Below are 144,179 nucleotides of genomic sequence, written 5' to 3'. Positions count from 1 at the left end.
CCATATTGGCCCAACCCTAGATCCTGAACAACTAACAAAGGGGTCATGAATTTCACCATATTAGTAGAGGCCCTCATGGACATCATAACCATGTATTCAGTTTTTTGCTCACATGTGTGGGAGTAGAGAAAAAGTTTTTTTTTAAGATTCAAAACACTTTTACTATATGGCCATATTGGCCCCACCCTAGAGCATGAACACCTTACAAAGGGGTCATGAATTTCACAATTTTGATAGAGGGCTTCATGGATATCATAACCATGCATTTAGTTTTTAACAAATATATATGGGAGTAGAGAAGAAGATTTTCTAAGATTTCATACATTTTTACTATTTGGCCATATTGGCCCACCCTAGAGCCTGAACCCCTGACCAAGGGGTCATGAATTTCACAATTTAGGTAGAGGCCCTCATGGACATCATTATCATGCATTTAGTTTTTTAACCAACATATATGATAGTAGAGAAGAAGATTTTTTAAGATGTAATACATTTTTACTATTTGGCCCCACCCTAGAGCCTGAACCCCTGACCCAGGGGTCATGAATTTCAAAATTTAGGTAGAGGGCTTCATGGACATCATAATCATGCATTTAGTTTAATATATATATATATATATAAAGTAGTAGAGAGGAAGATTTTCTAAGATTTAATATATTTTTACTATATGGCCATATTGGCCCCACCCTAGAGCCAGAACCCCTGACCCAGGGGCCATAAATTTCACAATTTTGGTAGAGGGCCTCATGGACATCATAACCATGCAACCAGTTTTTTCCTCACATGCGTGGGAGTATAGAAGAAGATTTTTGAAAATTTGGTTTTTTTTGCATACTTGGCCCCGCCCGTGGCACCCCAGGGGTGGTTGAGCCATAAATTTCACAATTTAGATTCTTCTTACCATGGAGATGCTTCACACCAAAAATGGTAACGATTGGTTTTGTGGTTTTCAAGAAGAAGTTAAAAATGTAAAATTGTTAACGCACGACGACGGACGAAGACCAATTGCAGTAGGTTACCTGAGTGACTCAAGTGACCTAAAAAAGATTCACAAGTATTTCTGAAATTGAGCTAAAAAAAATCTTCAAGATATAAAACATTCTGTATCAACAAAAAGAAACACTAAAATGGAGTGTAAAACTTTTCCAAGGTATTTATAATTATTATTACAGGAGTAATTGAAAAACATTTTTGCGTGATTTCAACCACTAAAATTTATAAACTGGGAAAAAAGTAACCAAAAAACACCAACATTTAACCCAGCATGGGAATTGCACCCAAATCTCTCATTTCACAGCGTTTTTCTATTAAGCTATCTAGATGTATGAGTTGGTGTATAAATGGTAATATTTTTATTATCCCTTTTTGTAGAATAGAGTGTAGTCACTCGGATTTTGAATGAATTGAGGCCCATGAATTAAACAAAAAAACTAGGAAAATTTTATGCTTCTCCCAAACCAAGCGAAAAAAGAGCAGACCAAATCTCTTCTGACCATGCTAAGAAATATCACAAAAATTCTTACAAATCCATCCGATCAGCTACATGTATTAACTGTCACCGGAATCCAATCGGTGATTTGCCGATAAATATGCCGAAAAAGAGGCAAAGAATTGAATTAAAATGGTTACATAAATCAGGTTGCAAAAGTATATAGAGGAACAAAAAGGGAGGCGGTACAAGAGATTTACTAGATATTGGGGAAATGCTTTTACGGACATTACGCAAAGACGTAGAGATTTGCTAGTTATTGGGGAAATGCTTATACTTTCCAAATGGGTAGTCAAGGCAATCAGAGCGATTTCCAATTTTTCATCATGGATTATCGAGATAGACGTCTAGATGAAAGTGCAACAAGTGTTTTCAAATGACCACATAAATATTCAACAAAATATGTCACTGAGCATATGTACATGGGTTTATTGAAGCATTTTTAGTTACTCTAGATAGGTTTTATTTCTCTGCATATACTCCTATTAGTGAGTCAAGTGCATAAAAATTTTAGACGGAAAAGGCCTAGGGGGGGGGGGGGTTGTCTAAGTATGGCCTATACAGACATTGGATCCAGGAACTTAGTGTTTCTCGGATAGTTCGAAAAGACCAGGACTGACTGAAATAACCCCATTTAGAAAATAATTATTCTATAAAAATGATTTTGGTGGCAGTGCAAGTCTCTTGATCAAATTCCAGAAAACAGAATTTCGCAAAGTGTATTACAAAGAATAAATGGAGTTGAACCCACTATTTTAATCAGTATGCAAAAGTCATTAAGAATTGAAAAAGCTTCTGTACATGTAGTGAAAGGAGATTAAATTTATCAATCAACTGTAAATGATGTTTTAGAATTCTTACAAGTAACAGTTGTATTAATACTGTATCACTAGATTTGACCCGTGCGTGCACGGGTTGACATTGCATATCGGACATTTACGAAATAGGTACATCGAAAGAATTTATTATTGACATTTGCATAACAAAGCTAAAAGCCTACAATAATGGTATTAATTTCACTACCCTTTCATTAGTTTGATAATTCTAACTGTGTCTCGGGAAAGGCCTTCACCACAGTTAGAATGCATTCCTTATACCCGTAATGTAGCAGAGAATTGCAGAATCGCCCCGGAACGATTTTGGAGAAAGTTAATGAAGTTGCCTTGAAAATAACAGTCAAATTCATCACGACAAACCTTTTTAAGACTGCAAATACCTTTTAACTAAAAAATTATTTTAATTCATAGAATGGAAGAATTCAACACCTTTTCACCAACGTAAACGTATTTTCTTTGTAAAACTGGGTCCGTAGGACATTATTAATTTTTACGATAAAACATATTCTATCTTCACTCTCCTAATGAATATAGTGTAACTTTTTGCATGTAATCAAATATTTTTTGTCATCACAAAGACAAAAGTAAGTACTAAGTTGAAATGTATATTTGTTATTTTATACTTTCTCTCATATAAGGAATCATTAATATATATGAACAGAATATTTAGCAAAAGTCCAATGAAAATTTACCCGTATATGTATTATCATTTCTGAGTTTATTCATGCATATGTGATATTGTGGAAATATAAACTAAAGATCCCGTTAGCGTGAATGTATTGCGCAAACGCAAGATTGTAAAATCAAAAAAAATTCAGGTGATTTCCGGGATTTTTTTGAGGAATTTTCGTTGATTATTAATTAGCGAAGCTTAACTGAGAAAAAATAAAAACAAGTTTGTAATCTTCAAGTACCAATGATGTTTAAAATATATAAAACAAAAGACAGTATTCTTCCGATTTCTCGGTATTAAAGCCCAAAAATTCGAGTCTATTATTTTAATATAGTAGTATAGATACTTCATAGGGTCATCATTATCTTGTTTTGTCCTTTAGTCTTGAGATTCCTGAAAGGTATTTTTTTTTCCAGTTAGGCCTAGAATGCTACATATATAATAGTTTGGATATAATTATTGTCTTTATTACATTAGAAGTATAAATTGCAAAAAGATACTCTTTGAAACGGGTCAAATTGAAAATTATCCAAAAGACTCGAAATTTGTGTTTTATTTAGATAAGAGTAAGCAATCTATAGCTAATAAATGACTCAAGAAAATGTTTGCATTTTAAAGTCTTCGTCACAATGTTTGAAACGAACAGAAAGTATAAAAATGATTAGTGTTTGTTTTTTAAAACCTTATGAGCATTTACTGCACAATCGCAATATGGATCAAGACATTTATGGGTTTGGCTTCTTCAAAACTACAAGGCCATATGTTATCATTCTGGGTCGGAGGTTCAGGCCCCAGGACAAGGCCAATATGGCCATGTAGTGAAAATATACTGAATCTTAGAAAACGTTCTTTACTCCCATATATAATTGAGGAAAAACCAAATGCATGATTCTTATGTCCATAAAGTCCGAAATTAATGGGATATGTGTAAAGGATTCGGGTCCAAGGGCGAGGCTACTATGTCCATATTATGATATTGTATTAAATTCTAGGCCATCTTTTTAACTTGCACAATTATGGGCGACAAACTGAATGCATGGTTATGAAGTTCACGAAGCCCTCTACCCAAATTGTGAATTTAGGGGTTCAGGCCCTAGGGCGGGTCCAAAATTGCCATATGGTAAAAATGCATTAATTTAGTAACATTTTCTTCTGTATCATATGTCATATATACTGTCATATATCGTATTATTTTGGGGGAGGAAATGACAAAATGGCGGTATAGTATCTATTTCAAATTCGCTATCTATGTGGCAGAAGTTGAGACTTTTATTTTGGGGAGGACATGACAAAATGGCGGTAAAATTTCCACTTCAATTTCGAATTCCTGTGCATTGTGGATAAAGCTGTTTGTATGCTGTGTCCAGTACAAATGTAACAATACTTGCATTATAGAAACAACACAAGTCTGTTGTGGGTTCTGACTTAGATAAAATGTTCTATCGTTAAAATGACAGATGTCCTACGGACCCGGTTTAACGATAGACTTCGTCCCATATCCTTGCTTCGTAGCAAGTAAAATCAAAGTACTGAAGAACTGATGGGAGTTGATTTTGTCGATGTTTATTTATTTTAAAATCAATGATATGTTATTTTGCATGACAAGTACATGTATACTTAGTTTCTAATTTGAATTACGCATATTTTTATAATATGAATTTTTGAACTTTTTCGACTAGAATGTCGAGAAACCTCCACATGAATCATGTTAAATAATATTTAAAGATAAAATTAATTCAATCAAACTCTGACGTAATCTAGAAACTATGACGTATTTATGAGAAGAAATTCCGAACCCGACATGCTTTCTATAAATAGCACGATACAAAAATAGCCGCGACGAATTTACTACATCAAAGGCATTTTGACGTCACCGACGAATACTTTTGTCCAATGTATCACTGGTAAAAATATTTCTCGAAAATTGTATGGATCCAAGCAATATTGAACACTAGTCTCGTTCAACCAAACGCTCGGCTGACACCGTAAATATTGAACTCTGTCGTAGGAATACATGTACATACGACTACAAAAATATTTAAATTGTTCGTACCATTTAAAATCTGACTATTTTTAAGGTATTTGTAAATAAGTTTCCTTGAAAATCAATGCTATATTACATCGAAATGATCAATTATTTTTAAGAACTAAGTCTTGTCAGGAGCAATGATTTGTGCTGAGGTCCAAACACTGTTTCACTTTCGGTTTGTCCGAGTGACTGCATAGGAGAGTTGATTAAAAATCAACTCCCAAAAATTATATCGCGCTGTATCTCGCCTAAATTTTCATATGATTGGTCTCAAATACCTACAATGTTGCTCTTTTATAATCCCATGTTACCACATTATCTGTTTTTGCAACGAAATGCTGCCACTCTTATCATCAAGTTTGAAAATTCGCTGTTTATGGTCGCCGTGTTTACGATAAAATCCGAGACATTCCGAGTGCGATTTCCGACAAAATCGCAGGCATATTCAAACGTGTGTTTTAACAAAATGCCTTGGTACGACTCATTAAATGAATATTTTGTGGACTAAACTACATATGCATGTTCAGAAAGGTTTGTAATGTATAAAATTGTCTTTTTCCTCTGCAGATTATTTTTAACAGACTTAAAATTGACGCGAAGCTGATCAATTTTTTACATAAGTGGGCCCCCCCCCCCTGATGCTACGTGCCTGTTCTGTACATGTTTTCATAGATAAACTATAACGAGGTGGCTAGTACACGTTTTATTTTAAATAACCTCACATCCCCGTCCATAGGGAAAGACAGAAACAAGTCATTTGTTTATATAGACAAGTTTGTGTATGGGCTGTGGTACTCAGGTGATCGTTAAGGCCTATTGGCCTCTTGTTTATTAATTCATATCTGATATTCTTAATCAGTCACTCTCTCATTTATTGATGGTAATAACTAATTGTTTCTAAGAAATTCTTGCTTGGTGTATTTGCAACATAAATACTGTATTACACAGATTATTTTGTTTGCAGTTTGTATTTTAAAAGTTTTTAGAATACCTCCTCCATCTGTTGTGTACCTGCTATTTACAATTTCTGTTTACTTGTTCAATATTTTTACGCACCAACCATAGGACGTTTCCTTGCTCAGATACACTGGTAAGAGGTGATTACTTAATTTCTAACTCATCATGTTGGACATTTTATTTAGAACGCACTGCCTTATCCACTGAAATTCTCTCATGTGACGATGAATGTCTCTTCCTAACAAAATCTTTCGCCTTTATCAGTAAGCATTTTTTTCATCATCATTAGGATGGAACTTTTGGGTTGTATACATGTAGGTTGGATTTAGGTTTACTTTTTAGACTCATTGCTGATATTTACTCTGATGATCACAAAATCGGATGCAAAAAAAATGAAGATCTTTGTCTCTGTTGTGGAGTCGTGAATCATTTGTGAATCATCTGTAGTCAGTGATGTCTAGATTGTCCCAATTTTATTTCCCATCTGAACCACTTGCTACGTCTTGTATAATTCGCAATGCACAAACTTTTCCAAAATTCTGAATGATATATATTTTTGATTCTGGTAAAAGCGTTATGAAAGCAATGTTCAATCTTGATAGAAATAAAAAGGATATTTTTTAGATAGCAAGGATAAAAATAATTAGATGTTACTACACTGTATCATTCACTTTGCATCTCATTTAAGGTGTTTGTTTCTTATAGAAAAAACCCACAAAAATTGTAGAATGGTGTTGATGTTGAAATAAACATGTCAAATGACATTTATGTAATCATGTATTGAAATCACAATTTGAGTGCTAGACTGAAGTACATGTAGGTTTACAATGACAGAGTATGGAGTTGATAGATTAATCGATGACATTTGATCATTTGAGGTTGATACCCATATTCATTCGTGTACTGTGCCTAAGAATTTAAAGAATTTGAGAATTATGAAAGATGACTACAAGTACAATGCAATACTTATCCTTAGTTTATTTTTAAAGGAATAATTCAATCAACGCTTTGCATAAGTAAAGTTATGATGATGCTTCTGTTGTGTAAATAATATCTTGGTTTGGGTTTCTCAGATTCGAAGTAACCATCTCCCTCAAGTATGTCATTTAAAGTTAAAACCTGTGTCTTGAAAATGACTTACAAAATAGCACACAACAAAATAGCTGTTGCGTTTTTAGTATCCCACTTCTGACAACAATGTTGCGTTTCTGTGGGTATCCCGCTTATATAAATTCAATAACACTAATGTTGAGGTTTTATCTTGTTCATTCGGGATACCCTTTGCAACTTGTGGGCCTCCCAAATCTGTGCATTGGTATCAAAGACAACTCAATGTCAGTATTATAATAAAATAAAAGTATTTCCAATTTATTGAATAATGCTTATCCGAAGACTATGGGAGTGTAGATATAAAATCACTTATTGAATTCCCAAACTAGATGGGATGGTAATACAAATAATATAAATATTCATATGCATCAAAATCCTTATAATATAAAATACAAATATTTCCCGCAAAACCGTGCAGGAGTTTCGTTTCTACAATCCCCAATTTTATATATTGCCTAAACTTAAGTATAAATTTAATTAACTTAACTTAACAATGTTTCGTCAGCTCCCATTGCCAAATAATGAAATATTTTCCCATCTGGAAATTTCGTTTGCCATTTCTGAAGCTTGTCTTGTGTTTAGCAGTGAACTAGAGCGTCAGCTCTAAAATCAGTCGTTATCGCGTCATATCGCATGCTATACAAACCCGCCATTATGGGGAAAGCAGTTAACAAATTGGAAAACTGAAACGTGTGAATAACGGCGTTTTGACGATACGTATATCGAAAGGCAATAGAGGGAGTTGTGATTGGGGTACCTCATGAAACGAAATAGTTTAAATAATGCATGGAACTATAGATAAGACCAAACATATTGTCGAGGAAACTCGGGTAGTTGTGTTGTTAGTTGTGACGATACCTCGGTAATTATAACAATAGATATCAATCTGTTTTATTATCATGTAAACATTAATCGTACTCTAACTATTCTCCCTTGTATGAATGATTTGAACATATTTTATTGTGTAATTACACAAAAGGATTGGAAACAAGTTCTTACAACTTACGTGTTCCTCTCCTAATGATAATACAGTCATACAATATACACAATTATCATTTTTATATTGCATGTTACTTATAGTTATTAAATTTATAATAGTAATATTCATAAATATGCATTTACAAAGTATTGCAAATATATAATAAATTGTGTCGACATGCAGTTAAAAAATAGCCTAAACAAGAAAAAATTGTTATTAAATCTTCCAGACTCTTTAATAGTGTTTTGAACAGCTGAAAAAATAAAGCAGTTTGTATTACAAGACAAATTGTCACTACCCCAAAGAAGAAAATGTGAATTAATTAAGATTGTTTCTTCAAGCCTATCAAATGTAGTTCAAATAGATTGTGTTTAGCATTTGCATTAGCATTCTTGCACACAAAGAAAAAATGAACATCCTCCTTTTGACCACAAATTCAATTAGGTGATTCAATAATGTTTCTTCTGAGTGTACAGATCATAATTCAAAATACAACTGTGTCTCAATTTGGTATGCAAAAATATTGATAGTGCACCGAATGAGAAATATATCGGAGGTTGAGGAATACTTTCAGTAATATTTTTGTTGAATATGTTGAGAGACGTTGCTTCCCTAACTTCTAAATTGAGAGAATTCCATTGCCAAATAGTGTCGGGTACAAAAGATTTTTTATAAAGTTCTAATCTGCTGTTTGGAACAATATAATTTTCGCTATTTCTTGTGTGATATTTTGAAATATTTTTGGTTACAGGAGGAATAATGTTGCTCAAGTACTCACGTACTTGATTTGTATGAATTTCAAACATGGTTATTAATTTAGCCTTATTACGTCGACTGACAAGAGGTTCCCAGGCAGTTTCTGTGTAGAGTGATTCTGTAAATGCTAAAATGGGTATGACAATGAACTTTATTCTCAATAAACTATGTTTACAGTGTAGAGAAAATATATAGAAATTACATTGCGAAGAAGGATTAGTACATGTACATTAACCAAGAGAGCTAACTCTCACAATAATTGTATTTATAAATTTACAAATCTTGATAAGTTGTTTTTGTTTGGTACATTAAACAATGCCTAAAATTTTAAAACATTTGGGTTTGATATATAATATTTTGGTAAATACATGTTTCTAGCATCAGTTATACAAAAATCAGAACAGTTAAACAAATAGTGGAATTTAACTCTAATTTCATTACAAATACATAATTTACAAGTTATATTCCACCACGAATAACACAACATGCGGGGTGTATGCTATGTTGTAGACGGGGTGTAGGCTTCCGAAGCGAGAAAACGGTGTCGAAGGTACGATATTTGTCCAATTAATTAACTAAAGGACTTATTTTGCCAAAAAGAGTATGCTTACGGAAGAAAGCATGAATTACGGAATACATAGACACGTTTTATTCCGCTGTACGTGTTCTAGTTTTCTCAAACACCTCAACACAATTCCGACAGTCAGGGTGAGTTTGACCCTGACGTACGTTAATGATCAAATATCTGGACAAAGGTTCCGTTTATCATCACTGTTTTGTTACTAACAATTACATGCCATCAGTGTTTGATTATTCATAAATTTTCTTTGAATAAAATCAATCGATTACAGAAATATTTGCGAAAAAGTGATGTTGTACACAGGGTGTATACAACGTGTTGTACAAGGGGTGTATACAATCGGTTTTTCTTGCAGAGACTAGTGCAAAATATCAATGGAAAATGTTTAATGCTTATCTATTTTGATAATGTAGCTCTTCATATTGTCTTGGATCATTCTAGATTATCATGTATAGAGCTTAGTTAGCACAACACACGGTAGGTACAGACTTTCTACAGTTTTATAAATAGTGCCTGTTTGGGAGTGTAACCATTGTCAGTCGACGCGAAGCGGAGGTTGACAATGGTTTTCGAGGGGTGTCAATTTCCACAGTTACCCTCCCAAACAGGCACTATTTATTTTATTATATTGAATGTTTTAATTTTAAAAAGAAAATTTTGCTGTTTTTATATAGAAATGCAATCGCAACTTCTCGCGATTGGCCTTTCCGGCAAGCTCGGAAAAACACCTCGAATGTATTAACATCACCGGATGTTAGAATTTTATACAAAATGGAGTCACTTCCCATTAAAACAAGTATCGATTAGACAGCCTTGTATGTCGCTTCTGTGTTCTATTTTAGGGTATATCGTTGACTTTAATGAAGTATAGCATACATCTCAACAGATCGTAAAATGTGTTGTATTTATATTAAGTTTTATAAAAAGGGGGTTGTCATGGACGCCTAGGTAATACATTCGATGTGTTTTTCCGAGCTTGCCGGTAAGGCCCGAGAAGCTGCGATTGATAGAAAAGAAATAAATTGTACGGCGAACTGTACGCGCATAATTTACGCGCATGTAACAATTCGTTGTGTTACCCGTTGCCAAGTGTGTTGCTAACGCTGAGGGTAATAGACGGATTACCAACTGCGTCTAAACCTACAAGACTTCAGTATTTAACATGAAAGTATAATAATGTATATTGATAAATCTTTTGATCAAATGTTTTAAATTAGTTTTGATGTGTCCGAATACCTCATTTTTCTGAAGTATATGTTGTACAAAAAAACAAACAGTTTCCATAAAAAGCACAAAAGATAGATTTTCTAATGGGAAAGATCAATCAACAACACATTTTATGAACTTTATATAATCAGTGAATATTGATTCATTTTCTTGCATTTTTGCGAAGAAACATCGGAACAATTCAGAGTCACTTTCTGAAATGTGTTTGGACTGATTGTGAGGAAAATTAGAAGGTGACTGAAAGTTTGTAGGAGAATGTCGGTCATTATTTGTGTATGAACTAAGTTTCTTTTTTGGGGGGAGTTCGAACTTTTGAAGGAGTGCACTGATGCTTTTTACTACAAGGGGGTGTATTGCAGTGCAAGTTCCGTGAATCAGTAAGTAATTCATATTTGTTTTTATATATAGTTGCCTTGAAAGATATGCGCTTTGGTTTACATGAACAGTTTGTATCTCTTTTTCTGAGACATTTGTATACACGTTTTCTGAAACATAAATATTAAAAAGTAAAATACAAGGTGTAAAATATAACGTTTTAATCTTTATTCATACCCATATATTGCTTGTTTATAAATAGTGATGTATAATATCGTCTCCTTCTATTTTTAATTGATCAATCGTATCAATGATGGAAGTGATAGACATGATAAATATGATAAAAGCAACATATGTTATCTGTTTAAGAATATGAACTGCTTTTTAAGATATGTCAAGACTCTAGAATGTCGTTAACTCGTTATAAAAACCGATTGTATACACCCCTTGTACAACACGTTGTATACACACCGTGAACAACATCCCTTTTTCGCAAATATTTCTGTAATCGAATTTATGAATAATCAAACACTGTTGGCATGTAATTGTTAGTAACAAAACAGTGATGATAAACGGAACCTTTGTCCAGATATTTGATCATTAACGTACGTCAGGGTCAAACTCACCCTGACTGTCGGAATTGTGTTGAGGTGTTTGAGAAAACTAGAACACGTACAGCGGAATAAAACGTGTCTATGTATTCCGTAATTCATGCTTTCTTCCGTTAGCATACTCTTTTTGGCAAAATAAGTCCTTTAGTTAATTAATTGGACAAATATCGTACCTTCGACACCGTTTTCTCGCTTCGGAAGCCTACACCCCGTCTACAACATAGCATACACCCCGCATGTTGTGTTATACGTGGTGTATTCTCTCTTGAAATATTTAACCATCCTACAGTCTCAATAGGTAGTTTTGCATTACCAGTTCAAAAAATACAATATTTCTTCCATTGTTTTGTTGGCAAATTCAAAATATACACCTCAAAAGCCAATGATTTTTTGAACAGTCTGTAATTTATACTTTTTGGTGAATTTTGAACATCACTATAAATTTTATTTTCAACCAAGGAATGATCCTAGAATTTTCTTGCCATAAATAGGACAATCCACAATCATCTAAAATGTTCTTTATAGATTCACACCATGGATTCTTATAGTTTTTGAGTACATGAAAAAGTTTTGAAGATAATTTAGAATTCTGGGAATTAATTAATTTACCCCAAAATGAAATCATTCTAACTTTAATATTAATAATAAGTGGATACCTTCCAAGTTCCCCGTACACCATCTAGTTTGGTGTTGAGGAACTCAGATTTAATGTATGTTTACAGAACTTAACATGAAGTTTCTCAATAAGCTTTGTTCTTTGGAAACCCCATACCTCACAGCCGTATAAAAATATTGGCTGGACAATTTTTTCAAACATGTCTAATTTACAGTCAATTGCTAAATTATGCTTTCTACATTTTCCAGTACAACCATACATTGCTTTAATAGCCTTTTCATATAGATCATTCAAATTTAAATTAAATGAATTGTTTTTACAAAATGTAACACCTAAATACTTAAAATTGTTAACTATTTCCAAATGAGAGCCTTCAAAAGTAAATTGATTACTGCTTTTACCTCTACCGAATATGACAACTTTGGGTTTTTTACTATTGACCATAAGATGTCAGTTTTTACAGTATTCAGAAAAAGTATTTAAAAGGTATAGGAATTATTCAGGGTTTTCAGACAATAAGATGGTATCATCAGCATACAGAAGAACAAAAAGACTTAAATAAAGATTAAGATCTTTTCTAATCTTGTTGGAGAGACATGTTAAACCTATAACATTATTTACATAAAGATATTCTAGGTCGTTTAAATACAGTGAAAATAAAAAGGTGACGAATTTTCCCCTTGTCTTACTCCAACAGTACATTCAGTAAATTCAGAACATCTTCCATTGGCCAGTACTTTTGACTATATACATATCTGTAATAATTAAATCATTCTCCATCAGTATTATTCAATAAAAGTTTGTTCCATAGGCCAATATGCCAGACGAACTTCCGGTCACGTGATGGTGGTAGAGTGAGGGAAATTTGAGTGCTCCGCAAATTATTTAAATTTTGTCACTTAAAAGCGTTAAAAAGCTTCCAAAAAAATTCGAACTGAAGAAGAAGTAGTGTCCTAGGTGGTTTTAAAGAATTCGTATTGTTAGTATACGTAGGGTTCTTCACTTTGTTTCTTTTGTGAAGTGAAAAATCAACGTGAGTTCTCGCTCACCGAACTGTCAGAAAATGGATGGTAAACAAAAGCAGGTTAAGGTAGACAAGAAAAATGAAAAACTTTCAGCTGACCGTTTCAGTAAAGTAGCAGACAAAAGGTTGGTACAACAACATCTGAGTTTAAATGTACAATCGGCATCGCCGTCCGTGAAAAGAGAGAATCAAATGCGTTTCAAAATCTATGAAAGTACAATATAATTTCATTTTGTGTATTTTAAAAAGTTCTATAAGAGAATAAAATGAAAAAATATGGTCAACAGTGCTGTAACCTTTACGAAAACCAGCCTGATTTTCTAAAATAAGTTGAACTCTATCTGCATAATTATTGTCCTCATTAATTATAGCAGTGAATAATTTTCCCAAACAGCTCGATAGTGTAATAGGTCTATAGTTCTGTGGATCCCTGTTGTCCCCCTTATTTTTATACACTGGAATAATATTACCGAAAATCCACTGTGTAGGTATCGCGCCAGAATCAAATATTTTGTTAAATAATACAGCATATAAGTTCAACATACAGTCATGTGTACTTTTAATAATATATCCATTAAATATTCTATCATCTCCACATGCCTTGTTATTCTTCAGCATGTAAATACTTTTCAAAATTTCATCATGTGTTATAGGCAGGTTAATTTCAGTATTGAGATCAATATTGGCTAACATATCGAGCTCTTCCAGGGAAAATACACTGTTCTAAGATTAATCTTCATATAAACAACTGCTGTTACAACATTCTTTATAAAATTTAAAAAGATCATGCAAATCTGCATTACACCTTTGTATGTCAATATCACAGTTCAAAATTTTTCAATACTCTTTAGGATTATTTATTCTTAAGTTACACAATTGTTTTTTCATTTCAACTCTGTGCCTCAGATTTGCACTTTTTAGTTTTTTCTTATATAACCTTTCTTTTTCATACAAATCTTCTTTAAAAATATCTCCTCCAAATTTTTTATACAACCTTTTTGCTCTTCTAAAGTTACGTCGAGCAATTTTACAGTCGTTTGTAAACCATGGTTTCTTAAAAGTATTTTTAACATTTGTATAAATTGGTTTCTTACCAAAAACATCTAAAGCAGTTCCAACCAAAATATCACAAATCTTTTCAACAGCATTATCAATAACCTTTAGTGATATATTTTCATGCCTAATATTTGATAGTTCATTTGTTAACATTAAGATATTCTCTGATTTATCTTCTACATGAATATGATATGTATCTTTCATTTCAGAGTTCCATTTTTTTTGCTTATTCTTTTGTTTGTGCCTGTTGATATATTGATTCAGTGTTATCTTGATTCCCAAGTGCTAATAGTACCTCAATAGGATTATGTACATCTGATAGAAATGTGTCATGGTGTGTAATTTTGAGTAACGTGTTTTAGAGTTAACTCATGCCAGATGACAATTAATTAGCGAGGGTCAGTCTGCTCTCCTAATTATCCCCAATTAGTCAATGTAATTGTTCTGAGTAATTATCATGAGTACTGTGCCTCACTTTCATTAATTATCTTTTAGAATATAAATACAGTTAGAAATTTATTCAATTCAGTCAGAAACTTTTGGCCGCCACCTCATGTTGCTTATGTCTTCATACTGACTATCTAGTGACTGTCCACCAGTCTGTCAGTAAGACTAATCAACATCGAGCTAAATTTCAATCTGACTCATTTCGGCCGCTACCTCATGTTGCTTATGTCTTCATACTGACTATCTAGTTGACTGTCCATCAGTCTGTCAGTAAGACTAAGCAACATCGAGCTAAATTTCAGTCAGACTCTTTGGGCCACTATCTCATGTTGCTTATGTCTTCACACTGACTATCTAGTTGACTGTCCACCAGTCCGTCAGTAGACTAAGCAACATTGAGTTAAATTCATTCTGACTCATTTGGCTTTTTAAGAAATATTTATTTTTATCCTGTTCTTTTGACTTTATTCTATTTGATTATTGTTGATATTTTATAAGTTAATTAAAATCACTTAATCAATAAATTGTGAAACCTGCCTTCGAGTTATAGCTCTATGCATATTCGACTTAGAGGTCAATTTAAGCCTATTGACTAGGCTGACCCCCTGTCTCTTGGGTTGGGCCTATACAAGTTAATTCCCCTTTTCCTATAGTGCCCTTTCCCCTCGGTGACAGATGTGGTGGAGAATCCGGGTATGCATAGTTGCTTTATGCTATAGCTAGAAGGCACAGTCAATAGGCAAGATAATTTTAGTGTATAAAGGTACTTCCATGATGGAGATGAAATAGAGCCAGACCTATCCAAACGGGAGCTACACTACTGAAAGATAAGTAAAACTTTGTTGATATTTTTCCACTTTCAATTGTGTGAGAAATAAAAATGTACACTGTGTAGATAGTTCAAGTTCATTTCGTCTCTGACTTCTATGCTAATTGCTTAGAGAAATGTAAATGAAGTGCAAATTTCAGTCCAACTCGGCTTCCATGATACTGACTACTCTCTTATAGTTTCAGACTAGTTCTAAAAAACTTGAAGTCAGTCATGGGACGAAGAAAGGTTTCCAAGAAATGGTACTGTCAGAAGAAGAGATGTTCTCAACTTTCCTGCATGACCCAAGGGACACCCGAATTACAGTTCACTGCAGCCATGGATAGGAACTTTGTTGAAGCCAAACTATAGAATACACTCAGCAAGTGCTTGGTTGACAGTGGAGCTTCCATTAGCTGTATAAGTAAACACCAATTACAGTGATTACAACATAATGCAGACATACAAGATTCTTCCATAACTAGTGCTGTTGGTGTCTGTGGAGAAGTCCATCCTGTTCTTGGAGAAGTTATGCTGGAAGTAACTGTGCATCCCTCAATGATTATAAAAATTCATGTCATCGTGGAACTTTTGATATAATATCATGTTTATTGTTTGTGTAATGTAATTTTAATCATGCCTGACCAATTGCAAAGAAATTCATCTGCTTAAATTTCATTCTACTCTTGTAAGACACACTTTTTTAAAAGTACACAGTAGATCTAAGAAATAGTATGAGTGCACACATATTATTCCTTATATTTACATGATTTAAACTTATTAGTTACAATAATTATTTATTTCTCTTTCATGCCATGAATTTCTTTCTGAAGGTTATATTTATACAATGCTGCGTATTCGCATTCATGTTTCTGTACAGCATATGTATTTTATTTTTCCACAGACATGACAGACTGCATATATCTACTTTAACTTGTAAATTTTATGTTTGAGGGCAAACATTTACGAGCAGGAGGGAATATGTCATGGTGTGTAATTTTGAGTAACGTGTTTTAGAGTTAACTCATGCCAGATGACAATTAATTAGCGAGGGTCAGTCTGCTCTCCTAATTATCCCCAATTAGTCAATGTAATTGTTTTGAGTAATTATCATGAGTACTGTGCCTCACTTTCATTAATTATCTTTTAGAATATAAATACAGTTAGAAATTTATTCAATTCAGTCAGAAACTTTTGGCCGCCACCTCATGTTGCTTATGTCTTCATACTGACTATCTAGTGACTGTCCACCAGTCTGTCAGTAAGACTAAGCAACATCGAGCTAAATTTCAATCTGACTCATTTCGGCCGCTACCTCATGTTGCTTATGTCTTCATACTGACTATCTAGTTGACTGTCCATCAGTCTGTCAGTAAGACTAAGCAACATCGAGCTAAATTTCAGTCAGACTCTTTGGGCCACTATCTCATGTTGCTTATGTCTTCACACTGACTATCTAGTTGACTGTCCACCAGTCCGTCAGTAGACTAAGCAACATTGAGTTAAATTCATTCTGACTCATTTGGCTTTTTAAGAAATATTTATTTTTATCCTGTTCTTTTGACTTTATTCTATTTGATTATTGTTGATATTTTATAAGTTAATTAAAATCACTTAATCAATAAATTGTGAAACCTGCCTTCGAGTTATAGCTCTATGCATATTCGACTTAGAGGTCAATTTAAGCCTATTGACTAGGCTGACCCCCTGTCTCTTGGGTTGGGCCTATACAAGTTAATTCCCCTTTTCCTATAGTGCCCTTTCCCCTCGGTGACAAATGGATAAAATGGTAATATTCTTAAATCTTGAACATGTGTCAAAAATTCAGTATTAGAAATACAGTAACCAACAACACTTGTTTTCTTGCATGTAAACTCACCCTCTTGATCACTACAGTAACTAGATCTACCATTAAGAATAATCATTTTATAGTGTTTACAAACTTTAACAAACCTTTACCCATAAGAATTAACAATATTATCTTTAGATTTTCTTTCAATGGACAAACCATATTTTTCTAAAGACTGTACATCTAATTCATTAGACACCCAATACCTATCCTTGCAGTACATAATTGAACTTTTTCTAATCTCTCCATGTCAAACATATTACAACCGTACCTTACTACAGAGGCATATTCAAGAACTGGTCTAATAAATGTGATATACATTTTTGATAAATTTGTTCTACCTAGAGTAAACTTTAGTTTTTTTCAAAGGTCCTAATTTTTTTATATGCACTATTTACTATAGTATTGATATATTGAGACCAACTTAAGTCGTTAGAAAAAAGTAATCCAAGATGTCTTTGGGTTGAAACATAGTCCAGATGACACCCTTGAAAAAACTAGAGGTACTGTGAGCAAGCTATTGATACCCCCCACTAAGAAAAAATCATAACGCGTGTATTTTTGCTATTATAGAAAATATCGGATGAATCTATTTCACTGTCCATTTTCTATGAATAACAACTGCTATATTTTTTAAAACTGTTAATTTTTAGCTTCTAATATTTCCATTATTACAAGACATGACACAGACAGAATTGAGCTTTTTTGAAACAATGACCTTGAACTTTCTCAATTGACCTTGGGTCAAGGTCATGACACACCCTTTAATCATAAGCAATCTTTGTGTGAAGTAAGAACTTCCAATATTTTCACATAAGAAAGATATGGACCGGACACGAATTTTGCACTTTTTCTGCCAGTGACCTTGACCTTGCCCGAATGACCTTGGGTCAAGGTCATTACACACCCTTATGTCATAAGCAATCTTTGTGTGAAGTAAGAACTTCCAATGTTTTCCCATAAGAAAGATATGGACCGGACACGAATTTTGCACTTTTTCTGCCAGTGACCTTGACCTTGCCCGAATGACCATGGGTCAAGGTCATTACACACTCTTAGTTCATAAGCAATCTTTGTGTGAAGTAAGAACTTCCAATGTTTCCCCATAAGAAAGATATGAACCGGACACGAATTTTGCACTTTTTCTGCCAGTGACCTTGACCTTGCCCAAATGATCTTAGGTCAAGGTCATTACACACCCTTAGGTCATAAGCAATCTTTGTGTGAAATAAGAACTTCCAATGTTTCCCCATAAGAAAGATATGGACTGGACACGAATTTTGCACTTTTTCTGCCAGTGACCTTGACCTTGCGCGGATAACCTAGGGTCAAGGTCATGACACACCCTTAGGTCATAAGCAATCTTTGTGTGAAGTAAGAACTTCCAATGTTTCCCCATAAGAAAGATATGGACAGGACACGAATTATGTACTTTTTCTGCCAGTGACCTTGACCTTAACCGAATGACCTTGGGTCAAGGTCATGACACACCCTTAGGTCATGAGCAATCTTTGTGTGAAGTAAGAACTTCCAATGTTTCTCCATAAGAAAGATATAGACCGGACACGATTGCACAGACGGACGAACAGACAGACAGACAGACGGACGGACGGACAAGGTGATTCCTATTTACCCCCCCCCCCCAAAACTTTGTTTGCGGGGGGGGGGGTATAATAACCTTGGAAATTCTTCTACATGTTTCTTTGTGAAAAAAAAACAGCTTTTATTTTGGACAGTTTACATTTCAATAACTACTTGTTAGACCAGTCGCTGAGAATTTTCAGATCATGGTTCAATACAATTTTAATGTTTTAGTATATAAATCACAATGCTGTAATGAAATATCATCAACATAAAGTCTACAGAATGATAACATATTTGTTGCTACATCATTTATGTAAATAAGAAACAACAGTGGTCCTAATACTGACCCTTGAGGAACACCAGCATTAATACATAAGGTTGATGACAACTTGTTTTTTGTACATGACTCTTTGTGTTCCATTGCTTAAATAACTGTTCACCCATTGTTAAAGATGTCCACTTATACCATACGTTTGAAGTTTAAAAATTAAAGCTTCATGCCACACCCTGTCAAAAGCTTTCGACAAATCACAAAAAATCTTTTGACAATGCTGACAATGTTTCTAATAGTTAAAATGCCGTGGAATGGCCAGGCAAATAACCTGCCTGGTATTTAAAAAATAAATTACTTTCATGAAAAAAAAATGTAAACATGTTTACAATTTTTCTTTCCATAATTTTGCTGACACAGCTTAGCGAGGACACCTGTCTGTAGTTACTTGCAACAGATGGATCATCTTTTTTAAAGAGCGGCAATACATTGGGTATTTTCCAATCATTTGGAAATGAATTTTCTTAAATTGTTTTGTTAAAAAGCATACATAAAGGTTTTGAAATGGAAAATTTTGTATATTTCAACATTCTATGACTTTTATAAGGACCAATAGCCTTATTAACAACCAAGATTGATATAATGTCAAAAACTTCTTGAACTTCTATGTGAATGTCAGAAATATTTTTATTACACATATAGTATAAACTGGGTAATGTACGATTCGCAGATTCAATATTTGAAATTGATTAAAAATATTTATTCAAAGTTTCTATTTCTATTTTAGAAATTGCAATGGGGGGTATTTCAGTTGTTGCTTTAACATGGAATAAATCTTTCATCAATTTCCAATATAATACTTAACCATTCTTACTATTGTCGTGCAATGCAGATTTGATATTATCGTAATAATTAGCTATAGCGTATTTGAATTGTATGAATTGTGTTGGGTTTTCACTTCTTGAGTTTATTTATTTATTTATAAAAACAAAACCAAAACATCCTTTAAGAAAAATATTCAAACAAGTCATAAAATTAATTATTAAATATAAATTAATACTTGTACAAACAAATTTCATATGAATTGATAAGCAATAAAAGGAATACGAATTATTATCTGGTGTTCACTTCATTTAATTTCTTGGTTTCACTTTATTACTATTCCTTTAGGAAAATGACCTCCCTCTTTCTCTCTCAACCTCTGGGTTTCCTTTTTCAGGTAACGGTTTCTTTCTTTTTTCAACAAGTTGGTCCATGCTGATACACATCCATGCAAGACAGCTCTGTAGTTCCTCTCTGGTGTCTGGAAGGCCAGGGAGACACAGGCAGGCTGAGGTAGTCCCTCAAGGAGATCTGGGTAAATATTTTATAACGGAATCGCCTAAAGGGTTAGTCCCGTACATATGTGATCCGAGTTCAAAAGGATAACGAGTATGTTCAGTGCTTAGAAATAATTATATTCTATAATAATTACAGACATTTGCAAATTATACGCAACAGGTATGGAAAATATCAGATAAAAATCCAGTGAAGTGTGATATTTACCGTTAATAAAAGTTGAAACAAGTTGCTGTCCTTTAAAAAAGGACTGCAATACGTGGACCATTTGCATGTGTTTCCAACGAAAACGTGAAAGCCTTAAAATTATCACAGATTCCGCCGACTCTAGCCCCCTGCTTTTCACCACTAAATTTGTACGTTGTATTATGTATATGTATAGTTGAGTTTTAATCTCAGAATTTAAAGGGTTCATACTCCTAAAATAATCATGATCTATATTAATGAAGATTGCATGTATAGTATCAGGCATTCGGCGAATTCTACTACTAGTATTTGCACACACATTACGCTTCGCACCACTTTGTTAACTATGCAGTGACAGCTTTGCGTAAATCATTTTCATATTTTGATGCATTTTTCTTGAGATTTAAACTTTTATACAGTGACATAATTATTCAATCATCTATTATATACAGTCACATAATTATTCAATCATACTTAAATGCTTAAATAATTTTAATCGGGAAGTACTTCTATAAAAGTAAAGCTACATATGTATTCGGAAAACAACAAAACAATGAAATTATGTTATTTGGTGCATGTTGTAGTTTCGGCATAACATTACCTTATTTCATAATACTGACAGTTTATATCACATGCCAATCATTTCTTTGAAAGGAATACTTTGTTTCTGTAATGTTTACCGACAACTGCGGAGCGGGACATAGAAATGCTGGGCGTCCGTCCGTGCGTCCGTCCGTCACACTTTTTTGTAAGCGCTCTCATGCCTACAAATTTTGACTTGTTCAACAATAAATATTATTTAATTAGAGACATTAAAACCAACACTTTCAGAAATCCACCTGTTTATGTGAGGATTTTTCCATACAGAAATTGCATAAGTAAGAGGTTTTGATGTTGATAATGGTGTTTCTGGCCTTGATGAGTCAAGTTGTGATTTTAAAAAGTGACCTTAGTACGAAAATACAATGCAAGCACACGTAATTCCCTTTGATAAAAAGATGACGATTCAGAATTCCAATCAAACTTCAACTTACAGGTAAGTCTCATTTAGTTTTCGATTTTGTGCATTTTTATACCCCCAGTCCGAAGGACACGCTTTTTGTAACGGCATTCCATATAGTTAGATCCAGTTTTTAATGGTCGTTTCGGACATCGATATATCTTTAACCCAACAGACATTTGCCGACTTGAAGAAATCCGATGATCCCAGGTTGCCAGCCCCAGAAACGCCAACAAGTACTCGTTGTGCCAAGCTTTCCGACGACAAAATTAAAGGATTTCAGGGACAGTCACACAATCAATGGCTACAAAACAAAGCACCAATGCAAATGTGGTGTAAAGATTCTTACAGGTACGCTTCTTTTAAAAAAAAACAGCAATTAAACGCAAACAAAAACAGCAATTAAACGCAAACAAAAACAGACCATATTATGCAGTAACAGGTTTTTTTTCTCAAATAACTGTCAAAACATGGGTATCATTGTGCGTTTTCTATTATAGATTGGCATATTGAAACGTTTGAAGTCCCTTTAGTTCTGACTGCATGAGATTTGCGAGGAGGATCTGGCGAAAAAAAACTCAGTCGCTTTTACTGTGAAGCAAAACCCGAAAAAGGAGCATACCTCCGAATATCATAAAAATACAATGAAAGCAATCAGAGCCGCTATACACAGCTAGACATTAAATTTTATCCGACATCGGTCGAAATATAGACATGGTAAACGATAAAGCGTATAAAACTGCAAATAAAAGTTTGACCAGTCTCATGAAGCACAGAATAGTCGCTGGAACTTCTCGCCCGACAACTCACAAGGAGACCATTCACAAATCAGATTTGCAGAGAATTTCACTTACCTGGAGAGTGCATACTTGCAGAGAATTTCACTTACCTGGAGAGTGCATACTTGCAGAGAATTTCACTTACCTGGAGAGTGCATACAAGTATTCTTCTCCAGTCATCTGCGACTTGCAATGTGAAGTTCTCCTTGTTTAAAACGGACCCAAACACGTCTCATCTTTTCAATAAATGCGTTAAAGATGCCATTTATTAACCGAAAGATTGCAACATATGGTACACAGACGAGCCTATCAAAAAGCAATCATATGTTAATTTCCTATCGGATGTTTGCAAGGCCGTCGGGTGCAAACGTTACAAAGCACACTGCCTAAGAGCGACAGCAATTCAGGCCATGGACGACGCTGGATTTGAAGCAAAATATATTACTTCTCATACTAGTATACATGTATAAGACATATGTACCTCTCTGGGCATCGCAAAGAATCTTCCATACGTAGCTATAATCGTGCACTGTTTTCTATCCAAAAAAGTGCCAGTGCAACTTTATCTACAAAAACCCCGTGTGTGTCAAAAAAATGATCTATCTGAAGATTCATGTGTAATTTTCCGGCCAACAACCACAAAATCTTCAAATCGTTCCTTATATATAATTCTGTAAATTCCAACTTGCCTGTCAAAAAAGAACTTAATTGTGCCACCATGTCCGACTCGAGCATTAAATCTGGAGTTTTGAATAACTCCCGCTTCGAGAACTGTTCCATTACCATCGTGTACAATTTCGACTGAGATATCTTACTAACAACAATAGTCACTTATCTTAAATTTCTAGTATTTAGTGATGTTTCCTTTAGCTTTGATTACAGCTTTAATTCGCTTCGGGAGACTTTGATATAGGCTATTAATGTAATGTAAAGGAAGTGATGCCCAAATTTCAGTCACTACTCTTTCAAGGTCTGACTTATTTTTTATATCATTTACGCGGCGTTTGATGCGGATTTTAAGAACTCTCCATGTACATTTTCTATAATAATAATATCTGGGCTTTGTGCGTGCCAACGTAAAGTATGAATATTGTTCTCAGTTTTCAAGGCATTATATTGTCTTGAAACATGACGTGGGGCATTATCTTCTTGAAATATCCAAGACTGGTCTCCGAAGTTTTTTTTTGTTATGACTGGCCACAAATTATTGTTTAAAGTTTCAATATAACTATTGGAATTCATATTTCCATTGACAAGTGTAATTGTCCCCACACCATCATAAGATATACAGCCCCAGAACATAGCTGATATAGTACCTTGCTTCTCTCTGTCCGTGGTGAGCATTCCTGTACATTCACCAAGTAAACGTTCGGTAGATTTTCTCCACACGTAAATTTTTTTGTCCTCCCCTAGAACAACTTTTGTTTCTTCATTAAAGATTACCTTAGACCAATTATTTTCAACTGTCCAACACAATTTCTGCCTACAAAAACCTGTTCTCTCTCTTGATCGTAATTTTCTTAGAAACAACATGTCTTTTATATTTATTTTCAAATAATCTTCTCCTCACAGTCCTAGAAGAAATATTTTCCACTGAAATGTTGTTGAATTTTGTGGCAAGGTCTTCCAAAGTCTGCCTTCGGTTTTCTCTGACTATCCGAAAAAGTCGGTGATCGGCTCTGCTGTCAGTTTTTATCCTTCTGCCAGTTCTTGGAAGGTTTTCTTCATTACCCCTCTCTCTTACTCGTTTTAATTTGTTTATAGTCCTAAGATTAACTCCGGTGAGTTTTGATATTTTATGGCCAGAACAACCCGGATTACGTAAATCTGCAATGATTTTTCTAACCTACGGTGTCAAATCTTCCACGGCGAGCTATTTTTTGGCAGACGATAATCAACAAACAAATCGGAATAATGATATTTAATTTAAAAGGTTGTGGTATCTACTTAATAAATTTGGAAATTTGAATCATCAATACATGTCTGAGAGTTTTCATGTACAACACACGTGTGATACATGTGTCAAATGACGTATTCCTGAGGCGCAAGTGGGGTTTGCATAATTATACGAAATAAAAGAGCGGTAAAAATGTCAATAATTTAATATTTAATCGTACATATTGGAAATAATATATATAAATATAAGTAATAAGGAATCATTCTTTGAATATTATGAGGTGATAATTTCGGCTTTATTGGATTTGACCACGCACCGAACGACATTATCACCTCATAATACTCAAAGAATGATTCCTTATTCCTTATTTAACATCATCTCTTTTATCAATGTCAAACATTTTATTTTTTTAAGATCAATACACGCGACATCATTATTTTTAATTATTTTGTTTTAACTACTTTATAGAGTATCTAGATGGTTTTACAACGATTTCTTCTCTTTGAAACAATTCTGTTCATCTGCTAATAAATTGATCGCGTCTAAATAATACATAATTCTTTTGTGAATAAAGAAGATGTATTTAGTTTACTGGTGCACGACAGAAGAATCACTCCAAGTATATTGTTTTCCGCCACATCGAAGAAATACTGCTTGTATCAAAAATGTGATGGAAAAGATGACGTAATGTGTCGATTTCTACTAGGAATTTCATGATCTACCTTCCTATAGTCCTTGTTGCACCCGAAGGCTCACAGGACAAGATAATTTGAAGACATTGTTTAAAGGAGTTTCCTCCAATCCATATGAAGACTTAGAATTCTTGCGAATTACTAAATCAGATATTTCATAATTAATTATTTTTTTCATTATACTAACAATATTCTTTCTTCATGTCATTTTTTCTTTGATACATGTATCTGCCTTTTGAATATTGTAATAGTAATAAAAATGATTGATTGCTAGCTTGCTCCTTCATCTCAAACTCAATTCGACATCTTTTCAATGCGTCCTTTTCGTTCGTCAAAACACTGTCATCATTGTCCAAAACATTCAATGGTGTATAGTCAACGACTTTTTCCTTTTCTTAGATAGATATGCAATTGATTCCATTGAATGGCATAAAAACAACGTTTGAATTAAGAAATTTGACACACCTGGTAAATTCTGGTGAATTACAGGGAGTAGGCGGTATGACAAAAATTATTCGCCCGACAAAGGAATTCATAAAATGTACATTCAGAAGCCAACGAAGCCATCTTTATCCATTCATTGCGCAACATTATTTCAAAAGCCATTGATCATCCTATGCAATTTTGGGGGATGAATGTTGTACCAACATAATTTTCTTACTGAGCTGCGACTTGAGATTTAGCAAACATATATGCAAACGCAATGCAATCTATTATTCTCTTTGTTTATGCGATTACTGCCATCAGTGTTCATCATATATTTTTTCTTTCTCGTAAAAAATATTCTTGTTGTAATAAAAAATCTATTTAATTGCATATCAGATAAGATAAGTTAATATTTATCTAAAGTCGGGTTATACAACAATAAACATTAGCTGTGAGGAGCTTTTTTCCGACAACATAATAATTATCATTACATGTACATATAGATACAAACATAGAATGTATAATATCGATATCATACTACTTAACATACCACAATGTTAAGACATTAATTACCATAATAATTCTGACATACTGAATTAAATCTGTTTAGGAAATTAAGCGACAAGCGCAACAGTTACAATAGTTTCTATACCATTTGTACGCTGTATAAATCGCAATTTTTTCTTGAATTGGGCAATATATTTAAAGCATTTGTGTGAACTAGTCAGTAGTAAGACCCTTTTTCTTATCCTTTTGATTAATCAATAAAATATGTTTAAAACAAAATGACTTCAAAAGCTTTTGAACCATCGACATGCGTTCTCACATTGCATCCTCATATCCCATCCGGTAGAGCGATACATTTTGTGGTTCAAGTGGGAAAAAATTAGTAATTTAGATAAGTAAAAAGTGACGATTTAAGTGTTTAAAGATTAACTTTAAATACAAAGAATACAACTGTCGCAATTTTGTTGTACGTATCAATTTTTAAAACTTTTTAATTACATGTACACGCTTTTTCCATTTAAATTGTTCTCTAATTTTGAGAGATAAATAAGTAAACACTTTAACTCTATCGTGTTTCATTTATTTTCATTTTTCCGTTCTCGTCTAAAGGTATTCAAAAGCTGTGGACAGGTTACACTTTCATTAAAATTACTCATTAATCACGAGAAGGAAGTTTAATACGCAACAACTACTACTAAATGCACGCAAAATATTCTAATCAAAACCACCTCACGCATGACAGTGCACAGACGTATCGAACGGAAAAGTCAACATCTGTCGATCAAAAGGAATGTTGTACGATGTAAAGAAAAAAAGGAGGAACTGTACAAATATAGATTTATGTGTATAAATTACCTAGTTGACACAGTCATGTGAAAAAGAGTCTCTTTAATTTAAAATTCGCTTTTGAGAACCGCCCCGTTTCCGACGCTCCTCGTCTCGCCATTTTGTATTCAGGTAAAATCCCAGGTATTGTGCCGTGACAGGGGAACCGTAACCGGTTATGAGTAGGTAACAATAAGCACAGGGCGCTGTCTTGACCACTGCTTCATCTCCCCCCGCTAAATCCAGATCTCTCTCTCGGCCCGTCACGGTTCAACATGGGACGTGGACAGTTGTGTCTCCTGTTCTTGGTCCTGTGTATGATTCTGATTTCTCTTGGACTTATCTTGACCAGTATTGTGACTGATTATTGGTACAATGTCCAGAACAGTAATTCCAATACTACCGTGGCCAATACGTACTCGTATTCTTTTGGCATGTGGAGGAAGTGTTATACTAAAGACGTTCCTAAAGGTAGGTGAATTTTGCCTGAAGTTATTATGCGATGTTCTTGTTGATATTATCGGCTAAATACACGGTTACTATTGATAACCATCGATTTCACAATTCTGTTCGTGCGAAGGGATTCCACATGTTTTGATATCGATCTTGTGTTGTCAACTTTGGGTCAAGTTTTTGTTATTATAGAAAGTTTAGATCATTTGTTTTCTTCAACAATTTATCAAAATCATGTTAAAGTTAACATAGATGACTACAATACCACTAAAGTTTTAACATGAACAAGTTTGTTTGGAGGAAAACAAGATAATTACTTTTTTATGTCATTTAATTTACGATATAACATGTATGTTTTTAGTCAAACATTTCTCATTAATCACATTTTTTTTATTTCATTTGTCTTCAGCCTTGTAAAACGAGTTGTGTCATGTTTCTGTGTATAAATTTTACCTACTACTCTAAGCTATATATGAATTAAGGTGTAGTAAATGTTTGTAATTTTCAATGCTCCTTTTATCAATTTATCAACACGTGAGTCAAAAGAATTGGGTCACACCCTTTTCTATATAAGCATGTATTCGGTAAATTCCTGGAAGGTGTGTCGGGTTTACATTGTAGTTATTCATTGGAACGGGGTATATATGTTATAGGCCTTAAAAAACTAAATCTTTTTGGTTGGGCGTATATATCCGACTGCGAGTATGAAAGGACAGCATTTAAATCTTACAGTGACACAAGTCCGCTATAGCATGCCAGTGTAAAAACTGTTATATCATGTTGGTCATGAATTGGGTTGGTGGGTGGGTAGGTATGGGGTCGTTTAACAATCGCCACAGACTATTTTTGCATGAAAAATGCAATATTTTATTTTTACATGGATAAAATTGTCTCTGCTGAACTGAAAGTCAGAGAGAGAGAGAGAGAGAGAGAGAGAGAGAGAGAGAGAGAGAGAGAGAGAGAGAGAGAGAGAGAGAGAGAGAGAGAGAGAGATGATGATGATGATGATGTAATAAATGTTGAGGCACCTTAATAAAAAGTGATTATTTGTTAAAGTGGATTGAGGAATAAGATGAAATTGGTTTAAATGAAATATTAGAGTCGCGAATAGCACGGGAGATCTTTTTATGTCAAAAGTATGATAATTAACTTTACAGATAGTGGTTATTAATTTTTTTATCAAATTGAAAGTTCACAGCATTCATTTTAACTATGTGAGGCTATCCTCTCCTGAAGAATAAATCATACATGCTGCCCCATCCAACCCAAAATTCGCATTCTTTTCGAACACAAAAAATACGACATGTACATGTATTCCTTACGATTCATGTAGTTTGTTTGAAATAATCTACTTATTAATATTACAATATAATTATGACCAACTTAGATTACTATGGTATAAATTGCATCTCCTTTACCAAAAACTATTTTCAGTTACCAAATACTAGTAGTATGTTTTCCGGATGTCGATATTCGGGTGTTTTGGTCATTTTTTAAACCATGTATATTTTAACACTAACACAATATAAAGAGTAAATATTTTAATTTTGGGGGGAAATATTAATTCACAGTATAAATGTTTCAAATGTTACGCCGTAATATATTCAAAACATATGTGCTTTATAATGTGTGAGAGAGAGACAAATTAGGGGTGATTTTCAAAAATCTCTGATGACATTTGTTAAAATTAAAAACTCACAGAACAGTGCTTTTATATATATACATGTGTATGTCCGTTTCTTGCTTTTAGACGTGCCTTATGAGAGACGCGTAAACAAATGTGCCTACACTTACCAGGACCTGGTACCCAGGACAATGCCTTCCACGGAGGAGGGGGCGCGGTATCTACGTGAGTATTAAAAAAACAACGACCCCACCCTCTAACTCCGCCTATCCCCCCCCCCCAACAAACATTTTTATATAAATCATGTCCACTGACTGATTCATCTTGGGACTGTCGTTAGAATTATGTTTTTGATAGTCAGACTGAAACACTTGCTTTTTTTTTATTCAGCTGTAACAATTTTATATGTTGAAACCCTAGATATACTCCCAATCTATTACATTGTTTAAAATAGTCTACACCCAAATACTATAATTTGGTTTATACAATGACGTGGATGGGGAGGATCAATGTTAACAGTGCATCTAGAATCTTTAGATCAAGGTTGCTGTCTGCGTTTCTTCGAAATGGTTTTAAATTACCGAAACACCCGTGCTTGTCTTTTTAAGATGTGGTCCAGGTTTTCTATTACTCGTAATTAATACATGTATATCAAATTCAAAGAAAGAAAAGGTTTCCCAGTGATATACTTTGTTCCGAAATAGTTTAACATTTCCTCTGAGGATGCCTCATCCACACCAATCCTTGTATAATTTATCTTGCTTTGTTAACAACCTATACTAACACAGGCGGTCCCGTAGTATCAGTTTTATAGGTATACGCCCCACCCCATCCCCGATTAGGATTGAATCCGATTGTCATGATTTTCGCGAATGATTTTTTTTTCTGGTCAGAATTTTTAAGATGAGACTGTCCCTTTCAAAAACGATACTACGTGTTGTAACGCATTTTGAAAAAAAAAATATGCTTTGAAAATGTTTTTCAAAGTGCGTAATTTTTCAAGTGCGTTGGAACATACGTGACTGTTACAAAATACGTATAAACGCTGAAACTTTACTCTTTACGTTATGTTGATACATCTAATGATAACTTATCTAGTCTGAATAACCAAAAATATTTTTCGAGCAGAACTCGAATTTATTGTCGTCTCCAAAAGATTCCGTATTTAATCTTACCACTTTTTCTATTTTTTCAAACGTATCTTAATTTATCATAAAGAATTTTTTCATATGTCTATATAGCCAGTTCATACCTTACCAAACTGAACATATACATTCTGCACCTATTCAGTTTCAAGGAATTTTAAAAGTTTCAAATTTGTTTCCGTGGCATCTTTTTGTAATTCAATGTACCTGTATACAACTCTTTTATTCATGTATTTATTGTTTGATAAATAATTTATGTACACATTATATTTTTTCAGACTTGGAGCGGGCGTGGGTGGGCTGTGCTATAGCCTCGGCAGGGATTCAGATATTTGCCATCCTGACAATGATATGTGGCTTATGGCCGGCGGACTGTGCCAACGCCAAGAGATCGACCCTGTATCTAGTGACATCCATCCTCTGTCTCATAGCAGGTAACCATAGTTACAAGAACTATCAATTTGTCTCTCACTGAAGGTCTGTTCAGGAGGGTGTCGTAGGGATAAAAAAAATTTCGCGAGTGCTGAATCGTCTCTCATATATATTCAATTTCTTCAATAAAGACATGTACATCTAGTTGATTCAGATTTTAGTTTGATATCTCAAATAAACAACACTGTATGTTTTGGCATTTTTCATTAATAGTACCAAGCAGTTAGCACCGGTGCAAATTGTCAGTTTGACATGAAAAGAAACAGCACAGTGAATTTTTTTTTTACGATACATAAACCTTCAAATAATTTTTAAGACAATGTAGTAGAACCCAATTCATGTAACTGATATTATGATTTTCCAAATTTGTTCATGTTACACAAAATAAAAGGATTTATTAAGGTCTTCCGTTTCCAACGGAAGACCTTATAGTTTTCGTACGATTTCTTATTATTATTATTATTATTTTTTTCCACAAATTTTGTGCACGAGATTTCTCGAAAACTATTCGACCGATTTCGACCATTTTTTCAGAGAAGATGAGTCTTGATGTAAACTTCATACGTTTTTGAGATTTTTCCTGTCGGCACTTCCGGTACCGATTTATCGGCCATTTTGTACATTTTTACGACCTATTTTGTGCAGAGCTGATCTCAGAAACTATCAGAGATATGACTATGAAATTTTCAGAATAGGTAGTCTATAGTCTGAAGTTGTGCACTATTATTTTGTTTTACGCCAGTGGCGCCATTTTTTGGAGCACGCTTAGGCACGAAAATTGGGTACGAATTTTCATTCAAATTCTTCATACGTTTTCATCTGTATCTTTTTATCAGTTGATATTTTGTTAAGAGATATATAACAAAAATAGTAGATAATTAAACGTTCTTTCCAACAAAATCAAGAAAAAGGGGCTGGCCCCTTAAATTAGGGGCCAAGACACTCGTAAACTCTATTGCAAATAACTTAAAAACGATCAAAATTTTGTAATGCAATATAGAAGCAAAGTTGTTGATTGTAGCAAATTTTATCAGGTAAAATCATTTTCACACCCATTTATGACGTAATTATGGATTTTAAGGGGCCAACGTCCTTAAACTTTGATGCTATATATCTAGAGAAGGAGACATATTTTGTTAGGCAATGTAGAAAAGAAAATGTTTGCATTGATGATTCTAATCAATTCCACTAATCAAAACTCCAAAGTATGTCCCCATAAAGGATCTATAGGGCTGGCCCCTAAAATATTCAATCATTTGTATCTCAAAAATGAACAACAATTTTAGATGGGTGTAAGAACAAAAAATGTTAGTATTCGTGAGAACTTTCGATTGAACTCAAGAAAAAGGGGCTGGCCCCTTAAATGAGGAGCCAAGACACTCGTAAACTATATTACAGATAACATGAAAACAAGCAAGATTTCAAATATCTTTGGTACTTAGCCTTTTTTACAAAATTGATACCAGCGAGATTTTTGTCACTGTAAGTGATTGAGACACAAACTTTTATAAATGATAGACAATCGATTGAAGATATATTTAACGGGTTTTCTTTTGTCAACCGTCACTTCCGGTACTCACCAGAAGAGTTCAAACAATTCATTTTTTTCACAAGTTTAACTGATTATCTTTGGTGTTTCATCTGCTATGATTAACAGTAGTGTACACTAAACATATGTATAAAAAACCCTAGCTTTTATTTTCATAAACCTCTTTTGTTCGTCCGTTTTCGGTCTCGAGACAAAAAACCTAGATTCACCAAGATCGCAGATTTGGCAGAGAATATCGATATTTCATCGTATCATATGAAAACAAAATCGGACGGAAGACCTACTCGTTACTCGTAACGAGATCTAGTTAAATATATAATTATATATAATTCTTTAGAATGATATTTATGTCTCCCTCATGTTTGGTAATGGAAAAGATACGTCCATCTAACCAAGTGATGTTTCTATAATACGTTATCGTAGGAAGCCACGATTACCTTGTTTCATTTGATAGACCATTCATTTCAGTCTGTTGAATTTTATTATTCAACTTAGCTGTTGCTCAATCTAATTGTTTAATTGGCGACATGTAATGTTGTTTATCATGGATCCAGTGAACGCTTGTGCTTCTTAAATTAATATGAGGACATTATTTTCCCCCATGCTCATATTACTGTGACCAGCTATGAATGCATTTAAAGAAGTTGCACTGGCCTTTTCAGTACTTCGAGATTTGCTATTTAACGAAGTTAAACTCTGGATTTTTAAAATTTTTGGTACATGTATACCATTAAGTGTCCTTGGATGATAGAGCTCTCGACATTTGAATAGAAATTTCAGTTTCTCTTGTTTTAGACATATTAAAAAGTCATTAATTAGTTTTGTGTGTTGTCATAGACGTCATTATTTCGAACATTGTCTCATGGGTAAAGAAATGTCACTGCATTCACAATTTATACAGTTTAACCGATTTCTTCAGTCCTAAATAATAGAATAAAATTTGCCAAAAATATATATATATTGAAAAACCTCAATGAACTACTTCTATCAACAATTATTGAACTTGATAAACTGACATTGTGTGAGAAAGTTACACGCCTCCATTTAAGCTTATTAGTATTTACGTTTTAGCAATAATAAACTAATTTTTTCCCTTGCAGCTATGTGCGGTATAACTAGCGGTATCTGCTTCATCGCCCTACGTGACCTTGACTCCTCCTCTAGAAATATCTACCCCAACGGAACTACGACACTGTACGATTTCTCGTTCATGATGGAGTGGGCCTCCAACTCTCTCTGTATCCTAGAGGGATTTATCTTCCTGTGTCTGCTAAAGATGGACTATAATGATATAACGGAAACAGGGAAATATAACTCCTTCATGTGATTCTGTTCCGGCAAAAATCACTCGGAACATTTGTCGGACTTATAAACGTCCATACTGCCCTTTTCATTGGTGTTTTACAATGAAAACTGTAGTTTAAAGAATCGAGCAAGGTGTTTATTTTCGGAAATAATGATCATTTTCCAGTTTTTAAACCACCCATGAACAATTCTGGGTGTTAAAAATCGCATTCCTCTCTTTCCCATTTAGAATGGAAGCTATAGCAACATGTACTTGTATTATACTTCTGGACGAGAATCGATAGGTGTTTACCTTTCAGAAGTTGTGGCATAAATAATTTAAATTTTAAGAAAAAAGTAACGTTGATTCTGAAAAATTACAAACATTTCAGTATGTAAATGTATATAATGTGTATGCAATAAGAAGAACATTATATTTTTGTACTTAAAAACTTGTGTGTTTTATATTAAATACCGGTACTCAATACATTGTATGATTATTTTTATGGCATTCATACTGATAAATCTATTTTTGTTTTGTGAGTTTTGGTTGTTTTTTTTTTTAAAGATCATGATACATGCTTTAAAGTTGGACAAAATGATGAGATCATGAATTTCTACAATTTGTTTTTCATGATTTATATTTTTCCCTTTTCTTACCAATGTATTCATTTTTGCTATACATATGTGGGAATGTAAAATGCAATAAATCTTTTTGGAATAACACCATCTCAGATATATTTTTCTTATTTCTTTTGAAAAAATCACACATAAAATTTAGGAATTAAACTTGTGGACTAAATTCATGACCACCAGAAAAGTAACAGTATAGACTTTATCAACATGTAAACATTCATTCATGTATTCAGGGGCATCAAATTTCAAGATAATATAAATTCTGTAATGTACATCTTTTATTTTAAAAAAAATCACAATATACATGTATATATATTCAATTAATTCGTTGCTTCTGATAACATACACATACGAATGTAAAACTAAAATGATCTTGATGCCATGAACAAAACTGCATTTTTTTTTTTTGCATGATGTCCACTCAATCCCCCCCCCCCCCCCATTAAAGATTATATAAAACAATATAACACTATACTTATCAATCAATTCAAGGGCTCTATCAATCAAAAATTTAGCCTTAAAACACACAGGAACATGTACAAACATACAATCCTGTATCATGAACACATTTAGTACATTTCTGCCAGCAACAACATATTTCATTCAATCAAAATCGACAGCACTCGCGTGCAATTAAATCTTAGGACCTGCCCTATACACGGAATACCAAGAAATAGGAAGTCTAAATGTAAACCCTGCATCATGAGTTTCCATTTGACTCGGGCTCTTTCTTTGCATCAGTAGCTGCAGTCTCTTTCTCACCGATGGCGTTTGTGACCGTGGACAGCATGGCGTTGAGGTGGTCCCGGGAATCCATCAGCGCCGCCAGGTACCGCTTACTGGTGGACTCCGAGGTGGTGGTGATCTTCTCCTGCACAGACAGCTTTTGTTTCAGGTTCTTTAACTCTGTTGACAGTTTCTCACTCTTCTCATCTTTGACATCAATGCTCTTCTTCATTTGATCTGATAATAATCATGTCAGCAAAATTAGCCCAGGAATGCATCAGCATTTGTACAAGGCTTTGTATTCAATAAATACTGCATACTTACATTACATAGCTGCTTTCATAAATATTACAGTAAAAAAAAACATAAGTGTTAGAAATGATGCCCTTGTTGTTTGAGGGGGTGGGATCTTACAGGGAATAATAATTAATACATGTAGCAGTTATGCGTACCTTTCTCCTTGTTGACCTCAATCATCTGTTTTTCCATCTCTGCCCTTGTCTTCTCGCTCCTCTCTAGCTGTGCCATCAGACTCTCCAGATCTATCATGGCTCCCTTGTAAGTGATCATGTGACTCTCAGCTCCCTCAGCATCCTTGGCAACAGGCGATTTCTTCTCCTGTTTTTCATCCACCGAGTCTGATTTTATGGATGAGCAACCAGGAAGGTATTCACTATTTCCTGCAATATATTCATAATCCCCATTAGATTTCATCAATGAAACAACTAAACATCATTAAAAGAATTAATTTACTATACTTTAGATAACTGCACATTGGAAATAGCAATGCACTTTTAAACTTTTTACAGAGAGAATAAAGATACTTCATTTTTAATTTAAAAATCACATTTGAATTGGTTTAAACAACTGTAATAGACTTCAACTAAAAAAGTGAAAAATTCTTTTGTGTCTTGCATATAATAGTAATTTCAAAGTTTTTTTTCTCAGGACATATATTTTCGAATACTTAGTGTTGTGCATTTCATCAAGCAGTGCATTTCCAACTATGAAGCAACATGTAGAGTGCATATCATCCATGATCCCCCTACCTTTGGACAATTTCACTATGTCTGCCACCTTCAACTCTTTCTCCTCTAGGGCAGCCTCCTCTTTCTCTCCAGGTGTTGGCACAGTCTTGTCTGTCATCTTACGATAGTTCAGGGCATCTCTGGTCACCACTTTCTGTACAAGCTTTTTAACCTGTAAAAAATAGGCCAGATGTTTATCTTTTTTAAAAATGTATTAAGTGAGATCCAAGTAAGCTAGCATAATCAGGAAAAATTTCAAAAGTTTTCTTGCATAAAATTTCACATGTCCAAACTTCATCTAAACAAACTTGCAGCTGTGCAATTTATCCAAATCTTGACCAAACTGTAGATAATAAAAAGTTGACCACTTAAAATTCTTCATATAACTCCTACTATAATCATGTCAAAAAAAACCAAGACGTTTAGTGACAGGCAAGCAAATAGGAAATATCCCAGTACCACATCCCCACTTTTTTTCAAACAATACCCTAATCTCATAGAACCTAATATAAACGTGTTAATAAGTACCTGTACAGTAAATGCATGACATGTCAAATTATCAATACTGTGATACTTAACGTAGATATAACTTACCTGTGCCCGTGACAACTGTAGTCCAATCGTATGGATGATTTCCTCTACATCCTTGTCGAGCAGGTACCCTGTGTGATTCTGGTCAAAGTAAGTAAATGCCAGCAACAGAGCGGGCTCCCTGGTCTGGTATTTCTTCTTCTCTCGCTTCTTATCCTTATCTTTATCCTTCTTCCCTACAACAATAAATGATCCAATGGTGCAATTTCAGATCTAAGCTTGATGTGGGAAATTTAATTTACTATTGCCTTGAATTCAGAGATTTACCTTCTTCCTCATCTTCCTCTTCATCATCCTTCTTTTCTTGATCTTTCTTGTCTTCATCTTTCTTCTTGTCTTCATCTTTCTTCTTGTCTTTATCTTTACTTTCTTTTGAATCCTATGTAAAGTTATTTAAAGATACTTTTAATATTGTCATATATTATATAGATTGTGCATTGTTGAATTCCTAGAGATTTGTTTGAATTGCCTGTATTATCAACTTACCAGTACATATAGGTAAGTGAATAGGTCTAAAATTAGAGGAATAATCTGAATGTACTTGTTAAAAACCCTATGATATGAAACCTTTTTGCTGGATTCCTGTTTTTCTTTTTCATCTGTCTTCTTCTTTTTAGCAGAACTGGCTTCCTACAATAAATAATGATAATGTTAAAATGTAACCATATCAAACTATTGCATCTCTTAAAATCTTTTAGCTCTTAAAGATACCTATATTATCCCCTGAACAATAAACATACAAGAATTGTATGACAAATCATCATTAACGTCTATTTGTACCTTGCTGGACTTGTCATCTGCTGATCTCTTTTCTTTCTTTTCTTCCTCCTTCTTCTCTGGGGCCTTCATGAGAGCCTTGTAGATTTCAAATCCGTAGTCCCTCATCAGCATTTCATTGAAGAGTTCAGCAAACAGTGAAACCTGGATGTATTTAACAAATCTGTGTGAATATCCAAGTCTAGCAACAACAACAACAACAAGAGGCCCAGGGGCCACATCGCTCACCTGAGCAACAATTGCCTTAATTCTGATCAAATTAGCATTACAGTATCAAAATATCTTGACAACTAAGTACAGTAGATCTTGCTGAAAAAATAGAAAATCTGTCAATTTTTATCCACCTCTTTTTTTGGGTAAATACCAAGCCCCTTTTGTTGTTGTACCTGTAAGAAGATTTTTCTCTATTCCAATTTACCCCCCCCCCCCCCCCTCCATTTCGTGGCCCTTCTTTTCTCTAGGGAATCATGGTTTCATCAAACTTAAATCTGCATAACCTGTGCTTTCACACTAAGTACTGAGTTTTGGACCGAAAACTTTCCCAGAATATTTTTAAAGATTTTTCTCTATATATTCCTATGTAAAAATTCAAACTGCCGTCACGGCCCAGCCCTATCACTAGGGACTGTGATTTTGCAAACTTGAATTTACACTATCCGAGGATGCCTCTACACAAGTTTAGGCTTTTCTGGCCAAATAGTCTTTAAAAAGAAGATATTAAAGATTTTCTCTATATATTCCTATGTAAAAATTCATCCCCCATTGTGGCCTCACCATACCCCATGACTATTATTTAAACAAACTTGAATCTTTACGATCTTGGGATGCTTCCACTTAAATTTGGGCTTTCCTGGCCTTATAGTTTTGAGAGGAAGATTTTTAAAGATTTTCTCTATATATAAAAATTTATCCCCCATTGTGGCCCCGCCCTACCCCCAGGGACCATGATTTGAACAAACTTGAATCTACATTATCTGAGGATGGTTACAATTTGAGCTTTCTTGGCCATAAAGTTTTGAAAAGACATTTTTTTAAAGATTTTCTCTATATATTCCTATATAAAAATTTATCCCCTAATTGTGGCCCCACCCTACCCCTGGGGACCATGATTTGAACAAACTTGAATCTACACTATCTGAGGATGCTTCCACTCAAATTTAAGCTTTTCTGGCCTTATAGTTTTTGAGAAGAAGATTTTTAAAAATTTTTTCGATATATTCCTATGTAAAACATGACCCCCCCCCCCCTCTTGTGGCCCCACCCTACCCCCGGGGACCATAATTTGAACAAACTTGAATCTACACTACCTGAGGATGCTTCCATTTTAATTTGAGCTTTTCTGGCCTGATAGTTTTTTAGAAGAAGATTTTTAAAGATGTTGTCTATATATTTCTACGTAAAACTTGATCCCCTAATTGTGGCCCCACCCTACCCCTGGGGACCATGATTTGAACAAACTTGAATCTACACTATCTGAGGATGCTTCCACTCAAATTTAAGCTTTTCTGACCTTATAGTTTTTGAGAAGAAGATTTTTTAAAAAAAATTCTGTATATTCCTATGTAAAACATGACCCCCCTCTTGTGGCCCCACCCTACCCCCGGGGACCATAATTTGAACAAACTTGAATCTACACTACCTGAGGATGCTTCCATTTTAATTTGAGCTTTTCTGGCCTGATAGTTTTTTAGAAGAAGATTTTTAAAGATTTTGTCTATATATTTCTATGTAAAACTTGATCCCCTAATTGTGGCCCCACCCTAGCCCCGGAGACCATGATTTGAACAAACTTGAATCTACACTATCTGAGGAAGCTTCCACTTTTATTTGAGCTTTTCTGGCCTAATAATTTTTTAGAAGAAGATTTTTAAAGATTTTCTCTATATATTCCTATGTAAAACTTGATCCCCCCATTGTGGCCCCACCCTACCCCTGGGGACCATGATTTGAACAAACTTGAATCTACACTACCTGAGGAAGCTTCCACTTTGATTTGAGCTTCTCTGGCCTAATAATGTTTGAGAAGAAGATTTTTAAAGATTTTCTCTATATATTCCTATGTAAAACTTGATCCCCCCATTGAGGCCCCACCCTACCCCCGGGGACCATGATTTGAACAAACTTGAATCTACACTATCTGAGGAGGTTCCCATTTTAATTTGAGCTTTTCTGGCCTGATAGTTTTTTAGAAGAAGATTTTTAAGGATTTTGTCTATATATTTCTATGTAAAACTTGATCCCCCAATTGTGGCCCCTCCCTACCCCTGGGGACCATAATTTGAACAAACTTGAATCTACACTACCTGAGGATGCCGCCACACAAGTTTGAGCTTTTCAGGCCGAATAGTTTTTGAGAAGAAGATTTTTGAAAAATACCAACAAATTTTCAATAATTCTCAATTATCTCCCCTTTAAAGAGGGCGTGGCCCTTCATTTGAACAAACTTGAATCCCCTTCACCTAGTGGTGCTTTGTGTAAAATTTGGTTGAAATCTGCCCAGTGGTTCTTGAGAAGAAGATGAAAATGTGAAAAGTTTACAACGCCAACGCCGACGACAACGACGACAGACAACGGACAAATTGTGATCAGAAAAGCTCACTTGAGCCTTTGGCTCAGGTGAGCTAAAAATCAATTTCTTGTGTTGGTTTACAAGAAATCATAAGTTGTAATATAATATTTTTTATACTGTAAAACGAGAAAATTTGGCGCTTACGTATTTTAGCGCAAACGCAAGTGCCAGTACATTAGCGCTATTATATTTTAGCACATGCATGTTTTCTTTAAAAAGAATAGGTACAAAAAATGTTGTTGTTTGACAAACCATCACGCCCAAAATTTAGTTCTGTGTTCACTCAAGCACGCGAACACAACGACTTTGATTTCTATCTCGCATGCACGGTAAACTTTCGTTGAGAACAATACACTTACTTTTGTGTAAATCGTCAGTAGATAGATATGAAAAATTCATTTATTGGCGATGATGTGTAATTTTTGTTGGTAAACAAATTTGAGGTTAACGTGTCGACTTGTACAGTGGTAACAACGTTATTGTTGACAAGCCAATCGTGTTTAATAGTTCGTGTAACGTGGGTGATCGTTCGTGTAACGTGCGGGATTGTGCGTGTATCAGGAAAAATAGTTTGCGTTTTTTACCGTGCGCGTTCGTGCGTGATCGTGCATTTTTTTTCGTTTTGTAACTTTTTTTACGGAATGTCAGGATTTATTCTTAAAACAATGACAAGTAGTTTTTGTAAAACAATGTGAATTTTAAACTTTTTTCTATAGAAGATCATTGACATTTGTTAACATTCATTCTCTCTTCTGTGGTTAAATACATTTATCAAGTATTTCCACAGCTCATTCAATCCTTTGTTCGGTCGAGTTAGTTTTGCATAATGTTATAGTCAGCCTATATCAAGCATCCATTGTGGCTTGACACATAATTTTAAACATATTAGCAAGAGCGGCACGTTGAATGAAAGCGGTCAAGCTTACCCACTCCCCGTTTTAAACTAAACGATTATTCCCAACGTTTTTCTTTCAAATGAGAATATGATACGCATTCCTATCTGGTACATTGTGTAAACATTTGTTTGAAAAAACATTTTTTATAGACGCTTTAAAATTAAAAAAAATAGAAATAAATCAATTATGTCCTGTAAATAATGAAAATATTCAATGTGTAAAATCGAAATTCTATGGAACAAGGTAACAAATTTACCTCTATCCCGCATAATCAAATCGTAAGGGAACTGGATTACATAAACAGTCAACTCGTATGTAAATAATTTCATATAGTTAATGCACAATCTTCAATTCATTTACATTTAAGTTATTATTCGTTATGGAGACAAACAATTAATTTGTGTATGAATCATATATTTTTTGTATGGATGTGTAAATTGTTTACTCGTAAAATATAAAACAGTGCATTGCTACTGTACATGCCGCTTTTCAATAAAACACAAACATAAAGCAATACAAATTAAAGCAATACCTTTTCTTAATTCTTATCTTAAAAATTAATTTTGATTTTGCGTGTTTAATGGGGTAGAATCGTTCGGTTGCGTGTTTTATCGTTTTTGTTCGTGTATCGTGAACATTCAGTAAGTTAGTGATCGTCCGTGTATCGTGCGGGATCGTTCGTGTATCGTGCGTGATCGTTCGTGTATCAGAAACGTGCGTGTCGTTTGTCAACAATAACGTTGTTACCACTGTATAACACTAGAAGAGTCCCGAAACTAAAATTGAAATCGAATGCTACATTTACCATGAGTTTCGATCACCATAAGAGAATCTTTTTTTCACAGTAATTTTACATTAAAAAAACACAAAAAAGGTATCGTTTTGTTATCTTTATATTCACTTATCAGAGATCAAAGAAATTATGATCAATCATGTATTGTCAGCGTTAACGATCGCCATGCTTAATCACATTTTCACCTCGAGACGCTAAATGGAAGTTGCATGGGGAGAAGCCCAGTTTTCAAGGTGCTAATGAGAGATATTAAAAAGCAATTAAAACTGAATTAAATAATCCATGTTTAGGCACTTATACCCGATAACCCATACCGTTTACCTGTGTAATTGTTTAAACAAACAGAACCGACAGCATCTGATATTTAAATGAACACTTCGATATAGCCTTAAAAATGGACAGACGTTATTGTTTTGCAACTTGAAGAAATTTAATACATATGGAAAATCGTTGGCGCACTATTAATTTTAGCGCTCAGAGGCAGTTGCGCCAAAGGCGCTAAAATTTGTAGTGCGCCATATTTTCTCGTTTTACAGTATTACATGTACTACCAAAATTCACTCAAAGACAGATACATCAGAACTGAGTTAAAACCACATCTTTATAAAACCAGTTTCCACAGCAGTTTTCTGACCTCAAATGAGTGTTCCTTGTTATCCTCTGGCCTGTAGTCAAGTAGAACACTGAGGGACATGAGGGAGCAGTCAAACTTCCCACCCTTGGCCACCGAGTTGGGGTGGACAATGATGACAGGGTTATCTGGCAGGGCGTACTTCCTCTCCAGCGAAGCTTTCTCTCTCTCTTCCTTTTTCTTCTTCTCCTCTTCCTGCTGAATAAATATCAACGAAAATATCACACAAAATTAAAACACAGTAAGAGCTTGTTTTTTCCCCTTTTTTTGAGACCTTAAAGACCTGTAGGTGTTCTTGATGTTCCTAAATTTTTAATTTTAGTCTAGATGACAAAATCAATATGTTATAGAACAAAAATTTTATAAAGTATTATACCTCTTTTTTCTTCTCATCTGATTTTTCTTCAGCTGCTTCCAAGTTCTTCTTCACTTCATCACTAACCTCTGAGCCTTGTTGCTGTTAAAACAACACACAAATAAATATATATGTCTTTTTCATCCAGTATACTATAACATGTATCAAGTTTTTTCTATTATACAGTTAACTTGCAAGTACAAGTTGTATATTTACTACAAGTAATATTCTAAATATATAACAAGCTGTCCACTGACCGCCTCTGTGGCCTCCTGCTCCTCTTCCTTCTCCTGCTCTGTCTTTAGGGCTTTAGTCAGGCGAGCAATCAGCTGGGACTTCAGGCCTTTCGAACTCACTGACCTACATTCCAGTTCTTTTCGAAGATCCACTATCTGCATCACATAACAAAAGTTTGAAATATGAAACAAACCCTTGGTGTTACTTCACAGATGGTTTAACATAAATGTACTATCACAAACTATTGATGGTTCTGGGATAACAGTGCGAGGGATAAATAGCTCCCATCTTTCAACCTTTTAGTAATTTAACATACTGATCCACAACCACCCCACCTTCACTCATTATTTTGGGATAAAAGTTTGAGTGATGATTACCTTTCTCACTTTCAAACCTTCACTATAGTAATAATTAACATTTAGATACACCAAATATTTGATTGATGAACAACCCCCTTTCAAACCTTTTACTATATTTAAGCCCACCTTCATGGTTTTGGGGTCAAGTTCTGAGTGATGTGTGGGTTCCTTGTTCTCTTCAGTGGTCCCTCCCTCTGCTTCCTCCTCTTCCTATAAATAAGTAAACTTAGCATTTATAAGACACAAAAATATGCATCCAAATGACTGCAGCCATGTTTAAATCTGTGTTACTTGTAATGTTTATCACAAAAATGCAGAAACCTGAACCAATACCAACATGGTGCGTCTCATTTAATTAACGTAGTACTTCAATTTTCAAATGTTAGATATTGTATGGGGTTTTTGTTTCAGTATCAAAAGTTGATATCTGTTCAGGAATCTGAAATGTTTTGTTTTTCATTTGGTAAGTTGCATGTAATTTGATAAACTGTGAGTAGATTTTTAATCATCTAAAAAAATTCTCTAAAGGCTGCATGTGGTATGAATGAAAAAATCTGAAAAATTCTGGATTCCTGATGAGGTCTTTGTTTGGATGAGAACCATGTTCATGAAGTGGAAGGTGCAATGCACACTAGGTCCAGGGAAAACTACATCTTTTTCTTGAGTTCAAAGCTTGGCCATAAAAACCTTGAAAAATCTTGGACACTGTGAATCAAACTGGATCATGCACGTTCCACGGCCAAAGCCGTGGCATGTGCCCCTAAGAGGAAAAAAACCTATATAAACTTAAGAAGAAAAAGCTGGATTTAATGAAATAGATTGCTGTGCCTGTGAATTTGCCTCTTTGCCTCCCTCTTTGCTCACGGCTGCTACTTTTTTCTGGAGTTGCTTTTTATAGGCTGCCTGCAAAGTTGCCCACTCGAGGCGGGTCGGATTACAGCTCCACACATCAGGTAAAAATATGACGGTGGTTTCAACACGGGCTGGGACCAATTTGCCCTTGTGCATCTCCTCTTGGCGTAGGTATCGCACCTCAGCAAACTGGTACCTGTGTGAAAGGTGTGTGGTACATTCAATACTTGTTCAGAACATGGTCAGGTTAGTGAAGCAGTATGTACAATCACAAAAAAATTCATACCTCGGAAGACAAAAACCATAATTTGCATATATATTACATGTATGTTGTGTGACTCTAGAGATGATTCACTTTTCAAACATTTATTTAATACTGAAACAAGACACACTCAAAATATAAAATGGGATTGGGGATTTTTTTTGTTTAAAAAAAAATGGGAACGAAATAACTACCAGTATATTTCATCATCTTATATGATAAAGATGGAAGGATATCAAGCCATTGATTTTCCCCTTAATCCCTGTATCTATCAGTAACCACCAAATTACATGTATATTAATAATTGTTTTCCCTTGGACTGAAATGTCACACTTTCATTGGTTTAAACATAGCACGTGATTGCCTCATATATCTCTATATTTGTTCGATGAGAAATAATATTAGGTAATATGGCCGTCATTGCCGGACGCTTTGCTTACTCATTTCGACATTTCATAGTATTTTATATAGATACTATACAGAACAAATATAGAGATATATGAGGCAATCACGTGCTATGTTTAAACCAATGAAAATGTGACATTTCAGTCCAAGGGAAAACAATTATATATGTGCGAACTTTAAAACAGAGATTTATGTATTGACTTATTACTTTAAATATTGGCAGTCGAATCAAGTATCGTACTAAGAATGATATATATTTCGTTAATTAGCCTATCCTTTCAGTACGGTACAGACAGACATCTTTGCCCAACGACACCTCGGCCCTGGGCGGTTGACACCTTGGCCCAGACAGGTCAGCCCAAATTTATTGACTTGTCCGCCCATGTAAAAGACACCTAAGCCCAATGAAACTTTCGCTTTTAATAATGTCATTGGGCCAAGGTGTCATTGGACTGACATGTCTGACATTCTTCAATATGCAGAAAATTCCATTTTAGCTAGTTTCAAATGGTTTTTTTAAAAATACCAGTATTAAATGAAACAGTATTCTACAGGTATTTTTAAAGCAACTATTAGGTACAGTATTGGTACTGTGTACCGGAATCCAACCCATGCAGTATTCATTTCATTTTTAACAACTTTTTTTACAAAATAAATCAAATGTCTATTAAAGTTTGAAATATATCTTTGCTGAAAAGGGAAGTGGGGGTTTAATTGCATTCAATAAATGACTATTTAGAGAGACAGTTGCTACTGTGCTCATTTTGTATTTGAACATGGCTTTTCTACATGTATATCTAATTATTCTAATGTCAACAAAATGAACACATAGCGACAAAAAAGTTTAAGCTGTAAATAACTCTTAGTTTATGAAGTCATATAATTCAGTTATTTCTTTGTCACTGGTACATATGGCAGACTAAAACAAAGGAAGAAAAAGAAAGCCAGAACTACAAGAGCACTCATTCATACTTATCCATTATATTTTTAACATGAATTTTAGAAATATATTTACTGTATTAAATTACTGCTTTGCAAGGTTTATAACATGAACTTAATTTTAAACATTTTAATAGCATAGATGGTTACTTTTGAGAAGATTAAACATTTTAATGTACTGTTAAGAGTAAACATATAAAATATGGTAGATTTTCAACAATCTTGAGATAAACAATACTAAATTTAAAATGAAATAGTCAGGAGAAAAATAGGAAACAGAAAATTTGATGATATCTTTACAATAGTGTACAGTGCATGTTTTTCATGATTTTTACAGTACACATTGAATATTTTGAAAAATGAAAAGACAAGATATATACTTTCAAGCAAATATCATATGTATCTGAGCTAAGATGATAGCAAGTTTACATAACGATAAGCTGCTCAGCAGTAACTAATTATTTCATATCATTAGAAAATAATAACAAGTTGTTCAACCTACCACTGTGTGCAGCGTGTCAGGTCAATGCCGGTCAAAGCCTTCGTGGTCCGAATAGCTGTCCGAATCAAAACCTGGGGGTCATCCCGTGGGTTAGCTCCATCCAGGGAGGGGGACCATGGACCCCCTATGGCCATGGTTTCATTCTTCCCTTTGAGCCCCACCAAGAAATGAATCAGTCTGGTTGGGTGAACGAAGCCCTCCTGTACCTCTGGGGGGTCCTCAGCCAAAGCACAGGACTTGTGATACAAGTCTTCTAAATTGGGGCATGACATCAACATCACCTGCAAGGTACATGCATGTTTTACAAGGGTTTTTTTAATATTGAATTTCATTTACGGTTTTACCTGCATGTAGTAGCTATGAAGCCATGTACCGGTATGTATTGGTACAAAAATATAGTTTGAGTGCGAAGACATAGGTATGCAGGGATTTTCATCCATAAAAATTTTACTGTAGTGGAAATTGATTTTGGAGATTTTAATTACATACTTTTCATTGATTTACAGATGCATGTCTTTATAATGTGTGGTGAACAAAAAATTTCACAGCCAAATGTTGGAGTCCTCTATCATTTGATAGAAAAAAATTATATAAATCTGTTTTATTTTCTGTAACGATTTCACTCATTCAACTGCTGAAACTCCATCAAAACTTACAATGGTGAATTACAGGTAATTTGAAGTTGAACAATGGACTCAGAATTTTTAAAAGAAATAAATTGTGTTTACCTTAGCACTAAACAAGTGGTCTGCATCAGGTGGATCCAGAACTGAATCATTGGCAGTGAGTGGTTCCACATCTTTGTGCATAACATGGAAGCCACAGTGGTTTCCAATCTGGAAAGGTCTGTAGCATGGGAAGGCTTCTGTCCACTCAAAACTGGCATTGAAGAAGTCACTAGGTATGTACAGATTAGTGTATCTCGACTTCAAAGAAACCACATTTGTTTCTTTCCTGAAAAAAAAAACAAATATTCAAAATTGACACAGTTTACACAAAACACAAATCTATTCTGCTGTCTATATAACGCTTAAAAATTTTTTTCTTAATTGATACTACATTCAACATGTTCAACACTTACAACATGTTCAACACTTACATATCAAATGAGAGTTTCGGCACTTGTACGACATATCTTGGGACAATCCTGGGCCGTCTTCTGGCTGGACTTCTCTGATGACTGTTACTGTCGGGTCTCTTGGATGGAGATTTTGACCTTGAACGCTTTCTGGGTGCAGCAGGTCTCTCATTTCTCTCTCTTCTATCTCTGTCCCTCTTCCTATCTCTATCTCTTTCAAATCTGTCATTCCTTTTTGTATTTCCTGGGTTTCTTGGCATCATAACTTCATTAAATCCTAAAATTAGAAACATCAAAAGGTTGAACATTTTAAAAGATATGTTCAAACTATTCATCTGTTCTTCCAAGATTGGGTCTTATTTTAAATTAATATCTACGATCTATAAAAACAGATACCTTGCTGCATCAATGGTTGGGGTGCTGGTTGACCTGGAAATCCTCCCATTTGATTCCCTTGCTGTACCCCAAACACAGGTTTGTTTAAACTTTGATGATTGTTCTGAGGTCCCTAAATAAATCAAACAAATATATACAGTTGCATAAAATTACATGTGCATATATCAATTTTCTTTTTGTTTCAGCTAGATCGATTTTTTTTTTTAATTTTATTTCTGATTTTCATATAAATTTTTGGATCAGTTGAAAATGTGGTAGTCATTCGCTATTAAATCAGATTTTTCCCATGAACTGCATATAGTATATATTAAGCATATCATTCTCAATGCTTCAGACACTTTTGCACTATACTTACAACTTGATTTGGTAGAACTTGAATTCTAGTTGCATTCCACTTGAACGGCATGTTAGCATTAAAACTAGCCTCAACCAGCACTCTGTCGTTTACTTTTGGTGCTGAACCCTTGACACAACTGTAACAAAATAAATATTTAATCAAATTTCAATGCACAGTTCATAGACTTCAAGTTTCTTTTTTTAAGAAATAACTTAAAACATAACCCAATAGGGAAATGAGAAAATTATAAATATATCAACCTTGTCTGAAAGAACACATCTTCATCCACAAATCCAAAGTTGTCGTGCAGTTTGGTGATGGTGCCAGTAAATACTCTCTGTTTAGGTTGATTGGCCTGAACAGCTGCTGCTCTGGGAGCTGGATAGCTGACTGTGGCTACCTGTGTAGTCGCAAGGGTTGTCGGAATGGCAATACCTGGCTGTGGAATGACTTGTGCTTGTTGCTGGAGCGCAGCTGCTGCTTGTTGCTGCAACAATTTGTATTTTCATTAAAATGCCCAAAAATGAGGAAAATTTAATTTGAGTTTCTGTAAACCTTTCACACAGCTCCATTCATGATCTTACCTGTGCCTGCAATCCTAGAAGCTGTTGTGCTGTGTATTGCTGTGGGTTGACCACATTCTGGCCAGCATTAGCCATACCATACATAGGCTGGACTTGTTGCTGCTGCATGAGAGGAGTAGCCACCTGGGACTGAGGCAAACTGTTCATGTTTGATGGCGCTGTTACAGATGTGAAGTCTGTTACTGTCAGTGAAATTTATAGAAAATCAATAAACATTCTTCAACAATACTCTCTATATTAAGTATACAAGTTAAACTGCAGATCCTTACTTAAGGAGTTCAACAAACTCATTTATAAAACCTCATAATCCTGTCAACAAACTTAAACAAGGCCAAGTGATAATACTGAATGCAAAACAAATCGTTTTACAAAATAACATTAATCTGAGATATATACATATGAACAGGAAGTACTGAGGTCGAATAACTTATTTTTTTTGTAATAAAAACATGTCCTCAACTGGAGGACTACAGAATTTATAATACCTGCTTGTGGTCTTGCCCATGGTGGGTTTTTCGTCCCTCCGAACTGCGACATTTCCTCCTGATTTAAGAGGACAAGCTTATTCAATCAAGATGCATATGATTGAATGTGCTGTCCTTGTGATCTAACTCTGATCTGATAAATCTCAACAGCTTGGAAAAACGTGGTCGGCAAACAACCTTTTGTTATCGTTTTACTCCAGTTCATATATCAAATCATTGAATCCAAACAAAGCATATATATATGCACTATATAAAACAGAAATGATGGGGAACAAAGATTATAAAAACTGTCCTTGCGACCATAAAAATTATTTAAAGTATGTCCGAATGTCGAATCTGGGAAAAATAAGAAAGGTGGTTGCTAAAACTATTTTTAGAATTTATTTTCACAAAACGAAATATGTTCTTGGCCAACTCGTACAAATATCACAATTATTTCTTTCAATTAACGAGATATGGAAGAATAGCAATGTCCATTTTCTTTTTAAATAGTAAATGTTTAAAAATTAAAAATATATTTTTAACAATTTCATGTAACGTTATATCTAAGTTCGGGGGGGGGGGGGGGGGGGGGGGGGGGGATGTAATTTTTAGTATCTTACTTTATTTGCCAGTTATAGCCTAGTAAGTCTAATCATCCTAATGGAAACCAAGGCATTGAACAAGAATATTATTTTTTAATTAAAAAAAATTGTCTATCAAAAACAATTTTGTTTAATAAAACAAAATCAAGTGATTTATTGATATTAAGAATTTTCATTTAATGATATAAAGAATTTATTTTATTGATACATGTATCAAGAATACTTTTTTTATTTCAGAAAATACATTAAACTATTTTGACATAGTATGTGTACAATATACATTATACTGGGATACACATATATGTATTCACCAATACATGACGGTAAATCATGTTTAGATGTATCCTTTCTCACAGTACTTATTTAGATTTATTCTCACAACACATACTGAATAGATTTACTTACATTTTTAATTAGTACAATATCCATAAAATTTTTCCTATGGGAAACACCTTTCATGTTCATTCAACTTAATATCTATAATCATTATATTTTACATCCACCAATGTCTGGGTAAAATAATATGCAATATATCATGCTAGTCCAATTACAACTTTGAAAACCATGAAATGGTATGTACCGGAATAGCTAGTGTATCTATGTTCCCAACAGACTATGTACAAGTTATGTCTCAGGAACTACATGCAGGGTTGTCTCTAAGACCCAGGGAGCGGGGAATTCCCCCACCTAAAGAGACGTAATTACCCGGCTATTTTTGGATTTTAAACACAATCTAGCTATAAGGTAGACCCCCAGACCCCTTTCTACTTTTTTATTTCTTCCTTCTACTTCAATTTTTAGAGACAAGCCTGCATGTTACATGTATACACATACACAAATATAATATCTGGTAGTTGAGACAAAACATTTTTTATCACCTTTTTATTTCAAATATAAACACAGAATAAATTCAACATGTCCATAGTATCAATTTAATACATGTGTATAATAACAAGATTATAACAAAGTCGACACATTACAACTTTTAAAGTCTGCCAGCAACCACTTTCTTTGCAGTTAAAAGCATTAATTGCATTTAAAGCAAATTAATTGATATATTACACAACAATCTGTAACAAACAAAATGTTATTTTAATACATATACAATTACATGTATATAATTTAACTGTAAACATTTATATCAGGTGGTAAATTTCATTACTATTATTGTTAGTAATAAGTATTACAAGATAATTTTAGAATTGACATAATTAGATGTACAAAGTTGGTTTTTGAGCATATTTATAATCATATTATATATCACTGGAACAATTAACCATGATTCCCCTACCCCCTTTCCCCCCAAAACAATCAAAATAAATAGAAGAATACAACCCATGGGGACTGTAAATCATATCTGTGGAGTTTTAGTGCTTGAGAGAGGGTTCATGCAGGGGAGGGGGGGTTATGTTTCAAATCAACCATGCACCCAAGTCTTATGATCATATTCATAATGACTAGACACAGTTATTAAATCAAACAGTGTCCTCTGGACAGTTTGCCCTTTGCTCTGGGGTTGATCTGAGGTACCATTCTACCCAGGCTCCATCATACACAGGTACAGTCTTCCCCAGCTGGAAGGCTGCAAAGGACAGGACACAGGCAGACACACCTACAAACATACAGCTAAACCATTCAGTTGCCAATGTTTCATTATCCAATGATAAATAGATTACATTTATGAAAGAATGTCTTCAAGATTTGAAAGTACGTCCTGTGCTTTCTTAATTAAGCTTAATTCTAATCCTACAACCTCAATTCTCATTTCTTTTGAAACTTGTACTTATATACATTACTTTACATTGTATACATTACTTTACTTTATAACTATATACCATAACCAATTTGATTTCTAAGATAGAGCAAAGTGCCAAGGGATCTGACAATGACCAATTTAAAGGTCAGGTTCTGTGATGTCAGAATAAACTCATTATTTCATACAAGATAATTACATATACGACAATTAAATTCATCAAGCAATTACAGTAATCATTCCAATGTCTGCGGTGTGTGAAATTGAAAATGAACTTAACGTTCTTTCCTCTTGTATCGATAATATTTGTAAAGATAACATTTCCAAAATAGCAAAAGATATATGCACTGTATTTGTCAACACAGCCAGAGAAACGTTCGGCATATGTAAACACGTAGATAACTAGTAACGAAAAAAGTAGTAAGCCGTGGTTTAATCGGGTTTGTAGAACAGCAAGAAGAAAATATCATTTAGCAAAACGACTATATAATAGAAATAATTCAACAGATAATAAAGAAAATCTGAAGGTACTAAGTAAGCAATACAAGAGAACAATGGATGGTTGTATCAAAGATTAATATAAGAAAAACATTACTAAGAAACTTGTCAACTTGCGTTCTACTAACCCGAAAGACTACTGGAAAATTTTACATGGTTCAAGACGGGATGAAAAATGTGCTGTTAGCATTGACGATATGTTTCAATTTTTAAAGGATATGAATGAGGGCTGTGAGAACGGTGAATCTAATATTGATAACCCTGATTTTATTGGTACATGTATGTATGACGATATTCTTAACGGTGAAATTTCAGATGAAGAAATTGTTGCGGCAGTTAAGAAACTTAAAAATAGTAAAGCCGCTGGGTATGATCTTATACTAAATGAACACATTTCATCTACTCTGTCTATTTTTCTACCAGTGTATAAGAAGTTTTTTAATATTATTTTCTGTAGTGGGTTCGTTCCAGATGAGTGGCTAATCGGTATTATCAAACCAATTTATAAAAATAAGGGGGATACTACTCAGCCGGAAAATTACCGCCCGATATCTCTTTTAAGTTGTCTAGGTAAACTTTTCACTAGTATTTTGGCCAATCGTCTGGAAGCATACGCCATTGAGACAAATCTTATTTATGAAAACCAAGCTGGGTTTAGAAAAAACTACTCAACTTTAGATCATATTTTGACATTACAATTTCTCTGTGATATTTTCATGAAAAGAAAAAAGAAATTATTTTGTGCTTTCATCGATTTTAAACAGGCGTTTGATACTGTATGGAGGACCGGCCTGTGGAGTAAACTTATTTTGAATGGAATTAACGGGAAATGCTTTAGATATATTAAAAACATGTACATGGGTATAAAGTCACTAGTAAAATTAAATGGTATTGCTTCTAATTTTTTTGAATGTAATGTAGGTGTTAGACAAGGAGAAAACCTTTCCCCTTTCTTATTTTCTTTGTACATTAATGACTTAAAAAACTTTCTTTTGGAAAAAAATATTGTCGGTTTACAAAGCATTAGTAATGAAATCGAAAACGAGTTATTATTACATTTGAAACTACTTATTTTATTTTACGCTGACGATACCGTCATAATGGCGGAATCGACAGAAGACCTTCAAAACGCCCTCAACGAATTTTATTGTTATTGTACTCAATGGAAACTTAATGTCAATGTTAATAAAACAAAAATAATGGTTTTCTCCAAAGGTCCAACATCGAAAAAGCTTTTTTATTAAAAAGGAGAAGTTATTGAAAATGTTAAAGAATTCAAATACCTGGGTATCGTTCTGTCAAGAACTGGTTCATTTATTAAAGCAAAAAAGCATTTGTGTGAACAGGCTCAAAAGGCTATGTATGGTGTTACCGTATAAGAAAAATTAGAAATTTTAGTTTACCAGTAAATTGTCAATTTGATTTGTTTGATAAGGTTGTTTTACCAGTTTTATTGTACGGCTGCGAAATTTGGGGCTTTGAAAATCTAGATATTATTGAACGTGTACATCTGAAATTTTTGAAAACAGTTCTTAATTTAAGAAGCACAACACCGAATTTTATGATATATGGAGAAACAGGGCGCTACCCATTGTATATTAATGTTTATACAAGAATAATTACATATTGGGGGAAAATGCTAATAAGCCCTGAGAACAAAATTGTATATACAGTGTACAGATATTTATTTTCACAACATTTTAATAGCGATTGTAAAAGCCCATGGATTGATTGTATTCAAAGAATTTTGAACATGTGCGGGCTACAATATGTCTGGCAGAACCATAATTTTGTCAATATAGAATGGTTATCTGCTACTGTAAACCAAAGATTAAAAGACCAATTTATGCAAATATGGTCAAATGATATAAATTGTTCTTCCAGAGGTCAAGTGTATAAAATTTTAAAACCATATTTTGGCTTTGAGAAGTATCTTGATATTTTACCTGTAAAACTAAGAAAAAAATTCATTAAATTTCGTACATCAAACCATCGTTTTCCTGTAGAGACAGGCAGATGGTATAACATTCCTTTGAATGAGAGGTTATGTCTTTTGTGTAATAAAGGTCTCATTGGTGATGAATTTCATTATATTTTAGAATGTTCGGCACTAGAAGAAATAAGGAAAAAATACATTAACACAAAATATTGGAAAAGACCAAATTTTTTTTAAGTTTTCTGAACTCATGACTAATTGCAGTTGTAAATCGCTAAGAAAATTATGTGTATTTATTTCAAAAATTTTTGATGCTGTCTGCTCCTCTTAGTTGTTTTCCTATTATGATCCTTTATACTAAAATCTAACATAAGTAGTGATTCTATAGTCTGTTCTTTTTTATTTATATTTTTTCCCTGTATGAAAATGTACCTGTTTGTCTGTACTTCTGACGATTTGTATTTGTATGTATTATATATATGTTCCTCTTGTACCAAATTATTTGGTCTGAGCGAATAAACTGAACTTGAACTTGAACTTGGAAGTAACATTGTTCAAAAAGACTTCAAAATATCACTTATAGAAAAGTGAAACTTGCCATCTGATTGGTTAAATCAAAGTTCATTCTGACGTCACTGAACATGACCCTCAATATCAAAGTACCAGAATATAAAATGAAATGACAAAAACAATGTACCGGTACTCCTACCTCTCAGTAGATCTTGCATACAACAGATACATACAAACTCAAATGGGTCATGTAACACTTACCAGAGCCACAGGATGCCACCAACGGTTGCTCGAGATCTATCCCTGATGAAACAAACATTTCCTTGAGTTCCTCTGGTGATTTCAGGGTCCCTGCAGTCTTATCCACAACAGTTCCATAAGGAATATTCTTTGCCGATGGAATGTGTCCTGGTTTTATGCCTTTAGTATAAAATGATTGAATGATTTTATCGGTAAAACAACACTATAACAATCATTATATAAATATGTGATAATGCGAGTAAAAAGTACTTGCATCATGATTTGATTTCTTCTGCTACAAAAAATCAATCTCTAAGAAACATTTACACAGCATTAAAAGACTTGATATACATGCATTTAATTATTATTAATACATTATTAACTTCTTTCAAAATTTCTAGAACATAGAGTTCTCAATATAAAGGGGAGACAGGGGTTGATTTTTAACTGCTTCAATAGGCAGAATTAGCTGCTTCAAATTAAAAATAAAATATTACAAATAATTCCGACATCCACATCTTGAAACATGTTATTCAAAACTTCAAAATTGGTTTACTGAGAGCCCTGCAACTAAACATCTATCATTTTCATGCAAAAATAATATTAGTGAGTTTAAATGTACATTTTACATGATTGTATTAGGTTGCAGCTAGGATAAAGTACCTGGTCTTGGCTCAGGGCCTGTTCCATTAAATCTGTCTGAACCCCTTGCATCAATTATTTGGAAAGACTTCTCATTTAGATTTCTCTCTATATCTTCAAAACTTTTGACCAATTCTTCTCTAAACTTGGGAATAAAAGTATCCTTTTTTACTTTCTCAATAATGTCACTTGTAGCATAACCATCTTCGCACCATTTTTTAAAGCCTCCATTCAAAACTGAAACCTGCTCATGTCCAAAAACATGAAACATCCACCAAGCTCTCTGGGCAGAGAAAAACCCATAACCGTCTGAAGCATCATACACAATGACATGGGTATCATTGTTTATTCCTAAATCTCCAACATATTTAGCGAAATCCTGTGGCTTGGGCAACATGTGCTCATACTCTGAGGAATGATCACAACAGTCTGTAATGCTGAAAAACTGGGCCCCAGGAATATGTTTCTGTTTAAATTCTCCATATGCATCCCTATTGGCCTTTGGAAGATGGAAAGTTGAGTCTAATATTCTAAGTTTGGAAGATCCATTTGAATTGGATATGCATTCAAAGAGCCATTTCGTAGAAACTAGAGATTGAAATCGACTCATTTTACTTGATTCTTTTATGGCATCAAAAATGGTTAACCTCTCTCCAAAGCCTATCTATACTGAAAGAGAAAAAACTTTACACTAATTCATTCATAGCACGTACATGTAGCATCGTTTTTGAAAGATAGAGGGGCCTCAGGACAGACCCAAAACCTTTTAGTAAATCTTCAAAATCCTAATCCATTGTGGGAGCTAGTGGGAGGGTACGAAAGACGAATAGGGCCACATAAAAAAATATTTTTATTTCGTAATTACTAGAAAAGATCGCGTTATTATGTGTTAATTATCTCGTTATTACGAGAAAAGATCTCGTAATAACGAGAAAAGATCTCGTTATTACGAGTTAATTATCTCGTTATTACGAGAAAAGATCTCGTTATTTTGAGTTAACTATCTCGTTATTACGAGAAAAGATCTCGTTATTACGAGATAATTTTCTCGTTATTACGAGAAAAGATCTCGTTATTATGAGTTAATTATCTTGTTATTACGAGAAAAAACCTCGTTATTACGAGTTTATTTTCTCGTTATTACGAAAAAAGATATCGTTATTACGAGAAAAGATCTCGTTATTACGAGAAAAGATATCGTTATTTTGAGTTAATTATCTCGTTAATACGAGAAAAGATCTCGTTATTACGAGATAATTTTCTCGTTATTACGAGAAAAGATCTCGTTATTATGAGTTAATTATCTCGTTATTAAGAGAAAAGACCTCGTTATTACAAGTTTATTTTCTCGTTATTATGAGAAAAGATATTTATTACGAGAAAAGATCTCGTTATTACGAGTTTATTATCTCGTTATTATGAGAAAAGATCTATTTAAAATGGCACGAATCATTATTCTATTCTTTTAATGTAAAGTGTATGAACTATTGCAATGTCTATTGATATACACATACTTAGCATAATCATCGTTTAAAAGCGTACGCATAATTTGATATAAAATCGGACCAAGCAGTTTTAAAGAAATTTCAGAAGAAGAAGCAAAGCAGATTGATAAGTAAATTCATTGAACTATTTATCAATAATAAAGAAGGATACATGTAATTTGTTTTCAGACTCCAATATGTTATTATACAAAATCAATTATTTTCAATATACATGTAGGTTGTGTATGAACATATAAAACACAAATTCGGTAAATCCTGTATATCCATATCCATGACTGAAACTATATAGTCACTAAAGATATCTGTAACTAATAGAATTGTGTTTTTACGACTATAGGACTACCTGGTATTTACTTCGGAGTGGGATTATAATATATATATAAGTTTAATAGTAAAATTACATGAAGTTCTTTCCTTTTATTCAGATAGGATAAAATGTCAAATCCAATCATTTTGAACTGTAGATATTAATGAATAATGATCGATGATATTTTTAAATATTAATCAAAATTGAATCAATGTTTCTGGAATGAAAAAGATAGACTAAAGGGCGATCCAGTCTAATTCTTTGCAGAAACGCACTATTATATATAGATCTATTGTAATAACGATATCTTTTCTCGTAATAACGAGAAAATTATCTCGTAATAACGAGATCTTTTCTCGTAATAACAAGATAATTAACTCAAAATAACGAGATATTTTCTCGTAATAACGAGAAAATTATCTCGTAATAACGAGATCTTTTCTCGTAATAACGAGATAATTAACTCGTAATAACGAGATCTTTTCTCGTTATTACGAGATCTTTTATCGTAACAACGAGATAATTAACACCAAATAACGTGATCTTTTCTCGTAATTACGAAATAAAAATATTTTTTTATGTGGCCCTATTCGTCTTTCGTAGGAGGGTGTACAGTACATAAATCTTTTTTCTTGTTAATTTTCCTGTAAAAGTATTTTTTTCAGGCATGTCCAAAATGTGGGGGGGGGGGGGGCTCCTTCCAAATTTAACATTCTGTATGTGAATTTATGAAACATGTTTGAGAAAAAGGTAAGGGGGTCTACACCTCATGCTACATGCATGCTGCCATGGGTAAATACAGATGGTGTGTTGTACATCATACATGTACGTTTGTATTTTCAAAAACCAAGTACATGTATTCATAAAATCTGTTCATATAAAGCAGACTATTTTGTTAATATAAACAATTCTTTTAAAAATTATGCATAAATCATATATAACTCTAATACCAATAAATCAAATGATCCAGTGTCCTCTAGCCCGAGTCAGTGAGTGGGCTGCCCATGTGTTTTGTAAACATCCCTTATATCATTAAAAATAATGGTATCATTTAAGGGAAAAGTAATTACATTTTTTAACAATAGATATATTTGCAAACCATATAGAAAATAAAATTCATTGCAAAGAAAAAACCATGTATTTATTCATGAATGAATTTCATTCAGCTCTCTTTTCATTGATGTAAGGGTATTTGTTGTCATGAAAATATGGCCGACGAGGAGGAACAGGAACCAAATGAAACGTCAGAGAATGTCGAATTCCAAACCGAGCGCTCGGTCAGACAAGCCAAAAAGAATGCAAGACTTACTCAAATTATCCTCAAGAATGAAAGAAATGCCACAACAAGACTTGTATGCGCAAATTTCATTTTTTCTTTTTGTTGAGTTCTTAATCCGATAACAGTTACAATGTGACAATGTCATATGTTTGAATAATGGGGAGGGTTTTAACGCGAAATATACCATCGATTGTTCTGTCATGTATGCAGATAATACAACAAGAACTTAAATGCATGTATAGAATATATCTACATTTTGTGTATTTTTATGGAGGTTAGAATGATCGATGAACTACTATACTATATATTTTCTACTACTAACCCAAACAGTAACATTCCATAGTTAATCCCAGGATTGGGTTTTTGATCCTCATTTCATTCTCTTGTTTGATTTTACAGTTGTTCAATACTGATCGGGAGAAAAGCAATCTGATGTTAACTGATAAACACAAACCCAAAATTGAATTATGGAGTATCAAATTCCAAAATATGTTTTAAATACATTTACGTATGTTACGGTCAGACCAGTTCAAATACCGGCACCTGATAGCTCAGTTTGTAGAGCACCTGACTAGAGATTCAAGAGGCCCGTGTTTGAATCCCAGTCCATCATTATCTCTCCCATCCCCTTACATTTGGTACCGTGACCAACCTCTGGAACTGACAGGTTAACTCCTGCCAGGGGAAGAGCCTGGGGTGATCTTTGAGGGCGAAGATTGTTTATGGGGGGGAGAAACGCGACGGTCAGACAGGTTTGAATATCGGCCCTAGATAGGCTAGCTCAGTTGGTAGAGAACTCGACTAGAGATTCAGGGGGCCAGAGTTTGAATCCCAGTCTTTTTGTTTATGTAAATTTGTTAGAGTGAAAAACAATTATGTGTCAATGGCGATATCTTAAATATTTTCCCCTTTATCAATTTCAATTGCACTTCTTTTACAGGTATGTGTATTTTTTATTTAAAATCATCCAAATATGCTGCATAAATATATTGGGACAGGATATAGTAAAGCTATAATTATGAAGATGTACTTGATTTGCATAGAAATGTATTAGCATTTTCATTTTTTTTTTTTTTCATTTAAAGGTTTCTGGAATTTTAAAGAAAGCAGCAAATGAACGAACAACAGATGAAATAGATATTTTAGCGAAATCTCCAGAACTAACATTAAGATTACAGAAATTAGCAAAGAAAAGAGATGCAGCAAAATCAAGACATCTTGAGGTAAAACTCTATCCAATGAATAAAAATGATTACAGTTACAGTAATTGTAAATGGTATGCTAGTAGTAAAACAAATCTAATTGAACTGTTCGACTTCCTTATGCATTTGTTATTGTATGTTTTAAAAAAAGGGTAAGTGAAATTCTGTGTAAAATATTTACTGAATGAAGCCATTGAAAATTTTAAGATTACAATATAAGTTTTGACATTGATATGTTATCATATAAAGATTATGAAATTTAAAACAGGTTGAGGATCCAGAGGATGAGTTACAGTACAAGTGCCAACAACTTGCTGAAGCCATTAGAACCTCAAACAGTGTAGTTGTTTACACAGGTGCTGGAATAAGCACTGTAAGTAGAGCACCTACATCCCTACTTTTTGTATTCTTTAAAATTTTGATTTGATCTACCAGTATTTTCTTGTGTACTTGACCTCAATTTGGATGTTGTATGAAATGGGCATACATATTGCTAATATGTACAAGTAACACATTTACACATGCATTTTATGTGTGCAAGTACCAGTGCTTTTTTTTGTGTTTTTGTTTATGAGTACATTGTATGTTTCCTTTTTAGGCTGCCTCCATTCCTGACTACAGAGGACCAAATGGGGTATGGACATTGCTACAGAAAGGACAGCAGCCAGAGTAAGCTATGATACGTATTGGAACATTCTTATAGCGACGAATCTTCATACAATTAACAACTCTTTCAAACATTAAAATGTGAAGATAACGGTAATGAGTGGTTGGTTACTTGCCAATTAAAAAATTATACTTTTAGTATAAAAATCATCTCCCACCAATTTAAAAGCATTTTGTTTTATGATATTGGATTTACTTTCTGTATTTAGAACTTACTCATGTATTGTTCATGAAAACTTTCAGAGCCCAAGACCTAAGTGATGCTGAGCCTACTATCACCCATATGTGCATTACCCAACTTTACAGAAATGGCCATGTATGTTCATGCTTAAAAAATTCTGTACTTAATTGAATATTTTGTTGTGTTGTTAGTTCCTATAAATAGAATCTTTATCTTTTTAGGGTCTTTGCATAATAAATAATCAGATAAAGGCAAATTTATTTCTTAATTGGATTGAGGTTAATTTTGTTCCAAATCTGCTGCAGGTAAAGCATGTTGTCTCCCAAAACTGTGATGGCCTCCATCTGCGTAGTGGATTTCCCAGGAAATTCCTATCAGAGGTGCATGGAAACATGTATATTGAGGTATGTGTGAAAGTTTTGACCCATTCATAGCATATACTCACAGAAAATGTTAAAAATATTTTTTCAGCTTTCGTTGTGGTAAAATTGTTATTGATCGAGAAATTTCATCTTTGCCATATGTTAAACTCTTTGTGTCATCATTAATGAACAGGAATTGGCCTATATTTTATTAAAAAACCACAATTGTAAGAAGTTTCAAAGTAGGATACTATTATTTAAGAATGATATAAAACATAAAAGAAGAAAAAAATACATTTATTGAATTTAATTTTTTAAATATTTTCCTAGGTATGCAATCACTGTAAGCCTCAATCTGAGTATATTCGTCTGTTTGACGTCACTGAGAAAACAGGAGTTAGACGACACAGCACTGATCGGTCATGCCACAGCTGCGGGAAACCATTGAAGGACACCATTGTTCATTTCGGGGAAAAGGGTGGGCTGAAATCTCCATATAGGTGGAAGGAGGCTGCAAAAGCTGCCAATAACTGTGATATTATTCTTTGTCTGGGAACCAGTTTAAAAGTAAGAACCTAATCAATTCTATGACTTGCAATAGATAGAAATTCTTACAGGAGCAATTTTTGTTTAATATGCATGTTTATTTATCATAAAATACTTTTGTGTCCAAATACGTTGGAGCTTTAGAATATTTAGATTGAAGTATTTGTTCTGACATAACAATTTACAATTAGAATTCTATAACAATTTTGTAGATATTTTTGTCTGACATACCAATTTACAATTTGAATTCTATAACAATTTTGTAGATCTTAAAGAAGTATCCATGTTTGTGGTGTATGGATAGGAGACTTCAAAAACGACCTAAACTGTACATAGTGAATCTCCAGTGGACTCCTAAAGACGACACAGCAACTCTAAAAATAAATGGTATGAATGCTTCGAATATCTTTTATTTAACAGTCACATTCATGTACATTGTGCATGAACCTTTTTTTTTTTCTCTCGGTTTAACACAATGGTCATTTTGATTTTATTGATTTTTAAGGTCGCTGTGATGATGTCATGAGAAGAATTTTTGAGATACTTCGAATACCTCTCCCATCATACAACAGGTACTTGTAGTTCTTGTTTCTGTAATATTCTGCATGCAGACTTTAGTGTTTTTTGTTACATAGGATTTAGAATTTGTAGCAGCTTTTTCTTTATTTTAACTTTGTAAGATATGCACATTGTTCAAATTAGAGAGTTTGGGAAATTATCATGTGAAAATGTCAGTCTTATTATTGCATTGGGTCAATACAGATGGGACAAAGATTTTGTTTTTTAGTTTATTGATAATTTTTCATTTATCGCCATGTTTGTTGCTATATTTGCAGAGTGGAAGATCCTATTTTCACCGCGTACTCACCTCTCCGAAGAAATGAAAAACTTTCTACTTCAAAGAAAATACTCAAAGTACCAATTATCATTCAAAGGAGGAAGAACAGACGGCCGCAGAAAAAGGAAATGAACACTGTTGATGTGCCAAAAGAAGAACCACTGAAGCAGGAAATGTCTGTTGACCCAGTGACCCCTGTTGACCCTTTGACCGTGAACTGCACAGTGACAAGAACAGGTCATGTCCAACAACCCATGTCCCCTGCAGGCTCTGGGACCAGACCTTCCCCGTTACTTAACCCCAACAACTACTTGTTCCCTCCTACCCCTCCTTTCATGAATGGAACTAGTCAACTACCATTCATGCAACAGGTTTTTAATATCAATGCACTATTACTTGCCGCAAATCTTCAACGTATGTCTGGTCAATTTTCAAGCAGTGCTTGTGAGAAGTGTAGGATGAGACTAGATCCTAATTGTCAGTGTGCTAGAACTTTGCCTCAGGGACTTGGAGGACCCTTTCCAAGATTTCCTCCCTTTCTTCCATTCCTGCCACAACCGGCATTGCTGGATCAATTCAGGATGGGCATGCCATCTGTCTTGCCCCTGTGGCATCCTCCTCCTCAGGGAATGTATCAGACTCCTTCTACAAGTAGTAGTACTTGTAGCACACCCTCTTATAGGGTGCAGACTGTGCTAAATGACCATTGCTACCTCAACAAAGCTCAAATGCAAAAATTGTCTCCTCAAAGTAACGCATCATCTGCACCTGTCTCACCCATACATTCACCGAAACAGAACAAAGTCAAGCAAACCAAGTCTTCCTGCAACGAGAAATTAAACCTCAGGAGCAAGGTGTTGGAATCCCCCAAGTCTTCCCTCAAACAAAGTCGGACTTATACTTCTTCGGTGAGGTTTTCTTTAGAGAGTCCTAGTTCCAGTGAAGAGGATGAAAAAGACTGTCTTCGGCTGGACTTGTCAGATCCAGGCATCAAAAGGGAAAATTCTGACTCGCCACTAGATAAAGAGGACCTAAGCGATGACAAATCAAAAATTGCTGTGATAGCAAACGACAACTTGACCTTGGGTAGATCCGTTTCTGAACAAATCCTCAACAATAAGACTGACGGTGAGGAACCAGAGGTTCCAAGTCGGAAACGCAAAATTGTAAGAAGTACCTCAGTACCAGGATGGTTCGGAAAGGGTCTGAATTTAAAAAAGAAAAGAAGATTTTAAGCAGTGGAGCTGTTATTAGTCAAGTGAACATTTTTTAATGTTTTGCATTTTTTGATTGAATTTTGTTTTTTTGTCAGCTACTATACATTTCATGCAGGTGCAATATTTCCCCCCTTTCAAAAATGAAGTATATTTTTGCTTATCACTCTGGGTAATTTGGATATTTCACAACATGATCTCATGATAATTTTTTGGTATGAAGACTGATGTTCTTGGACTTAGTCAATCAAGAGAAGAAGATATTTATGTACCATTTTGTATGCATGCATTGTACTTTTGACCTTTTTTTCATGTACATTTTCTTTCTTGTTGTAGATGTATTTAAACAAATTTGTTGCTTTTGTAGTGAAATTTTTGAATGGTTTTGGGTCACACTGGCATTTTTTTCCTGTGTGCACGGTGGTATTTAAATAGGCCAATTCAGCAGATGCTGGGTTTTTCACTTAACCTTTTGAAATTACTGGATTCGCTACTAATGACGAGTTTGTGTTATAAAATCCTCAACAGAAATACACTTTAAACCTTTTGCACAACTAAATTGTAGTTCTGAAAAATTATCCTCAAGTGCTGTTTACTATATAACTATATAATCTTAAAAATCTATGTACTGATATTTAAATATGTACACATCCAAATCATTCCAGTCTTAAATTCAAAGATACAGGTACGTGTAGTTTATTTTGATTTCACATATTATTTTCACATATCATTTAAAGGCCTGAGTGAGTCTAGCTCACTTGAAAGTCAGGTGAGCTTTTTTGAATAGAATCTATTCATTTGTTGGTTTTCAACAATAATTCTTTTATTTTTGAAGTGAATGTTGGAGGGGTGATAAAGAAATACAGTGTATTTCTTCATTTCCCAGAACCATACATACTTTAAAGCAATATGAGCTGTATTTTTTAGAATTTTATTTTGATGCAAAAACCTGCTAGTATGATAAGTCTGGATATAACTTAAACTTTTATGATAAATAAGGTTTGAAAAAAAAATCATTAATTTTTGTCAAAGGAAATATTTTTCTTCTAAGGAATATATAGCAAATCAATTTTTGTACAGGACGACAGTAATTCAATTTTGCTCCAAATAAGGCTTCTTAACGGCCTTTTCCACAAAAATATGGCGAACAGAAACTTTAAAACCATGATATTTTTGTCACTTTAGTAGAAAATAACATTTAAGTAAAAAAAAAAATTTAACATGAAAAATGCAGTTCATATTGTTTTAAATCAGTATTTGAATTTATAGAGCTGAATTTTTAATTTGAAAAAATATATTTTTGTCTCTTGATCAAAGCTACCTTTTTGTTTAAACTCTGAAATGATACAAAACTTTCGTAGATTTTTTTTTTCAATTAAAAGTAAACCTTTCAATATCTTATTGAATATTTCTAAAGACATAGAAACTTGTTTATTGTTTTGGCAATTAAAAACAATAAATAAATCAAAATTTCTACCTAGGAACTCCTAGAAAAATTCATTGTTCTGTGTGTTTCATCATTAATAATAGGAATTTGCAAATCAAAGCTTTTCCCAAATGCACAAAAAGAGAGCGTAAGTATTTGATGCAAGGTTGGCATGCATATAAGTTGTCCTTTGGCCAGTAGAACAAATTTGTATACTATACGTATTTTCACTTTTACTTTTTGTCCAGTTGAAGGAGTGTGTAGTGTCTTTTATTCTGTGTCAAGTAATGTTTATGGGTGACAGACATCACAAATCATGATTTAATTTAATAATGATGAGTTTTGTTGACTTTTAATTTTTGGAAATAGAAATTAAAAAAAAAAACCTCGAGTATGGTCTCTTTGGAGTTATGTCTCTCTTTTTTTAAAGAAAGATTTTTTAAAAAAACTTTATACTTGCTTGTCTTGCAAGACTGGTACTTTCCAACTTGATTATGGAATAGCTGACTAAATGATGTGGACACTCCTGCTTGCATATGGTATAAAAATCAAGCTCTCTTGTCTTACTCGGTAAATATATAACATGTAATAGTACACGACCGTTTGCATCCAATACAATTATTGCAGTCGGAGATTTGCCCCCGGCTGCCATAGAGACACAGAATTCATGACGAGGCATACCGAAAGTTTAAAAATTTAACCAACATAATAAATCATTGTCTATTTGAGACGAGCTTGTGTTCAACAGGCACGGATTGTAATCAAATTTTCGAATTCGGGTTTGGAACTTGCACCTTCTTGGCAGAATTTTCTTCATTTCTTGGTAGGGACACACATGCGTAAACGCCAATTCGTCTACCTTTTCTAAAGAAGTTCGAGCCCACTTAATTCATATAAGATTGTGAAAAAGTCAATATAAAGATTTATAAGACTTGGGTCTAAGAAACCAAATTGACATGTTTAATTATACATACACGTCTTGGATAAGAAGAAGAAATGAAACGCAACAATTTGCCCTTTAAGATTATTGGTCGTATCACTATTACTACCCTTATTAATTTGGTGTATGCTGAATGTGTTTGTATGTTGCCATGCATTTTTTTTTCAGATTTGCTCTATAAATTTTAAAGATAAACAATGTTTATTATATATATATATATATATATATTCCTTGCTTCTTTGGGACTCTTTTGAAAATATGCGTAAAACATGTTGTCGTATATATATACAGGCTATATCAGAAAAGAGCGTGTTATTTATCATAAATGGACGGGTGACTTCATGCATACGTAAAGACGGAATCAGAGGCGTGTTCAACAGAGCGAGCGCTCGCGAAAATTTGTGTTGCGGGTATACGGATTTTTGGCGAGCGCTCGCGAGCGATTGCTCTGTTGAACTCGCCTTTGGTGTCGTTGTACATGGAAGTCGTCAGGATGCCTTGGGTATCCACCGACCGTTGGTTTTTCCGATGTGTGGGACAGGGTCCACTGAATCATTGACATTTTATTTAAATCGATATCTCAAATTTCTTTAAATGTGATTGATGAAGAGTGAAAATTGCTGCATGATCAACCGTGGATGAACTTGCGTCAATATTCAATGGGGAAAAAAAAATCAAACAATGCATTTAAAGGTTTTGATCGAAAAGCAAGACATTAGAGCCCGTCCTTGATTCGTTTTATGATTTAGCACCTCTTATTGATGTAGAAGATGTTTTTTACTTTTCTATATTGACATAACGATATATAGTTTTTGTTAAATGATAATTATTTATTCGCTACCCCTAGACCATTCAAAGATTATGAAATTACTAGTATTAAATAAAAACTACATGTAGGTGAAATTTCAACATTTTTTCGTAAGTACAGTTTTAAATGAGGTATAATTTGAACTTTTTTTTTTCTTATTCACCCCCCCCCCCCCCCCCGGGTCAACCTTCAAACAATGGTATTAAATATCAAATCGAGAATTACATGTAATAAAACTTATTTCTTGCAGCAACATCACAGTGAAATGATTTTGATTTCCCAACGTAAATAATATACATATAAAAGACTTATGCTGTTTTGACAACTTAAAACGTTCTACCCACGGTGGTATATATTTTTCTTATCAGCCGCCTGTGTCCAAACAATGACAATTCTGACTCTTTCAAGGGGTTCGGGGAGATTTAAATGTGCGCCGAACTTGACGAGATTCAATCAGTTCTGCGCTAGTGCCATTCGATCACCAGGATGTTTAATTCTTTAAATGTACACGTAAGTCTTAAGATCGAGTTGTGTATATGCAGTTGATCGAAGGAACATGGCTGCACTACGATCTGTGGTGCTGTTAATAGTGTTCACGGGGATACGATCGGAAAGTGAGTACTTTACAGTCATTTACATGTATATTATTCTGTTGTTACGTATACACGAGTTCAGTTGCAGTGAGAGAAAGAGGTTGGGGGGAGGGGGAGAGTTGTCTTAAGGATCATCACTGAAATCTGATCTTTCCTCACTTTTTCTTAGAAAGAAAGATTTCGATGTAAACCCTACTTACTTTTACCAATTCCGTGTATTTTTTTCACAGTCGTATATATTGTTAGCCAGTATATTCATTCTGTTGTAAACGAATATATACACGAGTTGAGTTGGAGTGAGGAAAAAGAGGGGTGCCATTTAGGATCATCACTGAAATCTGATCTTTTTTTCGTATTTCTTAGAAATATATATTAAGCTGCGATGTTAAACATTATTTATTTATAAATCTTACGAATACTAACTATAAGTCAAATAAACTCATGTATGTTATCTATAACATTTCTTTTATTGTTTGTACATGTAAAATATAGTTTTTACTGGAGTGTTTTAATTCCCCTTATTCGCTTGTATACCCAGTAAATGAAAAGGCTTACATAAAAGGAGAGAAAGAAAAATAGGACGCTGTAGAAAAAGAAGAATACGCTATATATTGAAAATTTCTGACAATGAGATTTAAAGTTTATGTTGTTTATTATTTTCAGTGTAAGTAAATTACCGGAGCAGAACATTTCCATAAAATATGTAAAGGCCTCGTTCTCCAAGAACATTTCGATCATCACTAATTGATTTCAATCAATTTGGGTGCGATACGCCGAGTTTTTTTCACTGATTTACCAGTTTATAGATTTGAGTTTTTGTTGGTAAGCGATTTGCACAAACATCCCCAGGGGATAGATATATTTTCGGGACTCAAAGTTCATTACAGGATTTTAAACTGACCAATTTCTTACGCCAACACCAACAATACAATGTAATTTGCCCCCTTTCACATTCTCCATTTTCTTTCTTCGTTAAGTTCTTTGCCGTGGTTTGTTTTCATCTTTAAATGGCATTTCTTGGATTAGAGTGTGATTCCTTTGACCACCCATTGTCCTGATAGAAAGTAATATATTTGAACTAATTCTGCAGGTATTCATACCTGCATTTACCTATACCTTTCATTACATGCTGCACATCTGCCCATGTCACCATAAGTCTCTATACATTTATTTGATTTTTAAAAGTAGATAAGAGTTAGTTACTATAATAATTGTAATTAGTTGTCAGTTAAATTTTGATTTTTTTTTAAAATATATACTTAGCCTTTTTGGTCACCAAATTGGACTTGTTATCGGTTAAGTGGATAAGGACCCATAGTTCCAAATTGTTATAAATATTTATTTTGAATATATTTAAATCACGCTTTAAACGGAAATATGAAGTTAATCAAATCGAATGAAATCATAGTTTAAACTGATAATATGTAAACTTTAAATGTAACTTATATGCCGTTTAAACAGTTGAATTTTGATTCTTCGTTTAATGGCATTTGATTTTGCAATACATTGATTTTTAGATAAACACTATTTAATGTTTACTTAAAAAACCACATGCAGGCACATGTAAATCATATATAAATGTATTTTGCTTACATATAGAATATATTTTAAGAGCTCTTTTTGCTCGATCATTGTGTTTTCAACCAGTTAACAATACTTGAAAATGATGTTATTAACATAATGCATTATGTGCACATATCTCAAAGGAAATGAGATTTTGTCATTAATTGAATAAACTGTAAGGGTAAATCAGCACATCAAAAGAATAACAAATGAAACATATAAATCCAGAAACCAATATTCTCTCTCTCTCTCTCTCTCTCTCTCTCTCTCTCTCTCTCATTTTTACTTTCCAAACTCTAAACGTTTCTGTTATTCTGTTTGTTTCAGAGACCATTTTCGACGCAGATTCATACACAGTGGTAGATCCCTCAACGGTCAGCAATCCAACCGAATATGAGGATCCAACAAATTGCGGTGCGGATCAAAAAATTAATTAATTACTCATAACTATAAACGTTACTTATTCTTTCGTTTGATTTTAGGATTTAGTATTTTAGAGATAACTATTTTTCTTTATGTTTATCGATTTTTTAAATTCTAATATCTAGGGAGCAAGTTATACAGTATGGCCGTTGAAAAGGATAAGAACATGGCGGTGAGCATTCGAGTGGCGGACTTCAATAAAGGAAATGCGGACTATTTTCGGGCCCATCCGTCTCTAGCTTTGTGTCTGCAAAAAGTTTTCTCAAGAGTGTACGACGTCACAAAAGAAAAGGTAACATTCTTAAAATATGTTGATCATATTCACCCATTATATAGCATTGACAATTATTTTTTAAATAAAACTCTTTTTAGCAAACAACAAATGCGTGTACATTTATTTAAATTTATACACTTATATTTAATCGTTTTACTGTTACAGCTTAAAATCGACAATGGATACGAAACTAATACGGTGGCAAGCAGTCATACCGATCCCGACAAGAGAAATTACCTCCGCAGCGGATGTGGTGCCGTCATATCGTATAGAACTTCCGGTGACATCAGCGAGATATCAAAGGCTGCTTTGAATTTATGTCCCATCATATTTGAAGTAAGTTTACCCCCCCCCCCCCCATATCATTATTTGAATTGTACTTATATTAGAGATTTTTATAGACTAGAAAAATATGCTGGTTATTGATAAAACCGAAAAACTAAGTGTATAGCTGAAGAGGTATTAGCGAACAAGATGGAAATGCAATGATTTGAAAACATAGAGATTTTTAATTATAGCTTAACCTTTTCAACCTTACCTCATGATAAAGTAAAGTAAAAAAAAAAAGTAAGTTAAGATAAAAACAGTTTATATGACCCACCTCTCAATTTACATCAAAATGATATCAACAGGAAAACCAAAGGGACATTGGTATTTATGTAGACTCCACCAAAGTCTTACTGTTTATGACGGGAGACATTACCACCACTCCAGTATATCAAGGTGGTGGCCTTACAGCGACAAGTGCACAAGCTCTTGTGAACGAAGGATTGGGTGAGTATCTCAAAAGGTACTCCGGATTTATTACCAGTTTTAAAAAAAAAATCTTCATTCAGTTTCGAATTGAAAAGTATCTAAAAAGGAGGATTATGGGTCATATTGAGATGAAGTGAAAAATAAAAGTTGTTTCTTTTGGCAAACCAAACAGCTCCTAAAAGCATTCCGGATTGCAGCAATTTTCCGGAAATTTCCTCGGGAACAGAATATCCAACAGGGAAAACTGACCCCACGTCTGTTGTGGGGGTGGTAGACGAAGCTGTCACCCCGGCGATGGATACAGACGTTAGAAGGTTGGGATGATAACTTGACCATAGCCCCCAGCCCCCAGCCCTCATCCTAGCTATAAAAAAAATTGCTAATCACTCATCAGACATCTTTGTCTCAAGAATGAAAATCTAGCTACTCAGATATGTTTTTTGTTTGTTATACCCTTTATAAACTTAAATATTGCGATTGAACATTGCAGATTGGCTCAATATTTTGGAACAGATGTAGATTTCGCAGGATGTCAGCCTTATCCGGGAAATTTCCTGACTAACAGGTAAAGCAATGAAATCTAGAACATAATGAATATTTCTAAACAGAATGCATTCTTTCAAGTTGATAGAATTATATATTAAAAAAACCACACACACACACACAAATCCATCTTGTTTCAGATGCCCAGTTCGCGTGATGAACCCACGACTTTTCAATGTCCTCGTCAATTTGAAAGCTTACGCGAAAAATGCCAATTTAGGCGGTCCAGGTTCGTTGCGTGATTAAATTCTCTACGGTATTAAACATATTATGTGATAATGTCCAATACAATTATAATATCAGATACTAAGATATATATTTGATAAACAGGAGGCAAAATAACTGTGGATGAAGCTTGGAACGAGGGAACAGACTCTAGCAGTCTGCGAGCAGAAGGACGGATGATCAAAGTTAAGCTTTCTGCTGGAAACACAGCTGGGAACCTTGGAAAACTCGCCCAGTTGGCCATCTGTGCTAAAGCTGACCATGTTTCAAACTCAGGCAAGTAGAAAAAACAAAAAACACTAGTGTTGGAAGTAAATGCATACAGTTTATAAAGTTGGAAGGTAACAATTAATCTTTTTGTAAATAGGCTCTTACATTTTGATATCGGTGAAGAAACAGAAAGGAAGAAAAGAGGTCATGGTTAATTTCCCAAAAGCGAGTTTGGTGTCTGTTGAACCACCATCTTCCAAAGCGGAAGTGTACGCACTGCCCACAGAAATGATGGACGAGGAAGACCAATATCCACTATTCGACTCCAGCGGAAGAGTACGGTTTTATATTTTTGAAAATAAAATTCCATTATCGAATTTTTTTTTTGGGGGGGGGGGATGGGGGTGTTTTAATAATTTGCCAAAATTGCTTGTCGTACCGGTATTTGAACGATAAAAACGATTCTATGAAATTTCCAATGCATTCCGTACTATGTTACTTTTTTACAGTTGGATGTTCAAGTTAGTCAAGGGGCAACGCTTTCAAAATTCATGGCCAAGGACACCCAATTTCGCTATCTCCGTTTGGAGCCTGCCATTGCTCAGTGCTATTCTAAACTGATATACAATGAAAACAAGTGGCTAAACGCTTCCGGTAGAGAATACTTAGAACAATTGTTTTTTTAAAGGAATTTCATAATCAATTAATCAATGCAACAACAGAATTTCTCTTTAATTCAATGAAACTCTCTACAATGTTTCTTGAACAACTTTCAGTAACCGGTATCCAATGTCCTCCCCATTTCAATATTTTGTATATATATTTTTTTGTGTTAAGACCCACCAATTGATATCGACATTGTACGAGCCTTCATGTCTAACGAGGAGCAGAAGTCACTGATTCAGAGTTCCGACGAGCGCTACAACACCCACACTCTGGGTCAGGCACTGGAGCTGAGATACGCCAGCACCGTCCAGAATTCCACGTCAGTCTACAACAACGTCAGACTACTGAAAAAGATCGTGGACGTCTGCGGTCCAGTATTCCATAACTACGGCTTCAACATGAACCTCGGGTTATACCCCAAGTCTGTCTATGTCAGCATGGATGAGGATCAGTTCCTGTTTTGGTCCAGCTCCGAGTCACTGATCCCACAAGGGTTTACCGAGCAAGAGTTTGATCTGTATCTTGAGGCCAGAAGAGAGGCTGCACTACGTAAGATCTTGCGTATCTGAAGATTTTCGAAACTATGAATTTTGGAGTTTATACACAATTTTTGGAATTCTTCTTGAGAATTTTACCCATACGGATGAAAAATGTAATAGTTTTTTTATGATTTCTTTAAATTCAACAGAGTCGAGAATCGTAGACCCAGACGATCTGAAAGAAGCCTGTTTCGAACCGGCTGTGCCACAACGTCAACACATCCGTTACAAGTACAAGGAACCAAAAGCTATTCTTCGAAAGAGAAGAAGGAGGAGGCAGACAGCAGACGCGTGTGTGCCGTCTGATAGTACCGACTTCTGTACCTCCACCCTCAAACACAGGCAGGCCGTGGTGGATGAGCTGTGGACCCTGATGTCTAAGAACAAACACATTTACCACGAACCAGAGAGTGAGGTGGAAGACGCACTGAAAGGATGCTTGTTGGCTTGTGGGACTTGTTTGGAAGGTACGTACAGCAGGGTGGTATTTATAACCATTTTAAGCCTTCCTTATTGTTATTCCTGTTTTGAAGTTCTTTTGTTGCATATATCTTATAAACACATTAATTCCCTATATTTTTGTTGTGTGCAAATACATGTAATTATCGAGTAAACGATAATAGGTTTTAGAGATGTTAATACGTCAAGGAATGGTTGATTAGTTTTTTCAAACGGCGGCTTCAAAGGCAATTTTTTGATATCTCATTCAACTCTTCCAGTGATTGTTTTGATCTTCCTTTTATGATTAGGTCACATCTTTAAACCCTGAAATGAATTTTGAAGACTGATCGACCTTTATAATATTAACGTTTTTATCTTATCAACCTACTCCAAGCAAATTCTGATCAAATGTTTCCCATTAAGGCGCCATCTACGAGAAAAAACTAGAACACTGCAGCAACTTGATTCACTGGATGCCCTTTGACCTCATGAATGACCAAAAAGATATGACGAATTTCTTTGCACGAGATAATTTGGATACATTTGCTCTTGCATGTGAAGGCAGTGGTCATTGTTTATTGCGGGCACCCATCTTCTCTATTCTTGGTAAGTGTATTAAATTTCCGGATGTAAAAATAAGGACAACATTTTGATTATGATCAAAAGTTCTAAGCTTCGCGCATATTTCACTTTTAAAATAAGAGGCCTATTATACAACATTACTTACCTGAGCAACATATTCACTTAAGTAATTGAGTTCTAACTTTAAACAAAGTACATGTAGCTAAATAATTTTACTATAGTTTCAAATACAAATTTATACAACATTTAAATGTAAAATTCTTTTAATTAAACTGTTTTGCAGTCATTTGTTTTCATAAATTATAGTCTCTATTTTCTTCAGAAGAATTTTAAAATGAATTTCTTAGTAAAATCAAATCACTTTCCCTCAATTTGCCTCTGCATGACCATTCGGCATTGCGTTGTAAATAAACTTTAATATTTACATATTTCGGGCTTGATTGGATTTGATCACGCCCGATCTAAATTATCACCTCATAATACTCACAGAATAATTCCTTATTCCTCAAATAACCCTTGAACATGCTTGATTTAATAATTTAAAAAATAGTCTCTATTTTCACTTTTCATTTTATTTTGACCAGTTAGTAAACTTTTGCCATCGTTTACTTCGGAGTTTAATTTTTAAATGCCCCTTCCCCGATTTTGGCCTCTCTCTGACCCATTCTGCTTTAATTGTGTACTAATAAAAGTGAAATGTAACTACTGCCAACAAAAAATATTACAGCTCCTAGCGTGAAACTTCGATATCGGCCAGACCCTGCCAGAAGTGTAATTGAGGACCTGTATTCCTCCGAGGAGAATCCCAGCCCCATGCTTTCGCTACTTGAGGAGTTGTATGCCATTCACGCTATTGGGGTCACCAAATTCTGGGTCAAGGACGAAAAGGAAATCAGTTCAATGAAGCTCGCCTTACAGGTATGTTTTTCTTGAAAAAATTGTTCCTTGACAATCATATTTCAAGGTAACAAATATAAAGATCATTTTAATAAAAAAAAAATGAAAAATTGTCAAAATTGAACGTTTTTGCATGTATTTTACATGTATCGTTGTTCATAGGCGGCGCTGATGTACAACCCTGATGTCACAGAAGTCCACATCTACGTCACACAGTCCAACAGCAAGTCCCCCGTCCAGGGGGAAGTTGAGAAGTTCGTAAAGGAGTTTGCCCAGGGTGGCTGTCCCACGTATACCCGGGAAATTTTGTCGCCTTTCCGAATTATGGACCCGCCCCACAGTACGTTCACGATTATTAAGATTACTATACCTCTTGAAAAAAAAAGTGGAACTATCGCAATTTATTAAAAAATATTTTGTTGGCAAAAACATAGAGCCTTCCTGAAAGAGTTCGTGATATAAGGATTACTATAGTGTATAGTACATACGTATGTTATAGAATGTATAAACGTTGAAGTGTTTTAAAGTTTTAAAGTTTTTTTCCGACTTGTTCACGACTTCAGTAATTTTTTAAACAAGGTACCGTAAATAGACTGTAAAGACAACTTTTGTAAATATTTTGATCTTGGGTAAAAATACCATACTCAAAAACTTTTTAAATGGTTATCGCAAAACTTCACCCCGTAAAAATAACCATGTTGATTTACGCAGATTCACAATGCCTACGTATTTTCTTTACTATAACAATATATTGCAGGTGTAAGAAAAAGAAGTGCCTTGCTGCTAGGAAAAGGAAGCGAAGAGATGATGAGAAAAAGTCTCAGTCGAGAAATTGACGAATTTTCTCGAGAGGCCCCTTAGAGCCCCCCATGTAAACAAAGCTCTTTTTATAAACTTTTTCAAGCAAAATGTGATGAACTATGAGTATTATGATTATAAAATGGCATCAGATTGGTTGTATTTTGCTGAAACACGATAATTATTGTTATTCATTTGTTAAATCCAAAATATATTGGGTTTTTTAGTCGGAATTAATATAACAACAAAAAACCTTTCTCAGTAAAATGAAGATCGATGTCATTTTGAAATATTCAAACACTATATGTTGACTGTATGTTTCTTGCATATTGTTATCTGTCTTCCTATTTTCTTAATACACAGTGTTAACTCTGTTTTACTTTTGATCAATCAATTGGGGTTTTGGGGAGTTTTATTGGGGTTTTTTTTTTTGGGGGGGGGAAGGGTGGGGGTGTTGTTTGTGGTCGTTTTTACATTTAAGATGTTGAGGCAAATCTGACTAAAAAGACTCATTTTTTCTTCCACAATCTTTATTCCACTTTCACATCCTTGTAAATTAAAAAAAAAAGACAGGAAAGCCTTTTATCACAAGTCATAAAATTTCACAAATCAAAAACAATTTAATAAATAATAATTCTTATTATATATACATTGCCGTGTTTCAAGCTAATACAAAGATATCCCTTTTGCATCCAATCATGCTAACACATTTTGACACATCAGCATCAAATAAACGGTTACTCTCTAGTGAACAACCCGAAGACAACAATGATTAAAGGGAGAGTCCGTCTACACACAAGTCAGGCCACAAAATACGTTTTTTTTTGTCTATATATATATTACTGACTATTTACAAAGGGGTGTATGTGTTTGCGCATAACATTGAAACGACTTCACAAGACAGACACAAGCGTCACCAGAGCGAACACGTAAATATAAAATCACAGTTTCTTTACGTTATTGCAAAAAAAATAAATAAATATGTCTTTATAGCACCAATTAAGATAAGTGATTGTCATTGCCGCTGCATATATATTTTTAAAGATTAAATTGCGCACGCATCTATCTACAAGCTGACTTCCGCTTGTCTCGCTATGATGGCGGTCTCTAGAATTCGGATACACCGTATCCATCCTCCATTGTCGGTTGGTAGTCATACGAATACGTCTTCTGTGTCGTCTGGACAGTCTTTGTTGTGATTGGCTGGTTCCCTTGCCCCGATGGGTACACTTGTCGCTCGTTTGTGCGCGTTTCATTGATCATGCGATACACATGAGATTGGTTCCAGTCTCGATCACCTATAGAACATACCCATGATATATTTATAAAGAAACATGAAATTCATATTAAAATTGGATAAAATAATTTCCATAATATCAATTAAGAGGCAGTAAACAGAAGAATAAGCGAAATAATACGAAAACGAAGCTAGCATAGCTACGCAAAATTAGTAAAAGCATTTGGATGATGTAACGAATCTAAAATCTAAGCAAAAATCGCATCAAACCATACATATTTTTATAAATATGCCGAAATTTAGAATGAAAAAAAAAATAAGTGCAAACTATTGAATCTCAATACTCTGAACGTTTAAGTACAAATTACAATATTGCAGTGTTTCAAAATTGAAAACTTACTATACGCTTCATTCCTTGCAACTTCCGACGGAATCTTTTATCATTGGCAAATTCGAAAGATGCAAACACAAACATGCGGTTTTGCTTCATACCAAGGAAATTGCATGCAAAACTTCTGTTGAGAGCAGAGTGAAATTACATAAAGTTGATTGTCACAATTATTAATGCTTATGAAATTCTTTTTTATTTCAACAAATGAAGGTATAAAACAAAATGAAACATTTTCTAAATGATGGAGAAGTACAGAAATAAATAATATCAATTTAAAACGTAGCGTAAAAATAACCAGAAATCATATGTTGAATAAATTGCGTATCCACAAAAATAACTTTTTGCTGAATAAAAGAAAACAAATCTGGCAAAAGGCAACCGCAAACAAGAGAGGATTCAATTGCTGAGAATTCTATAATAGTCAGTTAGCACAAGTTGTCTAGAGGGAGAGGATCTGGCGTCACTTCAAATAACCCAGGAGCCATGCTTGGAAGGAGTAAGAAATTACCGAGGGCATATGTCCTCAGCCAGGGCACAAGGTCGGTCATTAGGTCTCCCACTTCTTCGTATTCAACTTTCCTGGTGCCTTTTTCTCCTGCTTAAACTGTGATAAATCCAATCTCTCTTTCTTTTTTGGTTTTTTCACCTCTGCAGAATCGATATCGGAATCTTCCACTTCCTTTGAAGCAGCTGCATCCTCTACTACTTCATCTTCAGGGACCACTGCCTCAGTTTCTTCTGCAGATGTTTCTTTCTGTTGGTCTTGTGTTTCCTCTGCTGGTGTTTTGGACTGTTCAGTTTCTACAGGTTCTGCTTTTCCTGATTGGTCGTTTGTCTCTGACTTCTCACCAACACTAGCTTCTTGCTGCTCACCTTTCTCTCCATCATTAGCCATGTTTTCTTCAACAGACTCTTCTACTTCTGGAGTAACTTCCTGCTGGTTATCATCTTGCAGCACAATAACAACTTCCTCTTCTACCTGTGATCCACTTACAGTCTCGTCAACATTACTCGTTGATACTGAATCCTGTTCTAATACAACTTGTTCTACCATATCCTTCGTATCCTCATTAGATTCTACAATTTCACCTTCTAGTGTGATAGTTTCATTTATAGTCTGTTCCTTTGATTCTATATTTCCATCGGTTTCTTCGACAGTTTTCTCTACTGTTGGCTCTTTTGCATCGCTTGTCGAATCTACTTCATTACTTTCTGCTACAGTTTGATCTTCAGTTTTTACTTCCTCAAGATCTGGTTTTTCCTCTGATACATTTTGCTGTTCTTCAGCAGCCTTTTCTGCTTTCTCCTCCGCATTAGACGCGTTATCTTTCTCCTCACTGGCTGCTGGTTCGGGTTCAGATTTTTCTTTTTCCTCAACTGAATGAGATTCTTTCAAAGAACTCGTTTCGTCATTTTTACCCAGTTCCTCTGTATTAATTTCACCTGTTACCTCTGTGTTATCTAACTCCCCCTTTTCTTTGAGTGACTCTGTATCAATACAAGAGTCCACCTCACTAGTACTTTCTTTTGATTCATCTACCTTCATATCTGTGGACTGTTCAATTTTGCCTGAATCTTCAACAACAGGTTCATTTATGTCGGATGTTAATGCTTGTTCTAATTTATCATTAATTGTCGATGAATTTTCACCAGATTCATCTATAACCGCTGGCGCACTTTCAGCTTTAGTTGAATCTATTTGATCTACTAGGTTCTTATTATCAGCAGCATTGCCATCGGCTGCTATATTTTCATCTGATTCAACAGTAACACATTTACCTTCAGCATTATTAGAATTCTCATTATTTAAAGAAAGTGTTACCGACTCGTCTACATTTTGACCTGATTCACTCCTATCTGATGGCTGATCTATGACCTTATCTTTATTTTCATCAGTACTTGTGGAAACATTATTCATACTTGTATCATTTAATACCGACTGTTCAGTTCTATCATCAGGCGGTTCTTTATTCAAAACCGGCGGTGACTCGTTCACCTGCACCGTTTCCTTGATTTCTCTGCTTCGACTTCTTTCAGTTTGAATGCTCTCTTGTCCAGCTTGTGTCATGTTTTGCACAGGTTTGGGAGGAACAACTGGTCTTGTAACGGGTTTGAGAGGTGGTGCTGGTGGTTGAGCAAGACCTTCAGCTGGAGTGATTCTAACTGGTGGCTCAACCTTCGAATATCGTGGTTGTCCTTCGACCATATCCATTTCTGGTTGATACTGCTCATGTATTTGAGCAATGGGCACATACTGGGTGACCGGGGCCTGATAATCATTTGGTTTAGGTGCCATGTTCTTTTCGACTGTTTTTCCGATTAAGTGTTTGTGTTGGCTAAGTAATTGGTATAGATACTCATCGGAATCGTCTACTGCGAACATGGTATGCGACATGCCCGATCCATCAAAGTACTCTCCTATTAAGATGCAACATGAATATGAGTTTACTTTTGTTATATTTTATACTACTTTATATTAGATGAATCATTTCCAACCATGACATTTTGGCATAGCAAATACACATGCATGTTTACACAACATTTTTTAAAGATTTTACGACAGCAATTTATGAAACATGCATATATATTAGCATCCCAAAATGTTTTAACATTCATGCTTCAATGTCAATAAGGTGTATATAGCAGCTACGATCATTCCATCTCTGAACAGCCTTGAATATAACTTCTGGAAACAATCAACAGGCTATCATTACAACATTGGAAATAAAGCTATGGCCAATGTCAGGAGAATTAATTTATACGCTACAAACACCAAAAGACATTATGACAAGGGAGAAAGGGGGTGCGGATTCCTTACCCGGTTTTGCCTGTGGAGACACGGTGGATGTTGTCCTGTTAAAAAAAAAAAACAAATGAGAATATGGGTAAGCCTAATAATTCGTGTAATTTAGTATAGATAACAAAATTCATCTCTAGTTTTTTATAAAGGTAGAAAGGTTGCCAGACTGTGAAATCTTTGGAATTCGATTGGTCATTGGTTGTTGTATATTATCAATTCACGAAAGTTCCGTGCGTAACGTAATTTTGTGGTAAATTCAATAGTATAAATTAATGATTAAAGTGTTTAATTAAGGATTTGGGCTGGCATAACGTTGGTGAGGATGTTTTCCACAAAACCACGAAAATTTAAGCCACAGCGAATACTTATAATTCCAGAGCAATTGACAAAAGGTAAAATTTTATAAAAGTGACAGCTAAAACATCCGCTAGCTTGAAATACAATACATGTTCTTCAGTATGCATGTACACATCTTTCTATAAATTCTACTACCATGACCATGGCATGTCTCATATGTATTTCTATATCACCATGCTAGTGCTTACAAGTACATGTATATACTTTAATGACATTTTCTTAGATGGACTGGGCATATGAAATTCAAACAGCTACTTTAAAAAATGTTATATCGGATAGAGAATTTGGTCCTTTTAATAATGTTACATCGGATGGAGAATTTGGTTCTATTTTCAGGTTATACAAATAAGTAGGCTTTGGAAAAAACCGGTGATAAACTTGACGAAAGTATCTCAGATAGATCAATGATCATTAATCTTATTTATATCCATATTCATTTGCATGAAAACAACATAATAGCGTTAGTACTTTTCCCGATCAGCCATCACTCTAACGAACTGTTGAGGTACTTCTCAGATATTTGTACGGATTTTTTTTAAAAGGTGCTATAGGAAAGTTTATCTCAAATATTTTTTTATAGAAAGGCCTCCATTTTTTATAAGACACATAAAAGACAACCAAGTCTTTTTATAAAATTATTAAATAATTGTTAAAAGGGAGATACATGGGTAGAGTTTTGTCGGTCGAAATGAGAATGCATTTGAAAGTTAAGCTGAGCTGGTGACTTCGTCTGTTTGCATTTCATATAGAAATCCAAAACATTTTGAATTATGTTTGTTAATTACTTATCTTAGAATTTTAAACTGACTAGAACGAGAATAATTTATAGTGGAATGAAAGAAAAAGATTTGAATATTTTGTTTGAATACAAGTAATTAAAATGCATCATTACGAAAACAATGCGTCCGGGTTTTTTTTACTTGTATGTAAATGTACACATCAATTTCATAATAATATCCTAAAACATGTATTTTCTTTTAGAAGCGAAAATAGGAGCTAATGTATACCCTGGAATGGCATGACTCAATTTTGTGCTTCTATTGAAACCCATTACCAAAAAGGAATTAGTTGCTCTCAAACATGTATAACTCGATGGGCGTGGTGGCGGAAAGGGGAATCGTTAAAGAATACGGTATTTTATGTTGAGTTAATTGGTACATAGAATACTAAGGAACTTGTTACTAAAATAAGCCGGATACGTTAAATTACTTATAGCTGGAGTAATTTGTCGTCATGCAGATACTTATCAGGCGGCTACACTACTCTTCCATGCTGGTCTGGAGGGATTGAAAACCCAGACCACCCTACGGACTTACGTATTTTGGCCGGGGTAACCGATTTGGGAATTGTAAGTATCCTCAATATTTTGATTCGAGTACAATCCCATAGGAGAATTGTACTGCAAGTGAACCGCCTTAGCGCCATCTTGCGGCGGTTGTTCTTGCTGCGCCTCGTCATTGGGAACAGACCTGACAACAATCTGTTTCTGTGGCGAAGCTGCCGGCTTTCTGGGCTGCGGGCTGCGTGATGGTTTGGGCGAAACAGCCGGAGCGGGTCGCCCTCTGGATTGCTGTTGCTGACCCTGTTCAAGCATGGATGGCATAACGTATTCTTTCTTCTCTTGTTCCCAAGGCCTCGGTCCCCCTGAGCTCTTCAGTGTTCCAGACCAGTTCTTTGAGATGCTGCTGGTGTCCGGCTCGTCCTGGGGCGGTGGGGCGGCGTTCACGGGTACGTGCACGACGGGGGGTGGCCGGGGTCTCTGCTGCACGGTAACAGCTGCTGGAGTGGGACCCTTTGAAAAGTCCGTTCCAAACTGGGAAGCTCCAGCGCCCCCTGGAGATCCATATGTCCTTCTTCTTCCGCTTCTATTTACTGTGCAATAGATTATACAAGTAGAATTAACATAAAACACAGAATCGTAAAATTAAATGTTAAATTAACAGAATGTTCATTACAAAAATAGTCTCTAACATACGGTAATCTCCTCAAAATATTCTTTGTTTATTTCTTAAAATATTAAACTCTTTAAATGAAAATTACCGATGCTAATTAAACATTGCATCTGTACAGAAATGATTAGTAGTTTTAAATTACTGTATTTTTTGTAACATTACATAAATAACTCTAAAAACAAAAAGGTTTTAACTGCAAACTCTATTAAAAAATGACTAAAATATAAAAACCAAAACAACTGGTAAAGCTAGTTATGTTTGCAGAGAAAATGTTAAACAGGCCTGCAAAGGAAAATAAAGAAAGTAAAAATAATTCAATGCTGTGCCATTTATATTAGAAAGTGCCAGAATATAAAGGAAGTCTGACTAAATTCTACAATGAAGGTGCTTCTAGCTTCTAATAGATCTCTATTTTCGTCACCTCTTGGTTGGTCCTTCATAAACATTTTTCTGCGTTCCCAAACAGGACAGTTTGGGTAATAATATTCGTCTTCTGCTCCATTAACATTCACTGAACATGCAAAGAAACATGGTCATTCGGAGTAATGTTTCAAAATGAAAAAAAAAAATCGAGAAAAAAATCCAAACAGGTCATATAGTAAACTCAGGTAAAGGTAAAGGTTTGTGACATCGGTGTATTTTTGTAAAAATACCAAATACAAGAAAACTCTGACTGCGAAAATACTTGCACACCATATTTGCAACCATCCACACGGAAGTAAGAAGTAAAGACATTTCTATCAATGATATATTTAAAAATGGATGGAACTGGAAAAATGGAAATAAGGCTTCAAAACACTACACTACTCACTCTGCGGTTGCTTGTCTGGCTTATCCTTGAACACGTTTCTCCTCTGACTGACAGGGACGTACTCATAGTCTACCTCATCATTAACTGGATCCTCCGAGCGCACGTAGTCGGGCTGGCTCATTCCAGGCGAGATGTATTGTGACGTAGGAATCGAAGGGGAAAAGGTGGCCGCGGAAGTCTTCTGCGGCTGGTTGAGAGAATACGGCTGATACTGAGGAGACCGCGGCGACTGTTGTTGCGGTGGTGCTTGATATTGCTGTTGAGGCGGTGCCTGGTATTGCTGATATTGTTGTTGCGGCGGTGGCTGGTATTGCTGTTGTTGCTGTGCCGGTTGTTGATATTGCTGGTATTGTTGTTGCGGTGGTGACTGATACTGATATTAAAAAAAACATATTGTAATCAAAATATAAACCATTCCAATTGCTGTTATAGTAAATATATATCATATTGCATACGTTCAAAATATCTTCCTGTCGAAACTAGAATTTCGTTAGTCTCGAATTCATGCTTTGACATAGGTTGCCCTTTAAATCCATTCATTAACCCCCAGTTATACTTTACGAAGGCAATTCATCTGATCTTTAAAAGTGTTCGCTATATGCATCTGACTTGCAGCGCTCACCTCAGAAAACGCACGTATAACACTGCTAATTTACCAGTAATATATCATGCAGTGTTCCTAAAATAAACCATTAAAGTTCCTACGGTCTTGTAGTGGGCAGATAATCACGCGATCCCCATTAATCAAGAAATTCCACGCGAACACGACCGTCGAAATTAATCACCTGTTGCTGATACTGAGGGGCAGTGTCCTCTCTTTGCTGCATGGAAGGTTGCGGTGTGTATTGCTGTGAATAGATGGAAGGTTGAGGGGACCAGCCTGGTTGCTGGGCCCGGGCCCCGTAATTGCTTCCGAAATTCGATACTCCTCCTCCAAACTTGTTCATCGTGATTTTCTTTGGTTGATGACCAGCGAAGGCGGGAGGAGGCATGATTTTAGGACCGTGGTCTGAGGATCGTCTGATTGGAATTTGAATCTGGGTTTAAAAAATCATTAATATTGGTATAAGGAACACTGTTAGAATTTTTCCCAAATGATGTGTCAAATGGGCGGTGTAAAATTGTGCAATGGAGAAAGATAAAAGTGAGATCGCTTGAGATTAAGATGATTTCATATGAAGACTATAAATAAGAGAAAATACGCATTCGCTTGTTTGTTGATTTTGCATTCAAAGCTCGATACAAGTACTTACAGAAGCAGTCTTGTGGACTGGAAGAGGCGGGGCTTTTGTTGGACTCTGTGGCTGAAGAGGTCTCACAGAGGCTCCAGAGGGTGGTCTGAAAATCAAATTAAAACATACTTGTAATATAGACCATAATTAAGATCTTAAGAAAGACCAGCTTGTAAAATGTACTATAAGCCATGAAAAATCCAAAAAAAAAATCTAAATAGAACTGTAATACAACTTAAACTCTTAATTAAACGACGTACACTCTCTATGAAGATAAAACTTTGAAATAAGAATCCAGTTTAGATATAAACCTGCCGTTAAGAGTGAATCATTCGGCTTGCAAGAAGAAGAGAACAAAAAGTGCAAAAATGTGTGTAGGTAGGAAGGAAGAGAGAACGGGCATTGTAATAAAACACATATGAAGCTACACAGGGCTCCAGAAATAGATGATAAGTTTTGCTGTTTTCTATCATGTCGGGTTGTGTCTGTGTGTGAGAATGTGTACATCTAAATGGTTAGCTAGCTGATCTCTCGATCGCGCGCGTGCTTGTAATCACCAGTAATTAATGCAGACGTAGGCATCGTGTGAATTCTTTGACAGAATCAATTATTGGTACTGCGTACTTATCGATAGCATCATTCTTTTCTTTAAAGCTCGATGTACATTCTCCAGGTAGTGACGTGAATATTTTCATCCTACACAATGATGTAATTTACATTCTTAATGATGATCGGTTTAGCAGACGAACATCTTACAAATTAAGCCAATAAAGAAATGCAAATAAAATAGAGCAGGTCGTGTGATGCCGCCTCTAACCGATTTGTTAACTGGAAACACTTCTCTAATTTGTCTACAACATATCTTCAATTCAATGATTGTTTTCTTAGTATACATCGTGTTTTTAAATGGTATGCTCTTAGTAACAATGTGTTCCACATGGCTTATACTTGCTTTTACACATTCTTTCCGATTACAGGTATGCAAATTTGGTTCCAAAATATGTTCAAAACCTACATTCTCCAGATTTATTGAATAAGTTTTTACGTCTTAATTATTATTAGACTTTCAACGTCAATGCACGCAGACTGAAAATGAATGAATCTTATGAAAATATTTATTGATGCGTCAATGCGTCACCTGCTGACGAGAAGTTCGACCTGTCCTCCACCAAACTTGATGCTGTCCTGAGCTTGTTTATGCGTCAGCGTCGATGCGTCACGGCCGTTGATGGCAAGAATGACGTCACCCCTCTGGAGTTCCCCTTCTGCAGGACTGTTCGAAAATACCTGCCAATTAAATAACCCACTATGAAATTCTCTTTTAATGAGGCAACTTTCTGTTTAAACCAGGAATCAAAGCGAGAAATACATCTTTTTTTATCTGAAGGCTCTTTTCTGAAGGTGTGCGTATTTGCCAAGAATAACCGTGGTGATGTACATTATATATTACAAGGTTGAATTTGGCTAGGTGTCAGAACTTTCAACCATTATGAGAATTTGCCTCAATAAATGTCTCTCTGAATCTCTCAGATCCGCATACAAGTCGAATACGATTGTGACTATAAAACGCACATAACCTAAATGTTAAAATATACTATTTCTAAATATAGACAAAGGAATATTATGAGTTGGTTAGCATCCGTATCCATCACAAACGCGATTTTTTACACTGCAGAAAAATTCATTTCCGGATGAAGTCACTACACGCCGGTCCTTTTTTATCAAACCCAGCATATAATATTTAACTTAATGAGACAATAAGCCTAAAATATTGGGAAAATTGTAATAATTATTTTACAGTCAAATGCACACGAGAACAGCAATAGAGAAAAAATAAAGGCAGAATACGTAAATCCTCAGTTAATCAACCCCCTACCGTAATGTCCAAAGGCTCAGACCCCGCCCTTCTTGGTAAAATCCGAATAGTTGTGGAAGCCATATTTGAGATTTGGGATACGAAAAAAAAGTGTATAACCAGGAAGGGCAAATATATAACCGATAACAATAGCTCTGTATTGTGACAAGTGGGAAATTAGATGGTTGATATAAAGAATGAGAGAAAGCAAATACAAATTGCAGCTGACAGGTACACACTGCCGGAATCGGTGCCAGATTCGTCTCAGCTCATATGCATGTATTCCGCATACATTGTGTAAACAACCCATTCCGGCATCAAGGCCGGTAATGTGTTGGTTGAAAGGCAAAGGTCCGGGGAAAGGAATTTAGTAATTTTCTGCACGGTGCTTGGGCATAGGAACCATCTGTTGAGTTACCCGAAAGGGTCGTTGCACCATACAGGTTGCATCCCATCCAGATCAATTTGATAGAGTGGTGCTAAGCTGCACTATATATTATATAGCACATGGTTTTTAAGTGGTGCTATAACGAATGTGTTGCGTCAAATTTCATTCGTCAAACGGAATTTACTCCTTCTTGAAGCCTTTTCTCAACAGTTTTCGAATTATCTTAGACAAATCAATGTATATTGAATAAATAATACATGTTGCAATAATATACTACGTAGGGTGCAGTGTTAATGAAATATTTTTCTACTTTCAAATCTTAGTAGCAAAATTATGCATATATACCGTGTATCTAAAAGAAAAAGATGTAAGCACGTAAATATGTGAAGAAAAATATTTCATCATTACTCTCAATATCGGTATAAAAAATATTTATTATAAAATCTTTGTAATCTTCTGACTATCTTTGATCTGTATCTTTGAAATCTGATTCATTACGGCTAGAATCTTCCAGTAGCGATGACGTCATAGGAATGAACTGAGCATGCAGTTTTGCGTTAGCAAGAATCAAACCGGAAGCGCTTGCAATATGTGGACAATTTTTGCTGAATCAGGTTCCAAACACACTTGTATATATCAGAAGGTCTCGACATTGGTAAAAAAAATTATCAATCGGCAATATCTGCAGACAACTGGCAGACTAGAATTATCAATAGAACTGACAATAACATATATCACCCCCCCCCCCCACTTTCGTTCCTTAAGTAAAAAAAAAACCTATTCCAATTTTCATTTCAGGCAGATTGATGCTGAAAGATAAAATACCTTCGGTCTGATTCATGATGAAAATTTATTTTAAGAAAGGAACGAAACAAAACACGATACAATCATTAAGATAACGTTTTCTTGTTTGAACCTAAAATTATCCAAAGCATTTCAACACTGCATTACATGAAATAACTTTAATCCTGGATAAACAACGTCTTTCCAGTAGACTATCAAACTAGCGAATCACCGCAGCCCGCCAATTTTCTATTCATTATCTTTTTTTCATGTACAAGAGGAACATTTTTGATAATGGCAGTGGTCTGTAATCCACTTCTATCGGCTATGATGAAACAATCTGATAGATATATCGGAATGTGGGCATGGTATTGCATCCATTAATAATAAAACAGCGGGAATCGTAGGATGGTATTTTTTTTTATCTAGGAGAAAAGTTCCAAGATATTTATTTTTGCATGTTGATTTTTTAAAATTTGTTAAAGTTTACGATTGTGCAAAAGTAATGTTTTGAAATATTTCAAAAATTCAGAATTTCGTACGATTTAAATTTTAAGACACTTAGTTAATTGTCATTGAAAGCTGTAAAACCCTAAATACAGTCAATTTCATCTTAAAAGAATGTAGAGTTTCTTCATGCGTAGCGACAACCAAACAGATCTTAACTTTAATTTCCTTATTTTTTTTCTTCTATAAATCATGAAAATTTGAAGAAGCCAAAAGAATCTACGAAAGATCTCCTCTTTCAAGAGATCTTAATAAGATTTAACCATTGTGGTTTACTCTGAGGTAAAAATATTTACAAAAGAACCACTTCTCTTCCGCTATTATCAGAATATTAAAGACAATACAGAAAGGTCTGGCATATTGGACATCATGGATTGAGACTTCATATATATACTAATTAGTACCAATTCATCGTTATCTAATTAGCAACATCTCGGAACGACACGTGTAAGTAATGACCGATCAATGCACGAACAAACAAACGGTTTGTGATGTGCATCACTGGCTCAAGTTTCATCAACTGCACATCAATTAAGTTTTAAGTGCGAAAGGTGTGTGCCAGGAAACCCCCATGCCAAAAAAAAAACCTCAACCGTATGCCACCTCACAGCAATATGAAAAGTAAAGAACAAAAAATATTCGACTCACCTCGGTAAAATAGGAAGAAGGATAGAAAACAGGGAGATCCCGATAGTGGAACTGTAATAGCGGGGATATATTTCCCTATCAGAAACCGTTAATTGACAATTACACCAAACGTATTCTGTCAGTCATTCCTCATCACCAGAAGTCTGTGCGCTATACGCCTGCACGTGCATATCTATATAAGGATAGGTCGTCTGCTATACTCACCCTCTGCACAACGAGTTCTTGATTTAAATCGTGTCCTCCTTGAAGTCGAAAACCCCAAGGGGTTTCGAACGAGTCCCTAAAAAGCCGGACCAGCATCGCTTTATTTTGTTCAATTTTCAAGTTGCCATCCTGCAAAAATATAAGATTTATTTATCATGGGATCAGTTTTCACCTTCAAGCGAAACCGAGGCGGCAAGACGCTTCTTGGAATGCGACTTATGCCAATCGAATGCAAGGAAAAGTTGTAAATACAGCTATCCGCAAAATCAACGGTAAGATTTCTGCCAAGAAGAGGAGAAGAAATGGTGTGTGTGTGTTTGGTTACATGCAACACTGATGTTTATTGCGCAGAACAAAATGCTTTCTCCGCAATATTATACGGATACTATATGAATACGAAATGATAATGAACCCGATAATGCAGGTGTCATAAAAAAATGATAATTCACTTCATACATAAAACAGCCTTGATTTTTTTTTGTTCTTTTAACCTTTGAATTTATAAAATATGCTCGGAATGTAGTCAAGCGCAGAGTTTGCTCTATTGTATACGATTATTTATCAATTATAGGAATGATAAAACAGACAGCCTTTGATATATACCTCGTTTTACACATTTTATCTTTTTCTGGTACTCAGTCGATATCGATTTTCTTAGAATGAAAGTGAAGTTTTCTTGGGAAATATTCGAATAAGGGTGGGGTGGATGGGTGGGGCGGGTGTAAATTTAAAGTTTTATTATCCTTGAGCGATGCCATTGCAAAAGGTTTTTGTGCCTATAAAGTAGATTCTAAATCAAGTACACGTACTTTGCAAAGACGAAAAGATTATTACATGCACAAATATCTCCTTAAGTTTGCAGAAGTGGCTATGGAGAACACATGTTAAGTAACAGTGAAACACAAAACAGGTGGAAACGAAGAAAAAACCACAAATTTGCAAAAATCAGCAGGATTGTGGATTTTCATTGCATGATATTGATATGGTCAAATTGGTTTTTTTATAACTAAGTATGAAATGGTTACAAACCTGAGTATCAGTCCGCGAGGTTCTGTCCCAGCTTCTACAAGTCCCCTCACAACTGAAGCCAATTATTGGAGGCACACGCCATCTCTAATTATCAGTTACCTAGATTTTCGCGGTAGGATCTGGGAGTGTTGCACAATATCTAATGGGGAAAGGATCTATTGGTTCGCGACCTGCCGATTTGCCATTCAGCAAGTAGTTGGGGCGCTGTAAGAGTATGTATTGGTGTATATATCTATATGTTATAATAGGTGGTATAGGTAAAACATATGCTGCCCAGGACAAACATTCTAGCCACGGGGAGAGGGATAACAAGGGGATCAAACGCGTATATACAATCCCCGGTACAGCAGACTCCGTATACAAACGATAGAATGTGATTTATCTTATATATCGCTCGATCTCTTTATGACAGATATGCTGCTGGAAAAGCTACTCACATTCCCTCATGCAGTAAACCAAATATTACCTTTGATCTTTTTTATTTACAAAAAAATATTATTTTTATGTATTGTATTTTTAGATACATGTTGCCAAAATTTCTCAAAAAAGATTTCGTCGTCCTCAATCTTAATTTACTGCTCATACCCAAAGCATTACCATTTTTTTCCGTTGGGTTTTGTAAAAATATCGTTCAGTTTTATTTATTTTATTTATAATAAGACCTATCAATGTTCGAAATGCAAGTTAAAACATTACTTTTCAAGGTTTCTTACGGTTTCTTATGTAATAAAATTAACCGGCGAGAATTATCATGATACCTCAATGAATTTTTGAAGATTAATAATTTATAAGTCATACACATAAATATATACACATGAGCATTTTATAGTGCATAACTTTCGGGTTGGAATAGATTTCAGTGTGTGTATACTCGTGTGTTATGCCAGTATTACATGTGCGTATTATATGAGCATGTAAACATGCATGTTATCTGGTTCAGCGTGTATAGTTCATTCAGAATGCGGTGCAACACCAACGAGGTAAACAACATATGGAGACATGCAGAGTATTTGTAGATATGTCAGTAACAAGCATGAGAGAAACGACAACATGTGATTGTCAGGAAAACATATACGCAAAAAAAAAACAAAAAAAAAAAAATGTGAAAAAAGTAACTACATAAAAAATTAAAATGGCAATCGATTACAGGATTGTCAATCGCATTTAATCGCAACTCGTTTCGACCGATTAACTGATTTAATTGTGACAAATAGGCCTATAATATTCTTCTTTGTTTTAAATTATTGTTATTGACCTAATGATATTGATGAACACCGGTACAGAAAGTACGATATATCAGTGACTTTTATGTGTTTGTGTAAACCATAATATTATAAAGATATGTATTTACATATCATCATGATAGAAAACAGCCATCTTGAACAGTAATGAAAAATAGTTCACTGACATTTCGCATTGAATTTAAAATAACGATATCAAAATGCGATGAAATCTTCAATTACAAGCAGGCTATATCTATTTTAGCCTATAGACATTTTACCCGCCTCACTCATTTATTTCCAGTTTGATTTTAATTTTAGGACTTCTGAGTTATGCTTAGATATATATTAATATTATAAATTTACAATATTTGTTATTATAATTAAAAAGCTGGTATTATATTATTTCTCAACACAAAAAGAAAATATCTTCACAAACAGTGAACACAGTAGGCGCTATAGGCCGAGATTTAGGCTAGGGCGTAACGTTATAGTATTTTGAGTGACGTAAAAATGACGTCATGTTATGGTGTCAACTATTGTTAGCCTATTTCATGAGATTTTTGAAAAGACCGACAAAAGATGAATCAGACAAAGCAAACCAAAGAGCATGAAGATGGTCCCATGTATCTTCAGAAAGAAGGTAAATCATGCGTTATCGGGTTCGGTATTCCAAACCATTTGCGGGAAGTTCGGAAACAGCAACTGTCTGCAGTAGGCCTACTATTCCACATCACATTCATCTGCTGCAGCAGCTCTAAAGCCTACTGTATGTTGTTGATTCATACTGTTTTCGTTTGCTATTAAAAAGTGTTGTTTTTTTTTTAATTTTACAGACAAAAACGAAGTCGAACAGAATGAATTGCGCTTCAGAAGAACTAGTCAAGCGGCGATTTTGGCCCAGCTTCCAAGCAGACAAACATTTTTTTCGGAGGCTGGTTTTACCTTGGGACGACGTCTGTCATGCATCGAAAGACGAAAGTCACATCTCCACCAAAGAGCATCCATGACACCTTCGGTAATATTTTTCTTTGAATCTTTTCAAAAGAAGATATTGGATCCCATTTTGTTGAAAAGACCATCTTTAATCAGTTAATCCAACATTCCTCTGACTTATTGTAAATGTCTTAAAATGATAGTGACACAGGCATCTGATGTTATATGTTTTTTCTCATAATAAAGATTTAAACCCTCTACCTAATTATTAGGTATGAAATGATAATTTGATATGTTCTTTAAATATGTAAAGCACCCTCCTTTGATCCAGAATTATATTGTTCTGTTCTTTAAATATGTAGATTGCTGTTGGTATGGAGGATGATGATGCTGAAGAGATGGTTATGGCCAACAGAAGAGTATCTCATGCAGTTAGCATCACGGATGGTGTTAAAAGTATTACAGACCAATGGGAAAGAACACAAAGCATCAAGGCTATGGTAGCCAGCATCCACACAAAGCGTAAATACAGGTAAATACAGGTAAAAGACAAATGTTGATTTCAAAATGCATGCTTTTGAGAAAATGATATTTTTTATGGAAAGAATGGTATGTTGATTATATTACCAGTAATCATTATTAAATTTCTGGTTTTTCATTCTATTTTAAAAATATGTAAATCAAAATGTAGCATAAACGATAAAAGTAAGCAGATTCATTTGCTTTAGTGGTAGTGATTTTCATTTGCTTAAGGCATGCATACTGAATATGCAATTATTAAAGTTTACCTCTTCTCAAACCAAATAATTACTTTGAAATTTATTTAATATCTTGTATATGTTCTGATGACCATGACATCAGTTCATGCAAAACTGAGGAACAAAACATGAAGATAAGGGTAATTAGCCATGTATGCAATAAGTTTGTACAATTATCATTTAACAATTGCAAGAAACAATAAATTTTGGATTTTAATGTAGAACTGCAATGCTAATGTAATATATATATTCATCCGGATGATTAACTTGCAAACAAGTCTTTTTAACAGATTTGATTAAAAAACATTTCAACAGATTTGATTAAAAAACAGACTAACTATATTTTACAAATTCAAATTAAATATGATCATTGAAGTTGTATTACGTATTGCCCCCATTATAGATACATTTCTTAGATTTAAGATATTAAAGATAACAGAAATAAATAGGTCAAAATTTATTACATTTTATCATGATTATTGAAGAGTCCCCAAATCCTTTAACTTGCCGAGTGATAGTATGAACGAGGAAGTAGATTGGGGTATACCTGAGGGATGAGTGTGTACCTTGGACATTATGGAGTGTCAATGCATGCACTTGATATTAGCAGGATTATCCTACATGAATTATATTATTGACAGCTTACTGCTGCTTTTGTTTACTTACACCTGGCACTTGCAAAATCATGGAAGTATTTTGATTTTTGAAGTTTGCATTTCGTTCTCTTTGCAAACCTGGAATTTATTCCTATGTATAAATGAATAACCCCCCATACCCCAAACACACACATACATACAGTCGATTCCAAGGAGTTGATTAGAGTTGAGTACAAAATTAACAATATAAATGTGATTTGATATGTCAGTATAAATTATTTAATGGATTTGGCAAAACGGAGAGAACTCTTTTTTGATGCATGATTTATTATTCCTTTAATTTAAAACAAGGTTTAATAGGGATTAAATAAAAAAAGTATTCAAATTATGCTGTTTCAGTAAATACCAATGTATTCAGGCTATAAATTTACTTGTAACCTATTTTGGATGTATAAATATCCAATGTGTGAAGTGCACCTTCTAATCTTATCTGTCACAGCTTGCATAATGATAATTTAAAATATCATAATCACATCACCCACAAATTTGACACTTTACATGTTTGTGACCAAGCTGGTTTCTTCTTTTGAAATTATTAATAAAATTGTTTTATGTTGTTGTATCATGCAGTGTGTGTTGACACACAAATAGAATGTTTAGAGTTCGATCGGTTTGTCTTATCAGTATTGAAAGCCTTATCATGAGCATTGTGCATGGGGACTAGGGCCTGTCAAAAATGTGTACCCTCTTAGCTTAGATATAGCGAAGGGCTGCAAGGAGTCCTAGATACATATTGCTTTTTTTATTCTCGTCTGTGTTTTAAAATGGCGTATCAGAGGCAAAACGGGAGTTACGATAATTATGGTGGTCAGTCAGTTGGGGAACAGTATAATTCAGGATTTGATGATCTAAATGACAGAAGGGGTGACCGTCAAAGTTATCGCCAGTTTCAGAATAAATCTTATGATAATGGAGAGGACAATTTTGATTCTTACCAGGATAGAGACTTTGACTCTCCAAGGAATGGTGACTATGATTCCTCATGGAATAGAGATTTTAATTCAAGACCAAATGGAAATTTAGATTATGAAAGGGATAGAGAATTTTTAACAAGTGATAGAGACCTTCTTCATCCAAGTGGTAGGGATTTTGATGTACCAGGAAGTAGGGATTTTCATTCTGAATCACAAATAAATAGAGATTTTGAATCACCAAGATATAGTGATTTTGATTCACCAAAAAGTAGGGATTTTGATTCACCAAGAAGTAGGGATTTTGGTTTACCAAGAGGTAGGGATTTTGACTCACCAAAAAGGAGGGATTTCGATTCACCAAATAGTGAAAATTTTCATGTCCAACAAAAATTTCATGAGGAAAGACCATACAGGGCTCATGACAATTATGCATACAGTGATAATGAAGAGGAATACCAAACAAAGATTTCTTCCACACAGGCAAGGGGACACAATGCCCAACGAAGGGCTTTTAATGAAAGATATAGAGAAGATGACCAATTTGCAGAAAGGTTTTACAGTGGAGATAGTCAAAATTCTGATAGGGAATTAACAAAAGATTTTGGAGGTAGAGATAGAAATAGTGAAAATGGCAGTGATGATGAAACATTTAGCACTAGAATTGGATTTGACCATTCAAATTTGGATGGAAAAGATACGGTAATTGTCAGAAAGAGAAAACCTACAAACATTTCTGATCAGCATAGTGAGTCAGATTCAAGCAGTCTTAAAGCTATCTCGAAATCAAGATCAATGAGAAAATCAGTCAATTTGAATACATTGCCAAGCCATGAAAGAAGAATAAAAAATTTTCAGGCAAGGAAATTGGAGGCTTTGCGTGATGCAAAAGATTTAGAAGAATATACACAAATATACAGGTATTAAATAGTTATATTGAGGAACAATATTTAGTCTTTACACCATATACCGGTATTTATGAAACTCTTCTTGAAATGACATTTATTCCCCGGTTTGTTTGTTTTTTTGTTCGAGACTCTTGTGTAGGACACCCAAAAATTGTTTGTTTCTCAGATATACGGGGCATTAACTTTGTTTTCTTGTCTTGACCAGTGCACCACATGCCTAACTATGATTCTTAGAAAGTGATTTGAAATCAGAGTTTGCCTCAAAATGTGTACCAGTTGGTTACTATGGGTGATTGAAGAATAAGATTTAAGCAAACATACATGTAGATAAAATATATTCCAGGTATTGATTTGTGTTTTAGAATTTTACTTCCGAGTTCCAATGTCTTATCTGGAAAGATAAATAACAATTGCTAATGCTGATTCTCTCACTGAGTATTTGATAAGTTTTATTTATGGGAGAGATTTGCTGATTTGCTTAAACCTTCACATTTTAGACACAATTTTAGCTTTTTGATTTAGACAAAGAAATCTGTTCAACATTTATCTTTAACACAGATAGATAATGCGTGAAAGTGAAATTTGAGAGAGATTGCATCATATATAACAGATTGCATTATATATAGAACAATTAATTCAATTTTTAGCTTTTTCATTTAGTAAATTGAGTTATGATTTTGTCACCTATGGTAATTCCAATTTCATCAATAGAAGATATAAATGTAGCAGAATAATGGTTTCTTCATCCAAATGGAAATTTATTGACCATCTCGATCAAATTTCTCTTTCACACATTATCTGTCTGTGTTAAAGATAGATGTTTAAGAGATTTCTTTTTCTAATCACCACATTCTCTGAATTGTCACTCATCAGTGTTGCATGAAGTTGAACCAGCAAGTATTAACATACGTATTATTCTTATACTCATAACTGTTATATTTGTAACACATTATCCAAATTCTTTAAAATTTAAACTAAGATCATGGCATTTAATTATAAACAAATTTTTATTCTCCATTGCAATGTTAATACTGACATTTAATTTTTATTTGTGAGTCTTCATGTCTGGAACCTGTTTCCAGACATGAAGCCTCACAAAGCTCCTGTAGCTTCTAAAAAAAAATTTTTTAAAATCTTTTAACCGAATTTTTTTCTTTAAAAATTGGAGTGCTCTAAAAATATTCAAGAGACTATAATAAAGATAACATAAGAAAGTTACTCTGAAGTATATGACAAAAACTGACTATGTAAGATTTGTGATTCAGACTTGACATTTTGAATTTATGAACAGAGTTGGGCAAGGTCAGGATTAAATTGTTGATTTCCTAGAGGCTAACTAAAAGATTGTTGCTTAGATTCACAGCATTTTTATTTTCATGCACAACTAAACTTTTAAACATGTTCATCATGTAGCTTCCATTGACATCTTATATTATTGTGAAAATTTGCAATTTTGATCTCCACATTAGGCTGTAATATCATTTTCAAATCATAATTAAAACTAAGCTGTCACAAATTTTTTTTTTTGATAGAGACGAAATTTTGCAAGAACCTGTTCAAAGAACCCAGATTTGGAAATATCAACAGAAAAAGGTATTCATGCAATGTTCATCTAATATTTGATGTGTAGTACATTATTACTTAAATAAGTTTTCTTGAGTTGACTTAAATTTCCCTCTTACTCTGTGTACAGTGAAACATGGTTACAATGAACCAATTAATGATTGTATGCTTTAAGCAAATTTTAGTATCATTCCCCAAAACTGAAAAAAATATATAAAATTTATGGGGAATTAAATTTTTCATTAAATAATTAATCAAAATGAACCATCTTTCGCTCTTTGTTTCAAAAGCTGTAATCATGATTTAAAAGAAATAGAACTTGATTACCCTTCTTTTATTGCACTGTAATACGTATATCCTTTTTTTTTTTTTCATGTGTCACAAAATTTGCGAAAATGGAGAAAATATGTAGCATTTTTAATTTGCTTCAGTCATTTTTTGCGATTTTAAGAGTGTCAGATAGGAAATAATACAGGATTTAATTTCTGCATATTCAATATTTTGCAATTTGTAAGAGATCGCGAAAAAAAGTGAAAATTAAATCATTCAAAAACACTGGATATATGGTATGTTAAAATAGTAATTAGGGGCTGACATAATATATACATGTATTGTATCGCGCATGAGCAGTTGGAGGTGTGTGCAAATGGTATCAATTAGGTGGACTCTAACCACAACATATAGTTTTTATCCAAAAGACTGTTTTGAGCAAAATCGCAATTACGCATCATGTGTCAAGTTTATTCAGTCAACAGGGAAGTTAAGCTGAAAACTCTAGTAGTTAGGAATGAAAAATTTTTCTTAATGAAAAACTCCTTACAAGGAATGAAGTGAGCCCTTTAATCGCTCTCGTGTGCTTTATATTAAACTTGTTCAGGTTTCACAAAATACATGTACTTTGTAACTGAAGATTCCTTATTTTACGCGAGTACTTAATTCCGCGTTTCAACGGTTTTCCATCAATTCGCGAGAACATAAAATCGCAAATGTCAAAATTTTATTATAGTTTCATGTAGTTTACATATGTTTGAAAATTATAAGCAAGATTTTAAAATTAGCGAGACTGGCTTCTTGCGATTATTTTATGCGAATATTAATTCCTCGCGTTAAATTAGGAATTTACAGTATTGAAAGAAAATAGTTTGAATTTATTAAAGCGTTTATTATGTATATAAACCCAATATGTTTATTGTAGGCTTGGCAGAATTTTAAGCAGCAGGCTAAAAATGTGTTATATCAGCTGGAGTTATGGTCAGGAGCATTCAAAGAAATAGAAGGTACATGTTTAAATGGGCTGCAATATGGATGACAGATAAAAAAGATTTTAACACTTAAACACAGGTCTTAGTGCATTTACATGTTTTGATTGCCTAAAATAGTCATTGTTGGAAACCCTTGGCCAGTACAGTAAAACTTGGTTATAGCAAAGTCCTAGGGACCAATGGATTTACTTCGTTATATCCATAATTCATTATATCCATAAAACGAATTGGTAATAATAATTATTGCGAATTCACTATTTACATGTTTTCTTTCACTAGATTATAATTTTTGCTATTTGAGGCTTAAAATAAAAATACATTACTTTGATACCTTTAATAATCGGATTGTGAAATGAAAAATTGATATGAAAATTAATTCATTCTAATGTTTTTGTTAAATGGTAAAGCGAACTTCTTAATTTGTGAAGAAATTCATTATATAAGTGTTAAATTTTGTTATAATTCACCTCTACGGGACTCAAAATCAGTTTGCTATATCCCTAAATTTGATATATCCGAATTTGTTTTAACCTTAAGTTTTGCAAAGATTTGATAAGAATTTTACTGGGGACTTAAAAAAACTTTGCTATATCCAGGAATTCGCTATATCCGTGTTCGTACTGAATGAGTTTTACTATATACATCTCACATATTTTATGTGTATTAACTAGCAATCATTCAGCTCGGATCTGTTATTGTTCTTATAAAAATTCTATGCTCTTTTTCTGATTGACTCCTTCACAGTTTTGTATAGGAAATCTATCTTAGATTTTATTGACTGTTAGGCTTTTTTTTTTTAATTGCCTTTTAGGTTAGCTTTATATTTTTTTTAAATTGTATTTACTGGTACTGTACCAGTTATCGGCTAAGACCAGTTATCGGCTAAACTGAGGGTTCGGGTTTATAGCATGCGACTATCCAAGATTTTTTTAATTCAGTCGTCTTTTTCGAATAAAGAAAAGTAAGTTTGCTTGAAAACTTTCTTAAATATGTTTTAAACATGAGCTTTAACGATTATTGTTTACCGCTGATTTAGATCTTTGCACTTTCAGCTGTGGGGAAAGTGAGGTAAGAAGTTAAAAACAGAATATGACCTCTTTGTGATACGTTATTATATCCCTTCTTTGATTGACAGATAATATCAATACATATAAAATTTCTAAACAAAAGGAATTCACTAAATTCTGAGAGATTCATGGGGCAGTTGAACGCCTGATTGCACAATTATGTATTGAACTGCATACGTTTTTACGTATTACCATATGATATTAAAGGGATAACTTTATGAGTTTTGTTTATGTATAATAACCCCCATGACCTATAGGCTAACTCCGCAAGGGACATAATTCAATTTACACTTTGCAGAATATAAAATCAACATGTAAAGGGATTTTACTGTGTTATTATCACAAAGCCGATAACTGGTAAAGTAAATCATAAAAACTCGGCAAATTCGGAGCGTGCTAAATAGCACAAAAACAATATGTTTGGGTACTAAATGATGATATAATCTAACAGATTGATAAATAAGGAGTTCACTATTTAAAGTATGTCAAGTTTTATTTAAATATATCAAGAAATAATGAAACACGAAAAGAAAACGTTAAATTATATCCGATAACTGGTACAGTGCCAGTAGGCTTATTGGTATTTTATTTTTATTTTTTTTTGGGGGGGGGGGTTGTGTGGAGATTGAGAGATAGGCACTATAAGGATGTTTTTTAAATCTTTTGATTCATCTTGATTGTAGGTCAATTTGGGACTTCTGTGATGACCTACTTTCGGTTCATGAGATGGCTACTGTTCCTCAATTTCTACCTGATGGTTGTCATGCTGGGTTTGACCATGGTTCCTTATGTAATCAAAATAAACCGTCCCTGGAGTTTCTTGGATTCCCCACACCCAAACAATACAGGGTCAAACTTCACTGGTGATGATTTCTTTGAAAAAGCCCTTAACTGTACTAAGAATTACATTAGGTTCCTGGATAATCAAACCAATTCAGAGGATTGGGGCAGCAAAGCCTTGGACACACTGCAAGGAACAGTAAGAATTGTTTGATAGTTCTAGACTGATTTAATACATTTATTCCTGATTACTGATAAACAAAATGGCCATCTAAAGAAATGAGAATTCTGTAACTTTTATTTATTTATTTTTATTTTTTTTTGGTAATTCATATTTCGCAATTTCATTTTGTTTTCTTATAGCATTAATTTGTTTCTTATTTTAGATTTTTTTTTTCTTATAACAACAAATACTGGTATCACAATTTTGTGCACATTAATTTTCGGAATGTGAAAGCAGTTGCAAAAAACGGGAAAAATTAGGTAATAATAAAAATTACCACATGCTGTATAAATTAATTATTTTGATTTGTTTTTTTCATTCATCAGGGTTGGATGGAACACACAGTGTTGTTTTATGGGACCTATTTTAACAAGACCTACAGCCTGCCCTTGGTGGAGGGCCGCTTGACCTACAACATGGGTCTGTCTTACCTATTGGCCACCGGAGCAGCCTTCCTTGTCAGCTTCTTCCTCCTTGTCAAAAAGTGTGTGCATTGTACTGCAGATTAATTCCTAATTAAAACACGAGGAATTAATATCCGTGTAAAATTGTGAGAAGCACATCTTGTGATTTTTAAAATCTCGCTTTTATTTTTAGAACATCTGTAAACTACGTGAAACTATGATAGAATTCGGCATTTACGATTTTATGTTCTTGCAATTTGATGTGAATTGCGGTTGAATTGCAGAATTAAGTACTCGCTTAAAATAAGGAATTTACAGTATCCATCATGTCAGCAAGTCTATGTTTTGATTTCCAATTTGGAGATTTGAAATGAGTGAACAGATTTTAATGAAAACATCATAATGTAAATAAGCCTTTTCATGATCATTGTGGTACTTCTCTCTTGCAGGGCAAATATATGTCTTTGTTAGCAGATAATTAAATGACATTTATTAAAAAAATGCAGTTTTTGTATTTTGCAAAACTGTATGAATTTGCCCTGAAAATGGTAGTACACTAGCTAACAGCAGTTATAATAACCATTTTTATATTATTTTCAAAATAACTGCAATTCAATTACACCTGCTTGTTACTATAATCTGAAAAAAAAGGTTATTTAATTACAAATAAAAGTAGAATTCTAATGTTTGTATTAATTACTGTATAAATTAAGCATTACATGGTTATTTTTGCCCCGTGTAATTTTCGCCCTACTACACTTGCAAACAATTTTGGCCCGTCTTGAATTCGACCAGACACAGTTGTGATTAAAGCGAAATAAATTATGACACATTGGAAATCTGAATACACCCAGTCTTAAATTCGTCCACTAAAAAGGAGGGCAAAAGGGGCAGAAATAAAACAAGGGCAAATATTACCCTGTATACAATAACTATAATAAGCTGACTGGTGATTGTATTAATTCCAGCTCTGCAAAAGGCGTAAAGTCCAGTGTACTGGATGAGGGGAGTGGTCAGATGACCCAGTTCTGTAACAAGGTGTTCGGTGGCTGGGATTTCTGTATATCTAACCAGAAAGCAGCCAAAGAAAAGCACAAAAATCTGACCCAAGAGCTCAGGGTAGGACAGATAATCTTTGTTACTGGGGGTGTAGAGAAATCGTTTCTAAAATTTCTTATTTTTTGAAATATAATTTTAGTTTGAAATTAAAATAACGTTTTCCAGTGCATTTTCAATTGATATTATAATACGTGTTTTACTAACAAATGCTTAAAAGGGAGTAAATAAAGAAAAAATCCACAAATTCTTTAGGAACAAATGTTTAGAGAATTTCAACAATAAGCTAATGAATTGTTAAAATACATATTTCACATAATATGTTTTATCATTCTATAGGGAGATCTGGACAACCAGAAATTACTGTGGAAGATAGAAAATCGGACCACTCGGGAGAAAGCCAAGCTGTATTCCATCAGGGTGGTGGTGAATACAGTGGTGCTTGGGTTCCTTGGTGGTTCCCTGTATCTGATTTACTACGCCAACAATAAATTAATTGATGTAATATTCTATTATTGTTATTGAAGAATTTTTTAAAAGAATAATACACAGCTAAATTACAAATCTGACCCTTCACTGACATTGAACTTTTCATTCACCAACTTTGAAGTATCCATCTTTAAAAGTTCAAAAAATGTGGATGGTAGTCAAATTGTTAAAGTTGTTTGCAGACACAAATGTACATTGTAGTTTGTCCACGTGGACATAAAAGTAGTATTATACATATCTAAGGCTCCTGTCCCATTATGAACTAATATTTTATGTATCAGATTAAAAGGAAAAATGTGAGAAAAAAAATTCAGTTTTCCTTTGCTGTTTCAGTTACAGAGAGAGTTTGGGGACGTTCATCCCATTGTGCAGACCCTGATTCAGTTCATGCCCTCGGTCACTATAACACTCCTAAACATCATTGTGCCCATTATATTCAAGAAACTGGTGGAATTTGAGGACTACATGCCTGCTTTTCAGATGCAGATTACTCTGTTAAGGTAAAATGACATTTACAGGTAGGCTAATTTATAGATTCCACTGACTTGCCCAAAAATTGCATGATTGAATATTACAGCTAAATCATAATTAAAACATTTTCTATAAATTGGAGAAATTATGTGTATCATGTACTGGGTAAGTTTGGACTTATACTGGAACAACATAAAATTGCAAATCTCTCAAATGTTAACTGTGCATTATGCTTTGTTAATGTGCAAGGATTTATAAATGGCTTCTTCGGGATGAATGTGTTTGTTGATATAAACACTATATAGTCTTGAGGAAAAATTTTTCAAGAATTAAAATTTGAAAAGTTTGACATGTAAATTTATATCATAAATGTATTAAAATACATGCATATAATATTTGGTATCAATAAAGAGTTCTCATTTGTGTTTTACATTGTAGAACAGTGATTTTGAGGCTTGCCTCTCTTCTAGTTTTGATGGGATCTCTGTATGGAATGGTTGTGGAAGATCATGATCATTTTGTTGATGACTGCGGAAACAAGAGATGGCAAACTATAAACAACACCTCCGAAGCTCCCATCAAGGTAATCTTTGAATTTATCAGATACGGTGAACAATTCATCTAAATATTCTGTCCCAATCCCAGTATTCATTTTTGAAAATGAAAAAGTTCTCCCTGATAAGACGGTTTATAATCTATGTGCACAGAAGTACATGGGATCAATGGGATGAAATGTGGAGTGGGGTTACTTAGCTCCCATAGATTCATTGTTGGTGTGTATCAAAAATCCCAGAAACATTTGATGCTGATATCACAAATTTCTCAAAGTAAATACATGTTTAAAGTGATGATTTTCCTTGCAGTGCTGGGAGACTTATGTGGGCCAACAAATATACAAACTTATCATCCTTGATTTCCTTGTACCATTCGTATTGACTTTTATCGTAGAGTATCCTAGAAGGTTTGTAATACACATAAATTTACACTTTCAACAAGAGGAAGTGTCTTCCAATTTGGGGGAATAAAATTACATTCGTTCATTCTCATTCAATTCCTTAACACATATTAAAAGTATATTTTCTTTTCACTGCATTTATTATCATCAGATTGGTGTACCAAAGATTCCATGAGAGGTTTAAAGTGGTGAATATGATGGGACAACAGGAGTTTGACCTTCCCAAGGCTGTCCTTGACCTTGTGTACACTCAGACACTTTGTTGGTAATCCAATTTTCCTCTTCTGTGACAGCTAGAATTTTATTGTAGTACTTAGTATAAGTATGATTTTCATAACCCAAACATTTGCAGTGAAATCCTTATTGCCAACAATTTCTTCATTTAATCATTTTCAATGCATGAAGAAAAAATCTTACAAAAATTTTAACATTGAAAATACCTAATATAAACAAATATAAGAATATATCTTTAAGGTTAAATTCTGAGTGTTGATTTACTGTATTCTCCAGGATGGGTCTGTTTTTCTGTCCATTTATTCCAATGATGTCATTTGTGAAGTGTTTCATCTTCTTTTATGTAAAAAAGGTTTGTGTTGATAGCTTAAATTGTCATATATTAACTTGTTAAAAAAGACATTTATTGGAATTAAATGATTATATTTAGCAAGTCATAAGTTAATTAAAACATTGTCACAGCTTTATTGATGAAATGAATTTGAAATTTTTATTAAATTCTAAATTATTCATGAGTCTGCTAAAAGAAATTGCATTTCATTTTAACCCCCCCTCCATAAATAATGCTGATATTTTATTTTTCATTTCATTTTTTTTTTTTTTGGTCATTTAGTAAAATTGATGTCTGAGTTTTCTACAGAATTATATTCATATTGTATATGATGTCCATTCCTGAATCATTGCTTCATTTTAGAAACTTCAGACCCTATTATCAATAACTTGAATTTTTTTTCTTCAGGGGACTGTTCTTAATAATTGTATCCAACCGGTCCGTCCCTTCAGAACTTCCAAGTCCAACTCCTTGTTCATTGCTGTTCTCTTCATCTCTTTTATCATCTCATGTGGACCAATGACATACATGATTGGAACGTTAGTACATCAATGACAATAATTTTCAACACTGTGAATTAAACAATCAAATGGTTACACTATGTATTAAATTTTCTTTTTGGTGTAAATTTTTATCATATAATTATCAGAGTTAGCTCCCATATATTTTTACTTTAAGTGTGTATGAAAAATTACATAGCACTTAACTTGTTCGAGTATGTGCAATTTTTTCATTACATTTTATGCATAAAAAGTTTGCTCAGTTGTTTTTTACCTTGCAGAATTTCACCATCTCAGAGTTGTGGACCTTTTAGAGTGTACAGTGTTGAGAACTTCATATTTTTCGACACTATCCGGAACCTCATTTTCACATTTCCGTCCGATGCACAAAAGTTCTTTCATATATTTGGAACCATGGCATTTTTTATTCCTGCAATAGGTTTAACATGGTGAGACAGGTGTTTCAAGCTTACTCTAACAGCAAGTTTTTTGCTTTATTTTGTTTGGAAAAAAAGTAATTTGAGTGATCTAGCGCTAATGTTCAGTATATTGTTAATAAAATGTACAGACATCATTATTATTACCGATATAGTATATGTATTAACATTTTTTTTTTAAATATCAATCGTTTTTTATTACTTCAACATGTGGTACATTGGTATAAGAATGAGTAAGGATCAAAATACATGTACTGTTGCATTGAGCTACCAAAACTGATTGTTTTCAAAATTTGCTTTCTGTTTGCAGCTTTTTCATGTATTATTACTGTGTGCAAGCCGTTGGATACAAGAGAAGAGCCAAACTGCTGAAAGAAGATCTGATAATGGTGGGTCAATCCTAAATAAATCCTCTTTTTTACTTTTTCCCGTTTATACCTACCACATGTATTAATTAATTAATTTCTTTATTAAAGACCATTTAAGAAACTTACTTAGCATGCACACAATTTTATTGCAGGAGGGCAAAGACAAACAATTTCTCCTGGCCAGAGTCAATGAAGCATGGATGTATATAGAGGGGTGATTGTGCATGCATAGATTCATAAGAACTTGTGTTAATTGATATCTCTTTTGCAAGGGTTTATACAAGAGCATTTAATTTTGTATTTAAACAATTATTTTTTTTAACAAAAGAGGGTTGTTAATTATTAATATAAAAATCAAAACTTATTTTTTATTTCATATTGGTTATGATTTATTTTTTCAAAAAAGAGTGACTGGTTTAATGAAATTTTCTGAAATTTTCATTATTTACAAAATGTATGTGTATGGAGAGTAAAATAAGAGTTGTTCCCCTTTATACAGAATTTGATCAACTAGAGTTTGTACATCTAATAACATTCCCAAAAAATTACTGAGCAAATAAATCTTTTTATTTGAAATTTCATTTACTAGTAATAACAGAATTGTGTTACTGAGTAGGACTTTAGGACTTTACCAGGTAATTATTGTTAATGAATGCATGCTTTGTCAAATCAATATACTAGTACGCGTACATGTATATATTGAATAAAATATAAAAACTTTTAAATTTGAATTCTTAATTCACTGGATGGTTAAACTTAAATGTTTATTCATGCAAATAAAGATTACTTCAGGTGCACAATGACTGACGTAAATGCACTTACAGATTAAGTTAAATTCTATACTTTGAAGAAAAGAAGGAAAACATTGCTATCAAAAGAGGGTTATTCATCAAGATAAAAATGATTTAGACTCCAGTCAGATATGTTGTTATTCAATGTGTCACATGAAAGTTTCTCAAGAAAATTTTTTTGAGTTTGAATTTTGAAATGACTACTTCACAAAGTTATTAATAGAATAACGTGACATGAACTTCTAACTCATGGTTTAGTACTGTTTAAAAGACCCGCATGACCACACGAGAATAAATTCATTATGTATATATTCACCAGTTGGCAATAACAGTAAAAAAAAATATCCCTACAGGGTACCCCAACTTTTGAACAATACGGCTATCAAATTTAAATATGAACAGAAAATCAATGTATGCAGCCAGGCGGTACTTTAGATCTGGAGTTTCCTTCGGATGATAAGAGCTAGGACACACCCCTGTAGTTGGAGTTTTGATCAGGGTCAATAACTGCTCCATCGATTACAGGTAAATGTGCAGAGTGTTACTGAAGGAAACATTAACATACCCAGAGAAACTGTACAGGAGAAATTAAACTACAGGTAAGTTTTTCCTCTTTTTGAAGATGTTCATCCAAGCATGGTTATAATGTAAGTGACATATGGTTGAGGTAATTTTATTGAAGTACATTGTATTAACCTGCGTTTGTGTTGTGGGTCAGAGATTTAAATTCAAGAATGCTAACATCTGTGACCCTAAAGTTGACAACATTTATTTTTATTGCCCCATGCAGTCCTTCTTATTTTGGTATGGTTATAAAGGTTTATATGTTTATTCGTTCATCTGAACCAGGAAGATGTAATTGAAGACAGAATGCTGGGTTATCATTTCAAGAGTTTAACATGTATACATATGGTTTTTGGTATCAGAAACATGTAGAGTTTTATAGTAATTAAGGAGCTCAGTTTCAAGCTACACTTGTTTTGATAATAAACTTTTAAAATCATAATACAAAGATTGGTGCAACTGTGTGTAAGTGTAGTCTCTGTATTAAATTTTTTTTTAAAAGTATCGTGTCTCTTTAATTGAAGGGGAATTTTGAAATACAGTTTCACAACAATTAAGAATAATTTGTGTCGCACAACAACCTGTTTGCTTCTTTATTGAACTCTGTTTGTGTGCGTGTGTTTTGGCCTGGGTTTTATTCTTTTGCGTCCATTGATTCTATCACTAATCCATATAATTGTCCTAGTAATTGCCCAAGGGAATAGGGTAGAATACTTTGGAGTGTAGTATTATTCATACAAACACAAGCGGGTGTCAACCGTGGAACCAATTTGATGGATATATGTTTGACATCTTTCACTATGAAGTAAGTATATTGATTGCAAATTTCTTTTGTTTCTGCTGTGTATATTGGAGAAGTATTTGAATTGCATCCTTTTGTGTGTGTCAGATATCATCTTTATTGTTTTCTTTATGACATGATCTCTTATGTCCTTTGTCTTGCTATCCCGGTCATTTCCTTATATATATCATCTCTGTCATTGCCTGATAAAGGGTAACATTTATAGAAAGTTGTTGACACAATACGTGTTCCAAAAAAAAACCCAAACAAACAAACAAACAAAAGAAGGTTTTGGAGATAGTAAAAAAGAAAATGATGTTTAAGAGATTTTAGGATGGAAAGACCAGGGTTGTCTCTAAAAATTGAAGTAGAAGGAAGAAATAAAAAAGTAGAAGGGGGGTCTGGGGGTCTTACTTATATAGCTATATACATTGTGTTGAAATGCAATAATAGCCGGGTAATTAAGGCATTATATTAGGCGGGGGAATTCCCTGCCTCTCCGGTCTTACAGACAACCCTGGTCTAATAGACTTATATATATAATAATTAATTATATCAAAACAAGTGTTAGTTGAATATAATGGATGTATATAGTAAAATCAAAATCTTAGTATTCTATCGAAAAAAAGCAGTCCAATTGAATATAGGTAGGGCACCAGAGGCTATGTAACTGGTAGACTTCATTGCACCATTGAAATTTTTGACATTTTAAAACCAGGATATGGTACCAGAAAAAGGAAGAATGAATCTGTAAAGTTAATGGTTTTTCAAATTTGTTGAGTCAATTAAGGTACCATACCAGAGGAAGACAAATGCATGGAGAAGATGATGTGTAGGTTTCAACCAGAATAAAGAAAAAAGTTCATTGTTCAAGGAATTTAAGAGAGTTATTAAAATGAAAGCCCAAAGTCTCTATGTATTAAGTTGAAGTGTGGCAGTTATGTAATATGTATGGTCTATCTCTGTAGAACCTGTTATGTATACATGTACAGCAAATGTTTGTTTTAATGTTGAGGACATCGTGTGTGTGTGTGTGTGAAAACTTGTTCTACTTACCAGGTATATAAATGGGTGCATGTGTATTTGTAAGTTGTAACTCAATTTCACATTTCTTTATTGGAATGCCTTTTCAGTAACAAAAAATTAATAAAACATGTATTGGGCATATAAAACCAGGTCAGGTAATTGAGAACCCCACTGGTAATTGATAGTCAAATGACACTTTGCGCAACTGAAGTAAAGAAATATTTACAACAAAAATGCATATTATTAAAAAATGTCCGATATGTCACATGAAAGCCAGTCATTAGTGTTTTAATAATACAGTTGTACTGATAAATTGTACATGCAACCATGTTGCACATATTTATCTATATTATATAGTTCAACCTAAAATGGTGTCATTAGTTGCATTTATTTGAACTGGCCTGCAGAGGTCAGTATGACTAAGTTCATCAAAATGTCAAATGAAAGTTCATCAATCAGAAACATTGCATTATGGTCAATTGGCAAGATGAAAAGTAATTAATTAACCAGAGTTAAACCAAATTAAGGGAATAATTATGAACATGCCGATAAGTTTGATCATTCACCCCCTCCCCTTTTAAAAAATACCCCATTTGCCACTTTTTTACTGTACAGTATGCACTAAATGCATGGCCAATGCAAGTTTTTCAATTTCTGTCAGCTATATACATGTGTAAGTAAGGATAAAGAGACTGCGTTTCAAACAGAAAATTTGATTCTTCCTTCAATGAGTACCAGACAGGATAGAGTCTCATCCAAATAGTGCATGATATGCACGTTTTTGTCCGTATAGATACCCTTAATATATCAACAGCATGTCAGAAATTATAAAGACAATATTTCATTGTGATATCAAAATTTCATGTGTTTTTATGGCCTGTGATATTGATGGAACACCTAAACTTTGTTTATACTAGTACCTCAAACTTATTAATTTGTAGTACATTAGTATATAAGATAATATCATATACAGTCTGCAGATTAGAAATTTGGATACTGTTATTGATTGAATTATTTATTTGTATAGCCAAAATTTATAGTTGATGCACTACTTCCTCATACTTGCCAAGATTGTGTCTGCAATCAGGAAATCTTTTCGATTAAATAAATACCAGGTACTTAATCAATATGGTACGTAGTTTTAGACCAATTTCACAGGATTCAGTGTTAAGAATTTCAAGTATTTAAAATTGGGAGAGAGAGAGAGACTGACTTAGGGATCAAATACGCATTTTACAAAAGAACTTACGACAAAGTCGTAAATATTTACAGTCTCGTAAAATGGTTTAAGAGAACAAAATTGACATAAAACCATTTGTTAACAAATATTTCAATTCCCATAATTATATTTTCCAGCCATAAGAATCAATCATTGATTATTTGGTGATTAATTAGCAATCATTAATTTTGTCGTAAGTCGTAAGTCCTTTTGTAAAACACTGCCCAGGACCTGAAGGCCAATATACATGCATTTCTCAAAAAGCATCCCCCACCTACTTTGATCCGTATGTACAATTATATAGGATTAATTTCTCTTCAGGTTAATAAATTTATTAAAAATGTGTTAAGAAAGACAACTCGTGTTGCTGTATTGAGTTATCTCTCTTGTCATTGAAAAAAATGTAAACAACAAAGATGGCTACGGGTAACTCAAGTGGTGGTGACAAGGGATATGAGGACTTGCGTAACACTTCGTGTCCTGAAGAGAGGGAGCCGCTGATGTCAGCGGAAGGTAGGGCTGTCACAGCGAGCTGTCAGTAATGTTTACAGTGTATTTCTAGTTCTGAATTTCCGGTTTATCCATGAAGTATGTTTGTATATACAAACAGCTGACATGTCGTACGGTAAACTTTTTGAGGAGAACAGTAGTAAGTTTGTTTCATGCTTGAGTAGTTATTACGTACGTCATTAGGTAATACATTAATTTGAAAATGATTAGACAGACAAATATCTTGTAAGGAGTGTTCAACTGTACAGTTTGTATATTTTACTATAATAATCATGGGTGAAAGGTTGACCAGCTTTTAACTTTTTGAAAATGAATTTTATGAAATAACCACTCTTTCCACATTCCTTCTTCTTGAACAAACATAGTTGTTTTTAAATCCTGCAACTAATATTATGATGTTATTTGTTTGAAGAAAAGGGGGGCACAATATTTTTACAAAAAATCAATCAAAATTTTTATTATTTTGTAATCAGGACGCAAACTTGCTAAGAAGAGGAAAGAGCTTGGAGATGATGTATCGACCTCTTCGGATTCGGAGCTGGTCAGTAGACGACCTAAATCAGAGACGCCACCTGTAGACGTCTCAAAGCTGCGCAAAGAGAGGGATAAAAAATATCAATCTCAACCATTGGAATTACTAGAAACAAGTTCATCAGTTGATTTTGACAGCTGGAGAAAGGATCACACGACAGAACAATCCGCATCTAGCAGTCCAGATAGTGATAGGAATAACACAAGGGAACGAAGACGGTTGAAATTTAAGTCACAGCCAGAAGAAATAGAAGAATTCGAACTTTCACATTCCTGGGATCATAGGATGTATGATGGTAGGGAATATCGCCCCAGGGCCTCAGCCCCTCCATTGGGTTTTGATGATCAGCCAGGGCCTTCCAGGAGAAGAGATTATCAGTCTGGCCCTCCTGTTGGTGAGCCTCTCATGGACTATGATGAGAGAAGGTATCCTGATGTAGATAGACAGAGACAAATGCCTAGTTCCTCAAGAGACGACAGTGCCAGGTATTACCGGGGAAGCCAGATGCCCCGATCTGATTACAGGTACCGGTAATTTTTTTTTTTTGTGTACTAAAATTTTTTGAATTGATATCAAATAGTATGACAAAAAGATTGTTGCCTGATTGTGGCCTCTGATTTTGAGGTTCATCAATATACCGATGTGTGTGGTTATGAAATTTTTTTGGTAGTTGTTTTATAGTCAAAATAAAGTTATGGGAACATGAATGCATGCAGACACAGTAACGTCATAGTTAAAAATGGAAAGTATTTTTAAAAAGATGATTCTCTCTATTATGTTCAAAAAATTTTGTGTCATGTACTTTTGCATTAGTCTGTTAGGGTAATCAGTTTTTCAAGGTGGTCTAAAATCAGTCACTTTTTAAATTTTTTTTTTATTATTTAATTTAATAATATTTTTTTTTTTATATTTTAGAAATGACATGGAAAATAACAACATCAGAGACAATGGAGAAATCGAACTCTCTGATGTGTTTCCAAATATCAACAAGTCTGATGGAAAGGGAACACTGATCCGACATCGCCGCAAGTCCAGCAGGAAGGGAGCGTTCGGAGAAGTGGACTACGACTCGGAGGAAGACGATGGCAATACGCTGCCCAGCCAACGAGCCATTCAACGGAATCGAACAAAGTCTATCAAAGTAAGTTCACATGCAAATTTGTCACAGATTTATGTTTTAAAAAATTGTGTATAAGCATGGACTGTACAAAGTACTGGTTGTTTTGATGTAAAGTGAATGAAAATGAAAATGTTTAAAAAATCTTTTACTATGAAAATGCAATACTAAAACAGATTTTTAGTGAAAGGAAACATGGACAAAAAATATTTCTTTGATATCTGTGCAACTTTTAACACATGTATGTTTAAAAATGAGATTGATGATGAAGTTTGCTGAAATTGCTAAAAACAATCTCATTCAGGAATCCCTTTCCTTAAAGCTTTTCTTGTTAGGCATTTTAATTATAAATTAGTTCATGGAGTGATTGATCGTTTTAATTTTTCATTGCTCTTTTGTGTAGGAGAGAAAATTAGAATTAGAAGAAGAGAAGAGGACCCATCCTCGCCCCAAGACTCTGGCCGAGAAGTACCACGATTTAAGGAACAAAGGGACGATAACAGCAGGGGATGTGGCCACCATTGTCAGGTTGTTATATAGTCACTGGTACATGTACTGCGTTTGTGTTGATTATTATTAAAGTGTGTTTTAGTATTTAACATTCCCTTATGAAGTACAGTACTTGCTGAATTGTAGAAAAACTTATGCAACCATTCCGACTTTATTATAATAAATGCCAATGTTTACCTCTAAATGAAATGTAAATTATTTAGGAATACAGTTAAACAAGGTTAAAGCGAACACACTTATAATGAATTGACGCTTATATAAGCGAAGTGATTTTTATTCCAGATGACTTATTAGATGTTGTAAACTTGGCGGATACAACGAATTACGCTTAAAACAAAGCAAAATCGCCTGTCCCTGGGACTTCATTTTAACCATGTTTTACTGTTCATGGCAAATCATTGGATTCTCTGTTTTTGTTGCTTAATTTATACTTGTTGTTTTAAAGGGAGTCAACTCTAACTCGAATGCATACATTGAGTGGTACAACAGAGTCTAAGGTATTTTATACTTGGAAAATGAAATTGTTTGTTTTCAAGAATGATTTAATCCATTGGAAGCTACAATTTGCAGACAGTCTAAAGAATCCCTCTTTTCCAAGCTGAACCAGAAAATATTTCTTTAGGAGAAAACAAAACGACAAGCTTAACCAACTATTAAAAAAAAAATTTGTTTTATACTTGTAGCATTTTTTCAATAGCAAAATTTTTTTTATTAAATTGAAAAACTTGGCTGTGTCAGTTTGTTCTGTGCAATCGATCTATTTTAAGCTGTGCTTCAAACACATGTACTATTATCTAAATATTTATATTTCATCAAGGCATGGCATAAATTCCAAATCAGGAAAAAGGCTTTTTTGGACAGATTCACTATATGGGCAGGGACATTGAAGGAAGTGGAAGGTTGGTTTGTTTGGTTTTTTTTTTTTAATTAAAAGTAACGTGGTCGATGCAGGATAAATATAGCAAAGAAAAAATTGACTGAAATTTTATTGAAAATTTTTATTATGAAATTAGAATTAAGAACAAAAAAAAAGTAAATTTGGAAACATGCTTTATTTTCTTTTGATAGAAATACCAAATTGAATATAAAGGATGTTATGATTTTTTATGTGCCCATGCAGTAATATATTCAATGAGAAATACATGTATATGAGTACATAGATATAGATGCGGTGTTTTCATGCTGCATATTATTCTTTACAGGTCAGTATGGCACAGCTGCAATGACCTACTTCCGTTTCATCAAGTGGTTGATGTTTCTGAATATCTACATAATGATTATCATGTTTTGTGTGATAACTGTCCCGTACCTGGCCCTGGGTCCTTATACCTTTAACTCCTCCCTCACTGATGCGAATGTGTCGGGATACAGAGAGGCCATAGAATGTACTACACAATATGAAATTTACCATAGCAATCTGACGGAAACGGAAAGTATAGGACAGCAAGTGCTAGACCTACTACAAGGCACTGTAAGTTCACACAGGTCAATTATAATCCTTGACCTTTCACCTTTTGAAAAGATTTCCAACCAGCTTTTTAACACAAGTCAATAGTGTTTGAAAGCAAAATTAATTTTTTTTTTAAATACTTCAGTAAATGCTGGTAAAGTTACAAGAGTTGAAGTTTTTAATTATGTGGAATAAATTCTGAACAGGTTTGTTCTGACAATGTAAAGCTTTTTTGGATGTATGAAACAATTAATGCAATAAAAGATTGTCACTACTTAAACACATATTTTCTATTTGTCGCAGGGTTGGATGGAGAGAAGAATTTTGTTTTACGGAGTCTATTACAATAAGACGTACACTAGTGGTGACGAGACATATACTTATAACATGGGCCTGGCCTATATGCTGGCGTTTGGAGGTTGTTTTCTGCTCTCCTTCTTACTTATCGTCAAAAAGTAAGTAAAAGTATTGGTATGCAATTGCATCTTAAAACTGCATGGACTCGTTTTCAAATTTTTTTTTCAAAGCAATGGCTTTAAAGCTTATTATAAAATGTTGAAAAAACCTGAAAGGTATTCCCATTCAGAGAGCATGGAGTATTGTGTTTCACAATGTTCAGAAATTTTTTGAAGTTGAGTAAAATCACTATTTCTTTTTTGTTACCAATTTCATTCAAATATGGTTTCTCTCTCTCTTCCTCTCCATAGTGCCTCAAAAAATGTAAAAGTTTCACTGGGTTCAGCTGAAACTATGGCAGTTTACAGCAATATGATATTTTCTGGCTGGGATTTTTGCATCAACCAGCGAAGGGCAGCCAAAGTTAAAAGGAAAAACATCTTTACTGACATACAGGTAGATGTGACTGCATTTTACGATATATAAGAAGCTTTTTCTGTATGTTTTATTATTTTGTTTACAATAATTGCTTCAGGCGTATAGTCTGTCCCAAGATATTTATGTATTTGGACAATTTTTAATAAAAATACACATAACTGTAAAAGATGTGCAATTGAAATAGTTGAAAGGGATAGTTTCCAAGATAATTTCACTCGGAAAAAATTCACAGGAACAAAAACAGATTTCTTACGGAGATTTTTCAACGTTTATATCTGAGCTTGCTGCGATACAAAAATCTAATTTTTTAGCATTGCATTGAAACCTGATAAGCTAACAGGGGCATTTCAACTGAGAAATCATGGAAATTTGTTCATACTTTTGAATGAACATCGTTTGATGCCTGAGGTATTTATAAATATAAAGCAGTTAAGCAAAATGTGAATCCAGGATACCTTGGAACAGAGTATAATTTCCCTTACTAATTGACTTGTGCATCTGTAGACTCTATTAAACTGTGGTTTCATTAACTTTCGTTGGTATCAATTTTCGTGGATTTTCTGAAAACCTTAGTTTCAAGGATACGTAAATTCGTGGCCAATGATCCTATCAATACAAAATGTTAGTTAAAATTGAACTTCAATGAACATTTAATTTCGTGGATCAACTTAACAACGAAATCCACGAAAATTGGTATTCAACAAATATTGATGAAACCACAGTATCTTTTGAATCTGTTTTATCTATTTTAATTTGTGTATTTCTGTGACATCATTGCATTGTTCTGAACAGGCTGAACTTCATGATCAAAGGAAAGAATGGAGAAGACAGACGAGGTCAGGGGTAGAAAATGTCAAGTTGTATGCGATTCGATTCCTAATCAACCTCTTGGTGCTGGCTCTGTTAGGAGGAGCCCTATACCTCATCACATTTACTGCTGAACAGATGATAGAGGTAAATTTTCAATCAGTTACTGTAAATTCCTAATTAAACGCAAGGAATTAATATCCGCGTAAAATCGCGAGAGGCACCCTTTGCGGATTTAAAAAGTTCCACTGGTACAATGTAATGATCAATTAATCATTACAATTAGAAGTATTTTAGAGTATTACATGTATTTACATGTAATTTGGAGTTGCAATCAAGTTCTTTAAAGTTACTCGTTAATGAGAGCAGAGGGTACAGTAAATTAGGGATGGGGTTGGGGTAATCATGAATCATAAACGATCATAAATTTCTGCTGTAATCTTGAGATTTGTTAAGGAATATGTGTAAAATTGGGACTATATCAACACAAATGAATACTAAGACTCTAAAAAACAACTGCAATATTTACAATACATTTGTTCTTGAAAATATGCTTGTGATGAGTGATGAATTTTTAACACAAACATGTAATACATTCAACAGTTCTAACATTTATCATGCTTTGACAAATAGACTATTCACTGAAATATACACATGTATTCTTTTTATCATACTGTAGTCACGAAGTGGTTAATTGCTTGCATTTTTACATCAAATTCCATTATGTTTCAGCTTCAGAACCAGAAGAACCTGTCTGAGATAGTGGAACTACTGGTACAGTACATCCCCTTTGTGACTATCACGGTCCTCAATGCTGTCCTGCCCATCATCTTCCAGAAGCTGGTGCAGTTTGAAGATTACAGATATGAGTTTGGCTTTAAACTCACACTAGCGAGGTATGCATGCTGATTTGTTATGATAAGTCCATTTTGACTTATGATACATGTATGGTAAATTTGGTTTTGATGTGTCTACTGTGTATTTTGATTTATTGTTAGGATATATTCAGTTTTAGCATGAATTATGTATAGTACCATGAATGCACATCCATATTCCAAAGTAATATACTAACTATTGAACATGCTATAGAGATGTTCCATTTCATATTACATTTTTGAAAAGCATCAGATTTACATGTACACACGTATACATGTATCTTGTATTGCAAAGAAAATTAAATTACATTTATTTATTTATTATTCATCTTGATAAAGCAAAAACTGTAAATCAAATTCCTAAATGAATTATGACTTTCAGGGCCATTTTACTGAGATTAGCTTCTCCGATAGCGTTGATAGCTATTCTGTACAAGGAGCTGATAGAGAGGCCAGATGATGATGATTCTTCCTCCTCGGGTCAGTGTGGCAATAAACAGTGGATATCCGACTCCAGCAGAGGGCGAATCATGGTAATATAGAAAACTCTGATCTGATTTTTTAATCTATAAATTTCAATTATAAAAATGAAGATTTGAGGGTTTTGTTTTTAGATATAATCCTAAAACTATCACAAAATTTTCATTTTTCCTTGATGTGGTATTTGTTAGAGTTATTTCCCTTTGTCACAAGTTGCTTGCATGTCTGTGGAATTGTATTGAAAAAAGTTTTCACGGCAGATATTAAACTGTCTTACATTATATTACAATTTTCTGTAAATAACATTTTTTTTTTGTTTAAACAGTGTTGGGAGACCTATTTTGGACAACAGTTGTATAAATTGGTTCTACTGGATCTCATCGTAGAAACAGGAATTATTTTCTTCATGCAGGTACCAAGATGGTAAGTTGTAAAATACTTTTTTCATAACATATTTTCCTTTCAAGATACATATACAGGTATAGAAACACTCAACTTTCTTAATGATGTAAATGATAAATCATGGGCCTTTGTGGTAGAGGTTTATTTAATTACTCTCACCTTTTAGTTTGACAACATTTCTTAAGAGTGGTAAATTGAAGGAAGCATACCATTATACTATAGATTCCTTATTTTACTCAAGTACATAATTCCACCATCCGTTCGTTTTGTATCAAATCGTGAGAATTTGAAATCGCAATTGCGGAATTTTTATCCTTTTCTCTAATAGTTCTCAACTCTCATAAAATAATAGCGAGATATTAAAATCCGCAAGCGGTGCTTCTCACGATTTTATGCAGATATTAATTCCTCACTTTTAATTAGGAATACAGTAACCTGTAATAATTATATATTATTTCTTTACACAGGTACTTGAACAAAAAGTATGGTAAGACCAGCAAGCTGGTGAAGCTAGTGGGACCACAAGAGTTCGACTTGCCACAGAGTGTGGTGGACATCATATACACACAGAGTATCTGTTGGTAAGCTGTAAAGAAAAATTTTCCGCGTACATGTTTAAGATCAGTGCTTGAAATGTTACGATCTTTATCATGTAATTAAATACTATAAAAAATAATAAAAACCACAAAATCTCAAATTATGTAAAGTTAATTTATTGCTGTTTACTGCTGAAAAATTAAAAAAAAAAAAAAGTTAATTGTTGTTTAATGTTATGATAAATGCATGATCATATTATGCTTATAGTGTAATTATCAATCTCTGATTTTTGGAATTGCAGGTTAGGGATGTTTTTCAGTCCTCTCATTCCATTCATGACATTTGTCAAATGTGTTCTCTTCTTTTGGGTCAAAAAGGTAAGTTCAATTTCAAGTTCAATAGAAACATATTCATTTTCTGCACTATAATATCAATATTAAGAAATTCATATTGAAGTTTTATATGGTGACAAAAAAAAAGACACTGTAGTTTATTTATGTCAGTGAATGAATAGATTTGTAGTTGCATGTTACAAAAGATTTCACTACCTTTGTTCTTGTAGAGAACATTAATAGCATTTGAAATTCTTTTTTGTTGCTTGCTTGCATGTGATTAGGGCAATATTTTTTATTTTCAGTTGGCTGTTTTGAAAATAAATGTACCACAAGAACGTCCAATCAAAACATCCGGCTCAAACTCACTCTTTATGTTGGTGCTACTTCTGTCTTTTATCATTGCTGCTGGATTGCTTGGATACATGATTGGAACGTATGTAAAAAAAAAAAAAAATTAGTTGTTTGAGGTAAATGTACTTGTGTCCCGGGTTCAAACTTAAAATCAAGATTCCCCATGAGTTTAAATGTATTCAGTGACCTTAAAACTAAAGCTTTCCTAAATACAATGATTCTCTCCTTAGCCTTTAGACATATGTAATTTTCTTTCATCCTAATGTTGTCTTTAAGATGATCACCATATCAAAGATATCAAGATTAATTCTGGTTCCTTTGTTCTCAGCATACCTCCGAGCCAGAGTTGCGGACCCTACAGGGTGTACAGCAATCAGACGGGGGCGGTCATGTTTAATGTTGTCACCAACACGGTCCAGAACTGGCCCACAGAGGCCAGGGACGTGTTCGAGTTCCTGGGGACGGTCGGCTTCTTCATCCCTGTGGTTATACTGCTTGTGTAAGTTATACTGTGAAATCATCTACTGTACTGAAGTTACTCATCGTTCTGTTATGCTGAAGATAAAAATATGACAATGACCATCCATAAAAAGTTAACTAAAACAAAACTAGTTGTTATAATTTTGAAATTAATCTCAATCAATAATTACAGATTGACAAGGCTGCCTCTTTAAAGTGGAAAATTTAGAAGTTACTCAGATATGTTTTATATTGGAGCTACATGGATATCTTTATTATTGTTATGTCCTTTCAGTCTGTTGATGTACTACTACTGGCTACGTGGCCAGGGTTACAAGAAGACAGAGGAACTGTTACAAGACCAGCTTAAAATGGTGTGTATAATTATTGCATTTATTGTATATCTTGTTATTAAGTGTAGAAAGGCATGATTGATGACATTGTGGTAGTTCAGATTTGACACGAATGTATATTTATACCACCCGTGTAAGATAAAGACTTGATATTTTAAAACAAATATCCGATCAATACATTAAATGTGGGAATTCAAAGCTGATGTTTTAGCAAAGTAGGAAAACTATATCAAATTTCAACAAAAGTGACAAGACCATATACATATACAGTACAAAGTCAAACTATTGAGCTGATTTTTTCGGGTGACATTTTTTTTTTCAGGAGGGAAGAGACAAGAAGTACCTGCTGGACAGAGTCAATGAAGTCCTGACTCAGAATGCAGATCTGTTGTCCTGAGAAGGTGGTGTCAAAACCTACATTATCTTTAGAAGGCGGTGCCAAATCCAGTGTCAGCCTCATTGTTGTCGTGTGTCAATCATGTCATTCAAACTTTGATTACCAACTAATTTTAAGTTGAAAGATACTTGGTACTGATGACAAAATTAGGTATTCGTTGCTATTGGTAACTAAATATATGTGATCATGAGGAAATCATCTGGACAATCATCATCATCATCATCACCACCATTCTTCCACTTTTGGTTATATATTCCAGAAAAGTGCTATTTTTCACAGGTTGCAATTCCAGTTGACCAATTTGTGTTCCTTTTTTGCACCCTTTTTGTTTTTTGTTTATACATGTATCTCTGTGTATTCAAAAACTCATTTATTATCCGTCCTTTGTATAGAAATCCTCACCTTTGAAATGAAAATGGACACAATAAACATCACACTATGTAATTTTTTTTAAAAAGACAATCTTAGTAATGGCAATTACAGAAGTACATGTACTAGTATTTTTAATTCATAGATTTGTATACAAATTATTATCTTTTCAGTCTTTACTTTATACACTTATTTAATTAAACACAACTTGATGTATAATTCATTCAATTGTAATTCACAGTAATATTTACTGACAAAAGTTTGTTTTGTTTATCATAGTGTCAAATGCACGTCATAATTTTATATCAACAGTGTAGATAACTGAGTTATAATTTGTATATTAATATACATGTATGTAATATTGTCCAGTATATGTTTCTCCATGTAATTTATGTTTTTCTAATGGGGCATGCTGGGGTCTTTCATTGTAAATGAGATTATTCCCAAAGGAAGCTATACATGCATCAAGGAATGTACATGTATTTGGATTAAGAATTAACTCTGAACTGATTAACATATGGTTCAAAGCTGTAATAAAATGAACAGTTTAAGAATTTAACAAACTTTCCATATGTTTATCAGTAGAATGTTATGACTGTTTGCTACATGTTTCATCAATCTGTAACTTAATATGTACTGTTATACGAGTATACATTTATTATGTAATGTGCCTTTTGCTTAACAATGTCTTCCAGTTAATTTACTTGTACTGTTGTCAAAACCAGAGGAAAAAATCCGCAACAATCAAACAGAAATAAAATTCACAAAGAAAGTAAATAAATTGAAATTTTTGTGTATACATTTTGGTGTTCATGTTTTTAAAGAACTTGCTTCTTTTTGTCAAGTACCGGTAGTTCTTTTAAGCATCAATGGTAAGAGGTAATTAAGTTGTAGTCCAGTTACCGTTTAATGTTAAAATCAATGCAACAAAAATATTTTTGCTAAATATAAAGTTTACTACTCGTAAGATATGTTGAGGTAAAAATCTACTAAATCGGAAGAGCGAAAATATTTATTAGGGACATCTATTGAAGAGGAGCATTATCTTCAAGTTGTCATTGTACAATGAAAAAAACCCCGGAAGTGAATTAAACGGTAAAGAATAAAAATTTTAAAAGTATAAGAAAATTTTCATATTCCATAAATCCTTTATTACACGTAACTATTTCAGAATAAATGTGTATGTGGCAAATGATACCAAAATTATGCTTTCAATTCATCAGATTTTAAGTGAATATTTTTCTACAAATATTTAATACGTACCTGAATTTATTTATTTCAGAGAAATTTATGTTGCACATGTTCGCATCCTAAAAATGATTTAAAAGAATATGAATTTTAGCATTTGAATGCTTTACACCCTAAGAGCATGATATTCAAAACATTGTTAAAATGCTCATGTAATGTACTTCAAAAGAATTTATATCGCATCTTAAAATGGCTTGAATTACGTAGTCTTCCCTCAATGTTTTTGGCAGTTAATTTCAAAACTGCCATGGCATGCCATATACATCCAGGAGAAGATTTCTTTTTAACAATTCCTCAGATCCTTATATATTTGTTTTGAAGTTAGCCATCTAAACATCAATTATTCATTAGTATTTTGTGTACACGTGACCTTGAAAAAATGATCTTTGTTTAAGTCGACAATGACAAACATAAGTAATTCCGAAGCATCCCCCTTAAGAATTCTTTTTGATAAGCAAAATTAATTAGTAATTTTTCATTCAGGGTTGTGAGATAATATATCGTGGTCTTCAAAGCATACTAGTACTTTTAAGTGACATGTGAAATTGTTAACATTTTCTTTGACATTGCTGTCTTCCAGACAGGGTGCATGTATCCGTGCACACTTTTTAAGATATCACATTAATAATCTTGATGTGAATAAAAACAAAATAATGAGAAAGTGCAAAATAATTAATGGCAAGTCTCGAGGTTTAGCAGTATAGGCCAAGATGTATCTATATCTATCAAAAGAGATGGGCTTTACCGTTTGATACCGGTCCAGTAGTTTTCTATTAGAAATCATGATGTTTGCAGAAAAGTGATATTTTATGATTTTTGTCTATTGGAATTTACATTATGACGCTTTCTTGCTAAGTCATGGCTGGGTCACTAAATATTTGCCACCCAAAACTCTCTCTCTCTCTCTCTCTCTCTCTCTCTCTCTCTCTCTCTCTCTCTCGTTTTATGCAACACTTTGCTTATTCAACTTTCTAAAAATTCTTCCAAATTGACACCAATAGGTGATCAGTTGATTACCAAGTGTATTTTTCATGATTTTATGGTTCTTTCAATAAAATCTATCACTGTTTTCGGAAGAAAAATTATAAAGTCAGGTGTATACTTGATCTGGCGCTGTCAATATTAAAAGAAATAGTAGATTGTGTTCCAGGATGAAGATTATTCTTCTTTTGAACAATATGGAAGGGAGTAAAGGTGGAATAACACATCATCACAAAATGGCTGACTGCTGATCGAAACGACATTTCGTTTTTAGCTCACCTGAGCTGAAAGCTCAAGTGAGCTATTCTGATCACATTTTGTCTGTCGTCCGTCTCTCTGTCCGTCTGTCTGTCTGTAAACATTTCACATTTTCAACATCATCTCAAGAACCACTGGGCCAATTTCAACCAAACTTGGCACAATCCATCCTTAGCCTAGGGGTATTCAAAGTTGTGAAAATTAAGGATCACCCCTTTTTACAAAGGGAGATTATTAGGAATTTATGAAAAATTTGGAGAAATTTTCAAAAATCTTCTTCTCACGAACCATAAGACCAGGAAAGCTGAAACATGTGTGGAAGCATCCTCAGGTAGTGTAGATTCCAAGTTGTGAAAATCATGACCCTTGGGGGTAAGGTGGGGCCACAATGGGGGATCGAAGTTTAACATAGAAATATGTTGAGTAAATCTTTAAAAATATTCTTCTCAGAAACTAATCAGCCAGAAAAGCTGAAACTTGTGTGGAAACATCCTCAGGTAGTGTAGATTCAAAGTTGTGAAAATCATGATCCCTGGGGGTTGGGTGGGGCCACAATGGTTGGTCAAAGTTTTACATAGGAATATATAGAGTAAATCTTTAAAAATCTTCCTCTCAGAAACTAATCAGCCAGGAAAGCTGAAACTTGTGTGGAAGCATTCTCAGGTAGTGTAGATTCAGAGTTGTGAAAATCATGATCTCCAGGGGTAGGGTGGGGCCACAATGGGGGGTCAAATTTTAACATAGGAATATATAGAGTAAATCTTTAAAAATATTCTTCTCAGAAACTAATCAGCCAGAAAAGCTGAAACTTAGGTGGAAGCTTTCTCAGGTAGTGTAGATTCAAAATTGTGAAAATCATGATACCTGGGAGTTGGGTGGGGCCACCTTGGAGGGGGATGTTAAAATTTTAAATAGAAACATATAGAGTAAATATTTAATAATCTTTTTCTCAGAAACTAATCAGCTAGGAAAGCTGAAACTTGTGTGGAAGCATTCTCAGGTAGTGTAGATTCAAAGTTGTGAAAATAATGACACCCCGGGAGTAGGATGGGGCCACAATGAATGAGGGGAGGGGAGGGGGTGGTCAAAGTTTTACATTGGAATATGTAGAGTAAATCTTTAAAACTCATCTTTTTAGAAACTAATCAGCCAAATAATTCTTTATAATTGTTAAGACTTTGGCCCCAGGACAATTCTTCGGCCTTGCAAGAAGGTTCAGAGTTTGATGTAGGTTTATATCCCATATATAAACAATTGTTAAGGATCTTTTTGAGAACTGCAATACTCAACATGTGATATGACTATAAAATCATCCTGTTAGGAAAGGGACTAATGATTATAAACATAAGAATATCCAGGGGAAAAATGGATTTTATTTATACAGGATCTACATGTATTATTGTACATTGTCCAGATAGTTTGTATTATGACTCCATTAAGCTGATTTTATCATACCTGGTGTTCCTCAGGTGAGCGATGTGGCCCATGGGCCTCTTGTATCAAAAGGATTTTATCGGCATGTAATTTACTCCATAGCCGAGTGGATAAAGTATCGGACTTGTGATCAGTACAAGAGTCAGAGTTCGAATCCCGCAAGGGCTTTTGTTGTTACTTACTGAAATAATTATTTTAGATATTCATTTCTTTTATCCCCAAACTGCAAATTTTTCGCTTATTTGACACATGTACAGTTTATCTATCATTATATCTTTCACTATCAAACAATGTCCAGTAAATTTGAGTGACTTTTCCAGGTGTGTTATTCCACCTTAACGCCACAAGTCTATGTGTCTTGCTTCAATTCTTATTCTGTTTACTTCCTTATTCTTCAGTACATGTACAATTACATATGTAAATGAATTTAAATTAATTCATTCTTAGAAAAATCTATTTTCAAACAAACTAGAGTTTGGTGTAATTTACATATGGTTAAAAAATAAAGAGTTTTGCTATTGTAGTTTTTCAACAAAAAACCCAAATCGGCCTCCTTAAGATGCTTAAATTTTTTTTTCGGATGATTTGATTATAAAAATGAATATTCATATTATACCGGTATGAAAAATTGTACGTGTTTGATTATTTCTATAAAATAAAATTGTTTACCAAGTTAAAACCTGTTTCGAGATCAAACTGTCGATCGAGCCCTAACTTTTGATATTGTGTGAAAACCAATGAGAAAAGTCATGTATATTTTCTAGTCTAGCTCATTAATTTACGTTTACAGGAATGTGGGAGGATTGATTTACATGTATATAAATTTGCAGGGGAAAGTTTTAGTACTAGACTATCCCGTCTGCACATATTTTACCTATCAAATATGATGTAATTGTTGATTAGTATCTTATTTCTGTAAAGAAAATACCTTGCAAAGCGTTGGGTGCAACAGTATCGAGTTTTATGCCCATGGATTGATTGTCAGTTGTTACTTTCCAATAGTGCTCTGAAATTCTCACTTGGTGTTTTTGAATACATTTTATATCGTTTAGCACAGAGCAAATGTCTTTTTTTTTTTAACGAACTCGAATATTGATTTCACAACATAACAAATTTGAAATAGCTCCCATTTGTACAATCTATTTACTTTGCAAAAAGCTTATTATTGTGAAATTCATGTAAAAACATATTGAAACGCACTGGTTAGAATTTTTAAGGGCTTCTTCTGCTGTAGCATACGAGACACGCACCCCCCCCCCCCCCCAATAAAAAAAGACATAAACAAAAAAAACATCATGTATACTTGAGATATCACATTATCACATTTTTCATTTATCAAAAGCAAACTTGAGATTTTTTCTACCGGTATTCCTTTAAATAATACATCATAATTCTCTTATTTTGCATAACAGCATCGGTCTTTCTCACTTTCTGCGCAATTTTTTGTCGGTCGCCATCTTTTTGAAGATTAGAATAATACCATTGAAAAATTCATCTTTGATTTCAGAGTGATCCTCGAAGTAAATAATTCAATTTGACTGCAATGAATCCCAATCTTCTCATTTCTTCTGGCTTCTTATTCTTCAGATCTGCAGTAAACTCAAATCCCTGCGAAATCTCGCGAGACTAGACTTCGGATTATAATTCTCATATCACGGAACTTCACCGGCAGAGCTTCCGAGATCATTTATCTAAGAACACTTATCAGCGAGAAAGAAGGAAAACAAGTTTCCTTTAACATGCCACCAGGGAGATCATTGGGCTCGCTTTTCCGTTTGATTTCCCTCCCCCCAAAAAATATTAGAGGGAAGATTTTCTGATTCATTAACGATAACGAATGAATACCAAAGTTAGCAAGACATTAAACTTCAATTGAATTTTACACAGACCAAGACAAATGTGTTATAACTTAACGAAGCCTAATGACCATGTACAATATGCAATCAATATGGAACGTACCGGCAATTCATACATTGTCATCGGTGATTTATGTAACGAATAATAAACACCCTCGTTCACATTTGTCATAATCACTTCTGGAAGGAATTCAAAGCCTACCCGATTTATACGAAGATAAAATGGGTTGGGGTAGTTTAGGTTTTATAAACCGCGAGGCAGTTTTGAAAAAAAACGTAATTTCCTTTTGGCCATTTACATATACAGGAATACATTTGGTGAGTTTTGTTACATTAAAAGTTTAAAATTTATCAATTTAAACTCAACTATAACAGTTTAATTTATGCATGTAGTTAAGTTTAAAATGATAAATCTTAAACTTTTAATGTTACAGTCTATGGAGTGGTGCCATCAGCATCTTTTTTGACATACATATATGTACATGTATAATCAGTGATTAATTAATTCATTTTGGCCGTTATAGAAATATTCAAAAGACGATTATTTTCATATTACTCAACTGTTAAATTAAATCGGATGAAATTATTTAAAAAACCGAAAAGTCCTGGATGGTTAATGATACCAGAAATAATAATAACCTTTATTTTCTTACAATGTGGGAGTGATGTACAAATGTTTTGTTCAGCAAAAGATTTTTTTTTAATAAAAATGTGAAGAACTATAAAGTGGCAAAACATGCCTTAAGAATTGTAAACCTGATAGCATCTCTACACTGCATACGTAGTTATTGACGTCCTAAAAACACGCTCTAATGGGATAATTCATATTTCCGTATTTCTTTCAAAATTGATTGAATTTTAGGCACTTCCGGGCCAAACATTCATGGCCATGAACCAAAGTTATAAAACCCTGAAATATCCATATCAAATTAAAGACGCAAAAAAATCAAATGAATTATAATTTTTCTGATTTTCGTTTTCAGTTTAAGTGTATAAATGGGGAACATGGAGAACATTTTATCCTCCCCTCCCCCCGAAACAAAAACACGTTCGTTCTGGTGAAGAATCTGGGAATTGAAGGACGATGAATCGAGCGGACTTTATGACATCTTGTTATTAGAGTTTATGATTCATGGCTTAAGGACGGACAAGAAAAATATGTTCTCTCCTTCTGGTGCCAAGATCTCTCATCCAAAAGGATTCAAGGGAAAAAAAACCCGTCCGACTCGGTTATGCCGAGGTTTTTTGCAACTGAACTCCAAGTGAACTTGAATTAATACTGAATAGATGTTTGTTTCACCCTCTTTAAGTCAAAGTCTTGTTTTTTCTTAGTTTGGTTCTAGATAACCTGGGAACTTGTGTTTTTTTATTGATAGAACGTTGGCAAGAGTAAACTTTTTTTTTGGGATACAAATATCTGCGTTATAAAAAAAACTTAATTTATTTTTTTTTTCTTCGACTTAAAATAGTGATCAGTCAATATCAATATTATAACACTATTTATAAGTAATGTACATAAAATAATTACTAATTGCACTTTCTTTACTCAACCGAACCACCATCTGGAATGCTATGAACTTTGGTCATTTCACCTAGATGTGATGGTGAGTGCACATTACGTTCGGTTGGACAGATCGCTAAAATTCGATCGTACAGCGTCTACTGAAGCAAGTAAAAGAAAAATATCATAATAAAGCAACTGCAGACTTCTAGCCAAAGAGTCCTGAGAGCAATAGAACAATTTAGAGGCCTGTGCATTCTTATTCATCATCTCGAATATTTGATATGATGGAGAATCGCAATTTATTGACAATTATATCTTATGACCCCTCCAAAATTGATAACCAAACGTTATCATTGGAGAACTTGGAAACAACAGTTTAAACCGAAACCTTGCAGTATACACTGTATGATTGGCAATGTTGATACTCGATTTAGACAATGGACCTTTGTGCCATATTTCAAACAAAAGAAACCAAAGGTTGCAAATGGGGAAGTTACATAGGACTATTTGGGCGAACCTGAAAATATAGAGAAACGGGCATATTACACACGTGATGTTTATATTCTTGGTCAATTTGTTAATGTTCAAAAGAGTTTCTTTGCATTTGGTTTCACAAAATGTATTAGTTATGTTGATAAATTGAAAAGTTTTATTCATAATTATTGAACAAATTAACACCAACAACGATCAAGCCAAACCAAAACAAAAGAAAAATAATGGCTAAAAATGTTTTACAGTTAGGACATTGCACTTAAAAAAAAACTTCGCGTTTGTACACGTCAGCACAAGAAATAAATATACACTATGTCTTTTTATATTGGTTCGTAATGTAATCCGTAATGACAAAAGTAGAAGCACTGTTTCTTTTTTCGCCCGTCAAAGGCATTAGCAGAATGCATAGAAAACTGCCGAGCTGTCCGTATTAGTGTTGAATATGCTATCCAAAAATTGTATTAGACAACGCCAATATGGCTCCTCACAAGTGTTCACGGAAGAACGACTAGAAGTGACATTTTCTTTGGTGAGCAATTTCTCCTACACCTCCTTATAACGAGAAAGTTTTAGCGCGTCGGAATCTTTTTGCATCAGTCTTCATCAAATTGTAAAGTTGATGAAGAGTTATTTTGTCCCATTAAAAGCATTTTGTATTTACATTTTCTTGTGTCTTTGTCTGTGATAACACTACGAATCACTTTGTAATGTATAGTCCAATACAGTTCATCATTGACTACTTCAATAGATATTCGTACAATTGCTGAAAATAATATAAATACGTGTATACGTAATAAGGAATCATTCTTTGAATATTTTGAAGTGTGATCAAATACGATCGGGCGTGATCAACTCTATTATAAAGCCCTTTGGGCTTTATGCAATTTGATGACCCCGATCGTATTTAACCACCTCATAATAATCCAAGAGTGATAACTTATTCCTTAATTAAAGTGGCAGTTGCAGATAAATATAACCATGACCTTGTAACAAATAAAAATTGTCAGAAGTACTATAATTATGTTTAAAGCTGTATAATGAATTGATAAATAAAAAGTTCAATGACATGAGCGAATCTTTCTTATGTTTTTTTTTCTCCTTTATTGCTATGATAAAGGTTATTTTCATATCATATTTCCCGATAATCCCCGCCTAATTCTACACGATCAGTTTTAACACCCCGTTAATTGAGTTTTGACTCCGGTCTGGTCATTACTCCCCTCGTTTATTATACATGGGAGAGACGGCTCTTGTTTAAGTGTGATTGGCTGTATCTATCTTTGTAATTAAGACAGTCTTTTAGAAGCTAGACACCTAAGTTGACACAAAAAATGCTGTTTGACAATTTTATAGGAAATGTAGAAAAGCCTGACTATTTCAGGAACTACAGTGTAAGTTACAGTACAAGTTACAGTGTATATTTCACTGTAAGTTACAGTGTAAGTTACAGTTTACGTTACAGTGTAGTTTCGGTGTAAGTTACAGTCTAAGTTTATTGTATATAGTGGAAGCTGTCAGAAGTAACTGACTAATGATCATGAGTTGTAAATATAACTTTAATTTTAACTAGGTGAGGATATATATTATTGGTGTGTTTGTAAACCAGAACGATATGTTTCGAAACTAAGTTTGGTTTATTCGCGTTTACTTTCGCATAAACGTCCCATTTACTCAATTGTCTCTAGAGATATGCAGGTGTAAACATCCTGAAAGGATTCATAAACAAAATTCTCGATTGGACTCGTGCCAACATTTACATTGTAGTTGCATAAAAAATAAGTGAAAATTAGCTTTCTGTCGTTTACATATGAATGAACATTTTTATAATGGATCTTTCAGTTGGAGTGAGTGAGTGTTATTTTGCAAGTTTTTTTTTCTAGGGACGTTTTTGGTTTTTGGTTATGCTGCAAAATGCATTAAAAGAACGTTTGATATAAATAATATATGTTATTCTTATTTTGATCAAAGAGAAAATAATTAAGTAGTGATACGTATTTTAACAAAAAGGAATTTAAAGCTCAGTACCTAAATTTAATGATAAAAAGTTAAAGATAATTTAAAAAATACAGTCATGTTCTTGAAATGATATTGGTTTTGCTGCAATCTAAACCTTCAAACAGAATACTAGTAAATGTTAACGGTTCTTGACCTTGAATATGGCCTGTACCAAATGATTTGTTCAGGCGATAAGTTTCCAGACATTTCAAGCATTATGATTCTGGAACTCGTTCTAGAAGCGAGTGCTGTTGTATAGCTGAGAATGGAAACAACAAATTGAACCAAGATAATTCATTTTAAAGTTATGTTTCAAAATGTTTGCATACATATGAGTTATGAACGTTTTAAATTCAGTTTTCATTCTATAATACGATATAGAATGTTCTTTATGTGTTTATTTACAACCAAGGACTAAGGGGGCGTACCGGGGGATTTATTCACAAAAAAGTACGCCTACGATTACACTTTAAACTTACGACACGACAAGCGTTACTGCGTACGATTACGTTTATAGTGCTATTCACAAAAGCTGTCGTAAGATGATAACGTTGTCGTACGTCTGTTACAGTCGCAATTGTGTCCACGTTCTTAGTTTCCGACAACGCTCATGCGCAGTAGGCATTATGGGAAAATGAACGTCACGCTATCTTTTCGCGGATTTACATTAGCGGAACATTTTTAGCGCTTTTGAGCACAGACATATATAACGTACGATTTTTTGTGAATAGATCCCCTGATGCCGGGATGGTATGGGGCGGAAAACTATAACTGACCCACCCCACTTTTTTTCTAATATATAAACCTTCCTCCTGCATGTTTGGCTTAAAATGTCACTAATTCACACGTGCTTTGCAAAGAACGAACTGCATCTACTTTTCAGTACTTCCCCCAAAATTGCACCATTTCCTATATATGTTCTGGAAAGGCAAATGCAACAGTTTTTGCTCGGTATGATTTTTTTTACGTGGCAATTGTCTCGAATGAACACAGACAGAGGGAATGATTCTTGTCCTCAAACAACGCGTGCTTACACTAAGGTATAGATCCGGTTGATTGCATTTACATGTAATGAAGTATACATATTTTCCCTCGATATCTTTAATTCAAAGAGCAAATATGCATTTAAGGAATAAGATCGAAGTTTAACATACAAAATGCGCAATTCTGCATTAAAAAACCGGTGTTTTATAAATTCCGTTAATTTTAAAAAAGAAAAAGACTACGTTTTGTTTTTTCATGTGCCTGGATTTACAGATATAATCTGAATGTCTTTGAATAGAAAAGACATACATAAAAACATAAATATTAATTTCCTGAAATATGAAAAACTGTAGATTTTCTTTGATACTGGAAAAGCGCCATTGTGGTGTTTTCTATATATCTTAGGACACTATATCCTAAATATTGCAAAGTTCACACATTTTCTGTGTTAAAGATCCTTACATTAATTAAATGGATATAAATCTTTTCAATATTTTGCTTTTTCCTGAAAAAATAAATTACTGAAAGCAATATACCTTTGCTGTCTTTTAGAATAATGCACAGTGCTCTTAGCTGGTAAATCTTGTACACTTCACCATAATTTTTTCTAATTTTATTTCAATAGATGGTTTTTTTTTACTGTTTGAGGACATGATATATCGTTTGGTACAGAGTATATATGAATTATTACTAAACAACATCTTAAGCGGGTGCAGGAATGCCACCTTACCACTGGCATGATTATGCGGCACAGTGTACTGCTACATGTAAAACATTGCATTGCAAAACACCCCCTCCCCCACGAAGTAAGCCAATTTAGAGCTCGCTATCAATAATATTTGCCAACCACTTGAACGAATATAGCATAATCCAAAAGCTAAAAATATATATTAAGTTGTTTGTATTGTGTCCAATCACTATTGATATTGAGGCATAGTGGAGATTTATAGCTTTTTGTCTGATGTGTGAACGTCTTGTAAATTATCTGCTAGAGTACATTTCCCTTTGTTCCACACACATACACATACACATACCTTTTTTCATATGAAATATTGCTTTCTTTGAATAAATACATTGACATAAAAGTTCCTCACAGGAGTAGTTAACGTTCCATTAAGAAGTACTTCTCAGTTTGTTTCATTTTTCAGGACATTGTGGAAATTATGCGATATCAAAACGTATGACTTGGTAGGATATTACATAACAACCATACCACTTGAAAATGCATGCATGTGCAAAGTTGCGAACAAAAAACCCATTTGTCCAAATATCTTGGGACAACTCGACCGAGAGAACAAAAAAAAAAAAAAAAGAAACTAAAGACAGGCAAGAGCTTTCGGCGAATGTAAAACAATTTTATCTAACTAATATGCATTAAGGGTTATTTTCACTACATTTTGTATTGCGCGTGGGTGTATTCTCTAGAAGTAATTAGTCGAAAATTTAACACATCAGATAGGTTTTTTTTAACTTGTTCCCGCCAAGACAGACCAAAAGGCATGAAAAAAAAGAGAAGAAGACAAATCCTTATGGTCTTTTAAGTGAGTAAGATATGTTTTAGATTTTGTTAAGGTGTAGACGTTAAGGTATTAAATATTCGTTCCCCTTGAGTGAATTTAGATTGCTTTTACATATTAGCATTATGAATAATAGATACATGTAGACAACAAGGGAACATTGTAGAAATAAATAGAAATAAAATGAAAATTCTTTAAATCAATTATGATTTTCAAATTGGGTTTATATATTTGATATCAGGGGAATTTCAGCACTTAAAAAGTAAAATGAATGAAAAAAAGATACCCGTTTATTTTAAATGCTTAAATTGACAAAAAAAATACAATTAATGTTAATTATTGATTGACTGGATGACATTCGATCGCACAGTTCACGTATACAGTATATCTAACTCTAGCTTCAGTTGTTAAGTTTGTCGATTGGGTCCATAAAAAAGCACACGTGAAAATCAATTAATAAAAAAATATGAGTAGTGCTCTTTTGATCTCCTAGTGTTGACTTGAAGAGAATGAACTATCATGCATCAAACAAATTTTTTATTTTGATTATTTCCTACTACCAAATTGAATATCGTGCATTTATTTATTGATTTGTTTACAACCATTGCAGAGGGTCTTCTTTTGACCCTCCCCTCCCCGCCAAAAACATAAAAATCACCCAGTGTTGCATAGAGGCAATGAATGTACTTCAAAGCTGGCAAAGTCCCTTGGGGACCTATAGCAATATCGGGATAGTTATTAATTAATGACCAACTGCTCAGTAGTGTTATGCGATCGATCCGAAACGCGGCAAGAAGTAAAATAAAAGAGGACTGGCCGAAAGTAAAAGCAGGACTTGTCAGATCCCGATTCCAATCTTGACACAACTGTCAAAAGATGCGTATCCAGCGATAATACAAGATTACGACCAGGCAGTGCATATCATAAAGATCGGTGTCAGAGACACGATTCAGATTTATTTGTTTCGTTTAGCAATGGGAGAGAGAGAGAGAGAGAGAGAGAGAGAGAGAGAGAGAGAGAGAGAGAGAGAGAGAGAGAGAGAGAGAGAGAGAGAGAGAGAGAGAGATTCATTACTCAGCTTTAGTTTGTGAGTATTTTCCCCTGTAAATTGAAAAAAAAATATTGATAAAAATAGTACATAAAACTAAAACTCATTTGAAGTGGAGTTGAAACAAAAATGAAACAAAGCATCAAAGAGATACTCTTATGTTCCCAGAATTCCCAGACGATATTCTAGATTTATTCAGTGTAGTTTTCACTGTAGTTGGCACATCCTTTCATCATGGAAAGAATATGTTTTGCATGATAAAACAAACTTAGCTTCTATTTAAATATAAGTTCCAAATTTAGCAAGATACATTTCCATACCATTGAATAAGAATAATTTGAAAATCAGTCATTCTGTCATTCACATCTTATATAATGGCTGACAATAAAAATCGATTTTGAAATATAACCAAAAAGGGAAACAAAAATTTAACTACTAAGAAACGCAACCAATTTTAAAAACATTCCACTGTTGTGCATGGTTTCATTGATATACATAGAAAACCAAATTTCGTAAAATTCGTTAATAATAAGATCCACGAATTTTATATTAATGCAAACCTATAACTGGAAAATATGACTGAAACACACGAATATTAGTGCAGTATTTATTACAGCATTTAAGATCGAAAATTTTGCTTTTTACATGATTTTTTTGAAATATTAACCATACATTTGTTCTACACCTACTGGACCTCCATAGTGGCCTATTGGTAGAGCATATAACATAGAATGTTAAGACAAACCGATTATAATCGTTAAATTCCTAGACATTCACTAAGACTTAACAAGACGGAAAAAGAAAATCAAGGTGGGCATATAGTTGTAAACGCAAAAATAACCAATTAAATACACCAAAAAAAAGAAAAGAATGGATTATTAGAAGCAAAAGAGCTTTGTTTTGCACTATAAGACAAAGACAAGCATACCTGAAACACAATTATTACTCCGCCGTATTTAATCGAAAAACTAGTTTATTTGCGAGTCTAATAGAACGAAAAAATGGCTTCAATCCCAAGGGGTGGTCAAATGATAACTAATTAAGGTCTTTGGTAGGCATCAACGAATCAGAACCAGCGATTTCTATAGGTGATTGTGTTGGAACATAAAAGTTTTAATTTGAAAAAGACTTTCGTATTGTATGAAATCCTCGATTTTTTAAATTCTTTAATGGAAAAAATTAACACTATTTTGCAAGTACATATATCTTTGCCAAAGAAAAAGGGAACTTTTGTTCCAAAAACTATAATAATAGTTTTGTACTGAAATAGAGTTTTAATGACAATTCTTCTCTTTAAAGGATTTTGGAAATATCAATTTACACCAGTCTTCGATCATTTTCATATTGAAGCAAGTAGATGCATTTGAATATCGTTTTGGAAATCCACCAGAAATAATATATGGTTATTGTATTGAATAACTTTCTATGTCATATTGAATTATGTAAAGAATAAGAATTAAAACGTGTCCAAGACTCAAACTATAACTATATTTGTCTTCATGTTCAAAAAAACAGTTAAATGGAATATTAATTTACAATTTGATAATTTAAAGATGTTTTGTTTTTTTCTCCGATTAAAAATATTTAATGTGTTTATAGATGCTTTGCAATACCCGGTAGGAGAAATTATAGAAGCTCATAGAAAAGCAAATTAAGCAGTCAAATCAAATGAACAATAAACTATAAACAACAACAACAACAACACAAAAAACCAACATCAAACCAGACATTCAACCAATAAATCATCAAATTTTGGCAAGAATCTCCTACATAAGATGAAACAATTATCGTATTACATGTACACTGTAAATATCCATGATTTTTTCTAAGAAGAAAAAAATAGTAACATTGTAACTGAGAACAAAGCTAACACTGCAACATACGGTTGCGACAATATTCATAATTATAATGTCACAGCATTCATTGAATTACTGAAACAAGGTTACATTAAAATTAACTAATATCCATATTTTCCCCTAATCTTTTGCCGATTGACTTTCGTATCACAAGATAGAAGGAGGCGAAGAACAAAATTAATGTCATTGGTGCTGATCTCAAGGAAAAACCCCATTTGAATGTGTTCTTGTTTTATTTTTGTTAAAGTTATATGTTCCTTTTTAATGTTGCTACGAGGGAAAGAAGATATATCATCATACATGAAATTCCATTTTGATTTAAAATCTGAAAAATAAATGCAACTGCTTCGAAGCGTTCAGCAACTCCACGGAAACGCATTTTAATTTGACAGTCCAGAAGTTTGTCTTCAATATGAACTGTTTTGGAAAAATGGAAAAAAAGAGTCGAGCTTTGTTCATCAAATTCATTCTCCTCTTTCCGAGGTTCTTGCGGACGTAGCTGTCTTACTTCCTAGATTGACTCAAGTTTTTTCGAGACAAGAATTAGATTATACAGAGTTTATTTCTTGAAAAGGTTAGAGAAGCACTCAGATCTGCAGACAAAGCACAGCCTTACACTAGGAAGATTAAGACACTCTGGAAGTGATTGATTAAAACCCTTGATTGAAATGCGGGTACTCTAAACTCTATTGCTCTTTCCTCTCGTCTGTTTGATTGTCTGTGTGTCTATCCGAAATTAAAAAGTGTTTGAAACACATTCTGCCACCGACCCCTCCCCCCCCCCCCCCCCCAAAAAAAAAGAAAACATCAGGATATATATTCTCGTACATCCTGGTACCATATGACAGTGTCAGATGATTGGTTGATATATAATATTAAAGAAGTAAATTGTCTAATAGATCGTTCTTAAGTGATGGCTGCAATATCGTAGTGTAAATTTGATTAAATTATCGTCCATTTTTAATTCATCTTTCCTTATAAACGGAGTGACTTTTTTCATATTGACCTACTTAACAATCTGATAGCTGATAAACAAAGCTAGCTGATATTGTCATTATATAATAAGGGGGCATAATAAAACAAGTTTGTAAGAATATGACTAACGGATAAACTTGTGTTTCCTATTTATTCAGAGTTGCCACTTGATATTCAATTGAATTGTAATAGAAGATGCAATGCAATCCTTCAGACTGTAATTGTTCATGAGTGTAAATTCATTTTCATCAAAGACCATTTGTCTTCCTTGAGAAATTTCGTTTTTTATGTGGGATTTTGAATTTTAACCAAGAAATGAGGAATAAAATAAAAAAAATATAAATAAATGTGGAGTTATAGGCCTACTCTATAAGCATTGGTCTATCAAATGACACGTGAAAATCTTTTGGAGGCTGGGTGGTCAATACATTAACCATCAGATCTTACCAAAATGTTAAGATATGAATTGTTCAGCTAAACTAAATTGCTGTAAAGAAAAATTATATATGTTTTTAAAGTTGGGTATTTTCCTATAATTTTATATAGAGTTCATCTTTCAAAGCAGATCAATACAGTCTATAAATGACCACGACCATCGATATCTCTTAATATCATGCATTCTGAGAGTGTAATGTGCGCTATGGACACCCATTAAATCTACAAAGAATGTCGCATTATGTTGTTAATGTGTTACATGTACATGTACGTATGGGTTACATGTACAGTGTACCCTGTTATCTGGCTGTACGATATTAAAACATAAAATCCAATAAATCAAAAGAAAATAATCATTCGCATTTCATATTATCTTTCTAAAATATACTTTGCAATAAACGTTAAACGAAATAAAAATAGTTCCGACATTAGATTTATGTACTTTAGTGATAAGAAATGATGTTCACGTCCCAAATATTGATTATCGTGAAAGGGACAACCCCAATCAACCACCAAGAGTCAAAATTAATTTGTTTGTCAATCTTAACAAAACTCAAACTTTTGATATAAAGTTTATCATTATTAGACTACCATAGAAATTTCAAATCAAAAAAGTTTCAAATCAATTCTCAAAACCAGACCGTAAAAAAGTCTGGAAAACAAAATAAGAACAGTAAGACTGACAGACAGACTAGGGGGCTACAGTCGACTGGGGGCTACGGATTTACCCCCCCCCCCCCATCCCTTCGTTTACAAATGTGAGGATAATCAATACTAGTCTATCAAGTTGGAATCGATAACCGTTGTACAATAGGGTTCGATTTCTTCCCATTATGATTTGTTTAGTTTTCCAGTGACGTTTTTGAGTTTTGAAACCGCTTAAATTTCATACAGTATAAAGGAATATAGAGATGCCTGTGTACAATGCATATATATCAATAGATTATCGCATGGCTTTTTAAGTACCATTTTAACAAGGCCTTAGTCTTTCAGCAGGATGTAACTATCCATTATCTACCATTTCTCGCGTCAAAACATGTTTAAAATGACGCTGGTTTCAAGCGAAATATACACAGATTGCGTAATCTTAACTCAAAAGCCAGAAAAATTGATTTCAAAAAACCATGGTTGAATGGCCAGCAATGAAATAGACAGGCCTACGTCACATTGCTGTTTGACAAAACTACCCAAAGTCCAGGCTCCTACATGTATATCAGCACAAGGTCACTTAATATCAGCTGGCGGACCGTTAGAATCGTAATACAAAATTAATGTTTATTGGTATGCAATATTAATTTTTATGTTTTAATACTGCGTTTTACATATCTATAGTCTGGTGGATTGAACACCCTCATCAAACTTTTATTGAAACCAAAGCAACAAACAAAAGATTCGTCAGTATACTCTGACAAGTACAATGGTCCTTTCGCATTTTTTTGTTCTTACATGTATGACCTTGATGAATCAGAATAGCAACATATTATTTACTATTTTATGATATTAGAGATTGCATTTGGTATTATCACGTTACACAATATACCATTCATTTCATAACCGCCTTCCACATTTTGTCATATTGAAGGATCCCATGAATGCCACATTTATATTCAGAGAAAAATATTACACTTTGTCGTTGGTATTGCCCTATAAAGTCTTTACTCTCACGAAAAATACACCAAAGAATTATTAATTTCAGAGAATAAAAGGTTATTTATAACCTTCGGAAATCATTTCTGTCCATTGGGATTCAGTTTAAGGTGTTTCATCGCATGCAATATCATCGTGTCATAGCTCCGGGGTTCACTCATAACTTTTCAATTAAATCCTATTTCACGTAAATCTTTAATACATCTAAACTAGTACAAACGTCATGTCCCACAGGAAGATGAGTTTCAATGTAAGTTGGTGTATTTTGCACCTGTTCTCCTTCATTAAAAAAACACACGGTGGCTCAATAAAGCATGTGATTATGAATAAAGTCTTTGGTGACGTAATGACAAAAACAAATGTTTAATCATATTTATAAAAGTTTTGATTTAGATCATTTCCTACTGTATTTTTCGCGAATAATTTAACTTAGGTCAAAGAGGCGGAACTAAATGACAAGCTGGATTTTACTGTGACGCAGAGAAGTTTTACTGGGCCCGAAGTTCCATGTGGCGCTCGTGATTGTTATCGGTAAAATAGTCTCCACCTGAACCAGTGCCACCGTTAGTTACAGGTAGATGCAGGTCAATATCTCCCGGTCTGAACAAATTCGGATATAGGACCTGGGAGGTACAGTGCCACCCATTGAAAAAATTGTGTTTTTATTGCACACAAAAACATGCGTTATTTTTATTGCGCACAAAAACCTGCGCTATTTTTGGACTGATTAACCTTTGACTTCTGTGAAAGAATTAGTACAATTAAATTTTGTTATGCAATTTACTACTGATATCGTCATTTTACTTTTTAAGTTTAAGATAGCTAAAATACTATAAATTTTCAGTCTTTGTTAAAAGTCTCTCTGTCTTGTGTGATGCTTTTTCCGGAGCAAGACAGCATGCAACGGGGAGCCAATGATATTGCGAAACAACGTTTAAGCATATCACCTTTTGAGTAAAAAATTTTGATGATTTCAGATAGATATGAAATATAACGCACACCACAAAATATATCTAAATTTATCTAATTGCCAAAAGAGCGAAAAATCAAAATGTACAAAAATTAAAAAAAAAAATTACAAAAATATTTTCAAATGAGAATTACGTTATAAGTTTTTAATGCGGATTACAATGCATATAAAACGAATATCACCTACTTTTTATATTAATGCTTCAAAACAAGAGTTGACTCAAAATGTTCAGTTATTTACATGTATTTACAGATAAATACATCCCGTCCTGTCAGTTGAATTACAAGCCAAATCTTTTTCAAACATACTTAGATTTTCATCGAAGTATTCTAGCTTATTCCACTAAACAAAGGATCTTATGTTCCAAATAACATTTCCTGAAGGAGGAACAAAGCTGCCATGCAATTAACTGTTTAAAAAAAAATAAAACTCGCATGATATATGTACGAACACAATTTTCTAAAAAAGTTAATATACACGAAGTTGGAAAATACTGTTTAAAAATGAATCACCATGTTCAGGAAACAACATAGTCTATCAGCTGTATTTTCGATGTATCAGTCAAAGGAATAAATAAAAAGCGTATAAAGTAATGAATGCAAATAACTTTCACAATGTTTCAGTTGTCAAACAGGAAAACACAACCAAGTGAAATGCCTTTTCCAGGAGACAGTGTAGCCGCCTGATGGCTTCAGGATCTTTTTAATACCTTATTTTTTGTCTTCAGAGCTGCGTTGTCTCTGGTAATAAAAAGACTAGAGTTCCTCTTCGCGTCTCTGCATCCTCTTCCACAATCTTCATTTTCTAATATTTTCACAATTGGTATTACACCATGTGTTAAATTATTAAAGATGGAATAGCAATTTACTGGGCTGGTTGAGTGCATTTCCCTAACTTTACGGTGACTGTCAAAATGACTACACGAAGACTTTGTCGTAGAATTTTGCCTCTTTTTAGATTGTTAGAAAGCTACTCTCCTTGAATTTAGCGAATCATTAGCATTGTGGTTCCCCGTAATGGCAGTTGTAGCAATTATGGGTGCTAGTTTCTCAATTTCTTTTTCTATTTTGACCTTGACGTAATGTTGACGTGGTGTTGACTTGATTGCCATGTGACGTAAGTTGCGGGTATTGAAAGTTTGTCACTGTCACTGATGTTTAAAGAAACAGTCTCCTCGATCTTTCTTTCTTTCTTTCTCTTAAAGCCCTCTCCCTTCATAACAATTTTGAGTTGATCCAAAATCCAAACACTATGGTGTTCCGATGGGGCCACTTCGACCTTCGCACTTTCGCCTTTAGGTCGAAGATGCGAGAGTGCGAAGTTGCGAAGGCGAAAGTGCGAGAGTGCGACGGCGAAGGAGCGAAAGTGCGAAGATGCGACGGCGAAGCGCGAAGATGCGAAGGCGAAAGCGCGAAGGTGCGAAGGCGAAGGAGCGATACTACTATCGCTCCCTCGCCTTCGCAACTTCGCACTCTCGCCTTCGCACTTTCGCACTTTCGCCTTCGCCTTTTTTGATAGCATTCAGAAAGTCTCGGTCTATTACATAGAATTTGATGCAGGCACCGTACTCGCAAAGGTTTTCCGATTAATCCATGATATCATTGGTACGCATGCGCTAAGCCATTGTGCTTACTATGAATGTTTATAAATATTTTAATGTGTATATGTGACATTTATGATTACCAGTGCTGGCTATGCCTAATCGTTATATACTCCATATAAAATGTAAGGTCCGCCATAATGTATGTTATACATATGCACTTCCAGACTCCTGTCTCTTACCAGCTGTCTGTTTACCGTAGATCAAACACAGTAACATTCTAATTTCATTATGCGACACTCCTTGCTGGTGTATGGATCTAGAGGTGGAGAGGGGGTCACAGTAACATTCTAATTTCATTATGCGACACTCCTTGCTGGTGTATGGATCTAGAGGTGGAGAGGGGGTCCCCCCCCCGGAAAATTCAATACTAATAACTTCACACATGCAGTAAAGGGAGAGAGAAGGTCCGGATCTCATCCCCCCGGAAAATTTAATTTTATTAATTATATATAATAAAATCTCCAACATATGTCTCGGAACCCTCCCCTACCCCCGACAAATATAATTATTTATCCACCCCACCCCCTAGAAAAAGTTATGGATCTGCGCAGGCTGTTGAAAATAAATTCTAAAAAGTCCATCGTCTGCCTCAGATGTCCTTTTATACAGCTAAAATTGTCTTTAAACGATAGAGAGTTCCATAATTATAAAAAGGCGAAGGCGAAAGTGCGAAGATGCGAAGGCGAGAATGCGAAGTTGCGAAGGCGAGAGTGCGATATTAGTATCGCTTCTTCGCCGTCGCAACTTCGCACTCTCGCCGTCGCAACTTCGCGCTTCGCCGTCGCATCTTCGCACTTTCGCTCCTTCGCCGTCGCACTCTCGCACTTTCGCCGTCGCAACTTCGCACTCTCGTACCTCGACCTAAAGGCGAAAGTGCGAAGGTCGAAGTGGCCCCATCGGAACACCATATGATCAAACTTATATACTGAACAATAATGAGATACATGTAACAAAGAAAACTAGCAAGTATTTTTTTAGCAACAAATAAGAAGTAAATTACAAAATTGGCGTCTAGGGAAAATCAAACGACCCTTCAAAACCATGAGAATGTCCATATTACAATAGCAAGTTCTGGCAGCGAGGAAATTGCAAGTTGTCAAAAATGCATTAAATAAGCAAAGCTTGTTAGAGTGGTCTACTTTAAAATTCCGTGTATGGTGTATATATTTGAATTATAAATAACAAAAGACAAACAGTGTTGTACTTCATAGTGCTGTGATGTAATTGCTAACAAAAGAAAGAAGATAATTTTGTTTGGGTTCACAAGATACAGAACTTATTTTTAAAAATTTGATCTAGCTCGGTGGTAGCATTTTCACATTTTGGTTTTTTTAACACTTTCTTTTCGAATTGTACGTTTTGAAGAAAAATTAAGACTGTGAAGATTGTCAGTTTGAGAAATATGCCATGGCATGACGCATGGCCCAGACAAAGAAATGATAAATGAAGTAAATACTGAATTGAGAAGAGATTCGTTTCTTACAGAGTGGTATACTGCCATAAACCATTTCTGTTTAGGTCAATTTCTTGCCTGAAAAGACCTAATATTAATCGGAAATTAAACAATTGTAATCTTTGTTAAATCACACGAAGCTGGAAAAATGGTCCGGTATGAAGAAATTAAAGGCTTCTTGATAAATAAAATAAAAAATACTAATTAATTAATAAAACTTAATTAAGCCGCCCATACAAATGATAAAAATGTTAAAGCTCATATTCAAATCAGTACGATATAGATACCTAGAATCAAGCAACATATCTACTAATTTGTATCTCATAAATGAACGCACTAACTCAAAATACAAATAGAAAAAGTATAAAAGTTCTTTTAAATTTAATAGTTTTTAAAAGATACAAGTCGTACAAAATATGAGTGGTGTTATTTTTAAGAAAGCGTCGTTCATTTCATTTCTGTATTGAAGTGGAATGGAACTGTTTTTTGATACAAGTTGTTGTAGCAAAGGCATGTGTCTTCGGAGATGTGTCACTAGAATTTCCTCTGCTCTCGTTCTACACCAATACCATTCGTTTATCCCTTCTTAGGCCTCATCAATTGACTAAATAGCTAATTTTATATGAACCTAACCTACAAAATAATAAAGAAAATTTAATAACATAATCGTGAACCTGCAGTTAAAAACAATTTAAAGGTTTTGGCTTTTACGTATAACCCTGAATATCCGCCAATTAAGACCAGTTGTACCTAAGAGTTTCAGTAAACATCGTTAGGGCCAAAATTAAAAATAAAGAAATCAATAGGACATGCTTGTCGGAAATGGCCAAATCCATCCACGAAATGAAAACCATTGAGTGAGTACTAATCGCATAGAAAGTTCCAGATAAATGGATATAATACAAACTTATTAGGTCCTACATGCCAACTGTAATTGCTCGTGAAAACATTTACTTCTGCTTTTGGCCACTAAAAATAGCTATACATACAGTCATTACAGTGCGGAATAAGATTTATATATAGATTTTTTTCAGGCTGTATATCTATCTAGTCTACAACATCCTGTAAAAGAAATCCCTATAAGGTATATATAACAGGCTTGTCCAATTATTGTCTCTTTAATTAATAAATGCAAGGTTTGTTTTAGCACCTGAGTCAATTTGCGACGATAAAGTCTATGTAATTATTAAGTTTAATAATTTTCTTGGTTGTTATCAGTCGTCATCATCCAAATAAATATATATATTATATACACCGAGAACAGTCGGAAGACATTTAATCTACTTTTCTACTTACAATGATGAACTGATATGATCCTTTTTGCACTATGATCTTTTAGTTTGGAGAGAGAGGGGGGGGGGAGAAAAGAGAGAGTTAGTTCTTTCTCGCCAGCGAATCAAGCAGTACTAATAATCTTGATCTAATAAGCCTGATTGATTTTTTAGGTTGGTATAGACGAGTAATCTATTGACGTTACTCATTTAGAAATGAAAAGGCACCTTTAACATTCAAAAAGATGATGTTATATGAAGCTGTCGGGGTTCAAGAGTAGCAAGTGTAAATACAAAGCAAATACCACCCTATGCTATATTTTCTTGAAGAACTTTAAATTTTATTGATCCTGCAGAAACAGAAGTGTTACAAATGAGGAATTCATTAGCAGGTTTTTCTTTCGGTGTGGTGAGAGGCGAAAACAATATCAAGACCATGATTCGTGTTATGTATGCGCTTTGATTTACTGATCTATCAATGCTTATGTAATTAACTGTTTTTCGCATACAGAGACCGAAGTCACTTGAAGCGGCTTCTTAATCCTGGTGCTTAAAACTCTTTTTTCAGCGTGTCTCTGTGTGCCTTAAGTGGTGCTTGGAACAATTTGGTAAAACAGCAAAGAGAGCCAAAGCTGGTGACATTGCGTTGTTGTCTGGGAATCAATACAGAGGGCTTCAAATGGGAGTATATTTCATACATTCCGATTCCCGAACTTGAGAACCAAGTGTGACTCGAATAGATGAGGCAAGGCGGGTCCATGTCTTCAATTTTATTGGATAATGCATGTCATACGTCACTCATTCAGAAGTAGAGTTTGGAAACTCGTCTTGCTATAAAGCTTATTTAAAGAACAAAGCCGCCAAATCTCTGCTGTTTGTTTATGGAATGTGTACCCACCATCGGAAACTATTAATTAGCCATCAACGTTAGAAAGATTAGTAATTGAGCTAAAATATTGACTGTCGGTTACAATTTCCACGATTTTGATCTGATTTGATAACAAGGTTTATAATCAAGACACATTTGGACTGATATCACATGAATCTGTATTCTTCTGAAGAGTAACACCAAAGGATTCATGAAGGCTTCACAATGGAACGGTGCGGTCAGACAGTAGGATTCTTCACTGGGCCCCTGTTTATTTGCCTCTTTCTAGCAGGTAAGCAAGTTGGTGTATTAATGTATATAGAAATTATTTCAATTTCTTATAATTAAAAGTGTCCCATGTTTTCGTAAGACACTGTTACTGCTCATTTTGTGTCCTTTAATTGGTCTAACTTGTAAATGAAAAGGCCCGCTTGCTTTAAGAGATAACGTTGCAATGTTATAAAGTGGTCTTTGATGCAAAACCTTGTTATGTCTGCAAACAAAACCCTATCAAATAATTACCCTAGACAAAATATATGGTTGTTTGGAGTGAAGAAAAAATAAAGTTTATTTGCCAATCACCTGAGCGTTTATTTAATGGCTATCTTCGTGTATGAATATCT

General features: G+C 34.0%; 8 protein-coding genes across 9 annotated transcripts in view; 5 read left to right on the top strand and 3 right to left on the bottom strand.

The window, feature by feature from the left end:
* The first annotated feature begins 26,841 nt into the window (after positions 1–26,841).
* LOC128165723 (uncharacterized) lies at positions 26,842–34,090 on the top strand. The gene is made up of 4 exons (XM_052830520.1): positions 26,842–27,338; positions 29,071–29,169; positions 30,368–30,523; positions 33,171–34,090. Exons 1-4 carry the CDS (start codon positions 27,143–27,145, stop codon positions 33,395–33,397), a joined length of 678 nt encoding a protein of 225 aa, XP_052686480.1. The 5' UTR covers positions 26,842–27,142; the 3' UTR covers positions 33,398–34,090.
* A 160-nt stretch (positions 34,091–34,250) lies between these two features.
* On the bottom strand, positions 34,251–49,169 carry LOC128165722 (cell division cycle and apoptosis regulator protein 1-like). The gene is made up of 20 exons (XM_052830519.1): positions 48,793–49,169; positions 48,308–48,489; positions 47,984–48,210; positions 47,742–47,859; positions 47,387–47,498; positions 47,012–47,267; positions 46,641–46,866; positions 45,913–46,193; positions 43,781–44,000; positions 43,079–43,162; positions 42,614–42,748; positions 42,378–42,458; positions 42,005–42,199; positions 37,116–37,256; positions 36,903–36,965; positions 36,603–36,714; positions 36,339–36,511; positions 35,766–35,916; positions 35,169–35,396; positions 34,251–34,953 (listed from the first exon to the last, which is right to left on the bottom strand). Exons 1-20 carry the CDS (start codon positions 48,842–48,844, stop codon positions 34,691–34,693), a joined length of 3,300 nt encoding a protein of 1,099 aa, XP_052686479.1. The 5' UTR covers positions 48,845–49,169; the 3' UTR covers positions 34,251–34,690.
* Positions 49,170–50,241: 1,072 nt separating this feature from the next.
* Positions 50,242–57,809, bottom strand: LOC128166130 (3-mercaptopyruvate sulfurtransferase-like). Of its 2 annotated transcripts, none has more exons than XM_052831082.1 (4): positions 57,718–57,809; positions 54,977–55,624; positions 54,335–54,493; positions 50,242–50,988 (listed from the first exon to the last, which is right to left on the bottom strand). In XM_052831082.1, the coding sequence occupies exons 2-4, from the start codon at positions 55,563–55,565 to the stop codon at positions 50,852–50,854; spliced, it is 885 nt and encodes a 294-aa protein (XP_052687042.1). In that variant the 5' UTR covers positions 55,566–55,624; positions 57,718–57,809; the 3' UTR covers positions 50,242–50,851. The 2 variants fall into 2 exon arrangements, with proteins under 2 accessions (XP_052687042.1, XP_052687043.1); XM_052831083.1 differs by having other exon boundaries at positions 54,977–55,619; positions 57,718–57,782.
* A 139-nt stretch (positions 57,810–57,948) lies between these two features.
* Positions 57,949–64,880, top strand: LOC128166129 (uncharacterized). The gene is made up of 10 exons (XM_052831080.1): positions 57,949–58,119; positions 59,132–59,269; positions 59,517–59,621; positions 59,847–59,917; positions 60,158–60,230; positions 60,401–60,499; positions 60,788–61,024; positions 61,270–61,390; positions 61,509–61,575; positions 61,840–64,880. The coding sequence occupies exons 1-10, from the start codon at positions 57,976–57,978 to the stop codon at positions 63,074–63,076; spliced, it is 2,292 nt and encodes a 763-aa protein (XP_052687040.1). The 5' UTR covers positions 57,949–57,975; the 3' UTR covers positions 63,077–64,880.
* A 1,803-nt stretch (positions 64,881–66,683) lies between these two features.
* LOC128168079 (uncharacterized) lies at positions 66,684–75,113 on the top strand. Its single transcript, XM_052834171.1, has 17 exons — positions 66,684–66,843; positions 68,713–68,799; positions 68,934–69,100; positions 69,248–69,418; positions 69,715–69,856; positions 70,011–70,152; positions 70,329–70,403; positions 70,522–70,610; positions 70,712–70,882; positions 70,974–71,152; positions 71,326–71,470; positions 71,654–72,031; positions 72,171–72,488; positions 72,886–73,068; positions 73,772–73,962; positions 74,104–74,281; positions 74,699–75,113. Exons 1-17 carry the CDS (start codon positions 66,786–66,788, stop codon positions 74,800–74,802), a joined length of 2,778 nt encoding a protein of 925 aa, XP_052690131.1. The 5' UTR covers positions 66,684–66,785; the 3' UTR covers positions 74,803–75,113.
* Positions 75,114–76,914: 1,801 nt separating this feature from the next.
* LOC128165941 (caldesmon-like) lies at positions 76,915–81,118 on the bottom strand. Its single transcript, XM_052830873.1, has 3 exons — positions 80,904–81,118; positions 79,186–79,220; positions 76,915–78,785 (listed from the first exon to the last, which is right to left on the bottom strand). Exons 1-3 carry the CDS (start codon positions 81,116–81,118, stop codon positions 76,915–76,917), a joined length of 2,121 nt encoding a protein of 706 aa, XP_052686833.1.
* LOC128165940 (uncharacterized) lies at positions 81,117–119,942 on the top strand. Its single transcript, XM_052830872.1, has 37 exons — positions 81,117–81,288; positions 90,990–91,171; positions 91,452–91,621; positions 95,855–95,915; positions 97,081–97,162; positions 98,898–99,193; positions 99,544–99,701; positions 100,590–100,740; positions 101,017–101,178; positions 101,500–101,666; positions 102,076–102,220; positions 102,501–102,598; positions 102,744–102,857; positions 103,103–103,178; positions 103,566–103,696; positions 103,939–104,106; positions 104,405–104,483; positions 108,665–108,739; positions 109,260–109,356; positions 109,827–110,409; positions 110,801–111,026; positions 111,406–111,530; positions 111,958–112,009; positions 112,330–112,411; positions 112,715–112,983; positions 113,266–113,417; positions 113,670–113,814; positions 114,589–114,750; positions 115,336–115,499; positions 115,861–116,011; positions 116,284–116,381; positions 116,828–116,941; positions 117,199–117,274; positions 117,535–117,665; positions 117,912–118,082; positions 118,338–118,416; positions 118,718–119,942. Exons 1-37 carry the CDS (start codon positions 81,117–81,119, stop codon positions 118,790–118,792), a joined length of 5,439 nt encoding a protein of 1,812 aa, XP_052686832.1. The 3' UTR covers positions 118,793–119,942.
* A 23,030-nt stretch (positions 119,943–142,972) lies between these two features.
* LOC128168211 (neuronal acetylcholine receptor subunit alpha-10-like) overlaps positions 142,973–144,179 on the top strand; it is a 17,549-nt gene continuing 16,342 nt past the window's right edge. Inside the window, exon 1 of the mRNA XM_052834392.1 lies at positions 142,973–143,848. Within this exon, the coding sequence (XP_052690352.1) occupies positions 143,782–143,848 (67 nt within the window). The 5' untranslated portion in view covers positions 142,973–143,781. The remainder of the gene's footprint in view (positions 143,849–144,179) is intronic.

This window comes from Crassostrea angulata, chromosome 10, assembly GCF_025612915.1.
Source record: "Crassostrea angulata isolate pt1a10 chromosome 10, ASM2561291v2, whole genome shotgun sequence".
Lineage (NCBI taxonomy): Eukaryota > Metazoa > Mollusca > Bivalvia > Ostreida > Ostreidae > Magallana > Magallana angulata.
Note: the sequence above shows the minus strand (reverse complement) of the source record. Positions and strands in the feature narration are given on the sequence as shown.

What these genes read in the sequence shown, in the direction of transcription:
- LOC128165722 (XM_052830519.1), bottom strand. Translation starts at nt 48,844, where the DNA reads ATGTCGCAGTTCGGAGGGACGAAAAACCCACCATGGGCAAGACCACAA. An exon ending in ACCACTTGTTTAGTGCTAAG is followed by an intron (nt 46,194 to 46,640) that starts GTAAACACAATT and finishes TGTACCTTGCAG; the next exon opens with GTGATGTTGATGTCATGCCC. An exon ending in AGAGGAAGATGAGGAAGAAG is followed by an intron (nt 36,512 to 36,602) that starts GTAAATCTCTGA and finishes TTATTGTTGTAG; the next exon opens with GGAAGAAGGATAAAGATAAG.
- LOC128166129 (XM_052831080.1), top strand. Translation starts at nt 57,976, where the DNA reads ATGGCCGACGAGGAGGAACAGGAACCAAATGAAACGTCAGAGAATGTC. An exon ending in CAGGTGCTGGAATAAGCACT is followed by an intron (nt 59,622 to 59,846) that starts GTAAGTAGAGCA and finishes TTTCCTTTTTAG; the next exon opens with GCTGCCTCCATTCCTGACTA. An exon ending in ATGGAAACATGTATATTGAG is followed by an intron (nt 60,500 to 60,787) that starts GTATGTGTGAAA and finishes ATATTTTCCTAG; the next exon opens with GTATGCAATCACTGTAAGCC.
- LOC128165941 (XM_052830873.1), bottom strand. Translation starts at nt 81,118, where the DNA reads ATGCTTGAACAGGGTCAGCAACAGCAATCCAGAGGGCGACCCGCTCCG. An exon ending in TACAATTCTCCTATGGGATT is followed by an intron (nt 79,221 to 80,903) that starts GTACTCGAATCA and finishes TTTTTTTAACAG; the next exon opens with GACAACATCCACCGTGTCTC. An exon ending in GTCTCCACAGGCAAAACCGG is followed by an intron (nt 78,786 to 79,185) that starts GTAAGGAATCCG and finishes GCATCTTAATAG; the next exon opens with GAGAGTACTTTGATGGATCG.
- LOC128168079 (XM_052834171.1), top strand. Translation starts at nt 66,786, where the DNA reads ATGGCTGCACTACGATCTGTGGTGCTGTTAATAGTGTTCACGGGGATA. An exon ending in ACGACGTCACAAAAGAAAAG is followed by an intron (nt 69,101 to 69,247) that starts GTAACATTCTTA and finishes TTACTGTTACAG; the next exon opens with CTTAAAATCGACAATGGATA. An exon ending in GGAAATTTCCTGACTAACAG is followed by an intron (nt 70,404 to 70,521) that starts GTAAAGCAATGA and finishes ATCTTGTTTCAG; the next exon opens with ATGCCCAGTTCGCGTGATGA.
- LOC128165723 (XM_052830520.1), top strand. Translation starts at nt 27,143, where the DNA reads ATGGGACGTGGACAGTTGTGTCTCCTGTTCTTGGTCCTGTGTATGATT. An exon ending in TACTAAAGACGTTCCTAAAG is followed by an intron (nt 27,339 to 29,070) that starts GTAGGTGAATTT and finishes TCTTGCTTTTAG; the next exon opens with ACGTGCCTTATGAGAGACGC. An exon ending in GGAGGGGGCGCGGTATCTAC is followed by an intron (nt 29,170 to 30,367) that starts GTGAGTATTAAA and finishes ATATTTTTTCAG; the next exon opens with ACTTGGAGCGGGCGTGGGTG.
- LOC128165940 (XM_052830872.1), top strand. Translation starts at nt 81,117, where the DNA reads ATGGATGGCATAACGTATTCTTTCTTCTCTTGTTCCCAAGGCCTCGGT. An exon ending in TTCTTCCTCCTTGTCAAAAA is followed by an intron (nt 99,702 to 100,589) that starts GTGTGTGCATTG and finishes TATTAATTCCAG; the next exon opens with CTCTGCAAAAGGCGTAAAGT. An exon ending in ATGACATACATGATTGGAAC is followed by an intron (nt 103,697 to 103,938) that starts GTTAGTACATCA and finishes TTTACCTTGCAG; the next exon opens with AATTTCACCATCTCAGAGTT.
- LOC128166130 (XM_052831082.1), bottom strand. Translation starts at nt 55,565, where the DNA reads ATGAGTCGATTTCAATCTCTAGTTTCTACGAAATGGCTCTTTGAATGC. An exon ending in AGGCCCTGAGCCAAGACCAG is followed by an intron (nt 54,494 to 54,976) that starts GTACTTTATCCT and finishes TTTATACTAAAG; the next exon opens with GCATAAAACCAGGACACATT. An exon ending in GGTGGCATCCTGTGGCTCTG is followed by an intron (nt 50,989 to 54,334) that starts GTAAGTGTTACA and finishes GTATGTTTGTAG; the next exon opens with GTGTGTCTGCCTGTGTCCTG.